The sequence below is a fragment of the Fundulus heteroclitus genome, chromosome 21 (genome assembly GCF_011125445.2).
Source record: "Fundulus heteroclitus isolate FHET01 chromosome 21, MU-UCD_Fhet_4.1, whole genome shotgun sequence".
Taxonomy (NCBI): domain Eukaryota; kingdom Metazoa; phylum Chordata; class Actinopteri; order Cyprinodontiformes; family Fundulidae; genus Fundulus; species Fundulus heteroclitus.
Genome location: NC_046381.1, coordinates 16,528,568 through 16,672,746, shown reverse-complemented (window position 1 = coordinate 16,672,746; position 144,179 = coordinate 16,528,568). Strand labels below are relative to the sequence as shown.

Genomic DNA, 144,179 nt, shown 5'->3' with positions numbered 1-144,179 from the left:
TTTTGATAATCAGCAGCAAAAAACTTAAAACCTTCTTGCAGGACAACATCGCTAAACATGCAGCCGGAGCCACTGGGGGATTAGATTAAAGCATTTTTACGTGTTGCATAGCGGGCTAAGTCCGTGTCTTTGATGCAGGGGACCCAGGTTTTAATCCTGGTTGCATCAGGAGTAGCATCCACTATAAAACTCTGCCAAGTCTGTGTTGTGACTGCATGCTGTGGCGACCCCTGAATGAGGGAGCGGGCGAATAGACTCACTCAGAAAGTTCCAGACAAAATCCAGACTCAAATTTAATTAGGAATACATGATAAGACTTGATAATTGATATTAACGAAAGCTTCCCATTCAGTCTGACTGAAATTTGAGCAGTTTTCCAGGAAGGAGTGGGCATAATTTTCAGTCTCGGGATGTGGAAGTCTTGGGAAGACAATACCCCAAAACACTTGTAGTTCTAATTGCAGCAGGAGGTGGTTACAGAAAGTAGTCATTCTGGCGGCAGTGGTGGTGGTGGTGGGGGGGGAAGGGGGGGGGGGGGGCAATACAAACGCATGGTCGTTTTATCTGTAAACACTTTTCAAAACTCCTTCCTTTGTACTTCTCTGTGTTTGTCACTTGCATAAAATCACAACAAAATGCATAGAAGTGTTTGTTCCTAACAGGAAACAATGGGGAAAAAATGCAAGGGGTATGAATACTTTGGTGAAGTAGCTTAGAAAATCCAATTTCATCCCCACAGTTGTTTTTGACCTCATTATGCATCTTTCCTGCAGCAGCCAGCTGCATGAGCTGGTGGTCTTGATTAATCTGCATGATAATGAAGACAGGCCTCAAACTCATGTGGGTGTGTAATCAGTCTAATCATCTAATAATGATGTTGTATTCATAAGGACCGGATGCTTAATGATCCGTTTACTCACTTTATCTGCACTTGATTAGATCTAATCACACCTTGGTAACGCAGAGCTGTTTTTATAACAATTACTTCATCCGCTAAATCCTCTGCACTGAAACACGGGGACTCTGAAGGCCTGTTTGCCTCCATATTATGAAGGAAGAAAACTAAATAATATCTAATGTCAACAATCGTGGGCTTGAATTTCACAGTCGCTCTTAGCCTAGGACCATAAATTATAGCGTTCCAGCATGAAATTTCCTTTGAAATCCCAGAGACACCTGATGCTTGTTTGAGCTACTTCATGCATCGCGCACCGTCCTCCTCCACGTTTTTATAAAGCCCCCTGCAACTTCAGACCCCACGCTCCCCTCTCCCTTCTGTTCGCCTCTGGTGTGCAACAAAACAAGTCCCGCTCGTGGACTTCCTATCGCATCGCAGTCCCTCCTCGTTGGTTTACAAGGTGACGAAGCTCGCCGCAGTGTCTCCGTGCAGCTGGCATCTGCAGTAAACGGGGGGGGCTCCCATGTGGTCGGTGTGCGTGGCGCTCATGTTATCTCCAGTGAGGGCATTTAAAGCTCTATGTCTTTTCCACATGTCCCAGACTAGTTTAATTACCCCGGCTCTGTCTCAGCTGGAACCGTTGAACGCCCACCCGCTCGTCTGACTGTGTGGGAACCGGGACGGAGGAGGACAGGGTCTAGGAAAGCTGCTTAATGCTAATATGCTGGAATTAGTGTATGTCATATGTGAATATTGGAAGAGTTACAAGCGCCAGACCAATAAAACATCCTTCTTTCATCTAACACATTAAAGACAACAATGTGTATGAGATTCTCCTTACGGTTCATCCATTTTTAAAGAACACGATAAGGTAATGCCATTTTTTTTTTTAGGTTATATTAAGTCAGGAAATTTAAGTTGAATGTCAAGTTCTGAATTAATCATAACTGTTTCAAATAAAAAAAAAAACTGATTGGTGAGGTTCTCATTCCCTAAACTGAAAAATATTTCTGCCATAGAATGCAGATCTTTTCACCCTCTGGAGTTAAGGCAACATAAATGGACTCTTGGTATAAAATTCAAAATCGGCATTGAGAATAATTGGGCCACAAAGTGGTGCGATATTAAAATGATTTTGTCTGATGAAATGTGTCTCGGTCATTGTTGTGACACAAAGACACAGAACCCAGATACAGTGCTATGAAAAAGTATTTCATCCCTGATTTATTCTGTCGTTTTTTTCAGATCAAACACATTTTAACATGATTGCCTGGGCAAATACAAAAAAAAAAGTTGTTGTCAAATAAAGATTCAAGGATTAATGGGAAAAGGCTGTGCACCAACAATGTGAAAAAGCAAGTCCCAATGTCAGATAATTAACTAACCATATTTTTCTGACAAGCTGGGTTCAGTTTCCTTAGCCACACCCAGGCCAGATAATGGCAGACCTTGGGAATCAAGGGTTCCCTTAAAGAGGACTTGTCTGACAACATGAAGTGTAGACTAAAGGGTCTTAAATGGCGACACATCATGCCCCGGTCAAAAGAAATTCAAGAACACATGAGAAACAAAATTGACATATTTCAGTCTGGAAAGGGGTGCAAAGCCATTTCTGAGGGTTTGGGATTCCAGGGAAGCCATTATCCACAGATTAAGAAAACATGGAAGCATAGTGAAACCTAGAGTGGTGCGCTGATGACTCGTCCAAGAGGTCACTAAAAACCAGAGAAACACATTGAACGAACGGCAGGCCTCACTGGCCTCGTTTCAGTTCAGCGGGAGAGTTCACAGACCAAAACCACTGCTGACAAAACAACACAAAGGCATTTGCCTTGATGATCCCCAAGACTTTAGGTCCAATATTCTGAGGGCTGACAAAATAAAAGGAGGAACTTTTTTGAGAGAGCACATCTGTTCACCCGTTAATCATGCAGATGTTCATGGGACCATGACCTCAACCCTCAAATACATTTGGGTTATGTAGAAGTATATTGATCCAAAGCACATCAGCAAATCCACCCATTAATGGCTAAAATAAAATAAAGTATAACACATGTTGAAAGTTCTGGAGTGGCCTAGTCAAAGTTTGGATTCCAATTCAACGGAGGTAGCCTACTGTGGCATGACCTTACTTACTTTTTTTCCTAGGACCAGGTTGTTTTATGTAAATTGTTTGACAATCTCATCAAATTGTTTGATGAGATCAGCAATTTACTGCAGCATCTTGAGAAGGAGGGGGCTTTAAGATGAAATTCTGTGTGTATGTTTGAAACTCCTGTTCTGAAATAGCGAAGCAAGTACTTCTGGACTTGGCCTGTTATGTTATTAAAAAATGGACTGTTCAAACAATTTCTAAGTTAAAGAAAGCACAAGAAATGTGCTAGCTAATGATGCTAAAAGTGGCATCTGATTTGTAGCTTCCTATTGACACTAAAACTAAATTTATGTTTTCAACCTTTGTAAAAGTTCTACTTCCATCTTTTGAAATGATTAATTTGGGATTCTCCCCAATGTGCCTCATGGCTTTGCCTCTTCTAATTTTCAGTATGGTACGCCATGTCTTTAAAATAGCTTTTTCTTGTGTTTAAAATTGTGATGCTTAAATGTTTCTGTTGTATTTTAGACTAGAGGTTTCTGTTTAGTAGCAGCCTTGGAATACTATTGATATCCCTTAAAACGTTTGTTTTAAGGGAAATGGTTTTCCAACTCTTGAAGGAGTTCCTAGAGTTAGAAATAAAAATAAAGACTAACAATTGAATGAGAAGGGGGTCATGTTAGAATATTTTAATCTTCTAACATGACCTCAAACAGGACCAGCTCCATCCCTCTTACCTTCAGCTTTTCCTGTTCCTGCATCATCCCCACAGCATGATGCAGCCATCACTATGTTGCACAGTGAGGGTAGTGTTCTCAGGGTCCTCTGCAGTACTTAGACAAAAAGGTCAGTTTTGAAATGAGTAGAGCAACTTCTTACACATGTTTGCGGAGTCCCTGATATAGCTTGAAGCAAACTGCAAATGGTTGTTGTTTTTGTGGCTTTCTTTCTGAATTTCTTTTTACAATATCAGAGTAAAGGGGCCCTAAGAACAAATACACATTTTGTCTGTACAAAATGTTGGAATTACATCTATTATTTTACTTTCCTTTCAGAGTTATTTGCTAATTTATCAAATCAAATTGCAATAAAACAGTTTGAAAGTTCATTTTATATTGTGACAAAAATGAAAAAGTTGAAATGGTGTGAAAACATTGGCAAGGCACTGTGATTCAGGAAGCAGAACAACACCATTCATCTATACATTTGTCATTTAATCCATACCTTGAATTTGACAGGCAAGAAGCAATGTAAACCATGAACAGCTCAACCGTGCATCACCTAGACACACAACCATGCATAAATAAACTCACACAGATTTTCCTGCAGACCTACTGTATAAAATATTGGGCTTGTGGGAAGAAACCAGGGTGCCCAGAGAAAACCCACACCTGCAGACAAAGATCAAGCAAACACCTGTCCAGATTCAAGCTCAGGTCGTTCTTACTCTAAACCAACAACAGTAACCACTGCTCCACCATGCCGTCCCACACCAGCTACAGAAAAACATTTAAAACGAGAAGAAAGTGACTTCCACCAGAACGTAAGCATTCAAAGCTCACCTCAGTACTCCAAAAAATGAAGCTTGTATAGTCGTTGTTTAATCCAATTGCCATAGGTACTCGCTAAAAAAATCACTTTAGGTTGTGTTACCTTAAACTACATAAGATAATAATAAGAAGCATATTAAACAAGTTACATCTTGTATTTTTTTCATTCCGTTTTTTACCTAAAAGCAGATTTTATGATGCATAAAATGTGGCGTTCAACTGATGCACTTCATAGGTATGACACAACACACATAAAAGTGCCGTTTCATTGCATTCAATCACAAATCACAGCATGTAAAAAACAATAAAAGAGATGATTTTCACCCTGCTGCAGGCAACATATTAATTATTGCTGATCTGAAAATCCACTGTTTCATCATTATACTTGTCTAGATCTTATCACACAACCCACAGTACACTAATGTGATGGTGTCACTTCATCAACAACCCAAGCAAACAAATCCTGTATTGTCTCACTTTAAGCAATAGAAATACATTTATATTCTAGTATTTCAACAAAAAAAAGCATGATTTTATTAGTAAAATGTGTCGTATCCTAAAAAAAAACCCCTCACTCTTGTGTTGGTAGAATTTTCACTGGCCTTGAGCCATGTGAAAAGGAGAGCCACTGATAGGATCAGCTGACCTTTTCACTCCTGTCTTTCCTCAGCCCAGCCACCCCCCCACACTTCCTCCATTTCCTCCTGGCACCATCGGCACAGGGTGGCACCCAAGAGCTGCCTGGGCCGGTGCAGAGAGGGGGCTAGGGTTACAGCGACCAGAGGTACTGGCTCACATGTTTTAACAATTTCCTGCGTCCTCTGTGAAATTATGCAAATATTTTAGTCCAGTTTCCTTGAGTCTGGAATGCCAATTAAGAGTGTCTGTTTGGTTTTCAGGACAGCTGCTGCTGAGACTTGCAGACAGGCAGATCTTGCCTTGTGCTGAAGGTGAAGAGCTCCCTGGACCCAGATGTTATGCGTGCAGATACAGAGGCTCTGCTGATATGATGGTGGGTTTGGGGGAGGGGGGGTTCAATTGGCCAAGCACTGGGATTAAGAGGTTTAAAAATAAGTCTGTGCAGTGGAACAGAGATGCCGGCAAAGAGGAATATTTAAAAAGTGGTTTGGTTACAGCAGAAACAGAAAGAAAATAAAAAATAGTATTAAAGGAGTTTGAAAAAATAACTGTAAAAATTAAAGGAGATGAAGAGGATTCAAATTTTGTAATGTTGGAAATGCAAGCTTCCAGCATTTTTAATCATATATCAAAGCGTATTAATGTGTTAGACTGGTTCTGCCAATGTCTTGCCCCAAATGCATATGCAAATCTCTGTAAAGACTTAAGAATCAATTCTTACAAATATGCACCATCTCATCTGACTGAGTTTAAACTATTTTGCTAACAAAAATTAGCAATATCTGCCGTGGTCAGATGTACAAAGGTGTTGGACCACACAAGAGTTGAAACTTTAATTTCAGCTACATTTGGTTGAACACTGGTCTCCTTTCTTACTCTTCCTTACAATTATTCACTGTTTTCCATTGTTCTATCACATACAATTCAAATGACTCACATTGGAGTTGTAGAAGTTTGAAATTGACAACATGTGGAAATGTTAATTCAGGCTTATCAATGTGACTTCACTATTTTCCAGACCGGCTGTAATGTTTTTTGCTACAGTTAAAGTCATATCGACCATCATATTCATTTTTAAGCAGGCAATGAAAATTGTGCAATCCTTTCTTTTTGCCTCAGTCCGTTGCAGTAACTGTGAAGAGACATAATCAGCGCCGATAAAACCAAATATTAGGAATAAAAAGTTTAGGACGTCTGCTCTACATTTTTATCATTGCTTGACAGGTCAGGTTGGCGTCACGCTCTCCTGACCGTGCTGAAGAATTCGATCCAAGGGATTGCACTGTCCTGGTAAAAAAAAGTACAGCGCACACAAAGAGGGGAAAGGATCTGAGGTCATGGCACTAAAACATGGCCCTCAGTTCAAAGGTGTGGATGAACGGGAGTTCCGAGTAGAGATTCATCTTTGTTAGGAGAAAACCCCTTGAAAGCAAGGCATGTAATCGCACTATTGAGTGTGACGGACCATATCGTTATTTAAATGGTATTACTGAGGGAAATAGGAGAAAGGGGTCAAATTTGATGATGCAGACCTTCACCGATACTGGTGATAGACACGGGGTTTGCTTTGATGAACTTATCCATCATTATAAATAATGGCCTGTAGGCAGGTGTCACTTTGAGAAATGATCTCAAATGTTTGGGAGTTGCTGAAGTCGTGCTAAAAAGATTGTTTCACTCCAAACGTTCTGCAACTAATGCTCAAAAATGCTAGAATTCAGATAATTTCCATGGACTGATATTGACCAGTGGTGGAAAGTAACTAGTTACATTTACTCGTGTTACTGCAATTAAGTATAATTTGTGTGTTGATTTGATTTAAGTCTTTTACTCAGTTACATTTGAAATCTCTTCTGTTACTGAGTAAAAAGAAGACAACAAACAAAAAATTACCAACAACTAAAAAAAATCGGGTGATTGGCTGGTTTTGACGTCAGAGTTATCAGGTCCCAACATAGAGGTAAACCCAACAGAAGTTAGTGACGTTAGCAAAAAAGCATCAACTACAACTGAAGCTGACCAAAAAGAAAAAGAAGAAAACCCATGGCCATACGTAAGGGGACAGTTTAAGTTCAAATACAAAAAAGCTAAATTTTTAGAATGCAATGCAAATTCTGTTTGCCAAAGGAGAGCGAGCTATCTGTGTTTAAAAACTCAACATCTAACCTATGCAAGCATGAGAAGTTAAGTAATAAAGTTGTAGAGTTTAGGGAGAAACTATCCTTAGGCACGGTGGGTAGAGCAGTTGTCTTGCAACACTGTTGTGGGTTTAATTCCAGCTTCCCACTGTCACGTTGAAGTGCCCCTAGACAATGTCTACCGATCTGTGTATCGGTGTATGAATGTGTGAACATTAGTGAGTGCAGTTGGGTAAATTGGGCTATAGAGTGAAGCACTGAGTGGTCAGTATGACTAGAAAAGTGATAGATAAATTTAGTCCATTTACTATTTTATGAGGTTTTTTTAGTTCAGGTTTTTCTTTTTTTTTTTACTTTTTCATGTTATTACTGTATGTAATGTAAAATTAGCATCATTACAGGTGGCATCTAATTACTGCATGTAGGACTAAATAAGTGGACAGTATCTGGCTTATGGTCAAGACTGTGACCATGTAAACATGCAAAATAATTTTTCAATTCAATTTTATTTATATTTTATTTATTTTTTTATATCACTTTACAAAGTCAAATTCAACCAAATGATACAGAATAGATTGGAAACCCAGCAGACTGCATCAAGCCTTGACAAGCAGCATTCACTCCTCCAAAGAGCACAGAAGCATACGTTGATCCAGGAAAGTTTTCTATGTTAGAAAGGGTAACGGCAGATGATCTTCCCACCTAGATGGTGTCACAGTTAAACAGAACACCAGACCAGATGTACCTACTACAAAGAGAAAAAAAGACAGAGAGAACATATAGTTTAACATTAAGAGAAATAGCGTGAATAACATATATCTTGATGTACTCCAGCAGTCTAAGCCTATAGCAGCATAACTATAGAGGTAGCTCAGGGTAACATAAGCCACTCTAACTATAAAATTGTCAAAAAGGAAAGTTTTCAGCCTAGTCTTAAAAGTAGACAGGGTGTCTGCCTCACGGACTAAAACTGGGAGTTGGTTCCACAGGAGAGGAGCCTGATAGCTAAAGGATCTGCCTCCCATTCTACTTTTAGAGACTCTAGGAACAACCAGTAGACCTGCAGTCTGAGAGCGAAGTGCTCTGTTAGGAACATATATCATCACTCATATCAGATATCTAATGTATGATGGAGCATGATTATTAAAGGCTTTATATATGAGAAAGAGTATTTTAAAATATATTCTTAAATTTAACAGGAAGCCAATGAAGGGAAGCTGACAAATGAGAAATATGATCTCTTTTTTAAATTTTCATCAGAACTCTTGCTGCAGCATTTTGGATCAGCTGAAGACTTTTGAACTGCATTTAATCGACTTCCTAACAGTGATGAATTACAACAGTCCAGCCATGAAGTAACAAATGCATGGACTAGTTTTTCAGCGTCACTCCTTTTCTGAATATTATTGATTTAGGTAATATTCTGGAGTTGAAAGAAGGAAATTATATAAACCTGCTACTCAAGGGAGTATGGAGTACCAGAGAAGTACAGTATGTCAGTTTGGCGTAGGACATGTATGAGGGCTGATAGTGGGTGTGCCCCAATTCACGGGCTGCATCCTTTGAAGGACCTGGTCCCAGCAAATTGATTGTATTACCTTTGTTTGCCTTCACCATCACTCGATATATCTTGCAGAGTACTGTTATCTGTTATCTGTTCAACACCCAATCTATTAAACCCAAACCAAGTCCACATCGCTGATATAGTCATTCTTTTTGCCACATCAGCTATATAGCAACTCCTCCAGCTCAGCTGTCTCTGTTCTTACAACCAGGTTTATACAGGTGTGATGACATAACCAATGATAGGACGGCACAGAGCAAATCTCTACAACAGACTAAATTCATATTATTGCTACCATCTATCACATATACCGCACAGTCCTGGGGTTATGGTAAGGGGTGGGTTAGTGTTAATGTTCCCCATTTTGTAGTTCAAGAAAAACGTTCACGAGTTTCTGCCACTCGTGCCTCTACGCATCAGTAAATGACAAGAAGGGTACTCCATCACATAACATCTGTCGCGAGGGAGGGTCTTGCCCAAGCGTCAACTTTTGACGAATTGGGAGTGACTGAGTTGAATTTGGGCATATTCAGTGGTGAGGTGTGCATTAGGTTTGACAGAGGAATTGAAGGTGGAAGTGGGACTGCATCAAGGATGGGCTCTCAGCAACGTCCTGTTTGCTCTGGATTTGGACAGGTTGACAGATAAGGTTAGACAGGAATCTCCATGGTCTCTGAGGTTTGCAGATGTCATTGTGATCACTAATCAGAGCAGGGAACAGGTGGAGGAAAATCTAGAGATTCTGAAAATTTTAAAACCTTTTTTGAAATTATTTGCAAACATTGACAGAGAATATTAAGACCACACTACTGTTGAATCGTGACCTCAACTCTGGGAACCACAGGTGAAGAGGGATGTCTGTATTTGACATAGCTGTCTTCTACTGCCAATTGTAGAATCAAGGCAGGTTTTCTCTGTAATGTCACCTACCTTTAAAAAGATGTTGCAGATGTTGAATGTCTAAAGAAGGGGTGTCCAAAATTTTTGCCACATGGGTACAAAGTAGAAAGTTGAAGGTAGGGTCGGATGATTATTCAATTACAATATATATTGATTGATAGACGTGTGGTATGATAGAAAAAAAGTCTAGTCTATCATGTAGGTTAATACTACAGTCATTACATCCTCCCAACCAATCACAAACACAGACCCAGGAGCGCTCCGTCCCCTTCATAGAGTTCATAGAGCACACGTTCTTTTTTTAAAAAACTTGCAGTTTTGGTAAAAGGTTGGTTGAATAATGGGTTGAGTTTGAATTTGTGTTGAGTTTGTGTGTTCTTTATCTAAAATATGGCGAAGGCTGCACTCAAAATATGTTTTGACTTTTTTGATAATTATTGCTATCGATCAATACAATTTCCATTATATATATATATATATATATATATATATATATATATATATATATATATATATACACACATTTTACATCGCGCAGCGCTAGTTAATGGTATTAACAGGGGAACAAAAGTTGAATTTAAATTAGGAAAGCACATTTTTTTCAAATGAAAATCTAAGCCAAAACAATTGAATTGTTTTTCCATTTGCATCACCTACCTAGGCAGGCAGGTTAAATTTATACCCTTCTTAAATTGAAGTCAGGGGCCTCACAAAAAAGGGAGGCAAATAGCCCCAGTCCAGACTTTGGACATCACTGGTCTATAGCATCAATATAAAATCAAAGACTAGCGTTATTGATGCCAGCTCATTGTATGGACCTTGTATGTATAATGAAAAATAAAAGCACTTTCTTTACTTTTTACTTTAAAACACCTGAGCTCATGAGTAGTGATTTTGCTTTTTACATACTAAGGCTGAAGAGACAACGATTCTTATAAGCATCAGTAAAGACCTCATTACACTGGTCAGAAAATCACTATTTGATTGTGCTAAGCTTGAAGTTTTAGCCTAGGTAACGTCACAAAATTGACAACAGCAACTCTAAGGCTAAATGAGACAAGATTGATCGGATTTACCTGACCTCATTCAGTTATTTTGTAGGTTTGCTTTGTTTCTTTTCATCTCTAGCTCCGCCTCTTTTCTAATTGCAATGTCCTCCATGTATTTAGTACCAAGCTACTGCTAATAGCTACGGTCATCTTGTGGAATGGTTTTTCGACACGTTTGCCAAAGTCTAAAGTCTCTTGTAAATTCCGTCATGGTTTCCTGGGCTTGTTTCTGAATGTGAAGTCGCTTATTTGAGCTCTAGAATAAGCGACTACATAAACATGAGTAAAGCGACCCACTCGCACTGCTGCGCTATGGACACAGTGAACCGTCCGCCTCAAATATTCCTCCGTGTACACACATACTTCCTGAAAGGGAGAGGGAGATGAACAAACTAGCCATCTCAGAGGACAGAGTAGTTGCTGGACTACACTGCCCTGTTTCTAACATAATGCCAAAAAAAAAAATTCACTGTATGTTGAATTAACTTCCAGCAGAAGGCCTGTAACCTTGCATCTATTTTGAATCCCCGCTCCCTTATCGTCTCCACCCCACCTGGTAATAATAGCTGTACTGATATAGACTCTTATTATTACTTAATTTTCTTTTTATGGTTACTTTCTCTTCACTCACTCTGGGCAAAGAGTGTGTGTGTGTGTGTGGGGGGGGTCCTCCATTTCACCAGAAAACAACAAATAGAATGATCTACAGTAGTCTTTGCTTGTTTTATACTCCTCCTCTGCCAACCACATGTCTGGCTGGTGAAGATTCTGGTTCTTGCTGGTGTTTTGTTTTTTAACTTTTTTTGGAATGACTACATATCTTATAACAAGTTTGTCCCCTTTCGGCAACTGAAATCAGAAATGGTGACACCACATGTGTTTATCAACAACAAATTCTAAGCTAGGAGAACGTTTTCATTTTCGATGTGATGTTATTAGACTTTGACAGAATATCAGAATCAGAATCAGAATCAAGTTTGATCGCCAAGTAGGTTTGCACTTACAAGGAATTTGACTTGGTGCTGATGGTGCAGACAAAAAATAAGAATACAGTGAAATAAGAAGTAAAAGGATATATACACGGAAGCTGTATACACTCAGCAGACAGTGCGTCAATGTAATGCAGAAGCTTGTAAGTCCTGAGCGGGGGAGGGAGACAGTGTCCAGATTCACGGGTGGCTCTTTTATAAAAGCAATACTTGATATTTGTTAACTAAAAACCATATTAATTACACACTGTCCCTTTAATTTAACTCTGCTTTAACACTTACAAACCCAACAAATTCCGTGAGAAACAAAGACTGAAAGCTCAAAAGGATAAAACACAGCTCCTTTTTATGTATATCTGTGATATTTGTACAACTGAAAGTTCTTTTAAAGATATTTAAAAACAACTCTGAATAAAATATGCTACCTCATGTAATAGAAATGCTGTTAAATGGATATATTCAAGAAACCTAAAGTGTCTTTATTGGATTCCGCTCTGTAAGAGTGAAGAAGGCAAAGTTCAATTTCATTGTCACCTTAACAAAAGAAATAAGAAGTTATATAATACTCCCATACGCAGATCAAGCAAAAGTAATAACTCTAAAATTAGACTTGCAAGGTGTCCAAGGCGTTGTCTGTCGAAACAACCTATTGTGTACACTCAGATTCCACAAATCACCAGAGATGGCATAGAGTTTTGTTTTGAAAGAATAAGGCATATTTCTTCATCTCAAGGGAGGCTCAAGTGTCAAAGCAAGGAAGCAAACATCTCTGATGAGAAAATTCTGTTCAAACTTCTCAAAGTACGGCCTGCCATACATAAATTAAAGTCATTATGGGTTCACTTAGATATTTTTTTTATAAGTGATTATCAGGGATATAAAACAGACCTAAATGACACATTTTGTCTAAACTTGACATTTTAAAGATTAAAAGAAAAACTGAGTTACTGACTTTCTATACAGTCAAAACTAAAAGGGATTCTTTCATACATATCAGAGAGTTAAACCATTTTTAACCCCTCGCAGCGTTGTGTTAATTATGTGCATTTGGATGTGCTGGAGACATAGTTCAACAAATAAACAACAACAACAAAACTCTGGAGGTCAGGGTTTAGGCATTTTATATATTTACCATAACGCCAATGGAAGTGCTTAACATCCCAATAAAAAAAGTCAAAGAAACAAAACCTCCTTTTTCCCCTCCACTCCATATTCAGAGTTTTATTTACTCCTCATCCGGAGGGCAGCATGTTGATAAATGACGGCACTGCACCCTGGGACTCTCCTGTTTAAGGAGCGGCGGGGCGATTTATGGACGAGCTCTCACAGGGCTCACTGTGATTAATCGACGCCGTCCTCCGCGGACACAGGCGGGGCCGAAGAGGGGGGGCAGCTAGCCCTCTGCTGTTTGGATAGGCAGATAACATCAAAGCAGCCTGCTGCTTGTGTTAAGAAAATACTGCATTCTGGGTCAGCGCAAATGAATCCAGGAGGAGCCTGAAACAGTTTTTAATGGCATTCCCATCGATATATTATCACTGTGCAGAATTGGGAGCCCAGAGGTCATCAAATGACGTTTTACAAATGGTGCTGTTGCCTTAGCCACTTTCTTTAGGCTATGACTGACTTTGATCAGTTAGATGCTTATATGAGGCCAGGTTCATAAATGGGGAATGCACACGTTTGTGAGATATAACATTAATCGCTGTTGCAACATCAAAAAAAAAAAAAGAATGCAGAGATCAAACTTAACCAATCCTCGAAGAGACAGCTCAAAAACTGAGCTGAATCAAGTTTCTTAAAAAAGTTAAAATCACTTTAAAATGTAAAGATTTTTAAAACAGTAGCCTGCAAGGACGTTTTAAGATTCCTTAGCAGCAGGAGCGGGTTTTGATATAAGCGACATGGCTCAATGCCCAGGGCAGCTCACATGAGAGGCGGCCCTTTACGTTCCTGAAGGTCTTTTTTTAATCACGTATTTACACGTACGGTCAAACGAGACTCAATGTTTGGTATCTGAGCTGAAGCTTTTTTTTTTTTTTCTCCCGTGAAAAACTGAAAAACTGGTTCACAATGTTTTTAAGTATTCTCCACTGCATTTAATCTTGCCAAGTTGAAGATCTAAAACCCAAACTGATCTGGATTGAACTGAAAGTGGGAGCTGGCAGTGGCTGTGTGGGGCACCGAAGAAGCTGTCATGATCTCCAGGTGTCTGGGTTTTTGTTTTTTTTTTTACCTTTAATGTTTTCAGCATTTCCTTGATGCTTATCAGGTTCTAATAGGTCTAGCCATATTCGGCTGTTAATTTTTGCCATTTGTGTTTAGCCATATCAGTTCATCTTCTGATGAAGATTGTTAGATAGGGGCTTTCCATATTAGTCATTTATTTTATGCTCAGCTTTCTAGTTTACTTCATCGTTAGATTTCTGTTAACTACTTCCTTGGGTTCCTTTGTGTTTCTGTGCAGCTCTGTCCTGGTTAATTAGTCTCTCTCTTTCAGCTGCCATGCCTTCACTCTACCTCAGCTGCTCCTCATTTCATCTGAGTAGCTCTGCTGTGCCTGTATTCACAAAGATTCTCAGAGGTATCTCAGGGAGCCATACATTCTCATCTTTAGTGAGGAGGTGTGGTTGATGCCATCGCTAGCTGCAAGTGCAACCCTGTCTTTTTACAGCTTTGATTGGTTGATTGTATAATAAACAAAAAACACAAAATTTAACAATTGTCACATCATCAAAAAGCTTGAACACACCTTATTTACATCCTGGTCATCATTTTGATTTGCTTGTTCTGTTTACTCACCATTCTGGTCATTTTACTATTTCATCTGTTTGATATTAATATGCACTAATCTCTCATCATTTTACAGGGGTTGCTTCTTGTATAAAGTGGTCATATTTGGCAAAACAACCAATATAAAATGGAGAAAAAGGTGGGGGAAAAAAAAATCGAGCTGAACAGCCCCTCTTTCCACACAGCTCTGTGAGAAGAATAGAGGAGTGTTGAAAGTTAAATTGGTTCCCGTATCTAGGTGCGAAGACATGGACTTTGAAGCACATTGACGCAGATTAATGCATCTTTTTCTATGCATGTCTTGGTGCTTTTATGCACCAGCCTGGAGAAAGAATGATTGTTCTGGGCAGCTTTTAAAAGCCAGAGGAGAAGGCATCACACAAGCAAACTTCTTATGACCATAAAGGCTCCTGACGCCATCATATACAATACGGAAAATAATTTCTCACCTCTTTTATCTTGTGTAGAGTGTGTATTTATGTATAGAATTATCTGCTAATTTTTTCTTCTAAACTGTTGAATAATGATAGCATTTCCATAAATAATGAAAAAAATCCTCTGTACTTTATTATTTGTATGTTTCCACTTCTTATTTTTTATTCTTCAATATTTTTCCTATTATTTATTTTCCCTCAATAAAATGTTACTGCAGTCACACCTTTAACCAATCAGGTTTCTGAAACTAATTATTTTCCCTCTATGGGGGATGATAAAGTTTCTTAGCTACATATTAATAATTGTATGATTGTCAGAGAAGTTTATGTGCTCATTTCCTTAACTTTTCAGGTGTTGGATCAGCTAAACAGTCTATTTCCATCATCTTCCCTGCTTAAGACACTCTTAGGCTCGCTAAAAGTCCTTCTTACTCCTCCTAACATTCTTTTCACTTTAGGAGCTCTCTTAAGGCCTTAGGTGCTTTGTGGATAACTTTTATCTTACTGAGGTAAAATGCTATGAAAAATATTTTTCACTAAAATGATGTCACTAAGAGAGACCTGTACAATCTTTTAATATATCTCAGATTGATTAATACTTGGGTAAAACTTACAGAGTGTTGCTTTATGTCCAGTTCCTACTGTTCTCTAAAGTTTAGGTTAGTTGTCTTTCATCCCAATCTGTGTTTCAACCTAATCTGTTCACAAAAGCATTTCCCTAATGAGCTGTCAAAGGTGTTAGGCTCTGAGATATTTACCTGTCCTGCTGCTCTCCGGCACACCTGCACCATTGATCACGGTTCACTCTGAAGAGCTGGAGGCTTTAGGGCTGACACTGCTGCTCTTTTGATCACTCTTCACACGACCTGCTCTTCATAAGGCTATGAGTCCTTCTTTTCTTTTGGAATGATTAAAACAAAAGTTTGTCTTAAAGAGTTGAAAACTATTTTTAAAAGGTGGATTCCTTCTGTTTACTACATTCCTCTACATTTAGATACAAAGCCCCTTTTTAACAGTTTCCTTAGCTCTTAGGCTTTTTTATATTTTGTCACATCTCAACCATAACCCTCGGTACATTTTACCGTTATTTTATGTGTCCGATCATAATATTGTAGATAATAGTAAAGGTTTTTGGAAAAATTAAAAATCATGTGTATGTATTCAGCTCCCCTGAGTCAATACTTTTTTACCAATAGGATTTAGGTTGTGACCTTGACTAGGCCAATCTAGCACATGAAAATGCTTTGATATAAACCATTCCATTGCTGTTCTATTGAATGTTGTTCGTATATTAGGAATTATTTTCTGTTAGAGCTCTGTTAGAGTTTCTCCTTGGTTTGATCATTTCTTTGTCTCTTTATCATCTTAATACATGTTAATTAATCAGCCTTCCTCAGTTTCCCCACACTCCTTCTCCCCCAGGTGCTTCACATTACCAAAATTTAATTGTGGTTACATAATGTCAATAAAGACTCTTGATTATCTCCTGATTAACTTGCCTGCATTTAGGGTCATTCTCCACTTGTCCCTCAGTATATATGCTGTTTCTTGAAAATCTGGATGGTTCTTTTACAAACATAACCGCTGATTTTAATTAATGCTCTCCTTGTTCAGCCTTTCTGTTTGGGTGGGCAGCCATGTCTTTGTAGGTTTGCAGTTGTGCAAAGCTCTTTCCATCTTGGATGATGGATTAAATAATGCCCCAAGGGTGTTTGAAGACTGTGCATTTTTTTTAACATAACTCTGCTTTAAACCTCTTCAAAACTTTACCCCTAACCTTATTCATGTGTTTATAGGTATTACTGACACAGTTTGTTCTTGACTGTTCTCTGTCAAATTACTGAAACCTTCACAGGAAAAGTGTATTTTGTGAAATAAAGAATTTGAAAAATACTCACCAAAAAGAAAACTACTGAAGTGGATTTCAAGGTATTTGAGTAAATACAAGTTCAATATGATTGCAGGCCACTTTATTTAAGAGAAATCTTAACATTCTATTCTTTCACTTAATAATCATGCATTACTTTCTGTTCAGCTATCATATTCAACCAAGTAATGTATTGGTGATTGTGATTTCTAATGAAGTGAATCATTTGAAATAATTATGACTGTGTATAACTTTGCAAGGCACTGTAGCCATTTCAAACAAATCAAGTTTGTCTAAACATTTAGTTAAACTTAAATAACTTCAATGCACTGTGTACATTATTTTGTATGTTTTTGTCCCCTAAGGTATGCAAGAAAGTAAAGCAATCCTGGACAAATCCCTTTTTTCCTTATCTCATTTACACATCAAATAGTCTTTCTCCTTTCCCATTGTGAGAACACCATGCTCCTTAAAGTCAACTGGGAATCATTGGGCGAATTTCCGTTCTCTATTTTCTACTCCCAACTGCTTCCCGGAGATCCTAAAAGGATGCCAATTTAACTGAATTCAGGCTGAGCTGAATGGAGCACTGTTACCTGTCCGCTGGGGTAGAACCTCTGTGGTGGCTGCCCTTTCCCATGCTTCCACCACAAGACCTCGACCACGGGCAGACAGAGGGGACACCTGTTCCCTCAGAGACGTTGGCCAGCATCTGAAATCTTAGTGTAGCCCCCCGACTATTGAAAGTAAGCAGCGCGATAAGGGCGCCTTGCCGTGATGGGGTGGGGGAAATCTGAGGAGAGAGCAGGAAAGGAGATGCCTGCAGCCAGATGAATCTGGTGCAATTTGCCAAAACACTGTGCCTCCTTTTTGCAAGTACACTACCCACACACGCAATAGAAACGCCATTGTTTTGCAATGAGTTTCCACTTATCTATTCTTTATCGTAAAGGAGAGATTTAATAGCCCGCCTGCGCTGCTGCAAAGGACAAAGTTTAGCCTGAAAGGAAGAAGGTGAAGCTTCTGGATCTGCTGAGCCAGGATCTGTTAGGTTGGTAGGGGGGAAATGCTTTAGCCTCTTCTGGAAGTTCTTTGCTCTCAAAATCATAAATTGTTTGCGGAAAAAGCAGCTTTCAAATTTTATGTTCTGTGAACCAGTTGTTTGTTTTGGGCCATGCTCCGTCAGCACTCAACTCCTTCAAAAACAAAAGAGAGCAATGATTTGAGGCCCCCATAGTACATCATTGGCTATGAGAGCTTTTAAAACATATGGGTGAACTACAGAGTGCATTATTTCAAACTCGTGCTGACAGTATCATCACAAATGTTTCCCTGGTCCTGGAGGAAAACTGTCCGCCACATGGGTCACCCGCAAGGTCAAACAAGGTGCCGCGAGAGTTTGTTCAAGATCCTCGCGCAGCAGGAGCCTCTCCACCAGCTTCATACTGCCGCTGTCCTCACACTGTATATCAGCTTCCTCTACTGAGGATGAGTCACCTTCCCCCTACCATCTCTGATGTTCTGCAGATCCTAGAATGCAATTTGTTATCACCGTTGGACCAATGCGCTATACAGCTGCATGTTTTATGGCTTTGTCCTTACCTTCTTTACACTTGAATCTTGTAAATGTAGTTTTGTGGCTGGGTCTCACTTAAACAGGATAGAACTGAGAACAAAGTATGACCACCATACGAACATCACCAAGATCTGGATCTGTTTGTATCTGCTGCTGACATTAACCATGGGCAGACAGTCTCAGTCTAATGGCAGCACAGATGCATGTGTATTTCCTTCTTTTAACTGTCTCAGACTTCAGTGCTTTCCAAAAGTGTTCACACATCTTGAACTGTCCATAGTTTGTCATGTTACAAGCCTTTATTTCAATGCATTTTTTTGGATTAGGATTTTTTAGAGGTCATCACAAAGTAGGGTGTAATTGTCAAGTGGGTGAAAAGGATTTATATTTGGTAAATAAGCTGGCCTCTGTTTGCAGCATTGAGGTATTTTTTATGTATTGTGCTATAGCCCTGCTTGTATTTACACTGTGGGGAAAAATAACAACAGAACAAACAAGTAACAGTTTCATTACTTTTTTTATTGTTATTGACTGCTTTTTGTATATTGTTGTTCTTTAGTGCATCAAGACATTTACATTTTCTGTCCATACTGTACATATCCAAACATGTATCAAATACTACATTTTGAAAAAAAAGAAAAGACAATAGGACTATTATAGATGTCAGTAGTGAGTACAATTTAAATGAATGTCAATGAAAACTTATACATAATGAAATCAAACAATCTGTGCATTATGGCCTTACAGCCATCACTGCTATAGTGATGGCTGTAAGGCCATCACTATAGCAGTGCTATAGCCCCAAAGTTTAGTTAAGAAGTCACTTAGTGGTTTGGGTGCAAGCCCATTGAGATGTTCGGAAATCTGTTAAAATCTAAATCTGGAATACTGAGTTTAGGTCAAATATTACACAGAAATTTGATTGGATTTTGGTGTAACACCTTCAAGCCCCGATTGTTAAAAGACTTAGTTTGAGTCTGTGACCAGACAGTGTCTCCATAAGACAGGTGTGATAAAAGAATTTACTTTAACAACATTTCTGCACAAGCGAAGGACAAGCATGTTCTTAGTATTTTGAAGCAGTTAATGTTTCAACGGTTTGGCAGATTTCTTTAACATGTCTTTGTCTTTTCAATTCCAGTGTCATGATTTAGGTTTTTGTCTGTTTGTTTTGGACTTTTTCTAGTTTCAGCTTGTCACCCCTCAGCCATCTGTCACCACCCAATCAGCTCAGTGCACTCCTGAGTCACCAATCAATTAGCCCAGATCAGCTCCACCTGCTGCCTGTAATTACTGCCAACTCTGCTCACATTTCCCCTGTCTATATGTACCTGCCTCAGCCAACTCTTCCGTGCCAGAACGTCTTGTCTCGTCTTGTAGCAGCTTTTTTTATGTGTTCTGCCTTTACCAGTTGCTGTGTGTTCAGCCAGCTGGACTCTTCTAATGAAAGTTGCCTGTGTCGGCATGCTGCACAAGTCTGCCTGTTTCCCTGTGAGTTCTAGCTGCTCGCTCTGGTGGTTTATTGTCCACATCGCCTGTTCTGTTCTGCCCCTGCCTTCATTACTAGTTTGGCCTGTCACTGCCTGCAACCCTTGGTCAATCCATCTCTGCTTGCCCGCTTCGCCTGCCACTGCTCATCCCCTTCAATAAACCTTTTAAAACGTAACTTTGTGTTTGGCTAAATATCGGATTCACAAGCATTATTCATACATCCATCCATTTATTTTCCTACATGCTTATCCCTGTTGGGGTCACGAGGGGTGCTGATGCTTATCTCCAGCTGTCAATGCGCGAGAGGCGGGATACACCCTGGACAGATAGCCAGTCTGTCACAGGGCAACACAGAGACAACAAGCATTATCCATTACATCTAATAAAATTCCTAAATATTTTCCTCTGACATTTGCTTAATAGATTACCTGTTTATCTTAACTTGCAATGACTTGAATATTTCCTTAATTGAAAAGCAAATGCACTTAGTTTTCTTTTTATTCAGGTTTAAATAGGAGTTATTAAACCAAGCTGATGTATTCTTTAATCGGCTGCTCAGTTTTACACTGACTGCAGCACAACTTATTTACCAGACATGTGAACAACGGTGTTGTCAGCGTGCATTTGCAAACTGATTTTGGAACAGATTTGAGGGAGGTTACTGATGTACAAGCTAAAAAGGATGGGACCTTGAGGAATTCCTGTTGCGATCTGTGGAAATACGTCTGGCCCTTTTCTGGACAGCATAAACCCTGTCTTGATCTCGTAGACGGCATCCCACAATCCCCTGCACTGTCCTCACCACCCGTGCTAAGTCCTTACTCTCCTGTGCCGTGTAGCTCCCATGCCACATTGTCAGGGTGACACAAAATGCTTTTCATTGTGGCTCAATAAAAGTTAATTAGCAGCTGAGGAGAAAGTCCTGTCCATTTCAGTTCCCTGAGAAAGAAGAGCTGTTTTCGGGCTTTCTTCACCGGTTGGGAAGTGTTCACAGTTCAGTAGAGGTCTGAGGAGATGTGAATCTTATTCTGTCTTCAGCCTCCACCACCTCCTCGTGCATGCAGAGAGGACCGTGTTTAGTTTTCCTGGATCTCCCGTAGTGAGATCCACTATGATCTCCTTGGTCTTACTGGTGTGCAGGATGAGGTTGTTCTTGGAGCACCACTGTGTCAAATTGTGGACCTTCTGTCTGTAGTGGGTCTCATTGTTGTTGGATATGAGACCCACCACAGTGGTGTCATCCGCGAACCTCACGACCGTGTTTGTGGGGGTGGACAGCAGAGCAGTCGTGTGTGAAGAGGGTGAAGAGAGCAGGGCTGAGAACACAACCCTGTAGTTTTCCAGTGTTGAGGATCAGTGGGGCAGATGTGAGTTTCCCTAACCTCACCACCTGGGGCCTGTTGGTGAGGAATTTACTCATCCATCATCATATTCACTCCTCGGAGCCAGGATATCTTTTTGAGCTTAGATATAGAAAAGGGAACAATTAGCATATGTTGCAAAAAATAGCATGAAGTATCAAAATGAAGCATCTGCTGTTACACATAATATGCTTCTGCTTTGATTGGTCTGTTCTCTCACAACTGACTAGACACGTGACAAATCTTCAGCTGTACAGGGGTTTGTAGGTCAGAAAAACGTGCAGGCTTGGATATGGCAAAATCTAACTAGGATGTAGGAGGACATACTAGTGTTTTAGACATGCTCCATCTGACAAAATATGTAGTGGGATCTGTCCTAATATATCTATACAAGAACAAGAACAATGTTCCTTACTGGAGTGTCCCAAGAACTGGGTTGATCTGGTGGTCTGTTCAAACCTGTCATCTCTTTTGATTTTCCTATGGTCCCTACAATTTAAATAAATGACAGAGTGAAGAGATACCTTGTGAAAAAAAAAACATTTGCATCACATCTGCCTTTTCTAATCTCACTTTTGATAGTGTCCTCAGTCCAATCAACCCACTTGACAGCCCTAACCCGAAGCCACATTCGTCTGCTCTGAAATGGTCATTAACCGCGTGGCATGCGTTAGAAGTGTTTGCTGGGAAAAAATGGTTCACACATCCATAAATACGACAACCTTACATCTTGATGCCGCTGGTGGCTGTTGTTTTAGTGATAAACTCGGTCCTCTCCCACTGACCCGAGCAAGCTTGAGACGTTTTCTAGCTGACGGATCCTTTCTGCAGGACAAGCAGGTGTTTTTTTGTTGTTTTTTTTTACAGACCGATGTCTCAAGAAGTAAAAGCATCGTATCTCGCTGAGAATCTTTAACGCTGAGAATGAAGAATGAGGGAGAATAAAGTGCCCACATAAACAGAAATAGGCTGTGAGACGGGAGAGGAGAGCGCAGCGGTGGATTTGGCAGAGGCCATTAGCCTCTTCCCCTTTCGCAGGAGAGCCCAAGCAATGATGGTTGCTCTCCTGGAGAAAGATAAAGCGTGGAGCACAGGAGGGGGCTCTAATAGGATAAACTCCCCCATTAACTCTAGGGAACAGCCTTTCAGAGATGCTATCACAGCGAGCACAGATCCACCTCATGCTCACCCCTGTCGCCATGCAAAACAAAAAGGGGCAGCACCTGTCTGAGGTCTAATCAGAGCAACATATTGCCTGAGTCAAATTTAATGAGGCCGGAGTAAAATTAGCTCCGCTTTTAAACTTTGTTATTATAAACAAAGAGCCAACGCTGCCGAGGTGGTAATTGGGTGCAGACATTTGCTTCATTTCTGGGTTGACGTCACTCTAATATTGCGATATGTTTACAGTTCAAACATCTGCCTGGAGCGGCGGAGCACTTAAGGAATTTCGCTGCTAACAGGCAAAACGTGCACTTGTTTTCTTAAAGTAAACACCATCTCCATGGTAAGCGTGTTGTGTGCAAAAAGTAACTGACAGTGCCACCGCGTGCCCCTAGTCGAAATATGATGTAATCAGCCTCTAATTTGGCGTGTTTACGCTTTGTTCACTCCTCCTGTGAGAAAGAGGCAAATCTGATTGCAGCAGAGTAGAGGAGAGAAGGAGGGAAAGACTGAAACTGCTCAATCCAATTTACTGAATCGCTGTAATGCTTAAAATGTGGCTTTTCAGGAGCAAAATACCACAAGAATGGCTACATGTCTTTAAACCTGGCAAATCTAGACAGGTTGCCATCCCGCTTCGGCGGCGTACCTGCTTTCATTGGATAATTCCAGCACTTAATGTATGAAGAATGAGAGCGTCCGGACACTGAGTGGATAACCATATGCTGTCACAGTAGAACAGACGCGCCTCATATTGAGAGCTCTGTTGACCTGGGAATTGTGTGGGAGGTGCAGCGCAGGGGCGGAGAAGCGGCACAGGGGACTTGTGAGAGTTTTGCGAGGTACAAATCAAGGATTTAACTACTCCGGCAACTCTCTGCTGCCCACAAGGTGCAGGCCAGTGTTTGGCTGGTGCTTTCTGATTGGTGACTCACAAGATACTGACATTTACAGTCTTTAAAAAAAAAGTATTCGCTCTCCTTGATACTTTTCACCTGCTTTTTTTTTTTTTTTTTTTTTTTAAACACAAACTTCAGTGTATCTTATATGTATTGAAATGTTTTAGAATCGACAAGCACACATTAGTGCATTCTTTGTGGAGTGGAAGGGCAAAAGGTTTTGGGACAAAAATCTGAAAAGTGTTTTGTTCATTTTGTTCATCTGTATTCAGTCCCCCCCCCCCCCCCCCCCCACCCCCCGGTCATTAAATTATTTGTAGAATCACCTGTTGCAACCGCAGCAATCCCTACCACATTTGCACATCTTGAAAGCTGAAATTTGCTAAAATACTCCAAGTTCAGTTAGATTTTTTTTTTTTTTTTTAGTTTATTTGTCAGGGACAATGCAGCGCACATTATTACATTCATAATTGTAATAGGCAGAGCCATAACAAAATGTGTAGATGTGTTGCATGAAAGGTTTCTAGCCTTTAGGCTAATTTGCAACCCCAGTCCCCAGTCAGGCCTTTATAAAATACATTTTCCTAAAACGTAGCTCACATTGCACAATCATATATAAAATACATTATAAAAGACAACCATTAACATTTTACACAATCCTAACAACATTACAGAAAACAACACCTCACATCTAACATAATCATAATGACTCAATGTTCACATATTTGATTTTCTTTCAGCCAATGTTTCGCCTTTCTATTAAATGTTTTCAGGTCAGTTTCTATTTTTATTTCCGTTGGTAAATCATTCCAAAGATGGATCCCTATCACTGAGAAACTTGACTGTCCAAAAGTGGTTTTGCGCGAGTAAAAACCTAAAAAAAAAAAAAAAAAAAGTGGCATGCTAATTTTTATTCGTACATCTTTACTCTGACACCCTTAAATTAGAGAGAGAGTGTTTATGAACATCAATTTTAAAGTCTTCCGGCTGATTTGCAGTTGGATTTACGTCAGGCCTGGACTTTGACTAGACCAGTCCGACACATGAATCTGTTTCGGTCTAAACCTTTCTATCATATCTCTAACTGTGTGTTTAGAGCTTTTGCCAATAAAAGGTTTTGTTGTAGGATTGCCTTGGATTTTGCACTATTAATCTCCTTGCCAAATCTCACCAGCTTCCCTTTAGAAGAAAAGCAAACCAAAGCCTAATGCTGCCAGAGCCCCAATGGTCCCTTCACACATAGTGTTGAGTCAAAAAGTAAAAATTTTGTCCTTATATTACCAGAGCAGCTTCTGCCACACATTTAATGTCTTCTACATGGCTTGTGACAAACTGCAAAAAGTGACTTCTCATAGCTTTCTTAGCATTGCTGTTCCACAGAGATTAGATCTGGGAAGGACTTGACTAACAGTTGTCAAGTCAACAAATAACCCCACCTGAGCTGTGGATCTTCAGAGCTCCTCCAGAGTTACAATCCTCTGGGCTGCTTCTCTCATCCGTGCTCTCTTTATCCACCGTGTGAGTTTAGGTGAACAGTTTAGATGTACTTTGTTCCATTTCCATATAATGGATTTAAGACTGCTCTGTGAGATGTTCAAAGCTTGAGATATTGCTTTAGAACCTACCCGTGCTTTAAACTTTTCCACTTCATCCCTGACCAGTCTGCTGTGAAGAAGCAGTTCGCTCACTAATATTCCCGAACAAACCCTTTAAGGCCTTCACAGTAAAGCTAGATTTATTTTGAGATTGTTTTGCACACAGACGGATACTATTTACAGAGTGTATTACTTCTTACAACAATTTGAGTCTGAGTTTTATTTAAGGGTGTCAGAGTAAAGATGTACGAATAAAAATTAGCATGCCACTTTTTTTTTTTTTTTTTAGATTTTTACTCGCGATTCCTTTCGGAAAACCGTGCAACACTTCCCCTCCACATCGCCGCCCGTTCTTGACTTTGTTTTGTGTCTTGTCAAAGAATATCCCAAGAAAATCCGGCGAGGTTTGTGGTTGTAGTGCGACAAAATACCCATCAGTTCAATAGGGTCTGAATACTTTTTAAAGGCCCAATGCATTGCACAAGAAATGCAAGTGGTCATAAAGCGCTGGATGCACAAAAGGAAAGTCAGATAAAGCATGCGAGGGGAGCAGCTCTAAGAAAAACTGCAACACAGAAAAGAGATTTTTTACAGCACTGCTATGGTTCTTTATTGAGCCACACACAAAATCAAAGGCAGATGTCCGCTCTCCGTTTAACCAAACCACATCAGCTGTCGCTCCCCTTGTTTGCTCCAGCCTCCCCAATTATTTCTCCAAGGGGGATGAACCAAAAAACCAACCAACAGTAAACACACAGGCTCCTCTCAGATTCCATGAATTTCAAGCTGCACAGACAAGAAGTCAGCCAGCCCGTTTGTATGATGGGGGAAACCCCGCGCTGGTTCTCTGACACAGAGCTATCACGCTAGTTTGGGGGAAGTGTTATTATGGTTAAACATGCCAGAAGCTCTGCCTCATCAAGAAACAAACCCACCCGTTTGTCAAACAACCGGCGAATCCTCCGGGAGGCACATCCTCGGCTCTGTTTGAGTCTTGCTTACTGTTAAATGCTGATGTAATGTTTTCATCCAAACAAAAACTTGTGGTTCTAAAGAATTTGGAATAAAAAAAAAAATGAGGAAATAGTGAGGCATGAGGGAAATGTCGATAATTGGCAACGAGAAAGCTGTACAGAGGAAAGAGTTTAGATCAAATGCAATTCCGCGAGACCCGTCCTAACACTCTGTGTCTGCCATTATATTCAGCTTGTGCTCTCCTAAATGGTGCCCAATCAGTTCTTTTCCAATGATTCAGGCAGCCTTTGCCCTGATTACAATGAGTTGTGGGTATTTCCTGCCTCTAAGCCTCGCATATGGATTGAGTAAGGCAGTGGCTGAGGGGACTACCGTTTCTCTCCACAACATCCCTCTTTCTTTTTTTCGTGCACTTTTTTTTTTACACAGGAAAGCAAAACACTATTGCTGTGCTGTCAAAATACTAAGCTGGGCTCTGGCTCAACATCTGCACACATGTAGCCAAGAAAATTCCCAAGAGGCAAGCGTGGCCGAATGAAGCTTAATCCGAGGCATGATCGCCATTCTCAGCCACACCTATCGCTGACCCGTGGCTCCGAGGCAAGCTTCTATCCGATATTGTTCCTCACTTAGAGATGAAGTACCCTGCAACATTATTGATATCCTTTTAACTTTGTCATGTTTCGTTGCGTTGCAACTAATAACCTCAGTGTTTTCTATTGGGATTTTATGGGATAGATCGACACAAATCGGTCATCAAATTGTAAAGTGGAAGGAAAAATGATACATGACTTTTAAAACATTTTAAAAGTAAAAATCTTAAAAGTGTGGCATGCATTAGGATTTAGCCCCCAGGGTGACTGTGGCTCATTGGGCTGAGTAATTGGACTTGCAATTGGAAGATTGTGGGGTTGATTCCAACTTCCCCAGTCACATATCAATGTGCCCCTGGGCAAGGCACTTAACCCCAAGTTGCCTACCTCGGTTTATGAATGTGTGTGCATTAGTGAGTGATTGGGTGAAATTGGTTATAGTGTGAAGTGCTTTGAGTGGTCAGTATGACTGGAAAAGCGCTATATAAGTTCAGTGCATTTACCCTTTCAATATGAAACCCCGAAACAAAATCCAACCCTATGAACCTATTTTCAGAAGTCACCAAATTAGTACCAGAGTCCGCCTGTGTGAGACCTAATCTCAAAAAAGTAACAGTTGTTCTGTTAAGGTTTCATAGAGAAAATTAATGAACGAACAGCATCATGAAGATCGAGACTCCAACCGACAGGTCATGGATAAAGTTGTTAAGAGAATTAAAGCAGGGTTAGGTTATAAAACAGTATCCCAAACTTTGTAGATATCTGTTCAAGCCATTATATAAAAGTGGAAAATGAACACCTACCAACTGACAAGCCATGAAAGAAGAGCACAGTTCAGAGAAGTGGCCAAAATGTCCATGGCATCTCTAAAAGAGTTGCAAAGATCCACAGCTGTGGCAGTAGAAACTGGTGCCTAGACGACTATTATAGAAGCAGTCTACAGATCTGTCTAGAAGAGCGCTTTGAAGAAAGCCTCAGGAAGTTCAGCTTGCAGTCTGCCGTGAGCCATGCAGAGGACACAGTAATGTTTAAGAAACTGTTCTGGTCAGATGACACCTGAACTACACGTTTTGGGCCTATATTCAAAATGCTTTGTGTCCAGCAAAGCTAACACTGCGTTTCACCCCTAGCACTCAATCCCCACTGTGAAACATGGTAGTGGTAGCATCATACTGTGGGGATGGTTTTCCTCAACAGGGACAGTGAAGCTGGTCAGAGCTGATGAGAAGATTGATGAAGAAAACATGTTAGATGCCGCCAAAGACTTGAAACTGGCCGTAGCCCCGGTGGGATGATGAAGATATAAGGATATGCACGTGTTGCAATGGTCTAGTCAACTCCCAAAGACACATCAAACTGGGAAAATGTTGTAAGAATTTTAAAATCGGTGTTCAATGATGCTCTCCGTCCAATGTGTCTGAGCTTGTGCTAAACATACAGAGCTGGTCCTCATTCGTTGAATGAGTGGCATTGGATCCAGACAAAGACGTTGAACGTGTTAGTTTATTGAAAGAACTTACAAGTATTGATAAGGCACAAGTGGAACTGGAGAACACCGCGAGGACAACAGGCTGATCGACGGTGAGCTGGCCTCTCAACACAGACGGGAAACAGAAGTATCCGACGAGCAATGAAGGAAGCTAACTGCCTTATAAGTGCTGCGGAGAAGATCAGTGACATGGGAACCAGGGGAGTCTAATTAACAGGATGCAACTAAACTAGAAACGTGCACTCCTAAAATCCTGAAAAATCTCAAAGGGTATGAAAACTCGTACTGTACGCCGTATCTTGCGTGCATCCATGTCTTGGTAGAGCGACAAGTGTCACTATTGTAACAGTTCCGTTAAGGGTAGCCTTTTTCTCTTGAAAGCAAACCTCTTTCTAGCATCACAAAACCTCCCAAAAAAACAAAGGGTTGTCAAAATACCTCCTTGTGTTAAAAGAAGACTAACATCCTGATGAAACATAACCTTTAGGTGAAAAGGCCGCGTTAGCGACAAAATCCACACAAATGCTTTTAAAGGCATATATCGGGATGACCGGTGTAATGTTTGATACGTTTAACATTTTCATCAGTTGGAAAATAATTCTTCAAAATCTACAAGTGATTGCATTAAAGCCACACATATGTAAGGTAAACCTAGCCGGTAATGATGTTGGTTTAACGGAAAAGAGTGAGATTTCAGAAGTTGGTTGCAGATGGCGCATCAGTGGAATCACATTATGTCCACGAAGAGCCAGTAAGGTAACCCCTGCATGGTATTCCTTATACCTTTTTTAACCTTAAAACACATTATTTGATCCATTTCCACTGGAAGGTGAAGAGACATTGGTAAGCTGATCATTTTAAGAACGGTAACATATCTTCATGTAGTAGTGAAGAAAGGTCTCTGATATGGCATCTTCCACATTTATCGGCAATCCTGGTAAATATGTGTGAAAAGTCTTCAAATAAATAATTTTTTGAAGTGGCAGCAGGCGCACCATCTTTTCGCACAGAAATACTTTGCTGCAGTTGTTTAACAGCAAGTCTTTTTAGACTTCATATTACCCTATTAACACCGTCTGTGAGGCGGCAAAACAATTTGGGATTCTTGTTCAGGTTTGTCACATTCTCATTTATTTCAAACTCTGGAATGAATCGTCGACCGTAGATGTGGCCGCGTTTTGTTGAGTGTCCAGTTTCTCGCAGCCACTTCCTGACAAGAATCATCTGGCGTACACGAGCGACATTTTCAATTGTCCTTCCCATTGTGAAGAGGGGAGAATAGAAACAGGCTTCTGTTACAATAAAATACAATTTTCAAAAAAATTTGAATGATGTTCACGTCGAATCAGGAGAAGCCTAAAGGCAACAACAGTAGTGGTCTAAATAATGACTAACCATGATGACCAAAGTGCATCCTATTTTTTTGAAGATATAAATAGGATGCACCAAACCATATTTCTTAAAAAACAAACAAAAAAAAAACAATATAAACCTTGAGCAAAGGCAAGTACTGTCTTCAAACCAGATAATGAAACCACTGTGATGTGCATTAAACATTTGGAGTATTTAAGAGAAGCTTCAAAACACCTGTTTGGTTTTAAAACTGCAGAACAGAAACAGACGACAGTTGACAAGTGTTCAATGAAGCTAGACAAAAAACGCAAAAGATGAAGATGAATAATTTGAAGAGTCACACCCCATCATATTATCTTCTCTTACACATGTTGTAATTGGGCCTCCATGTCACATCATATAACAGAAAACAGATAATTATTGATTCGCTTCCCCAGCTATGAAAAGATAAGTATGCATTACAAATGAGTTTCTTATAGAAATTGCTGCCAATTATGCAGATATAGATTTTGTTAAAACAATAAGTGCTCAATTTTGGATTACCTTGACAAAGGTAAAAAAATAAAAATAAAATTAAAAAAAAACAGTGGGATTTTTCATTTTACATTTAGGCTACTGCGGTAAAATATTAATCTGTTTTAAGGCTTCTCGCACATATTTACCTTAAGATGCCAATTAACATGAATTAAGTGGAGGGGCAGGGGCAGTGAGCTCTAGCAAGGTTAAGATGATGGAAAAATCTTGTAGCATAAACAGCAGCAGACAATAAAAATTACTGTGCGCTCATTTCTATCATTCCGTATTAAAAACAAGCCCACTAAAAACAGAACCCACCCATTAAGGACAACTTCTCCCGGCTGTAGATTTTGGGATTCGATACTCGTGCTTTAATGTTTACATTAAACATATTTTTTTAGCGTTAACTGCTCATTATTTCAAACTCCACTTGCAAACTGCAATCATAACTTTTCCCAACCGTAACCGCTGATAGCAGACGCACTGAAGCACATTTTTCTGTGGCCGTATTTTATTTGGCAAGCAGACAGGCCTTCACCTCAAGGCCATATCACAAACCAGAGCAATGAATCAAAGTAAGTTGGTTGTTAATTATACTTTTATATTCCGGGTTCTGGAAAGTCAAGCACATAAACGCAGACTGATGGCGGCCACTTGTTATTGTTGGAACAGGGGCTCAGGGTGTATTGAAAACCATTATTTGTCATCAAAATTTCTAAATAAAGCGACTCTCTTAATTAGCTATTAGTGCCTGTTTGGAAACAAAAGGCCTCCAAAGAAATATCTGTAGGCCCTTATTTTACTACATCCACATTAATAAATGATCAAAACCTTGTTTGTAGAGGTAATGCGGCAAAATTATGACTAGGCGTGAATCCGTCACTGATGTACGCAAAGTGCACAAAATGTTTCGGTCGGTATCGTGTCTTCAACGTGATTTGCTGGCCTCGGCTCTTTTCCAGTGTGTGTGTGTGTGTGTGTGTGTGTGTGTGTGTGTGTGTGTGTGTGTGTGTGTGTGTGTGTGTGTCTTGCTCGCTCTGCTGTCCTGTGGCAAACAAAAGAGATAGTGTGACACCTCCTGAATTACTGCTGCACGGAATATGATTGATTGACCTGTTGTTGGCTTGCCAGGACCTCTGGAATGCGCCATGTGTGAATGGTGCCTCAAACAAACACGCTGGTAGATTGCTCCTCGAATTACCTGGCTGGCACGGTAGCTATTATAAATCTTAACATGCAGATGAAAAAAAAAAATGTTTTTTCATGTTACAGCAACAGTTGTATTAACAGGGATTTTATGTAATGGTGCCACACGTGTAGCGTATGACGCATGCATTTGTGTTTAGCCCCCTTTTCTCTGATACTACCCCCCCCCCCAAAAAAAGTTCAGTGCAATCAACTGCCTTCAGAAGTAACCTAATTAGTAAATACTGCAGATTACACCGCAGTGCAATTTAATCTCGGCAGAAAAACCCAGCTGCTATGGGAAAGCCGCTAAAGTTTGTTAGGGAGCACGTCATCGTGAAGATGAAGGAACACGTCAGGCAGATCAGAGATAAATCTGTGAAGAAGTTCCTCGTCGTCTGAAAAAGGAAAGAGCGCGGTAAAACTACTAACCTACCAAGGCATGCCTGTCCAAACCAACGGGCAGAGTAGCAACCACTTGGCTCATTGTAACTCTGGAGCAGCTGCAGTAATCCACCGTTCAGGTGGACGGATCTATAGCTTGGACGACTATCACGTAATCCAAAAAAATCTGTTTTTTTTTTTATAGGGAAATGCCTTGAAAAGAATCTATTGGTAGGAGAAAGCCATAAAAGTTTCAGTTTAAATATTGCCAAAAGCAATGAAGGGGGGGGATCAGCAGATATGTAGAAGGAGGTGCTCTGGTCAGATACAACTCAAAACTGAACATAAAACTAAGGAGTGGCAGGAAAACTAAGACAGCAGATTCCCTCGGACACACCACCCCCACCAAAGCTGGTCAGAGTTGAAGAGAAGAAGAAAGAAAACCTGGTAGGGAGTGAAAAATACTTCAGACTGGGCTGGAGGTTCATCTTTCTGCGGGATAACAGCCCTAAACATAGAGCCGGATCAAAGATTTAGGTCTCTTTATGATCAAACCTGGTAAACACGTACCCCAAAATACTTAACTGTAACTGTGTGTGAAAGGAAGTCACACTTTTCAAATATTAAATAATAAAATTTTGTTTGGTAATAATGTATTCTTTCCCTTTTTCTAATGGTATGTTTCACTATGTGTCCGCCTATGTAGTTGCAACGTGACAACAGAGAAAACGTTTACTGGGTGTGAATACATTTGCAAGAAACTGAGTACAAGTTTTTGTGCAGGTGTGGATTATATGGTGTTGTTTGCAATCCGATAGGGATGAAAAGAAAACATCCGCCCCTCAAATTGGAATTCTGCATATAATAAAATAAAGCACATTGCCTGATTGGCCATGGTAATTCTTCGTTTAGCCACAATAACCCAGAGCTCAGCCTCTTCAAATCCAGCAAAATCACCTAAAACAGATGTGGCTGATGCGAGGTTCCAGATTGATCTGTGGAAAATAAAAAAAAATAAAAACTCTCACAGAACAGAGACGTGTAGAAGGATATCCCCATGAAGACAAAGCATCGGTGCATTGTTATATTTTACGGCGCGCCGTGAATCAGGAATTATGGAGGTGCTGAGAATAAAAAGCATCTGACATTTTTGGCGTGACAGTTCCGCCATCCCCGCGTTTAAATGGCGGCGGGAGCTTTGAGAAGCTCGGGCCCAGATCTCCTCTGGTTAAGCACACATCTTGCAGGCTTTGTCCCGTGGCGGTGACCCGATCCAGCAGGAGGAAGCAACCAATCTGAAGGATATTAGATCAGCTCCGGGGGAGAAATTAATAAAATTCTCTCAAGTCGGCCTCACCTACCGTACTGAACCGTGAGATTCAGATACTTGCACTTTATGCGCTTTCATCAGAGCGACTCCATTAAACTCCCCCCCCACCCCCACCCCACACCACCTCCTCGCCAGGTTCAAATGATCCATGGGCATCGTGATACGCCTGTGCGAGGTGTTGTGTTCCTCATAGCTGATATCCAGACAAGGGTGGTCTGTGCAACCGGATCCTTTGACATCACGGAGAACATGAAAACATGAAACATAGTTATTGATCACAGAGTCCAGACTAATCAAATAGCACCCTGGTTTGTTTGAAGTTAGAAACGGCTACAGTGGGTGTTTACCGTTGCACTCCAGGACCCCTCGGCCACACCCCCTCTCCGACGTACACACGGAAAAGTGTTATTTGTGTTGTTAGATTTACATTAAGTCCATTTTAATTGCATCAAGCCACTAAACACATCTTACAATAATGGGCCTGACAGGGAAAATTGCAATCATCCGTGAAGAGCCTGTGGCAGTATAATGGACAAACCTGATTAATTTAATCTCGTTGCACTCCATAATGGCTGCACTTTATCATTTCAACAGATGGAGCACCAAGAAATTAAAAAATGCTCTCAAGGATATGTGGCACCCTCCATCCACTTGCATCCCCCCGGTTTTTTTTTCCGTTTTTTTTTTTTTTTTTTTTTTTCCGAAGGTGTGTTTGCTGAGCTGAAACGAAGGCATGAACTGGAACCTTCAGTTGAGTGCATCTTCAAAAGCCAAACGAGATTAAGGTGATTGCAATTGATGCAACAAATCATCACAATTGCCTCGTGATGTATTGCTGGAGGCTGTTAGAACCTGTCCATCCAATCATCCTGTCTGGTTAGCTGATAAATGGAGACGGTTCAAGCAAGCATGAGTGACAGATGCATACTTCCTGGCACAGGGAGTTGTTTTCACACAGTTTTTTTTTTTTCTTTCACAATTACAACAGAAAAGAAAATACTTTTAAATGTCACTGCATTCATACCGCTGTATGCATGCATGCAGAACAATATCTCAAAGAATGACACAATAATAAGCTTGAGGAGCTTATACGGTAGTGAAAAGGCTATTATGAATTGATAGTGATGCACGAAGCAGAAGAATGTCCCTTACAGAAGGCATTTGTTCCAAGACTGCATTCTATCCATCTTCAACTCTGACCAGTTTGCCGTGTCCCTGCTGAATACAGGAATTCCCACAGGGGGACACTGCCAACCCCAGGTGTAACCAAATGGACTGTGTGTTCAAGGCAATTTACAGTAAAAGTTAGGTTTCTTTCAAACAACGCGTTTTTACACACACGGGAGAAAAAGTTTCAAATCTTGTTAGGTTTGCAGACATGCAACACTTTCCGTTTTCAAATAATGGATTGAATAGTGCTTTGAGACATAACCTGACCTGTCTGGTGTGTTCTTTGGTCTTCATGATTTGTTCCCTTTGTAAATCCCTGGGGCCTTCACAGACAGAATGGCTACATTTATACCAATATTCAACTACACATAGACTACAAATAAATAGTGTAAATTCTGTACCCTATTTTCACATCTAATTTTATTTAGATGTGTATAAATCCTGTCAGCTGTCAGTTTACGGTCAGACGGCATATTTTCACATGCAGGATTATGAACTGAAATCATGTTTGTTTACATTGAAAATGGAATTTGTTGCTTTTTCTGGCAAGGCACAATGTTTACCACAATGTTTCTATTCTAAATTACCATCGGATTTGCATGTAAATTTATTAGCTTTAATGCCAAATTATTATGACATTTATGACGATAAAATTCTACAGAGCAGATCTTTGCTTATTCTTTTGGTCCACAATTTTCGTAAACCATGATTTATATAATAAAAAGCAGGGAAAAGTATTTGAAACCTTTGAAAAAAAAAAAAAAACATTAACACGTTTGTTTATAAATTTTGTCCTTTTTTCCATTGTTTATCTTTGGAGTTATTTTTAAGGACAAATACTGTTCTTTTTATTTTAACTGAAAACCAAATTCATAGCTATGCATTTGGACCTATAGGTGGCGATCTAAATCAAATTCAGACCAAATTACAGTTACATTAACGACACACCAAACTCTTGGTCTGATTTTCTTGTACGCAATTAAAATATGTCTGTGTTAGATTATTTTTGTTACAACTACTTTATCATGAGTATAAACAGATGTGTTAAAATACACAAGTACAAGTCTAAAAGTCCCGTTTTTTGAGACAATTATATACTACTCTATGAAGACCTGTACTCGTGCTACAAATGATACCCAGCGCGCGCGCGCTTACACGCACGCGGATATCTTTCCAATTCACTGTAACCTTCCGACTCGGCTGCCAGAGCAACTTGTCAGTAAGCAATGATAAGCTTTTTAAGGCTCATTTTCACTCTCTGCGGTGTTTTCTACACACAGCGACTGCTTCCAGCCGGCAGCAGGGAGGAGGAAAAGGAGGCGTCTGTCTGTGACAGTCTTGTTCATGGACAGGGAGACTTGTTGCATGCGGGGACAGACAAGCGGAGCGGCAATGTGTGTTAAAAAGAAATGAAAAGGTAGGGGTATTTGAGAGGCATTGCCTTATTTTATTTTATTTTATTTTATTTTTGTCTGTTATTTTCTGGAGCTTTATTCGCTTTTAGCCATTGTAATTGTGGCAATTCGTCTAGTTTGTGACGTAAGTTTGACAGCGCGTTATTGAGACGTTTCCAACATGGGCGGAGGAGGCAGGCAGAGAGGTGGGGCTGGGGCTGGTGGGGGAGACAGCTACGACGCAGAGCGAAAAGTCGCGGAAGGATTTGAGATGAGCATAAATAAACTGAAGGAGCCCTAATTAGGGCCACTCATCTGCTGTTGGCCAAGTTGCTATTATAGGCCATGAGGGGGCTATGCTAGAGACAAAGTGCTAGTTGGATACTAGGTGTGAATGCAAAAAGAAAGTGTACGGAGGGCAATTTGCACAGCCCTTTCATTATCATTCAGATAAATGAGAACCCTTTTCCTGATAAAGGTGATTTAAGGTTGCTGCATATTTTTTCCACACATGAGTCCCTACTTTTTCAGCGTGAAATGTTAATCCCAGTTTTAATGTCTTCCCACAAAAGATGTATTCATTTATTCATTTTGTACGTTCACTGAAAACACAACAAAGACAACACAAAGATGCAGTCTGGTTTCTGAATGATGGTTAAACTTACCAATCTTTTTGCCATCTGAGTATTCTCCATCAATGGCGTATATCCATAATTCAGACTTTTTAGATTTTAAGATAGTTGTTTTTGTAAGTGATTTTGTATTGAATGCATCAAAACAAACGAACAAACAAACAAACAGACGTACTCATGAGTTTTTATACATGGCATTCCCAACAACTTTGTGTTTAGTGTTATTTACATTACAACTTCATAGCTGTTGGGGGGTGGGGTGGGGGGTTAACACAGATGTATCAGCAGGTATCCATTTTTAGCACAGGTGCTTTGGCAGTCAAAACAAAACAAGTAGTGCTAGCTGTGAGTAGGGTCCTATTGCCCTGCACACTGGGACATTTTTTATATAGAAAATTAGCTTTACCAGTTTAAGCTTTTTATCTTTAGAACTCCTAGTCTGTTTCATACTTTTGCCTTGTAATTTTTTACTTTATTTGAAGTGTTACATTATACTTTGTTTCTAGGAATTGAATATTTGATGTTGCCTATTAATGATACATAAGAAACAGAACACAGACTTACCTGAAATTTATTTTAAATGAAACAAAATTACATGACTGTAGCATTCCAACAAAGGAGGAAATAAAGCATATTTGTCTCAATTTCCTTTTAAATTGTTAACAAAACCTACTCAGCAATGGCAGTGTCAAGCCATAAGAATGTTATAGAATTTTGAAAACCTAAATTAATTTAGTTTGACCCTTAAGCTACAGCTAATTGCCTAATCTTAAAAAAGCTTGTTTTTGATATTCCAACATATGTTCAACCAGTTTTCTTTGATAGACTTTTAGGTGGTTGGAATAAAGGTCAAGTAATTGACTTAGAAGTTGTGTTTTTATTCTTTCATTACTGTTAAGAATTTCATTTTTACAATTGCAATAACAAAACAGAAGGACACTCTGGTGCTAACATCAACTAACGGACTATTTGGTTGAATAACAAAAAACGGCAATTTTATTGAGAGTTGGTTTGCGTACTCAACTGGTTGCAGTGGAAAATAAAAGCATCAGTAAAAGCTAACTGAGCAAAACTGCAATTGCAGACTTTTAGATGGGAACAAACTTATTTTTAGTTTCAAATATGGAGTGCTGCAATAAAAATATTAGTGCCGTTTTTGGTTGTGAAGAAAACCATGGGTGTTCACGTAATGACTAGCACAAAAATCTCACCGGTGTGTTTTTCTCTAATCGACTGACGAATTGCATCACACACACGACATGTGTCCAGTGTTGGAATAAATGTGCATAAAGTAATAATAATAATAATAATTTGGTTAATTTTATAATCATCTGCTCGCCTTCAGACAAATCGGACAATTTGACAGACCGGATTTTGACATCGTGCAACAGGAAGCAAATAGATGGACTGAATTCTGAGTGTGTTAACTTTATGGTGGTAACAGAGACATTTACTGAGGAGTCTTAAGATTCTCATCATTGTTTGTTTTTTTCTCCCTCACCGAGGACTGTGCTGCCCTCAGGTACACGCTAACCCAAGATCTTAAAGAAAAATGGCAGCCACGCACCAGCTGGTGTTAACATGTCCATTGTATTCAAAATCTCCTTAATTTTGTAAGCTTTAACTCTGTATTCATTCAAACCTCACTAGCAATCCGACCAACATAAACAGCACTGTGTCTTAATTCTTTTGTCTTTCTGTCTTCCTTCAAAGTGACCTTTCAGACATTCAGGCTTTTCTCTAACCTCCCAAAGTGGTTATTTGGGCACTTTCTTGTTTAACGGTCACAACTCTGTTAAAGATTTTATCTGGAAAACTTACAGTGGCACAGAATATATATCCTTAACCACATATATGAAAAAAAAAATGGACCTGGCAATGCCCTTGGACAATTTAATTAGAATTGTGTCTGCAAAACAAACCCACCAAAAGCAAATGTGCTCCATTTGTTTACACATTTAAGCAACTTAAGTACTGAAACCTCTAAAGATATAACAAATATTTAAAAAACATAGTTGTTAAACTTATCTCTGCACTATGTTCTGGCTGTTCACTCACCTTAAACAATTTTTTTTTCTCACTGAGGAGCAGTTAGTGCAAGCTGCATAAAAGACATTTGTCAGAATATCATTTGCCTTAAGTTAACAACAGTTGTAGGTTTTGCTCTCATCCATTCTGCCCAAGACTGCAGTCATTTTTCTGTTTGATTATTTCCTTTTTTTTCTTCTCTGGCTGCACACCACATTGGACAGTGATGGATAACAGGTTAAAAATGGACATTTTCTTCTCGCTTGCTCTATGTTGGGTTGACTCAAGCGTGTATGGTATTCTTCTCTCAGACCAAAGGTCCTTGGATTCTTTTCCTCTCCTGCTTTTCCCATTCCATTATGATACACTTTGTCTTCATTTTCCCCCGGCTTGGACTCATTTTCGTGATATATAGCCGAGGCACATCATCAAGACAGAAGTGTAGGTTATGTCAAAGTTATGCCATCGTGATTACAGTCTTTGCAGAGGACGGCCCTGTCTGCTTGTTCTGCAGCACTGAACACACCACTCACTGGATCCACTGTGTAAAGCCAGTGCTTTCCCCGTTGTACGGTTTTTCTTTGTCCTGCTCGGCAAAGTTGCCAGATATCAGCAGTTCGTTGGTGACCAATAGGGAGTTCCTCAGGCTGCCAAATTTACACCCAGATTAAATGTTACGATGAGGTTAGCTGGTGCAGATTGGCTGGAAGGTCTTCATGGCCGCACAAACTCTGTAGCAATCTCAACCTAAAAAAGTGGAACAGAATACACTAATGATGTTTTCTTTGCGTCTGTGTTCTGTCTGTATCGTTTAGTCTCTATTTTTCTAATGTGAACCAGCAACCACGGTCAGACATACAAGGATAATTCAGGGTCAATTTCAATATAGCCTACAAATGTATTCTTGCTAGTTGTGTTAATTTCGTTTGATTTTAAGCTTAAGCGGTATGTTTTTATTAAAACAACAAAGCGTATTGCTTATTAAAAGTACCATATTTTTATATATAACAGTCATTAAATATTCTCTCCAAGTGTGTAATACCACCCCGCCCCTTCACGTACACAGCTCTCTCCTTTGTCAGAAGGACAGATTAGTTGGACTACACTGCCCTGTTTCTAACATAAGGCCAAAATAAACTTAACTTTTATATTGAATTAACTTACTAGGTTTATTGTTGCTTGTGCGTACTCCGGGCGCGGGCTGCCTTAAATTAATGCACTTCTAGTTTCAACATTGCAGTCAGGCAGTCTTGTGGACAGCTCAGGGGTCTGATCAGGTAGTGACACAGTGTACCGTAATGCTCCAAATATCCATTGAGCGGAGCAGCTTGGTTGCTTACCAAAGTCGTACTTACACATTTTAATAGATTTTTGAGAGCATTGTACCACATAACATCAGTCAGTAAGCACAAGTATGGCATTCATATATATATATATATATATATATATATATATATATATATATATATATATATATATATCTAAGGCATGCTGGATTTGAAAACGTATCATACATTTTTAAGAAAATGTAAGGATTTTAAGTGCGCCTTATAGTCCAAAAAATACTGTATAGTAATGTTATTCATACCAAATCTCAGAGGCCTTCCCATCAGGCTTCTCTCGGGCAATAACGGTTACTGGTTTTCTTTGAGATCTGATCTGACAATTCCGATATTAACCAATTTTTTTTTCAAAGGACAACAGCATAATAAAAATAATTCCCCTTTCTACAACCAGTCCCTTACTGTTGAAAGATTTTTATTAAAATTAAACATAAAACAGGTTTATAATATACGCGCTTTAATTTCACCCAACAAAGAAGGAACAATCAGTATATCACATGGTAGATAAGATGATATAGTTATCAGCACAATTATAATAATGGAATCAATATTTTGTCTAATAATTATCTATTTTCATTTTGATACGTAGACAGTATTAGGAGAGCAAGTATTTGTCTGTTTATAGTGAGACAAAGGGGTTTTTATTTACTCAGGAAAATAATTTGTAAACCTTCGCATTGGTGGAAGACCACAGTAGGGCTGGACGATATAGAAAAAAAGCAGATGAATAAAATACAAATAATATTGATTGATATCCATAATTATCAACAAATTCAAAACATACATTTTGAGTACAGCCCTGGCCAGTTTATGCTGTTGCTGTATCTGTATCTATTCTTAGATACAGAACACACAAACACTGAATTCCAACTCAACTTTTTATTCAACCAACTTTTTACCAAAACTGCAAGTTTTAAAAAGAAAAAAAGAACGCGTGCTCTCTGAACTCTTTGAAGGGGTGGAGCTTTGTGACAGAGCATTCCTGGGTCTGCATTGTGATTGGTTGAGTGATTTAGCCTAATGAACTGTATTAACTTACCGGGCTAGAATGCAAAAGGGAGGAAAACTGTAATTCTATTGAACTTTTTATTGACCCTTTTTTTTCTATCATTGATATACATCTATCGATCTATATATTGTTATTTAATTATTGTCCAGCCCTAGACTACAGCAAAATAAGTAAACACTAAACCCGTAATGAATTTAATAAAAGTCCTAAACAAATATGGTGATTCTTTATAATACTTTGCTTCCTTCACTTCTGCTCATTATAGACTAACTTTGGGAGTCGAAAGAGTGGATGTTGGCATGTAAACTAGCCTTTGGCTTGGTTAGCTAGCCTGTAATGTGCTGCTCTACCGGTGCGTTTGTCATGACAGGAATGTATGACCGCTCTGTAAAGAGGGACAGTGCTCTGTTATTTTGGCCAGCCGTGCACATCCAAATGTTAGTAACTTTCTGTGCAAAGAGCATCAGGGAAGAGTTTGCTAGAACATTTGTTTTTACAAGCATAACACAGAGGGAATACTTTGTGCAAAATATTGCACACACATAAAAAAGCACCTAAAAGGGACACTTATAAGGTCAAACTTTGTAGTCAGAGTTGGATAATAGAAATTAGAAATTCACTGACTATAGATTGCAGTGTTGCCAGATCTTGCGAGAGAAACAAGCGACCAGCTGTATGAAAACAAGTCCAAAAAAACCCAACAAGCAACCCACCACTCTGTAACATAGAGGCCGCTCTTAATCAGCTTGAATGTGCAGATACTGTTAGCCGGCTCATGCTGTCTGTGACGCTGCAGCAGCGTGAGCATGTCAGTTAATAGCTCTTGTTGCACGGCGCGATAACCAGGAAAAGGGGTATGGTCGGAAAAAAAAAGTCAAGGCCAAATAAGCGACCTCACATTCAAAAACAAGCTAAAAGAAGCTCAGAAAACCGCAACAGCCAACTCACGAACTATCCAACGACTTTAGAGAAAAACAAGCCCAAAGTTGCTTATAATAAGCAGAGTTGGCAACCCTGATGGATTCTTTTCTGCTACCGCTTTCTGAATATTGGCAGATTTGATTAAAATAGGAATTGCAGTGAGCATTATTTACCTCCGACATATAACATTTAAGGGGAATTTCTTTTATGTCCAGATTCTCTTGAGACATCTGGCTTGTGGAGGTTCTTTCGGCTGCACTCATAGAGGACTCATCAGGCACTGTTTCCAAACCACCGTCTTGTGCATGTGTCGCCACGACAGCAGGGCGGGGCTGTTCCTCATCGCAGTGGACTGCTGAGGATGCTGCCTCGCACCCCAGTTAAAAACAATTTAACCTGGTTGCAGCACTCTGTGTCTTTGTGAACTGATCACACAGACTTTTGGATACCTTAAGATGTTATACCAAGTTTTGACAAGCTACCGCGCCGTTCTCCGCCCAGCGTTAAGTAAACATGACGTGCTGGTTGTTTATGCGACTAAACAAACCTCAATTCTTGAAACTCTTCTAGAGTATTCATGCTTTCTTTCTTCTTCCTTTCACAATCAGTTTACATACATGCTTTTTTGTGGCAGGTGGCCATACGCTTCTGTCAGACTACAGTCTAAAGCAGGCTATGCTAGTAGAAGCAACTAGCAGAGCCAAAATTTGGGCTCCCGACCTAGACTCCGATTGTGAGCAGAGCAAATGCTGCTCCCTATTTGGCTCTCAACCTTTTAGCATACTGACTGCACTGGCAGTGCGGCAAAACAGGTAAGGGGGCAAAAGCAGAACGGCTCTGCTCATACAGCAGGAGGAAGCACAGCTCACTTTGGATCTTTTTCTGTCGTCATATAAAAGGTGTAAATGAGATATCCTGCAGAATAAAGCAGTTTAGTCTGATTAAGAAAGTGAAACGGAACCGTAAAAGTATTTCTGCTGTGAATGGTTGGGCTGTCTGCTCCGGTTGAGCACGCAGTAAGCTGCTTAAAAGATATAATGTACGTAGTTTGCCCATATGTGGTTTAAAACTGCGTTGCGTTTATTGGGTGGTGTTTTTTTCACAACTAGAAATATTCCCTTCCAGCCGATTTGAAAGAAACACGCGAGAGCCTTCGTTTGGCCCCGGCGAGTGTCGGCGCATAGCAGCAAGTTGATGGATAGCAATCGCTGCATTGCTCCACGCGTCACGCCGCAGAAAACTCTGGCCCGCTCCGCTCTTTCTTTGGCAGCTCAATAAACAGACTTTAATGCGTGAAAACAGCGCTGGGTCATATTTTTGAAAATTTTGCAAGGATAACTTCTGAGCTTAGGATTCCTTTCTACTAAAAAACCGGCCAATGCCGACGCTCGGTAATCATTTAATCGTGCTAATATACACTGTGGTCAGATAGTCATTTGCACGGTCCAAAGTTTAAGTCCGTCTCGCTTGGACTGCAATGCAGAACCATCATGTGGTCACGATCGAACACTGTGACTGACACGTTTATTAATACTTGTGGTCAACACAAGTGATAGCCTTCTTATTTTAATGCTGTGATCTCACAGCCTTTTGAATGCCGCATTTAATGGAAATATTTATTGACATGATAGAATGTTTAGTTTTAGCTTTGCAGCGTTGGGCATCAGAAGCGAGCGACTCGAAGTGAAAACCCAGTAATCAGAAGATTGCAGCTCAGAGCGGAGCCAGTCGCAAAAAGCAGCGAAAGTGCTCGGAGTCGTGTCTCGACAGAACGATTTTCATTCACACACCATATTCCCTACTGTACTCTACATGTGCTTCGCGTTTGCTTTAAGACTTAACTTCAGAGGAGCGTTCTCCAGTCTGTTCTCCTTACTTTTGAAGTTACATGCTCCTCCAATTACTGGGGGGCCACGCAGTCTCCCCCCATGGTGTCCTTGGACAGCTCTTTGAGTGCCTGAAAATGTTTCGGACCATTAATTCTGGATTGTCTTCATCTGTTTGCATAATTTTCCCTCCGTAACCACCCCCCCACCCCCATTTTCACAGTCTCTTTTCTCTGATTTATACTTTTTCTCCTCCACAAATGTTTGTCATCAAGACAGTTCAGTTTTATATCAGTTTTTTTAATACCACTGACAGTTGTTAAACTTTTACATCAGGCTCTTTTATGGTACACAGGCGGTCAGCTGTGTACTGTACACAGCCTGTGTGTTTTACTACCGCTGTGCTGACGGTGCCTTGTGGAACTCTTCACCTGCCAACAGCTTGGTTTACAGATGTATTGCAGGATACTTCAATGTGATATTATTAAAATTTCCATAACTAGGTGCAATCATAAACAAAGTAGGGGAGCGGTTACACAAAAATCTGGTTGGTCTAAAAAGAAGGCTGTGTTTTCTTTAACCTGATATATTTTCTAGTTTTTTCTTCAGTTAGACTAATTTGCTGTCAGGCAGGAGGTTGTTTTTGCAACTTAGGCAGACTCCAGAAATTAATTTATCCAAATAACCAAGTCTTCCTGGGCCATGGAGGTTGGGACACTGAAATGGCCCTGGTAGGCTAAAGCCGCCTTTTGAAGTCTGGAATGTTTTGGCTGACTTAGAGCAGGCGACTGGAGTGGAGGGGAGGGGGGGGATCGTTTTCACTGACCCATGGGATTTTTAACCATTTTCATATACGGAGAGCAAAACAAAGTGAGGAAAAATGCCTGAGCTGATTTGCATTGACTTTCCTATCAAAAACAGAGAGGAAAAAGTTAAGTGAGACTGATGTAGACGAGTAGTTTCCTTTCTTTGCTGATTTGTGCAATAAGGGATGGAATATGATGCTTAACAACTTAATAGTTTTGACAAAAACTGTCTTAAAGAAACACAGAGAGAAACCGGTTGTCATATGTTTGCTGTGTGGAAGATTTTCGTTGTTTTTTTTAGAGATTTACTAGCCACTCGTCCAGAGATCAGAATCAGCCAATGTTCCTTTAATCAGCTGGTTATATATGAAAAAAAAATCCCATTCAATCATTGCATCAAAATTAAGAACTCCCACCATTTTCAGGCTAGAACCACATCAACCAAAGGGAATCTGTGATAAGAACAGACACTTTAATGCATTCATTCCATATTTGGGTTTAATATAAAATCCCTGGCTCTCAAAGAACTGCAGCCACATTTTGAAAAAAAAAATTAATAAAATAAATAAATATATATATATATATATATATATATATATATATATATATATATATATATATATAACTCCTACAGTAGTCTTGCTGGCAGACTTTAATTGTAGCAAGAAGAAACAAGCTTTTATCAAGCAGGCCCGAGGAAAGCAAAGTGCAGGAAACCAGGCAGTCTTCGAGTAACGGGCCACTTGAGTTTCCAGTGTAATAAATAATTCACAAGTCCTGCGTGATGAGCTGCTGAGGACAGAAATCCCTAATGACAGCTTTTTATAACCTATGACTCAGTGGGCCATTCTGCTTCTGACATCCCTACACTGACCACATCCCCTTCTGCGTGCTCGGGGCTTACTCAGTCCTCAGCCTGGGCCCTGCTGCAGCTGCTTTTTACTGTTTCAGCTATATTTTATTTTAATTTACTGAAGGAAAAAATGTATACTCTTTGAATTCATTCTTTTGATGCTGCAGATCTAAAGTAAAACGGTTCACGTTTGTCCTTTACAAGTTTTTTTATTTTATTTTTTAGATGTATTTTTCTCATACACATAGGATTAAACACAACTATATGAGGTTTTGTAATTTGATACATTTTTAGCCTACAAATTTTGCTTTTATTCTCTTAAATTCTTGCCAGAAGGTTGGTGCCTTTCTCCATGGGTTATTGGACAAGAGGAAGGGTACACCCTGGACAGGACGCCAATGCATCACAGGGCAACACAAAGACGCACAGGACAATCAACAATGCGCATACACACATAGTACCAGAAACAAATGGTCATTAGCAAATCACTTTTGTTAAATTTACCTACAACTTACCAACAAAACAAAAAAACACGCACTTTATCTCTACAACTGTAAGAAATTTACAAGAAGTTATACTTAAAGTTGTTTAAAGTTGAACAGTATTAATTCATAGAAGCCTAGTTCGAAAAAATGGCTCTGGCTACTTTCAGTGAACTTTGTAAACATGCGTTCACACATTTACTTTATTTTGTTCTCTTTCTGTGTGTGTGTGTGTGTGTGTGTGTGTGTGTGTGTGTGTGTGTGTGTGTGTGTGCGTGTGTGTGTGTGTGTGTGTGTGTGTGTGTGTGTTTAGAAGCAGACGTTTTGCTGCTAGTTGCTAAATAAAAAAGTAGCACATTGAATTGAAATACTTTGTGTCTTCTTTGCTTCAAATGCTGTAACGTTCTAACAAAATGTCACCCGAAACACTGTTATCATTTACGAAACAACTGACTCAGCTATATGGAGACTGAAAGTCTTTAGTAATCACATCTGGCTTTGTTGAGGATCTTTGCACAGGAGACGTTTGCTGCTTCCACATAAGCTTGCTTCCACTCTGTTTTGATATGACTTGTTAAAAATGTGATTGATAACATGTTAATATGACTTGATAACAGTGATTCATAACATGTTATATATGGTTTCAGTTATTGTTTGTGGGTGAGACCTTCAAAAAGAGTTCTCCTAAACTATGTGCCAGTTCCAGACATCATAATTATTAATGATGGGAGTTACAGCACCGGTATGTACTGAGCTCTTTTGAGGTCCAGCTCAGAGTGCCCTGAAAGTAAAGGTGTGAACTGGGGCTGGATCGACTTGAATTAGTTCAAACCGGAGTCTAAACCTTGAGAACCATGGTTGAGCATGAAATTTTGAAATGAATTAGCTGAAATTTTATCTTTCAATTTGCACAATCATTTTATTTTGTTGGAAATATGTGAAGGACATTTCGGTCAGAAGAAAGCCTCTATTTGAAGTCATTAAATATTGATGTGTTCCTTGTTCTGTTTTAGGTACATGGAGAGGGAATCTGAGCTAATTTCAGTGCCTGTTGCTACCGTTTCGTACGTGTGAGGTAAGAAACACATTTTCTCCATTCTGCCTTAGGGCTGCGATGTAAAGTGTTGCAGTATTTGATTGGCATAATGGCCCCATGCCCCCCTAGGTAGGGTCATTCTGAGCAACATCTGGATCTATTGTGCTTTTCTGTAAAGGCCCATACTGTGGAGGCAAGGCCTCATGTGGTTTTGGTTGATAACATTATCGCTATCATTTCCAACCCCTCAGTTCTCACTGAGAATAGCTGGTTAGTTTTGCAAGCTAAGAGGGCTCTACAATACCAAAGCACACTTGAATTCGCTTCCAGAGTTAAGACTGAGAAATAAATCAGGTGGCTTGATTAAGTGCCTGACAATAGAGTTAGCACACCACTACCAGTTTATAGTAACACAGCGGACACGGGCAATTAGGCCCGCCGAGTAATTTACAGTACTGCTCGCAGGTGGTGACCTGGAAAGAGCCAGGGACCACCTTAGCAACAAATTAGATCATTTAGCCAGGTAGAGCAGCAGCTCTGTAGGGCGTCCAAATGAAACAGAGCAATCAGAGATTATAAAAAGCCTGGCACATTTCAAACAGATTTTTATTTTGTTTTAGTAAAATGAATAACCCTCAGTAATAAGTTCTTTCATTCTCTTTTTTTGGGGGTCTGTAATTTTCAGCAGAGTGAATGATCACCTTTATGTGTTGTTGATCTTTTTACGTCAGCGTGCACGGCTCTCCTGTCGGAGCTACCTATTAATTATGAAATACTGTAGGTCTTGCCCATTTCATTTTACTGCCTCTTCCTGCTGAACTTGGTGTGAAGGGCTGCTGTTCTTAAATAGGGGTATAAAAAGTGAGAGCGTAGAAGGTTCCCTGCGCAGCAGCAGCTCACTTCTGCATTATGTCACCAGTGTCAAAAAGGCAAGGCCGAAGAAACACATCATTTTACACATACTAAACACCATATTACATGCGGAAAATAGACTTAGCGTGTTTGTACTGGGCTGGAAACATGGGTGCCTTGCTAACTAAATTATACTCCTTGAACTTTAGTAAGCTTTGTCACACAACAACCACAAAACTCAGTGAAATGTATTGGGGATTTATGTGATAGACTAACACAAACTAGCACCTAATTGTGAAGTTGAGCAAAACGATACTTACGTTTATAGGTAAAAAACTGAAAGTGGGGGGTGCATTGCTCTATAGGCCCCTTTGCTCAAATGCCCCTAAACAAAAGCCAGTCCAACCAAACACATTACTAAGAAGTCAGCAAAGTAGTAATCAGAGACCAGCTTTAGTTCCAGTATAAATCCAGGTGGTCTGTGAAGGCTTCAGAGGTTTCTTAGAAAACATTAGTGAATGCAGACCAAAGACAAAGCAGACAGGTCAGGGAGAAAACTGTGGAGAAGTTTAAAGCAAGGTTCGGTTAGGAAAGTATGAACCAGCGAAAAAAAGCCAACAGGCCCATGGTAACACTGGGGGTGCTGCAGAGATCCACAGCTCAGGTGGAATAATCTGTTGACAGGCTAACTATAAGTTGTGCTCTCCACAAATCTGGCCTTTAGGGAATAAAGCGTTTGTTGAAAGAAGGCCACAAGAATTGGTTCACCACAAGCCACAGAGAGAACATGGCAAGCATACTGTATAGAAGAAGCTGCTCTGGTTAGATGAGGCAAAAATGTAACTTCTTAGCCGACATGGAAAACACCGTGTGCTGGAAAATAAACCCTGCGCATTATTCTGGACAAATAAATACAGAGCAAGGGCAGAGGTTGAAAAAGACTTCCAGTAGGACATCAATACGAGATGTACAGCCAGTGGAATGGTGTAGATCAGCTCATATTCATGTGTTGGACTGAACCAGTTAAAGTCCACATCCAAATTAAACTAAGAATCTGTGGGTAGATTGGCAATTGACTTTTGACAAAGACACTATGAACCACATTGAGGTGGAGTTGCCTTGAAAAAAAGGAATGGGTAAGAAAATCAGTTTCTAGATGTCCAAAGCTTCAGCTTGTTACATACTCCACGAGAACAAAGAGTTTTTTTTCTCATAGTTGGGTGGGAGGAACACGAAAAAAAGTAAATTTTGGCTCTGTCTATACATAGTGCACAAGACGCTCAGCTGCAGAAGTCCACCTCAAGTCACGTCAGAGCTGGCTGGCTGAAAGGTGAAAAGCAGACACACAATAGTTGTGCTCTGCCGGTATTTGTAAAGACTGCAAACACCGGGGACCTGAGGTGCTACGAGGGCGGGACTGCACCGCGTGGCTAATTTATTGAGTAAACGCTGCAAATGAGCGGCACTGGCATGTTCAATCGCTTAAACGACCAGAGTTCTGTGGGACTCCACGACGGCAGTTCCGCAGATGTGTGAGACATTTCCACTTCTCCAACCTAAACACAGCCATCTAAATCCTGTCCAAACACAGTGTAGTAGTCGGACAACCCTTGAGAAAAAAGTTCTGCCCAGATGTAGTGTCGAGAACATGCAGCGAGATCCTCAAAGACAGGGTTGAGAGAACAAAATGACGTCATTGGCTGTGGGAGCGAGAACAAATGTCTCGTTTGTCGTGCCGTATGTAGCGGCCTTTATAGACCCATACCTTCAATCTCTGCAACAAGACAGGCTGATCTTAGGGTGATGAGAGACAGTAGCTACATTTAGATGGACATAAGTAGTAGGAATAGAATAAAAATGCTACACGTAAACACTCAAGTCGAAATATTGTGATCACATTAAGCTCAATTGGAATGAAACGGTATTCTGAATCAGAGGGGTGGTTTATGCCGACTGACGATCCAATCGACATGAACGTAAACGCTTGTCGGGATCAAGTTATTCTGATTGTGGCAAACTGACCCGAGTGTGCAGGTGTGCCCACATCAACATGACATTTTTCCACTTTGAGTGGCTAGACGCTACATCAGGAAGCAAAACTGTCTGGGCTCCTCTTAGAAACATTAAAAGAGTTCAAAATTATTAGGTATTCAGTAATGTCTAAACTGTAGTTAGAAACCGGTGCAAGTCCATTCTGGGCACCCCGAAGTCAAACAAACTCATACACTACTACTTTGCATGCTATTTTTGTTGCTCAGCAAATATGAACGTTCGTCTTCTTCTGTGTTATCATTCTTAGAAAAAAATGTGGTTCTATTCTAAATAAAGCCAGGTGCATGTAAACACACATAGTGATTTGATTAATTGATTATGTGCCCATGTAAATATTACAATCCGATTATTATTTTTTTGCTTTTTAATCCAAATACATCTTAGTCCTATCGTGAAATTGTATGCATATAAACATAACTACAAAACACCGGTCTCAAATAATTACTTTGGAAATTATTGGTCAATTTGTGTGCAGCCCTGTACTGGTCTGCAGCCTGGGGGTCTCTGGACCACTGCCTTAAATGACTTGCAGCTGTAACTACAGCTATTTTATTCTTACTCTTTCTGTCAATCCGAGGAAACTTTTAAAATTAGTCTATTCTATTCTCTTGGTAAAAAAAGAAAAATCTATAAAAAATACTTATTCCACAAGACCTGTAAGAATACTAATCATTGTGTAACACTTTGACATTGCCCTTTACTGTATACCTGTCTCTGTTTTGCTCATCAACCTGTAAGATTTCCCAGTAGTTAAAAATGTCAAGATAAGCAATGCCCCCATTTGTGTTGCTTATCAACGTTTATCCCAGATCAGCTGATAAAGTAGCATCTTCACTGATCCCCTCTGCAAACACTTGGTCCTTGGTCTGGGGGCTTTAACTAGCTTGGTTTCACACTTGATTCCCAGTGTTGGTTTCATTAATAGTCGTGTTTCCATCAACATTTTTTATGCGCAGTTGGAATTATCACATTAGAATAGTTTGATAGAAGGAAAAAAAATCACTAAATTTTACAAAAAAACTTTACACTCACTTGAGGTGGTTTTGACTTTTTGAAAAAAGTAAATGTGCTAAAGAGGAGATAGAAAACACATTTGCTGAATAAGTTCTGACGTAGCAAACATTTACCTCACATGACTGATCAGCTGTTTCTGCTGCCAGTGTCTTCCTGAATGTTCCCATAACGCTGAAAAACAGGACACGAAGCAACAACGGTTACATATGGATCTACGGACAGACGCAATTAATTCTGTCTCATCTGTGAAAATAAATAGCAACACATTCACTAAAATCTCGCTCCATTACAGAGCTATGGTCCATACTAGTTTACAACCTCTACTTCCTGTTTATTACAGCGTAACGTCAACGTATGACGACGTTACGCTTTGCTTCACCTAGTTAATTAGCTAGAAACCAGTAGATGGAAACACATCTGATTAGCATTTTCTCTTTTGCAACATTTTAAAAAGGTCGCTCAAAATTCGCACGAGAATTGGATGCAAACACGGCTTATGTTACTTTTAGAATTTCTACATCATGTTTCTGAAAAGTGTTTGATTATCTGTCATAACGGCAAAATGTCCCAACTTCTTTGTAGAATGGCCAAATGAAAACTCCTCCCTGATTCCAAAAAGAAAAAGAAAAAAACTGGTGTGACCCAGAGGAGGACCTGGGATTGAGTCAGAGTTTAATAAACAGACGGTCATCGCTTTAAAGAATATTGTAGGTCCCACTAACCACAGCGCCACAGGACTTTGGAGAACAGTCCATCTATTTTCATTTATGACAGACACCCTACAAATATTCATGGCAGCCAATTGGCATAAACCTCCATGATGTGAGCGGAACCACAGCACTAACAGCTGTGTGTGGTCCACGAGTGCTTGCACAGCTATTTTCAAGCCTCGGTCCAAGAGAAATACAGAGTATGTTTACGCTACACCTGTAATGTAACTTTGCCTTGAGGACAGACGGGAACCGCAACATGCTCAGCTTTTTCTCCCGTTACTGTTGTTAAGGTCAGCCGATACAGAGTTGAATTGCGTCTTGTAGGAAATGTTCATATGTAATACCTATTAAACATTCATTGTTTTGTTTTCTTTATTGAAATAAAGAGAATATCTGGAGGAGATATCCAAAAAACTATTAAGCTCTTCCTGGAGCTTAGAATAATAACAATGTAGCATTTCTTCGGCTGATATTACATCTTACTGTAGCTTTTTGGGTGACGTGAAACTGCATCAGCCTCATTTATTCATCTGGCAGTCTGAGGCAGATTGAGTGACAGCCACAGAACATCACATCACTTATGTAAAGCTTCCCTCAGCCACCACGAAATTAGAGTGCCTGTTGCTACACACCGCTGCCTCCTTCTTCTGAGCAAATGAGACGGCAGGCTCTCCGGTTCAGAAGTTCACATTTTGGATGCGTGCCGGAACTCCTTACAGCCGGTGACGTTTTCCACCGGTCAGGTGGTCAGAATGCCCGAAAATCATCGGGGCACTTTAAAAGAAAATATGCCAAAATGAGTTTGCCCGACTGAATTAAAAACCGAGAGGGTGACACTTCTTTCCACCTACTTCAAGCGTGTTAATATTTCCTCCCAAAACAAATAAATCACACACACACGTGCACTCTCTGACATGTCTCAAGGCTTGGCCGAGGAGGCTATTTATTCTCAGGCACAGTTAACTACTGGCACATATGCGTTAGAGTGGAATGTCATTCAGAATGCAGAAAATATATTTAGTTCTCGCCAACAGACAGCAAAAGGCACCAGTGGGTCTAGCCCGTGTGAGAACAGCTATTTCTGTCACAGTATGGACTTTCAATTACTGTAATCTGGTGCTTCGCTCCTTCAAGAACGTCACTGTTTAGATGCATCAGATATGACATCTACAGTAAAAGATGTTAAGACAGAAAAAAATGAGCAGAGAAATCCTGAGAGTGTCATCTTGGGGTATAAAATGTATAGATAATGATTAGTAGACTTTCTCTCTTGCCTTATGATCAATCTTGTGCCCTTGGGCGATGCTGTTGTGAAATATACTTCGCTTTGGAAGAAAAGGAGGATATAGGATACCTCCTAGTATTTGGTTTGACAGATGTAAGCTTTGCTTTTCAGTTTGTGTAAGCCCATTAATACATAGGTGCTTATGGATGGTGGAAATACCCCACAGCTGCAGTCTGCTTCTTGCCCCAAGAGTGACCCTCACAAAACACTCAAGCCTCACAGCCGTGCAGCCTAGCTGCCACTTCCAGTCCTGCAAACATGTGTCCAACAAACCTTCTGATAGAGATAAGTAGAGATTTGTAACAGCCCTGCTAACAGTAACATGGGCAGTAGGTTGTTTTCAAACTGCTTTGCTAACAGGTAAAGGTGGGCCCTGAATAATAACAAAGGACTTTAAGAGCAACAGAAAACATAGCATTCAGACCAAATAACACTTTTTTTTTTACCCATCTGTGCAATTTTGTCACCATGTTTCCAGCCCGACTGACATTTAATACTTACGAGCGTACAGTTTGCCTCAGACTGTTTAGCCCACATCAAAAATGACAACAGCCGGGTAACACTGCCCCATTCTACATAAAAGTAAGATTAAGAAGCTATGAAAACAAGGATTGTTGGAACAGGGATGTATGTAAAAGTTGTAACGGGGTAGGTCTAGAGCAATTAAGTTGAAGACCCCTGCACAATGCACACTAGAAAAAAGAGCAATAAGCATAGGTCACTGCAATAGACTGGCGACCTGTCCAGGGTGTACCCTGCTTCTCGCCCATTGACAGCTGGAGATAGGCACCAGCAACCCATTGCAACTCCACAAGGGATAGATGTGTTAGAAAATGGATGGATGGATGGATGCATAGGTCATAAGGCTTGGTATTTGGTATATTTTTTTCCTACAGTGAAACATGTTGAAATTAATGGAACAGGTTTATTTCAAATTATGGTTTAGAGACAGAGGACCTTAGGAAGAGACAGGAGGCAGAGCTGAAGACGTTAATGTTCTCTGAGTGATGAGGATGGATAGGACGAGGAATGAATACATCAGAGGGACAGCTCATGTTAATGTTTTGGAGGTAGAGCCAGAGAAGCCAGACTGATATGGTTTGGACATATAGAGAGGGAGGATAGAGAGTACATTGGTAAAAGGATGCTAAGGCCGGAACTGCCAGGCAGAAGGCCTAGAGGAAGACCAAAGGGAGATTTATGGATGGAGTAAAAGAAATGAACGCAGTTGGTGGGAAAGACGAAGGTACAGAAGATAGAGTTGGAGACAGATAACTTACTGTGGCGACCCCTGAAAGGAAAAAGCCAAAAGAAGCAACAAGAGGAGTCAACGAACAGAGATGGTTTCTTCTTTGCATAAAAAGCATAGTTTTATCATGTGCTTGTTTCTTTTTGGTGTTCAAAGAGAAATTCTTCATTAATTAATTCATTCATTCATTCACCCATCCGTATAATGTTTTAGCAACACTTCCTGTAAAACAACTTAGGGCTTTTTATCATACTTATAAACATCACAGTCTCTTTGCTTTAGCAGACAATCAACATGTCACTCATTCTTACTTACGGTTATTCAGATGTTACAGTGGGTACTCCAAACAATTCATTTGAGGTGTTCTAGAGAAAACATTGTATGGTATGTGTTTTTTTTTTTAGGAAAGGTTAATCTAAAGCTATGCAAGTGTACTAACAAAGACTTGTTATTTATCAGGGATTGACTCAGAACAATGGCCAGATAAGGGTATTACTATCATAAAAGAGCAGACAAGGCTCCCATCTCAAGGCGTGGGAGTGATCCTTTTATAGTTTGTCTAAGGAAAAAGGATTAATATTTGTAAACACGTTGCCCATTTTTATTAGTGTGTAACTGAATGGGATAAACTTTTTGAACGATTTCCTAGCTATACCAACAACTCGTTCTATCTTTGCGTTCATTCGGAGATCTGTAGGCAACTTGGGTATAGATGTTTTCTCTAGGGGGGACATGGACATCTGGTAAAGGAGGAACCTGGAACTAAAAACATGATTTCATTGCGAAAAGAAAAAATATATAATAAACACCTGCTAAATTGATCCTTTTTGCCTTTCTGCTCCTTAAAAGGTACAAGCTAGAGCATAACAAGTTGATTTCCTCTAATATTTAGAGGGTTATTAATTTGAACCTGAACTAGCTTCTGCAGTTAGCTGCATAATATACATGCTGCTTAAAATTTTCCACCATATTTTTTAAAACTTTAGATCGACGGGGGAGGCGTAAGCAGAGGAACAATTTTGGAAGGCTTTAATTCATGCAGCTAACCATATTTGCACAGAAAGAGGTGGTAGAACGGACACCACGGCATTGACTACATGCAGCCACAGATAACTCCAGGCACTTAGGCACTTCATCTTACATTTCATTAAAGCAATGTAAATAATCCAAATTTTGATATTTTGTTTTCAACATTTTGTCCTTTTTTTATAGCCAAATATCCTGAAAAAACTTGGTTCCAAAATTCCAAAGCTTTATAGAAGAAGTCCGGTGTTTGCACCAAACTCATGGTGCATACATTTTTTTAAACTTTTGTCCTACTTTATATTAAAAAGGTTGCTGTATTTGGTCAATCTATTTTTAAATGAAATCAAAATATGTGAATCAGCAGATTGTAGTTGAAATTCATGCACTTAAAAATGTAAATTAACTTCAAATGCAAGCAGTTCTGCTTTAGGGCAAGTATGCAAGCGGTTTTTATTATTTACTTGGTCCATGCTTTGGAAATGATCACTTCTATTTGATGTGAATTTGATAATTTAGTGGAATTAATATACATTAAAACTAGCATAAGCTTTGAATATCTAAATGCACATTGCTATAAACGAAGCTTCAAATCGTCATTGTTCAATAAGCACCTTACTACCTCATTATCTGTTATCTGTGACTCTCCTGAACGCTACAAAAAAAAAAAAAGAAAAAAACACTGTAACCCTTGTTCATAGCATGCCAGTTTGTCTTCCTTGTGTGTAATGTGTAACGTGAGTAGCCAAAGAGAAATTTTGCCGCGGTGACAATAAAATACTCTTGACTCTTGATAGGTTTAAGGTTATATTTAGCATTCGTTGCAGATTTTGATGCACTGTTAGCACATTGTCTCTTGTTAAAAGCTTCATATAAGACTGTATATAAGAATGTATATGCTCTGTGGCTCATAATGTATTAGCCTTTCAGTCATTTAATTAGGTGCATTAAATAAATTATTGAGATACTATATTGTTTTCTATGCATGGATGAAATGATTTACATAAGATACTGTATCTATGTGAGCATGCTGTTTGTAGATTTTATATTAAATACAAAAATGGATAACAGAAATGCAATTTTACATGAATTATTTGTTTCTTATAGCAGCTATTTCTGTGCTCAGCCTTAGAGCAAAATCGGTCCCGCTTGACTAAGATAATATGAAATTAATTTGTAAGTCATTCCTATGATTTTCCGCCATGAGTGAACAATACCCACCTTCACTTAGTGCTCAAACTTTTTAAATGTCCTGGAGGAGTTCTGGTTTGAGTCCCAAACCTACTGAGGTTTCCTAATGAAGGCTTTACCTTCCAGGCAAGCATATTTCTCCAAATGACAGTAATTTACATATGATGTATTTAGAGAAGAAGAGGGCAGGCTAATTCTATTTGGAGATTTTCCTTTGTTTTAGGAGTCATTAGCAGCTAGCTGAAATCTAATTTTTACAATTTCATCAGGCCATCTTGGAAAGCCTCTGTGAGCTCATCAGAGAGGAGCATTTATTGCTAAGTGTTCTCTATTGCATTAGCACACAATAAAGCGGCCAGGGACTGCTACAGACGTTTATGTGGAATCCAGTTAACACTCTGCCAATTCGTTTTTTATTGGGACACAATCAATTTTTATTCATTTTAAAGCCAGAATGCTTTCTTTCATTGTGTGCCTACTCCAGCTTATTATGCCTTAAACTAATTACCAAGTTGTTTTCACAAAATGCAGATGTTTATGTTAAAGATTTCCTGTCTGAAATGCAGACCCGATGTGCATAGGTATACACTTCCCACTATGATTTATGCAAAATAATTGCATTCATTTCATTTATACAAGTCTGGCAAATACAGAGAAGTTTGACTAACAAACAGATTTAAAAAATAAAAAGATAAGTCAACTTAAGGTCTAAAGCCCAACGGGTACTTTTTTTTTTTTTTTTTTTTTTTTTTTTACACAGCAGAGTTTTTTTTTAATTTTAGTTCTGGAAAAAAACAAGTTTAATCTGTTTCTTACTGCTTAACTGCCCAATAAACATGAATGGGTGATGAAACAGGTCAAACAAAAAACGTTTTATAACAAAAAGACAAATGTAGTCTAAAAATAAGATCTGTATTTGCTAAATAGAATAACAATTAATAATTTGACATTTAGACCTCCAAACCTTGTATTTTAGAATAGAAGAATGGCTTTTATATTTAAATTGCTGTAAGACTATTTCTCATAAAGTCCGTTAATGTAGGTTTATCTAAGACGCTAAGCTTTTTACATGGGTGTAGAGATTAAATAATTTGCCACATTCTTTCTGTACCTGTGTTTATAATACACTCCAATAACATTATGCACGTGTGTACAGGATAAAGGTGTACAGTTAACATTGTGCTTATTCTTAAGGACAGAATAAATTCCTTTTTTGCTGTGACAATCGTCTGTGGTTGTCTTTATTGTTTTTTTCATACTTGATCAGCACCTGACCTTGTTGGGCTGCAAAGTAGACCCAGAGTGGTCATATAATTCCTAGCTAAATTAATCAGAAAATGACTTTGAGTAGTCTGAAATGTTAGTTTGGGCCAATCACTTTGCAGTATTGTGGTTTAAGGTGGGACATACCGGTGCGAAAAAACCAAGGGCTGCTGAGCCCACAGCTTAACCAAAACAGACATGGCAGCGCTGGAAGATGCATGAGTAGCTGCTGCTCTCACAGCTGTTTTGTGAGAATCCACGATTTCTTCTTTGATAGTAGAACAGCAAGAAATGCCTTGATTAGCTTACGTTTTTGGGGTTTCTCATAGTGACTGCTGCTTATGTTTTAATTTGATACCGTGATTGTCAAGGGTCAGCATGCAGCTTCAGTTATAACAACTACAAACTAGTGATCCGCCCCAGAATTTGGGTGTTGTGATGGAATCTGATCTGAACCTTCAAGGACACATAAAGACAGTTACAAAGTCGGCCTTCTGACACCTGAAGAACATTTCCAGGATTATGACTGATGTCCCAATGAGAGCTAGAGAAACTCAACTATGCATTTATCTTTAGTTGCATGATTACTGCAATGGTTTCTTCCCAGATCTACCCAGAAAAACCAATCAGCCAACTACTGCTGATTCAGAATGCTGCTGTTCGCGTTTTTACTAAAACCAGAAATATAGAGCACATTACCCCAGTTCTAAAGTCCTTACACTGGCTCCCTGTAACTCAGAGAATAAACTTTAAAATAATTGTTAGTTTATAAATAACTGAATGGCTTAGCACCAAAATATATTAAAGACGTGTTGCTGTATCAACCTTCCAGACCACTTAGATCTTCTGGTTCTGGTCTACTCTGCAGAACCAGAACCAGAAACAAGCATGAAGGAGCAGCATTCATCTTATCTGTTCCACAGATGTGGAGAAAACTTGCAGAAAACGGCAAAACACCCCAAACACTGATTTCCTTTAAATCAAGACTGAAAACCCACCTGTTTAGAGTTACTTTCAACCCATAATAACAGGAACATTGACCAACAAAGTTTTAATGTTTTCTGATACAATTTAATGTTTGTTACAGGTCCCACAACCAGTGACTGTTTTGTTGTGTTTATGTTTTCATGATGTAAAGTACTTTGAACTACATTGCTGCTAATATGTGTTAAACTTGACTTGACTTAATCAACCAATTTTCAGTCAGATTTTTTGAAAAATCCCTAACCAATTAATAGCTACAATTCGTCTGAATAATTAAACCCTCAAGTTTTCTCATCCAAATTGCAAAGCACTAAAATCGCTTCTGTTTGTTGTCTTCTATCGTCCAAAAGTCGCTTACTCTCTATTTTTGGATCAGTTCTCAGACTTTTTATCTGATTTAGTGCTAAATACTGACGAGGTGATTGCATTGGGGAATTTTAACATTCATGTTGATACTGAAAGTGAAAGTCTACATGTAGACTCTAATGCTATCTTGGATTCAATTGGCTTTGTTTAAAAGATCTGCAGACCTAGATACTTTTGTCTTCATATTCTGGATCATGTGCGTGTGCTGACACATGGTGGTGAGTGAACAGTAAGTCTTACAACCCTGTCCTGTCGTAAAATAACCTTTGAGTTTATTTAACAAAGTACTCCAGCCATAAAAGAAAACGTTATCATTAGATCTTTATCAGAAAATGCAGTAATAACTTTTATTTTCCTTGTTAACAGAAAAAACACAGCAGTGCGCAGCAATATCATTTCTTCCCCTTCATTGAAGTCAGGTCAGATTCGAGGAATCCGAGATTCCCCTTTATTAAGTGTTACTTCCACATTGCATTTTGCATTAGCTTTCCCTGAAAAAAAAGAAGTTAATTATGCATTGGAGGCTTGCTCCCTGGTTTATTTCAGAGCTCCATACCTTAAACAACCACGTTAGGGAATTTGAGAGAAAATGGGGCTCTACACATCTAGAGGAGTCCTGCTTAATCTGAAAAAACTACTGTTTTGCAAAGTTAGAGCAGCATATTTTTCATCATTAATAGATAATAGAAATGGGTCTCTTTTTAGCTCAGTTGCCAAACGTCCAGAGTCATAGCTCTGTTGAGCCATCCATTCCCCAGCTCTCAGCAGAAATGACTTTATGGGATTCACTATAAATTGATTCTATTAAAAATGAAATAATTGGCATTGTCCTGAACATGATTAATTTTTCCTCAGTAAGTGAGGCAGTGTTGAAGGTATCTATTGAACCTGATCTGTGTTTGAACTGTTTTGATTCAGTTGAGCTTTCTGAGTTATCAAAAATGTTATGTTCAGCTAAACTTTTAGCTTGTTTGTTAGACCTAATCACAACCAAGTTATTTAAGGATGCCCTTAATTTAGACATGATTAATCTATCCTTGATTAATCTATCCTTAGTACACAAATTTGTGCCACAGGCTTTTAAGGTTGCTGTAATTAAACCTTTACTTAAGAAAGTTCTCTCCATAAAGATTAATAAATACATTCTAGACATATAGCTAATTATTGTTTCTTATCTAAAATTCTTGAGAAAATATACAATAAAAAAGCAATAAAAAAAAACAAAAACAAAAAACCACCAACCTCGGTTTAAATGGATCACGGTGCAAATACACAGACTTTGAAGCCTACTGCCGCAAATCAATGCATCTTTTTTTTCTGTGTCTTGGTACTTTTATGCACCAGCCTGGAACATCAGAAGCGCTGCAGCACTCAAAAGTGAGGAGATAGCATCATACAAGCGAACTTGGATGATATTTTAGGCTACTGAAATTATGCAATACAGAAAATACTTCCTCACCTCTTTTAATAGTTGTATGATTGTTTTAGAATTTTATGTCCTCATTCCTCCACTATTTAGGTAGTGGATCAGCCAGGCAACTGTCTCCGTTTCCACCATCTTTGCTGCTTAAGACACTCTTAGACTCTCTAAAAGTCCTCCTCACTACTCCTAACATTTTGTCACGTTAGGAGTGCTCTAATATCATGTTCACTCGAGATACTGAAAAAAATGTCCATTCATTTGTTATTTCAAGGCTGGTCTATTGTAATTCTTTACTATCTGGAAGTCCTAAAAAATTAAGTTAAAAGGCCTTCAGCTGATCAAAAATGCTGCAGTAATAAATTCTCCTACTTGAGCTTCACCTTTATTGGCTTCTTGTTAAATGAAATTTAAAATTCTCCTTCTTACACAAAGGATATTCAATCGAATCTTATCTTATTGTATAAAGCCCTTAATAATCAAGCTCCATCATATATCAGAGATCTGATTACCCCATATGTTCCTAACAGAGCACTTCACTCTCAGACTGCAGGTCTGTTGGTGGTTCCCTGAGGTTCTAAGAGTAGAATGGGACGCAGATATTTTAGTTATCAGGCTCCTTTCCTGTGGAACCAAGTCCCAGGTTTAGTCAGTGACACCCTGTCTAATTTTAAGACTAGGCTTAAAACTTTCCTTTTTGATAAAGCTTGTAGTGGCTTAGGTCAGGGATTCACAAACGTTTCCATGCCATGGCCCAATAAACATCATTAGCTTCAGGCCATGGAATCCCTTTGAACACCCACAGACTATGCTACAAAATATGTAAAGAAAAATCTACCGTACTTTTCAAATGTTTGTCACACTTTTTTCTCTATTCAATAAACATTACATTTATTTGGCATCAGAATATTAATCGGTGAGAAATCCAGATAAATCTTTCAGGGAGAGGGGGGTTATGATGAATGCTAAGATGACCTGTTCAATTGGTAAAGTACTAATAAATAAAAGTCAGATAGCTAACTTTACAGTGTTACATTGCAATTTTTAATGTGGTTTTTTGTTCAGTCCCTAGATGGCAACCGTTGTCTCCACTGTAAATAACTGTAAACGTTTTTTTATTTTCTCCATTACATATGCATCATTGCCCACAGTCTTTTATTTAAAATGTTGCTTTATCATCTTTATTATATTCTAATTCATTAATCAGCGAAATGTTTAATTTTATGCAACTTAAACAAGAAGCCTCTAAGTTTCTGAAGAAAGCTTAAATCAGTTTATTTGTAGAGAATAATAATAGTAATGAGCTAACCAAACATTGACATTAGATATCTGAATTATTTCTCATAGCTGAAAGCCAGTTAGAAAGCAATGTGCTGAGAGAAAGGCGTTCTCCCTCGCCATAGCGAGCCAGCTGGAAGCCAACGAGGCTAGCCGGCTGCGGTCCAAGCACATCCGAGCATTTTTTCAAATCAAGCAACGTGCCAACAAACGGAGCAGATATTCCGGTTTAACATAGCTAACATATCACCTAAATACTTTTTAAAAGTTACTTTTATGTCACAGAAAGCAAAATATATTCAACTTTACTAACAGCTTTTCACTCCCTTCCACCATAGCTGTTTCCAGTTAAAAAGTTATCTTCAACTCGCAACGAATCCATATACTAACATGTGTGCGCGCTGTACCTATTGGCCAAGCATGCAAAGTGTGTGTAATGACATCACGTTGGGTCCAAAATGTGAAAAAAAAAAAAAGAAACTCTTACCATGATTGTGTATGGGAGCGATTTTCAACTTGACTGAAATGGCCCCAAGGGGCGGAGCTTCTGGTTGGAAGTGGCTGCTGAATGTCACAGCAATATTTAGGTTGCTGATTAGCCAATATTATTAAGATTTTAGAACGGCAACAATAAACTAATTTCCCTCGCTTTTATCATGTGGTTTAGGGAGGGTGGTGCACAATTGCCCACTACAGGGCGACCGCCCCCTGATAATAACTAACATGTTTTCAACACAGCATTATATTCCCACTTAATAACAAACTTTTCAACAAACTGTTGTTGAATAGAACAGAACAAAAGAAATCAAACCTCTCTCAAATGTGTGTGTAGTGGGAGGGCTGGGCTTAATGCCTGTCAGTGCCCTACGCATGTCGTTGTCCAATAGGAAATGTGGTCTGTGTTTTGTTTTGAGTACATCTTAGACTGGAAAAGCCAGACTCACACAAGTAGGTTTTTGCAAAAGGAAGAACACATTTCAGTCCCCTGCTAGCCAAGGTGGGATAATCTTTTCTTACATTGACAGGGGAAGAGCTTCAATGTTCAGTTTTAAATCCCCTGAGTTTGCGATCTCATTTTGATGTATTAATATACGTTATATTTTATAATCATGCCAAAAAATATATAGAATGATATTTTATGATAATGATTAAAAAAGGTTAGATTTTATTTTAGATTTAAAAAAAATTCTGACACAAATCTAGTTAAACTTCTTCATGTTTCTATTTTGCAGCATGAATTGTGAGTCAGGATTTAGAAGCTGGTACATGAAATAAACAAAGTCAGAACACACACAGGTAGATTATCAGAGTTTAGTCCGTGAATCCACCTGGATGGTCTCTGCTTCAGAGACGTTTCAGGTTGTGGAGGTTTGACCGATCTGAGTGTCTCTTTCTTTCTCACGCTCCGATGCACCTGAAAAACCTCAGGATCCTGTTGTGGATGGTGTGTGTAACCTTATTACAATTTAATTCAAGTAATGTTCTAATTTTATGTCCATAACCTTTGTTATGATGGTTGTGTTATTGTAAATGCAACTGCAATTCTGGTCATTTGAGCACGATTAAACATGCTGCCTTTTAATATGGCTATAAAAAACCTTGTTGCATTTTTTTATTTAAATTTTTATTTTTGAAGATTGGGGGTGCATCAACCTGGTTGGGACACAGAAGGGGGTCCACGGCTTAAAAAGTTTGGGAACTGCTGTTTTAGCATGTCGCGACATTCATGCTCAGTATAAGGAATTGCTGCAAAGTCAGCAACACAGTGCAAGCAACTGTCAACTGCTGCTACATGCTCATCCAGGAGGAGGGAATGCTTCAAGTCTGCTGGGTTTCCTGAGGAAAAACTTTTTAACCAATTTGACTAATAAACTGAACATGACTGCATTGTTTGATAACTAGGATCAAGGATGGGGGCAGCGTGAATGTAGTACGATCTAATAACAGCTATAGCACATTAGCTTATTTACACCAGGAGGCTTTCTCCCGGACGGTAACTTTACTGACCATTTAATGTCGCTCCCAAACATTGAGACATTTCATACAGACAAACAACACTTAGCCTGGTGGGGGGCTCGAGTAAAGCCTGGCTGGTCTGGCGGCCTGGCAGCCTGGTGGCACGCTTATGATACAGTGGGGGAAACTCAACTTAACAGTTGTTTTAACTGAGCTTTTTGGGTTATTGTTATTTATTGTCCCACAGAGTTTTTAAGATTCTTGCATCAAGTCATAGACTTGCAGTAATCCCTCTTCCTGAGCTAGCATGTGGTGAAAGGATTCATTCCTGCATAATAATATAAATAAGAACAATAATGCTGTGAAATACTCTGAACTCTCGAAATACCAAGTGTTTGATTGTATGTGCAAATGTCAGAGTTTTAAAAGTTAGTATTTCTACTTTCAACTCTTCTTTTAAAGCAGACACTTCCCAATTCAATTTACAACTATTTTTTGTTGTGTACTCATTATTTCTGTAAGTTGCTTTTGTAGACAGTCCAGACACCTCTGCATGTGTAGAGGAAAAGCAGCTAAAGTCCTCTTAGTGTGAGTTATATGAGTGCCTCTTTACTGCAATGTAATAATTAGAGTGCTTAAGTGCTCCTTGAGCAAAGACAAACCTAGATACTCTCTCCCTCTTCAGCCCCTCCTCTCCTTCACTAAGAAGGTCTTTAATGGCTCCCATTTGACTCAGATATCATTTATTGTTTGGGATCAGGTGTACACCTTGTACCATTCACCATTTGTGCTAAAGCGTAGTGGATGTTAACAGCTATGTGGCCAAAAGGCTTAAAGCCTTTTTCCTACTTCTTTATTTTCAAACATCTTCTATTGTCATTTCGTAATACTACAACATCTATTCTCTATTTAGTATTGCCTATTACCACAAAACATCCACGGTTTTATCCTTAAAGTACAGTAACACTTAAGTAATGTGGAAAAATGGATGCACTCTTGGTTCCAAATATTGTATCTGTGTGCACAGATATTTTTTCTATTTTAGTTGAGGCATTTATCCTGCGGTGATCCCCAGAAGGCTTCAACAAACTGAACAGATGACAGGTTATCATTGATCTGCCCACACTCACGGAAATCCATTAAAAAATGTATGGGCTGTTATGCATTAAAAGTGCACTCTACTGTCTTCGATCCATTAGAGGAGCAGTGTAAGGGGCCCTAGTGGCCTATAGGCCCCACAGAGGTCCTTGGGCTTTCATTTAATTAAATTACCCTATAATGAAAATGCCCATAATGAGATTAATTTTAATTATTCATCAGTGGCCGATTTGAGGGAAAGGCTGCATTAATAATGCATTAAAGGACGAAACTTTTTTTTTCAATTCAACGCCTTTTCCTTTTGTTAAAGGTGTAATTTATTAAGTGCTGTGCAGCTGCTGGATGTGTTGGTAGTGAAGACTTCCAGACCCAGGGGTCAGTCAGACTGGCTGTTGAACTGTTACATAATTATTTTTAAATGTCAGTTATGGAAATAAATAAGGGTACCATTATATAGCTGTCCAGATAGGGGGATGGTACATTTCCAATACTATTCTCTTTAGGTTCTTAAAGCCTAATGCATTTTCTTTCAATACCCAAAGCAGGTAGGTAATCACAAATTGTTTTTTTTTTTGTTTTGGTTTTTTGTTGTAGTTTTTCCTTTTTTTGGGGGGGGGGGGGGGTTCATGTGTCTTGTCTGGCAGCCTAGGGTTAAGAATTGCTGTGTTAATGCGAAAGAGAACCTAGCAGATTTATGAAACAAAAGAATATCCATTTTATAAATAATAATAAAAAAAAATTTTTTTTTTTTTTTTTTGGATTATTTCAAGTTCAGTGGACACACAAACATAGAGGCAAAAGAGAAAGAAGAGAAGAGAAAGAGATGAGACAAAACATTAAAAGGGAGTAAAAGTGACAAAAATAGAGCAGATAAAAAGAGAGAACATGATAACATCCTCAGAGTATGCTTCTACGCCTGCAGAAAGAGATATAGAAAGAGCAGAAAAAACTATTTGTTTTCTTTCTTTGTTGATTAGCTTGTTGATTCCCCCAGTGTGAGCACCTTAAACCACGTTGGTGTCTGGCCAACAGCGTTGGCAAAAATTGTCACGCTTTGTGAAACTGAAGTTTGTTGGCATAGTAATATGCTCATTTTGGGTTCCTGGGGTAGCCAGATTTGAAATCTGCAAGATGACTTTTTTTCTTAAACAAGTTAGGTAGCACATGTTTCATAGAAAACTGTCATGAACCGATTGGAGTGGATTAAGGCGAGAGACAAGGATGTCATTGGGCCGGGAGCTGGGTTCATTTATCAGGCCTTCATCAATGCCTAATTAATAATTCAGGCACAGTCTGGGGCTTCTTTAGGGCAGGGTTTCAGCTAGCTTGTAATTTTGTAAATTGCATAGTCATCATGCTGTGAATGGACTCTCTCTATTTAGCAGTTTAACCCATATGTGCATGTAATGTAGCCAGATATGTATGCAGTGAGGAAATAGAAGAGAGGAAAAAGAATCACTCTTAGAAAGAATACTGCATTGACACGTGTGTATTTCACTGCAGAGCTAAACTAAAGCAACAGGTGAACATATATGGCTTTTATACAAACACACTTACACGCAGTTACACCAATAGTAGGCTAGTCTGTTTGCACGAAAGTGTTGTTTCAGAGTTTAGAAAGATTCACCAATACTAATGGTAACAACACATAATAAAACCAATATGTGAAAATGTATTCTGATTTAAATAAATTATATGCTAAGTTTTTGAAAAAAACTTGTGAAGAAAATCACATGCTATGATAACAACACAGAAAAGTTAGACAACAATCTATGAAATGATTTACTTTTAATTAAATCAAAGGGGCAAAAATTATTCCATCTAGTGGTAAAATAATAATATAATATCGATTATCACAATTAGAATAATGTTAGCTTAAATTTGTTTTCTATGTACAGCCTTAGACTCAACACCTGTTAAATTACAGGAAACACAAGCTCAGAAAAAGCTAACTTTAGACGGTTAATTAGTCATGTTATCTGTGTGGGTAACTAGCCTGCAGTCAGCTGCATCACAGCCAACTGTCATTTTAAAACATCTTTATCCTGATTACAGTAATGGATGAGCATCTATTTGTTTCCACTCTCTGACTATTGATGTTTTTTTTTTTCCAACTGGACATATTTACAGAGAACCAATTTTTTTCTATTTTGTAAGAGAGGGAAAGTGTAGTATTCACCGTTCAGCCAATCAAAAAACAATGCACAGCAGCAATTAGGGGAGGGAATGTAGTGTATTACATTATGCTCCATGCAACTGTACAAAACCCTGTCCCTATGTTTTTTTTCCTCTATTTCATAAAAATAGTGGCATGAAACTCCAGCTCTTAAAGGCCGTTGTCCTGTAACTTTTTAATTTGTCCGTGGTACGGCACAAATCAGATGGCGGAACTACGTCCTCAGCATGCAGTTGTGTTCCAAAGAGTCCAGCTAATGATCCTTCAACAGACACATCTGAAGTTTGCAGCACATAGGCCATTAAGACGCTTTATTAACTTTTTTAAAACCTTGATACCAGTACTTTATTAATGCCTGATCTTGTAAGATTTCAATATCCACACAATTGGCAAAAAGAATCCTTACAATACTGAAACAAAATAACTATAGGTGCACTGATTAAGCTGTTATGGGCCAATACTAATTAAAACTAACATTTTTCTTTATGGGTGGATATGTCCGTTCCCATTTCAGCTAAGAGTTATTTTCTTCCTAAGGACTATAATACGCAGGCATTGACCTTACAAGTAGAATATTTCCATAGTGTTTAATCCAAATGAAAAGTCAAATTTCTTCCTCCCTATTACAAGATACTTCATGTCCCACACCTTTACCTATTTTTCCCCCTACTAAACTCAAAATGTAGTGCATCTGAGAACATGTTTTTTGCAGTATAAACCAGAAATATCTGTGTGCAGTTCTAACACGTTTAATGAGCAGCCCAAAAAAAAGGGATTCATATTTTACCAGCTGGTCGGTGCCCAGGGTTGAGCAATGCCACAGTGGTCAGATTCGATCTCGGCAGGTTGATTGGAGCATCCCCAAACACAACCTCAACTGGATTTTTGTAAGTAATTATAAGCCGCTGACAGATTTCAGGAAAAGAAACAAACAGAGCTAACAGGCTCTTTGTCCTTTCTTCCATTCTTTCCATTGAGAGCAGTTTAAGGTGCCAGAGCTGTAAACCCAGTGAATGAACAAACCTCTCAATTACCCCTTGCCAACCCTGTGACAGTTCCCTTTGAGAACGAAAGGTCTTGTAAATGCTATGACCAGTTTTACCTGTTCTGCATCCAAATACACTCTATTCTTCCACCTAGTTTCAGTGGTAACATTTTTTTTGGCCTCTAAAAAGTTACTTCTCCAGTAAGTGAAATGAGTGAATGCTGTTTGTTTCAATGGAAGTTTGCTGAGCTATTTCTGGGCCTGCCTAGCAGATAGACATAAGCCCAGAAAGCTTTACTAATATTCATATAGTCAAAGAAGACAACATTTCTTCTGTTGCGGTTAAGTCAACTAGATGTTTTTTTTTTTTTTTTTAGAAATACAACACCTGCTGTTTTGAACATAAAGTCACAAAGTCAGAAGGATAAGAACATCACAGTCGATTACACAATTTCCCATTCTGTGCTTCATGCTTATCAATGTAGAAATGGATCCTTGTAACAAATGCAATGTTTATTTTGGAGTAAGAGACAGTTCCCAGCACAAGCAGACTTTTGTTGTTGTTGCTTCATTTTTTATTTTAACAAAGTCCTGCTGGTTTTAATGACTCAGGGACATATCATAAGAGTTCCCTGGAGGTTTTGCACATCTCTGTCTTTCTGTCTCTCTGTCTCTCTGTCTCTCTCTCTCTCTCTCTCTCTCTCTCTCTCTCTCTACCCCTCAGGCGACAGTCAGTTTTATAATGAGAACTAATCTGTTTTTATCAGATCATAAAATATGTAAACGTAATCAGCCAGAACGGGGATGTTCTCTGCAAGGTCATGGATTGTTCTTCTGGAGTGCTTTCAGGATTGAATGCCTTTTCCTAATCTGGGTTTTAACAGTCTTAGAAAAGTCTTGAATCTAATGATCTCAATTGTAAGGCCTTACAAAGTTTTAAATATGCCATATTTTCTCTACTAGGTCTAACTTTTGGTTATTTCTTGAATTTGTAAGTAAATAGCTTTCTTTTTTATTTTCGAGAAATATGCTTTTAGTATCCATCGGTAACATGATTTGTAGCTATAGCTGAGGATTCTAAGTGTTATTAAACTGTGCAAAGACTAGAAAAAAAACACAGAAACACTAGAAATGACACAGGGAATCAACAAAACCAGTCAAAAGGAAATTACTCCTGGATATTCAGCCGTTCTTAAAAACCATCAAATATTATTCTGGAGCTGTCTCACTAGCTTAAAACAACTGTATTCATTGTGGAAAAAAAATTATATTTAGTGTGATTTGGCCTAAATGCACGGATGCTATTAGCGGGCGACTGTGGCTTGATGGGTTCAGTAGTCGTCTGGCAATAAGAAGGTTGTGGGTTCAATTCCAGCTTCCCCTTGCCACATGTCAATGTGCCCCTGAGCAAGACCCTTAACCCCAGATTGCTCTCCAGGCGCCGCACATGGCAGCCCACTGCTCCCCAAGGGTGATGGGTTCAAAGCAGAGAACAATTTTCGTTGTACTGCATGTTTCAATGACAATAAAGATTATATTACTATTTAACCAAAGGCAATTCCTAATATCTGTCGCAAAGCTTAAAATTTACAGTCCGAAAAAAAAGTACTCAAGGCAAGTGTTTATCTTCAATTTAATTGTAATTATCCTACAAGGGGTGTTAAAATGTACATAGTGAGACTTGCAGCAATACTGTTATTTCAGGATAATTCCATTTATTTGCTTAAATTTGCATTAATTATTGTAGTCGCAAAATATCAGGATCCTGGTGCTCCATAGAGGAGTGCTGTAGCTGCAGTGGAAGCTTACCAATGACATGTGGCCTGAACACACCTGCGAGGATTAGTCACCCGAGAATTTGAAGAGGTGGCAACACTGGCCTCTAGCCAAAGCAACAATCTAATCACACCCACACTGAACTGGCAGCTTTCCATGTAATTTTACAAGTCTATATTGATCTTGGTTGTGCAGCTGGTGTGCACATCCTGTCCAGCCACTGCTCTGGCTGCAACCAAAATGATCTCCCCAAATGGCAAAAAATAAACACATGATTTACACTTATTAGTGCAGTAGGATGATCAGGCCACTTTAACTTACGGGTTTGCTGGGCTCCCGGCTGTGGAGTAGCACATACACACACACACACACACGAACACACACACACACACACACACACACACACCTCCAAATTGCACATAGGTTGGCTGACTGCATTTATAACTACACTCTGAAAGCCTCACAAGTTCCCTCAAAGTACCTTTCAAGTTGTCAAAGAGAAGTGGGAGGATGAGAACAAGAAAGATGAGTTGGAAGAAGACAAAAAAAGAAAATAAGACAAAAAAAGACAGAAGAGGGGCAAGATACAGTCCCTAGCGCTTTATCGCAATTAAATATTATAATTTTACAAAAGTCACGGTGCAACTCTTAACAACAGCTTTGGGTTTCAGAGCCTTGGTGAGACTAGCTCAAAATGATCAATGAAACATGCAAAATTAATAATTGGTATTTTTTTTACACATGCACAAATTTTAGATTTTGTGTCAATGATTTATTTTACTGTGATTGCAGGGATAAGATTAAAACCAATGCTACAATGGTAGGTTTTCTGTTGCACAAATCCCTTCACCTGTGTTATCTGCTGCTTCTAAAAATCCTCTCCGTACTTTCAGTTCCACAGTGAGGTTGAAAAAGATGGTGAAAGAGCAGAATTCTCATATATTTATTTGGAAAATCTCCAGAATGTAAGCAAAGTTCTTGGTGTGCATGTGATACCTGTTAAGGTAAAAGTGTGATAACAGGCCAGAAGAAGCACTAGTGAAAAGCCTATTTGTGAGTACAAAGAGCAAAGTAGCGCCATTACGACATTTATTCTTCCATGTTAGTAAGATCTTACTGAATATACGCAAAAAACAAAATGTCAAGTCCTTGTAGTGTTTAAAAGAAGTTTAAGGACTAAAATAGCGAGATACAAAAGAACAATTTGAGTATATGCACTTAATTCCTCAATTCAAGTAGTAAAAACCTTTGTCTTAAGTAAACCAAGTAAATTGGATACAACAAAACACTGCTTTAAATAAGGGCTCTAAAATGCTTAGTCACTTCCCTGTTGTTGCAACTTGCTCTAAACAAAATTTTTTTTTTTCCAAATTAGCAGGAAAAACTAAGCTTTTGTACTGAGGGAAGACTTTTCAGCATCTGTTTAAAAGAATTATGCAGATTTTCCTTTTAGTTATTATTATTATTATTATTATTATTATTATTATTATTATTATTATTATTATTATTATTATTATTATTATTATTATAGTGTTGTAAACTAATTAAACCAAGAAAATGTACCTTAGGGATGACAGTGTTTTTTTTTCTCAAATCAGTTCTTCAGAGCAGATATTTCCCCACAAGAACAAAGACTAAGTGTTCGGTAAAGAGTTCATTGCAAATTCCATTTCCTCCAAGGGGAAGTCACCTTTTAGCAGGGAAACTACAGCTACAAACACCTCAAGAGGAAACAAACATTGCATATCGTTATGTTCTATCAGTGTGCCTCACAATGATGTGTTTGTAAAGAATGTGCTGCATCAGGAAGCCTCCTGTGTCAGTGCAGAGGCAGCACTAGTTTTTTTTAACAAATTTCTAGGAAAATGGGAGTATTTTTTTCTTTGCTTTTGGTTTTGCTCACTTTTACCTCAATTGACACAGTCTTGGTTATTTTTTCATATTCAAATTAACTTGGACACCACTTCCTGTCTACTTGATATCGATAGGAAAAACAGCGAACGAAAGGCTGTCTTCCTTGGTCATTATGACTGCAGTAAAAAGTAACAGGCACACACATGGACGTCACCAGGAGCTCTACTCTCTTTTAAGGTATTACCATGCCCCCAAACATGTTTCTTTATCAAATTGTTGAGGCCGAAAATCCAAAAAAAAAAAAGCTTTAAAGTACAAAACATAAATAAATCCTAAGAAAGGGTTTTCAGAGTCAGGTAATCTAAAGCAGATTTATGCTTCCATATAGAGATGACGCCATAGCATCTGTTGCTATAGAATCTGGAAGCTTGTCAATCTTAATTGTCGTAGACAGAAAATTGATTGTTTTCTTGACAAAAAAGCGCTTTTCACCCAGAGTATGTCAAATGGATGTGTAGCAGCTTGTTCATGGCACAAAAAGGATATAGTGATCTCTTTTCCTTCAGCGATCATTATCACAGACGAAGCATGTGAGCTCAACCACACAAAAAAATTGTCTTTTTGTTGAAAATAATTTTTTGCCCAATGACTATTTAACAATTGGATGTTGTTGGATTTATGGAAGTATGAACCCTTAACTTAGGCAAAAGAACAAAATACGATGCCTCGGTTTTGGAACAGTATCTCGATCAGGGAGTTAATAGCCAGATTACCATAAGTTTATAAAGTTTATTGGGTTTTCTTTTTTACTAGGCTTTACTAGGCTGTCTGGGTATTTGAGCTTGCTTCCCAACAACCACGTGTAGAGTTAGCTTAAAGTGTCTTCTCGGGCCCTAACAACATGTAGCTTTGTTGAAGCAAATCACAAATAGACTTATACAGTCTGAATGGCATGATGGATGGTATCCTTGGAGTAACATTTTGACAGCTCCATCACTATAGCGCAGCTGTACCCTTATGAGCAAACAATAGGATTGGTTATGTGGAGAAAATTTGCAAGAATCATTGCACAACACAATTCTGACAACACAGTTGCTAGTTTAAAATGGAGCATTGATGCCTGTGTGCATCAGAGTCGCAGTGCTAGTCAGAACAGGAGCATAAACTGTAATGTCTACCCAAGTTATACCAAAAGTGTAAATTACAAGCGCTTGGGTAAGGTATTTATTTGTTAAGACTCCAACCTAACGCTCCCTGTCAACATTTGCCTGATTTTCTCACCAGGTAAATTTTGCTACTCTTCATCTTCAGGTGCTTGAGTTAGGTGTGCCAATTGTGATAATAAGTTTTCTGCTGCCTTCTCAACTGTCTTGTTTTTTTTTCTACTACACTTTTTTACTCATACCCGCTGTGAGCTAGGAGCCCATGTTTGAGATGGTAAAGTTACAAAAATGATGTAGAAATGGGGCTTAAGCGGAAATTCAATTGAAGAACTCAATTGCCTACCTCCATCAATCAGAGACTCAGTTCAAAGCTAATCAGCTTTGAACTGCTCCTCCCTCCACGAAGCCAATCAGCATCCTGGGTTCATATTAAAAGAACTTCAAATCCACGTCTCAGCCTTCTACTCAGCAAACAAGCAGTGGCTGCGCAATGTCTGATTTGGACTCTGATGACTTGATTTAACCCACCTCCATCCCCTTCTCCACCATGGTAGCACAGCTCCGTCTGGCTTCCTATGGTCCTCCTTCAACCTCGTCCCTATCAGAATATAATTCCTCCCGGACTCTTACGGAATTCCCTGTCACATCTCAATCGGTCCGGCAGAGGACCGCCATGTTGAGCCTGGTTCTGCCAGAGGATTCTTCCCAAAGGGGAGTTTTTCCTCTCCACAGTCGCTTCATGCTTGCTCATGCAAACCTGTGTTTATCCAAGTTGGACATCTATCTTTCGGGTCCCCGAGTGAAGCATTGGTATCAGCTCACGCAGTCTACTGGATCCCACCAATTCAGCTGAAGTAGATCATCTCGCAAACCAGCCTCTATGGACTAAACCACCTTCATCTATCTCCACTACACCACCAGTTTCAGGTCTGGGGGGGAACATCCCTATTCTCATACACCTGCTTATGCATGTTGAAGTATAATCCAGCGTGAAAGTTTCCTGCCGAGGTCTGAGCACCAAAGTCTTAAAATATTGTATCAATAAATTCTTCTAATTGTCTCTTCTTTCCGTGTGAGTTTTTCAGATTGAATTGATCATATCTTTAACTCTGTCAGACCTAATTTAAGTATCTTTGCCATTTTTGAATGTAAAGTGAATTATGAAGTCCTTTCAGCTTCATCCATGAGGGGTAAAAAGTCCTACCTCCTTTAAGGTTTTGATGCTTAGCATGTTTGCTGAAGTAGTTTGAAGTAAATGACTAATGTTCAAATAATCAACACGTCCATTATTTTTTTTTAAATCTGCACATGCATGAAGTAGTGTCAATAGCTGAGCCCAGCTGTTAAGTCTGTAGCTCTACTGAAATCTGGTGTCTAGTGGCACTGCCTATTCATCAAGCTGTGCTCACTTCCACTTGCTTCTTGTGGACAAATGTGGATGGAAGTTAAATATAAATTATCTTCCAGTTTTGCTGTGTCTGTATCATTTTGTTGAGTTAGATAGCAGGCTGGTAATGTTCCTGGCTTAGAAATTCTGAAAGCACACAACAATGCTGTCAGCGAGACAAAACTCCCAGCTTGCCCCGCACTACCTCTGTAGTCACCGAGGAGAACGGCGCAGACCCAGTCTAAGTGTCTTTCATCTGGCCAATTCAGACAGACGTTTGACCCCAGACATTTGCCTAATGTGTTTTTGTTATGTGGACTCCTGGCTTCACAAATGTCACAGCGCCGGGACTAGTGGGGGTTTGGGTAAGTGAGTCAGAGAAGGGAGACACGGAGTCAGCCCGAGGGAGGGGGATTGCAAGGCCACAGTTATGTGTATAACCTCTGCGTTTTGCACTCTAACCTACTGGGAGTTGGTGGTGTGCTGAACATAAGTTCTACTGATGACTCCGGCCTGGACTCGCTGCAAGCCGCCTGATCAGCGGCCTGGCTCCCGTCGCTCCGCTGACCTGGGCAGCTGTGGAGGAGCCTGGGAGTGCCACATTTCTGGACGCCTGGGCTGCACCAGTGAGAGGCCAGTCTCAGACAGTTGGGGCGACCCTGACAAATGCTGCCATTAGAGGTGGTGTTGAAAATTTATTACCAAACATATTGGTATTATAGGCTGCAGCTGATTTTGATTTAGTGGTGTTCCTGCTGAGGTTCTGTCTTCAAACCAGAATGTCAGATTACCACTAAACAGTATTCGCTTACAGCCATTTTGCATTATACTTTTAAAACATCCAGGGATGTTTGATCGGCTTGTGAGGGAAGATTACTTGCTTCCTCTTTGTATACTCAAAATAAGCATTGGCAAAAATAGGTAACATTAAACCTTGTTATACTGTAACTCTTATGAAGCTTTAAAAATACATGCTAGTTCTTTCTTTCTTTCTTTCTTTTTTTCTTTCTTTCTTTCTTTCTTTCTTTCTTCCTTGTCCGTCTGGAATATCCCATTCAGATACAATATATTTTCTGTCAGAGAATCCTGGGCCAGAAAAGCTGTAAAATAATTATAGAAATTAAGCATTAATTTGAACATAGGAAAGTAAACTCAAACAACAACCTCATATTTTTTTTTTTTATTCTGCTAATAAAAACTGTTATGAAATGCACTTTACCTTTTATGCTGGTTTTAAAAACATTAAGCCTGAAATTATTTCAACATCTTATATCTGGTCTGTTTAAGCCCAGCATCTTATAGGATGATCAGTTACTAAAATAGATTTTGAACATTCATAAAGCCTCGCATTTGAGTATTTTTAATAATATTATTCTTATTTGATATGCTGAGCTCTGATCAGAGCCAATTCCTGACTCATTTATTGGCGCATCTCTACAAATTGATGCTTTTTTTTTTTTAAGATATATGTTTTAAATCTGAATATTTGCAAAAACTGGGGTCTATTATTCTGTTGATTTTATTGCTAAATCATTAGAAATTTACACAAAAAACACGTCTTGATAAAGTAATATTACTGAAAAGGATGTCAGTGTGCTCGAGCTAAATCTAAATGACATAATCTAATTATCTTATTTGTATCAATTTACTGTTATTAATGGCTTTCGTTTGGATATATGTTGGTTGTGAAATGCCTTCAGTGGTACTTTGCCTCAGAAAGGTCCCGTTCTGAGTAATAGGTCTCCAAAGTGTGCTTGTTTTGCTCTTTTAGGGCCACTGGAGAGCAATAAAGTTTCTGTCTGAGGATTTTCGAGGTCCTCGTAGACTTTCCCCAGGTGTGCTCCGCTGGTCGTAAAGCACGCTCTCCTCACATGGCATATTCATAGACAAATGTGTCCACAGAGAATTTTAACTATTGGTTTGTATTCACTGTAGCAACAGCAAAATATAGTAATCCCTTTTGATAACTGACTGAGCAAGAGTTCAAATTGATACAATTGAAATAGTTTATGAGAAAAGTGGCTTATTTCATCCAATTCAAAATATGTTGTGCTTGTTTTGTTTGGACCTGTAAATGCTACAACAGAAAGGCCACTCTGTTATTTAGAGTTTTTGGCGTTCCAAGAGGTTAACCATGTTCTTTGTTCTGTGGGGGAAAACTCCGGTGTATTTCCATGTTGAGGTATGCTGTGTTTACTTTCATCTCTGCTCCTTAGAGAAAGCAAGCCAACCTGATGTTTGTTTACGAAGCGTTCAGCCTTCATTCAGAACTTTCATTCACCACTTGAAAGCACTCCGCTCGCTACTAATTTACCTTAAGGGACTTCAAAATTATCTGTCTGCGCTGTCGAAATCTTTTTTTGTGGTCGCAGCCTGTCATCCTGAAAGGCTTCCTTTGGAGTTTAATGAAAGCTTCCTCGATGGGTGAATTTTCCAATGTGTATACTGTGCTGAAAGGCATTTTTATATATCACAGTAAGTTGGTTTTGATCCTCAAAGTGGTGCTGCTTTCAGTTCGTTTTGCCGTGCTGTGCCTTAGTTGTCATAATGGCCTCTTCAAAAACGAGCTCGTTTTCTGGAAAAGCCTCCTGTAGGTGGAACACGCCTTTAGTAGCCGTCATCACTTGTTGCTGGTTAACTGTCACCCGCTTCAGCGCAAAATGACTTCTCAACCTTTTCTCCACTACACTCCTCTTCTGAGGAGATTGCAACGAAGCAAAGGTCATGTCCTTGAGAAATTCATCTCATGGGTTACTAGTATTTACTATTCCTACATTACAGTTCATTTATTACAGTAATATTTACCTTGCAAATCATATCGAAATTGATTTTGAGTACCAGCAAAGATAGCTTAAATGCCACCAGTGGTAGCCGTATCAGAGTTTAAAAACTAGGTAGCTGATGATTAGTAGGGCTGTCTGTGTGGGCAGCCCACCCGCTGCTTCACAGAAATGATGCCCATTGCTTGCATATATGTTTATGTGGACTCGATTAATGTGATGGGTTGCGCCCCTTTAGTTTCCACATCATACCTGCATTGCCTACCAGCGGGATTTGACTTTTTTCTAAGCAAGGCAAAGGTGTAGTAGTCTCCTTTCAGCCAGCTGACCAGCAGTATTCAGCTGTGTTTTTGGTCAGGGGCAGCCCAGCATTGCTCAGTGTTGCATACAGTGGGAGAAATATCTGGTCATCCAAAGTAGTCTGAACCGTAAAAAGTGCATGATTTGAGATTTTAGCTGCTTTGAACCATAAGTTTTAAAAACTTTGCAATACCTTTATACAGAAAACTGTCCAATGCCTGTTTGTCTCGAGGTATTTCAGATTTGGCAGAACAGAGCTCTGTTCGAAACAGAGGAGAACCTTTATTTCAGAATTCACTTGAAAGAGTATTGTATTTCACTTAAGCACTCTTGTTTTGCCCTTTTTTTTAAACAGGAACATCTAGTACCTCAAAGTAAAAGCGCTCTTTAACAAATTGACATCCAGCAAACTTTGTCCCACATGACTCAGAGGCAAGATTTCAAGCTTTGTGAAGGAGGCACATATAATTAAGCTTTGCTCCTTTTTTTTTTTTTTGCGTTTCCTTTTAAGTCAACAGTTGAACACTTCAGCTGCTAATGCCTGTAAAAATATATAAAACTGTTATTTTGTTCAAAGATATCCCAAGGTTCAGATTTCCCTTCTTGGGGGTGAAGGTTCTGAATGCGTAACGCTCTGCTGAGACGCATGTCAGAGAAGGAACTCGATCTCCCCCCCCGATGTGTGACGCTGAATAAACACTGTAGTAGCTCTCCCCAAACAATGTTGCAGCACATGCATATGAAAATATTGCAACTGTGTCACCAGAGTGTGAGCATTTTGTTTCATCTCAACCATTTGATCCCCTGTCACGGCGTCCCTGCCTCCTTCAAACTGTTTATGTATTCCAAGTCAAGATAAGTAAACTCAGTTTATCCACGGGTTAAAACAAAGGGAAAAAAAAAGAAGTTACTTAAAAAGTAGTAGGAGTCAGTTTAAATGTACATTAGCCCTTATCTGAAAAACAGCATCAGCAATTTGGGGCTAGGGCTATTTTCATGTGTGTGAGTAGCTGAGGGGATAACCTATTGGCAGCGGAGGACAGTTCAGATCTCTCTTCACTCTAAATTGCAGACAGGCATCCCTGCAACCCCACATGAAGACCATTGAGTCCCATCAAGATAATCCTTAATAAAGAACGGCTTCACATTTAATCTTAGCTCGCGTCTCAAATTTCTTACTTGATATAGTTTTTGGCAAGTGCAGTTTTAGCGCTTATGTCAACTGAACCGTATCTGTGCATCTTCTGCTAAGCCTCCATTTGGCAGACACGGGGGAATTTAGGTTTTTATTGTGGCACAAACGATTATTTTATTGCTTCCACGAAGGACACATCACAGTTTTAAACCTGTCTAATTCTTCTTGAACATGTGCAAATGTTTAATCCTTGTAAGTCGAGGCAACGGCGATTTGAAGTGTAAGGCTTAATTTGCCCTTTCCACGAGATTGTTTGGGTTTGACAGCCTTTTCATTTGTTTCATCTCCAGTGAAACGGCTGCGATGATTGGAGCTCTTATTCAAAACACACCGCAGAGCACTGCGTTCAGGAGGAAAATCTGAGTTTATTTAAGGCATAAACAATGCTGCATGATTATACCATGCAATTTGAAAATAACTCACTTGCAAAATTTCCATCTAATTTTATACAGCTGCTTATTGACACAGAGAGAGAGTCGCTGCCTTGACGCAGCTATATAAAAGGCATGTGTGCCCAACTGCTATTAGAAATAGAGAGCCCCCCCCCATTATGTTATATTAGTTAATTGAGTTATCACAAGCCAGCTCTATATGCAATGTATTTCATGCTTCAATTGATTGTATAGATCTACCTGTAGGCATTCGGGCTGGATAAAGCATCAGAGTGTGCTTTTCGCGTAGCCGCCATATTGTCACTGTGTTCCAATCAGGAGAGCTGCAGCTCTGATCGGTTTAGTTAATTTCTTTATTGATTTCAGCTGGGTTCCTCATGGCCCCGTTTTGTTTGGCCAGTTGAGTTACTCCAACAACACCTGCCTAACGTATGACTTTTAAAAATCATTATAAATCACACTTGAACGTTGTCTTTCATTAACACATTTTTTTATTCCTTATGGTGAGGTCGGTAAGAGATTCTTTCAGTATGATGATCTTTCTATGCTGCTTCTTTTGTTCAAAAGGCATAAAAGCAGCGGACATTGTTTCATTTGTAAATATATATTTTATATCCCATGTGTACAGGTTTTTCACTCATAGCTAATTTATAACCACTGGATCGGACCAGGCTTGAAGAATTAAAGGTTAAACAAAAAACTTGGACAAAATACAACAATTATTAAGTAATTACAGTAAACTGAAATAGCAAAATTGCAGTCATTGAAAGGTTAATGTGATTTGTACAACCTAAAGTAAAGGGAATAATTAAACAGTTACAATTTTACTGTATTTACACAAAGACTATGAAAGCATTTATAATGATCTAATATTGAATAATTGATCTAATAATTGAAATCCCAGAATCAGTTTTCATTCATTGCGTGATTAAAATTTTAATAAATGAGGATTGCAGTTATGAATTTTGTAAAACACATTTAGTTCAGTTTTATTTTTATGCGTAGACCTCAGCACAAAATCAAATAAACTGCTGAATTGAGTACAATTTCTTAAGTAAATGGACTTATTGCATTGACAAAGACCCTTATCTCAATAGAGTTACACCTGTTTAAAAACAAGCTGATTCTGCTTAATTACTCAGGCAGCCTATCAACAGATATGCTTATGCATCAGTTTTAAAACAACATTCCTTTTTACCAAATGGCATAAAGAAATTTTTTATTTTGACTGTATTGTGATATAACTATGATCGGACTAGAATATATGGAATTAAATGGGAATCTGTTATGACTGGAACGATTTGATTTAATTATATATTTCTGTAAATGCATTGGATATACACGTTAGATTGTGTAAAGTTTCTGTGTAAAGTTTCATTGTATAAATGTTTTATAAATAAATTATATTTGAATTAATAACAGATGGATGGATGGTGCTCCTTTGGTCTCCATTATTTCCAACAACCAAATGAGTCTTTGCTGGCTGTAGGGCACATTTCAACCAGCTGACCAGCAGTACACAGCAACAGGTTGGGGAGAGGCAGCTCCGAATTACTCTCTGCTTCATGCAGCGGGAAAAAACTCCAGTAACTCCGGTGCTTACTCTGACATTACATCTAAAGGTTAAAACCGTAAGGGCTACAGTGTTCTTCATACTCAATTTTTTCCCTAAAGGTTTTTACCACCCTGGTGTAATGGTAATTGAACTATGTCTAACTAATTTAAATGGTTCTTTAAAATAATCATTTATTGAACCGCTCTGGTTGTGCCTGTTTTAAACAGGAACATCCAATACCTCACACTCAGAACCATGAAAGGGCTTTGATCCGTAAGAAGAGCATGACGAAACATTTCAGCAGTTTTTAAAATGTACCTCGATACCAGAAAACACCTCATCTCTATTACTTATCATAAAGACCTGAGAAGTAGGGAACAGAGATTTGAAAGGAGTCTAGACAGAAACACAGCAGACTATTCTTCCAGCCGTGGGTGTTTTCTCTCTCTCACCACCTCCTTACCATAGTAAATGTATGATTTCCTCTTTCTTCGTAATCATTTGTCAGCATTACAGTTGGTATTTCATCTGCAGTTTTTTTTTTTTTTTTCACGGTGTGGAAATTAAACAAATTCTTAATGGTTCATTGGTATTTTGACCAGCTTATACACACAAATGATATTCTTAGAAATAATGTCATGACATTTCGCAGCTAAATCTGTTCAGGCCTCATCACCGGCTTGAATAAATCACCAGATCCAGCTCATCAGTAGCAGCAGCGCGGCCCTGCGAAGCAGCTTCGCTCAGTTGAAATAATAACCTGGAGCAGACAGAAGGCAATCATTACCTTGCACACAGACGCTGTGCGTATGTGTTGAAGGAGGACTTCCACTAGAGTGCTGCGGAGACGGGCAGAGGCGAGACTCTCGGCCGCTGTTAAACCTCTGGCTCCCCATCACCTATAAGCTAATGACCTAGCCCTCTGCTTGCCCTCTGAAGTCCTTCTGTGACAGAAAGAAATCCATCTTTGACCCTGAGCTCACAAGAGAAAGCAAAAACACACACACACACACATAAAAAAAAGAGATGTGGTTTGCGGTGGGGGAAAAATGAGCATGGCAAAAACAAGAGAGAAAGAGGAGGGGGGGGGGGGGGGGGAGAAGAAAAGTTTGAGCCCTCAGGCTGCGTGAGCAGAGCCTGCTGTTGAGCTTTGTCTTGGTCTGCACTGATACAATCTGGAGAGGACTCTTTTTCTTAAAGCTGGGAGTGAATGACATATGGGCGAGCTTGTGTGCGGCACAACTCCCCCGTGCCTCCTCCAGCCCCAAAGTCTTCCTGTGAGAGCGCCGAGCAACTTTTCAGCTTTTTCAAACAGCAGCAGCAGCGGCAGCCTCCCTCTCCCTCTAACTCATTCACCGCTTTCCACCCTCCCTTCCTCCCTCCCTCCCTACCTTCCTCTCTGTTGCCCTCACACACTCCCTCTCCCTCTTTTTCCCCCCTTCTTCCTCAGACACTCACCAGTCACTGCCCGAAGCAGTAATCGGACAACTCTCGTTCTCAATAAGAGAGTCTCCTGAGATACCGAGCTGGGCTCAATGGGTTCCGACACCTAAAATGAGAAACAAAAAAGGGTAGCGCTGTAGTTTACATTTACCGCGCTGCAGAGTCTACCAGCACTCTGACGGCTGTTTAAGACAGCGCGCTGTCCTCTCTGCTGGACTGCCCGACCCTTTTTTTTTTTTCCAGAAGATTTCTTTTTTAAAGGGGAAGATAAAAAAAGAGGGGATAAACACGCTGGGATTCATCTGTGATTCTAGTGAGTATAACTTTTGTTTCTTTCTCATGTTTAACATATCTAACTGTCCTGTCTTCATTTGGTTTGGCTTTTATCTCCTGACTATTTAATCACTTATTTTGTCACATCAATTATTATTACATCAGGAAATTTCCAATTACTGCACAATTTCATGAAAGGTGTGTTTATATATGCTGCTCATTTTTGGCCAAATCCTATAATAACATTACTGTTTTAAGCCAGATCACAACTATTGAAAGGAATCAAAAACTTTAGAGGTCTTTGGTGATTTTTAATATATTTTCTAACATTGCAATGGTGGTTATTTATTGATAGAACAGTAAATAGGGGGAAAAAAAGATTTCATTTGAACATTTGAAATAGTGCAAGGATGAGTGAAACAAAACCTTTTAAAATGAAAATAATATAAACTGTTTAATTTTACAAAAGGAATCCAACATGATAACACCGAAAAATAATGTTTTCAACTGCATGTGAAATATTTGTTAAAAACTATACAGCGTTTTGCCTGTCATTAATACATGTAGCATAATTGGTTTAAACATTTGAAATAAATTTTTAAAAAGTACTTTTAGATGTGTTGTTAAACATATGTAATATTTATTGCTAAATATTTGAAATGCTAAATTGTTTTAGCAGCTTCAAATTTAAAATCAAAAACGTGTTGTAAATACTTTCCAAAGGAGTTCTCTTTTATCTCGTTTTCTTTTTTTTTTTATGGGGAAGGAAAGCTTGTTTTACGCTGTAGAAGTCCATTTTCTCTGAGCAGAACCAACAAAATGAACAGAGTCAAAGCAGCTGACATCCAATGCCATCTGCTGAGGCCAGGAATGCTGCGGGGAGACCCGAGAGCCTCCGAGCGTCTCGACAGGCCTCGACTCCCGGCTGTGCGGCGTCTCCGCTCGCCATCGTTTCACGTGCAGTGAAGACGATGATGATGATGATGATGATGATGACTCATCCGGCTGTAATCAGCAGCCCTGCTAATTGAGGGATGCTCTGATTTAATGTTCTTGCCTTTGATCCCAGGCTGACAAAAAAAAAAAAAATACAGTTTGTTTATGTAAGTATGTGTGATAGAAAGCTGTCTTTAAGAAGCCGGCCTTTAGTCCTGTCTGCTTTTTTTTTTAAGCGTCTAATTCCTCCTCTTTCTGTGTGTTGATGAAAGAGAGGAAAGGAGAGCTAGGGAGACAACCTGCCTGCAAAGTGTCCCCTGTGCCATGAAGGCAAACATGACAGTGTGTGTGACCGCCTGCTGCTGCTATTCACACACACACAATAACCTTATTTATCCAATTAGCAGATAATGAGCAGGCCGATTTAAAGGCTGTTTACACGGCATATTTGCTTTGCACAGACGGAGATCGGGGTCTCTCTGGCTGGCCGTAGCGCTTCATGCATGTGTAGCTGCAGTGTGCGCCGGTGACGCTGGCATTGTTTGCCTAAGGACTGATGCCTTCCGTGTCGGATGAGTCCAGCCGGCCCGGGCCCTTGGCCTGCAGATTGAAAACGGTGAAAGACACAGAGCGCTAATTGATCCAGCTTCATTCAGAGAGTAGAGAGGTAAGACGGGGAGTTGAAAACAGGGCACAAGAGAAGGAAGAAGGCAGTAGGGACCCTCTATTAAGTAGCCCATGGTAGGTGATTAGTGGGCTCGGGGTGTTTACTAAATACCGTGGGGTGTTGTTTTCTTAACACGCCACTGTTTGGATCTGAAATATGTGGTTGAAAGAGCAGGAAATTAGCTTTCAGATGACTGCCATCGCAGATCCCTAATCACTAATATCCTTTCCTGTGTTTATTTGTAAATATGTGGATGTAAAAATCATTGTAAATTGACCGATTGTCCAATGCAGCACTACATATTTTATTGTGCAAAAACAGAAACTGCTAGTAAATATTTTATACTAGTTTATTTTTTTCCTTATATTTCCTCTAAAAATAAATATAAAAAAATCTGTATTTTATAATCAAAAGAATGAAAGTGTAGGTCAGAAGCGCCACAAGATTTGTCGTTTGAGCTATTTTCAGCTCTGTTTTGTTATATATATAAAAAAGAAAAAAGAAAAAACTCTCCTCGCCCCGCAGTGGCCAGGTGGTAGGCAGGTTGTGATAAAATGTCCACCTTAAATCTCATTTGATAGCCTCTGAAAGGCAGAGCCACCTTCTGGAAATGATTCTGAACGTTGAAGAAGGTGGTATTAACAGATTTAACATAGCTGCAGCGGGAACTGCTGGGGCACAGTGCCAGATTAAATCCAAATTACAGCGACAAATTGCGCATCAACAAGCATCTGCTGAGAATTCTGCTTTTATTCCCACATAAGGAAAAAAAAAATGTTACATTGTTAAATTAGATTTTTTATTTTTTTTTCAAGTTAAACATGTTGGACACATAGTACAAAAAAGTAATGTATTTATATAATGGTCAAATTAAAATTTATTTTCAAATCAAAATAATACGATGCACTTGTAATTGTATATCAGTATGGTTATACAACTTTAATATAACTTGAAATAAAAATCCATTTATTTAATGTTGAATTTTGGCAGTCAATATTATTACGCGTGAAGTCCCAAGTCAGAAGTGAATCACAGCCTTTTGTAAACCGTACCTTATGCCCCTCACATCTGTCTCCAATTGTTGTTCACTACATTCTTCTGCGCGTGGATTTATTTTCCCTCGGCCACCATGCGGACTCAGCTGACCAATTTAACCAGGGATTAGATCTTTTAAAGCTCGATTTTGATAAAAGCATTTTTTTTTGCTATACTTTAACAAACGACTACACATGATCAATGATCGCTATAAAAAAACAACATATGTATAGTGCATTTGAAGCATTTTTTTTTAATCATTAAAAAAAATCCAGTTTAATAAATCCAAAGACTTTTAAAACAGCACCACCCATTCGAATGAGCAGGGCCTCGCATGGACACACGGATCAGGCGCCCTGCGTGTTGTGATGATCTACGTTAAAAGCTTGGCTCCGACTATATTTACCTTCGGCAATGCAGGTCTTGAAATAAGTAAAGCGAAACTAAAAGGCTAGCAAACCACGGTGAATGAAGCTTGTTGTGGCACTTCGTCTTCTTGATGACACTCCTGGCGCTTTATCCAGCCGGTCTTTGTTCTTGCTCGAGGCTTCAAAGACCTGGCAGTTCAGGTTGAAGCAAGATGAACATCAAAGATGCTGAATGCATCCCCCTCTTTTTTTTCTTTAAGTGATAAATATTCCGTGGCCTGTTGTTTTTTATATCTGCGCTCCCCCCTCCTTCGTTTTGCCTTTCCTCATCTCTTCACCTGGCTGATTTCACCTGCTGGCGCTGGTGGAGGACCCAGCAGGGTATTGGCTTTATTGGGCTGCACCGTTCACCACTCTCAATACCACATCAGTCTACCACAGGACTGTGATCGCTGTTAATGTGTGTGTGGCAGAACGTGCTTCTCTTTCGTCTTTAGAGTGTTTAGCTATACGAAACTAACTTAAAAAAAACGATATCAATATTGCTCTATTTTGACTCCCCTCAATAGAGACTGGCGTTTAATGGAAAAATCCACTTCTTATGTTATTTTTCTCTTTTTTTTTTCATTTTTCTTTTTTTCTGTAGAGTGAGAATACAATATAATGGTTATGTGCTGCTGCAGGCTGGGGGGGGAGAGAAGGCAAAATGTAAAGATAGGATGGTATTCATGAAGGCTTTGCCATGGTGTGAAGAGCAAAGCCTGTTTGGAAGAAGAAAAAAAAAAAACTTAAGTCCATGGAGCTCAGGTTACCCTGCCTCGTGTAAACAGAGGGCCATTAAAAAAATGCTGCTAGGATTTGGAAAAAAAAAAAAAAAAGACTTTATATGTCTTTTTTTTTATTTCCCTGAACAGCTGAATACTTTTGACCCTTTTCTGGACCCTCTCTGTCCACGGAGAGTCAGAGCAAAGTCTTATATAGTGCCATAACCGTGCAAGTATATGGCCCCGCTTGATGTTTGCAGAGAGGCAGGGCCGAGCGGGAGTGGACAGCAAAATGTAACTGTCAGCTAAAGGAGAGTAATAGAGGCATTCGCAGCGTCATAGGAAACATATGTGGCTCCATATGCTCCCCATGTTCTTGTTTCCAGTCTGCTTCATTGTCTGAGATGCACCACTGATCTGGGGGCCTCTAAAGTGGCCTGTGTGTGTGTGTGTGTGTGTGTGTGTGTGTGTGTGTGTGTGTGTGTGTGTGTGTGTGTGTGTGTGTGTGTGTGTATTTACGCCACTCTGATCTGGGGCCCCTGAGTGCCCTGTGCAAGATATATGCAAGTAAACTGGTATGAGTTATGTCTTTTTTTTTTTTTTTTTGCTAAGAAAATACATTGACATGAACTTTTGTGTCAGCATAATTAGGCATTGGCACGTATCAGATTTTCACAGAATATAAGTTGAGTCAAAATACCTCAGCTTTAGCATAGTTACACACAATTTTAACACAAAATGTTTAAAATGTTCCAGTTAGATAAAATTCATTACTGCCAATCTGTCCATTCATAATCAGGAAGTATTTCCAACAGGCAATTGCTCGTGTCAAGACAAACCGAGACATTCATTTTTTTTTTTTTTAAATACATAAAGTTACCATAGGCCTACTTCTACTAAAGTTTAAAGTATTTCTAATGAAATGCCACAGAACGTGCTTCAGTGAGTGTAGATTGTTACTCTACTCTGCATACAACTGGAACAGAGCGCTGCTTCTCTCCTACCTGTTGCTGCGCACTGTTGATCAGCTGGCTCAAAGGAAGCTTTTACACATTCCCTTGCTTAAAAGGAAGATAAAACTGGCTTTTTGGAATTATTTTCCGTTCTGAAGGACATGGAAACTTTAGGAGAACCACATATTTTTGTTATTAGGTAACTGAAGTAGTTGGCAAACTAATATTTGCAAGTTTGTAAAAAAAAAACAACCTTTTTTCCATATATCAGAAGTAGAATAACAATGAATAAAAGTTATTAAACCAGCATTATACCTGTTGTAGTCTATTTGCTTTATTATGTTTATGGCAGCGGAAACAATTGTTGCTTTTATATTTTTAATTAAAAGCTGTTGGATTAAGTTGTACAGTTTTATTTAATATTTTTGTGTAACCCGCATGTAACCATGTTAAACTGTGATATTTTTAGTCCGTGATGACACTGCTAGAATCTGTTGCCTTACGTCCAAACAGCCAAGTCTTCTTTCCTGTTGGCGGGGGGAATGTAGTGGCCCTCTTTCAGCCTCCTGACCAGCAATGTGCAGCGACTGATGGGGGAGGGAATAGCAATACATTATGCTAGTCACTCCAACCCTTTCATTATAAGGATTTTAAGCTAAAAGAACATTATGATCGAAAGGTTTAGCAGTTTCAACCCAGAGATTTTTTTTTAATGCCTTGATGCTGAGATAATTATATTCAGTCTATCTGTGAGCATTTCTGGTTGCTGAGAGCGGCTGCGAACTGAGGATGTTTCTTATTTTCTTTCTGCGTAGTAGCCGCAGGCTGGGGCTCGCCTTTGGGAAGGAGCCCTGATGGTCATTAGGACTTGTCATTATGCCTGGAGGAGGAGTGCTGATAAATTCAGATAGTGTCAATTGCAGATGAAAGATCTGCTGAAGATGCTAGGGGTGTCACGGTCGACTTGCCTCTGCTCAACAAGTCCCATCTTCTTTCAGACAGCAGGAAAGTAGAAAGACTCTCCCACACTCCGCTTCCCCTCAACCCCTTGTACCCCCAACCCCTCACCCTTCTGCCTACCTTAGCTCCTTAGCCCCACTTCACAGTCCCCCCCCCACCCACCCACCCACCCTTCCTGCTTACCTTGGCTAAGCCGCTTTGCATGCTGATTGGGGGAGGGCTAATCCAGTTTGCAGCTGTCGTAGACCAATGATGAATCACCTTTCCGTCATTTGGCCATGCTCCCCTTGCTCAGGGAGGAGGGAGGACCTGGAGGAGGAAACAACAGTGGAGCAGGGCTGCGGCTCAGAGACTGACAATGTGGGCCTCTATTCCCTCGCCAGCCCTCTCTTCCCATTTTGCTCCAGAATAACAATAATGTTTTCTCTGATAAGCCTTTTTGTGTCATGGATGGCTCCGGACTGCGACATCGAGCTGCAGTAACAAGGACTGACATTGTTTCCTGCCCTGGGGCAGGTGGAAGCCGACTAAAGAAAAGGGAGTGTGGTTTGAGAGGACTCAGAGCTGTCTAGGTCCAGGTAAGAGCAGAGTTGTGCCAGTTCCAGCAGCACCAAAGAATTGTAGCTCTTTGTGTGGCATGAGGAATCGCTGTAAAGATGGACATTTCTCGGCTAAATTTGTTCCCTAACTGAAGAAAACATTTGATACTGTTGCCTTTTTAGCTGGCAGTCTGTGACTGGAAATTTGGGGCAAAGCAGGAAAGCACAGGACTAAGAATTTGTGAGACTTAGTGTCCCTGGATTTATGTCAAGTATTTTCAGCTTGTAGGGTGTGATAATTTTAGTATGAGTAAACTAATACACCCTAGGGAAAAAAGGCATTCCAGCTTCCATAACCAATTTATTTTTTTCTTGTTTGAATTGTTTTTTTTTCTTGTTTTTTTTTTGGTCATTGGCAAATTGCTCAAAAAGGAGATATATACCGTGAAGCATAAAATTATTCACATACCTGGCAGATTTTGGTTTTAAAAATATTTTTCATTCAACTAAAAACTTTGCTTGTGATAGGAAATGAAACAGGCATGTCTAAAAAAATTAAAAAAGAATATAAAAGGAGTATCAGTTTTTTAAATATCTGCTTTAATTTAAATGTTCTTAGGAAAATTTAACGTTTAACATTATTTATACCCTTCTCAATAATCTGCAGAAAAATTGTTGATGGCATTACAGCAATTAAATCTTTCTTATAATTACTAAGCTATATTTCGCATGTTTCCACTGGTGCTCTGACATTTCATCTCTGGTGATGAGCTCCAAGTCTTTAAGGTTGAAAGGCCTCCTTCCTGTCACCCTATTCTTTAGCTCGCTCCATAGATTTCCCATGAGATTACTTCCAGTCACCATATCTGTGTGTGTGTGCGTGTGTGTGTGTGTGTGTGTGTGTGTGTCAAAATGTAGTGTATGCTAATCATAGTTTCATCGCAAAATTGTTACTTTTTTTTGGCACCTAATACTATTGTGACAAGCTTGTGTTTATCAGCAGCAAACATACAGAAAATCCTGAAAATGAATTGAAGCTAAAAAAAAAACAACCCTAAAACAGTTGCAGTAGGTTTTTTGTCCATGCTATTTTTTTTTTTTTTCAAAATCTCTTCTGCCTCCTATCTACACATTGTCTGCGGAAGATCAAATCCTATGAGTGCACAGATGAGAAGATAGAATAATGTTTTCTGTGGCGTGGTCTTTTGTATAAACACAGAAACAATTAAGGAGCTTGCCAGAGCAAACACACGCCTCATGAACTTCTCATCCGCCCATCACCGAGGTATTGGCTCTTATAATCAGGCAGAATGCTGTGCTTTTAACACATTAGGCATTGCCTCAAACCAGCAAAACATCTGTTAGCACTCATCATCACCACCACACAGAAACGATATACACGTAAGATCATTTCAGCTGCATGAAACACCAGACTAATTTGACTGTAAACATTTTGGAAAACAACTTGTGAAATTATTAAAAAAAAAAAAACTCTGCATTTGTATTCATTAGTTTGATAATTACAAAACATCAACCTAATGAATATATATATATATATATATATATATATATATATATATATACATGCTCAGTGATGTAACATATGTGTTCCCTTTAGTAGTTAAATTGCTTTTTATTAGGTACTTGTGAAAAGAAAAAAAATATATAGTTAGGTTTACCTGGAAACCTTGCAGTCTTTATATACAGCATTGCAGGACGGAGCACTGCATCTTCCCTGAAACTACAATGATTTGTGTAATTTGATTTTCTGTGTGTGTGCTGTGTGTGTGTGTCTGTGTGTTTGTGTGTGTGCGTGTGTGTGCGTGTGTGCGCGTCCTTTCAGGTCTATGGAAATGCAGGATCTAGCCAGTCCTCACAGCCGAGTAAGTGGAAGCAGCGAATCTCCTAATGGTCCCAACCTCGACAACTCGCACATCAATAACAATTCCATGACCCCCAATGGCACAGAAGGTATGTTTGTTAAATAAGAAGTTGAAATCTTTGAATATTTATAAATTAGAAATGTGTCAGAATACAAGAAACAAAACCTACTTCTATTAATGCCAGTCCAAGTATTTTTGCATTAAACTTTTTGTGTAGCTTAAAATTGACCTTACTGCTTTGAAGCCAGTAAATCTGTATGTAGCACAGACGCGTGCCTGTAGTAGTTGTTTTTCAGTGAATATTAGCTGTTTATTCAGGCAACCATGTAATTATTCAAAGCCCACAGCATGGAAATGATTGCGTTTTGAATGTGGTCTCCTCTGTACATACTTATTTGCTCAGGTGATTCGCCTGGGCTTTAAACGTGAGCCTTTGTTTAGTGAAGCAGTCACAACCCAACAAATTATTAAAATCACCCTGTGCCGTGTAATCTCCATGTTTTATCTTAGCCCGGGGCTCAGGGTTTATTTGTCTCGCCGTGCCGATTGTCATGTGTCCCTTTTTGCCATTCTGTCTTTCCCATAGGTGATAACATCACAATGCTTACCACTGCAGACTGGTTGTTAGGTTCTAACTCACAGTCTACAGCAGGTTTGTCTACTTTTAGTGACACAATGAAAGGACAATACTTGGTGTTTTCCAAACTCAAGCTCTCTTTAATTCTAATTTCTCCCTCGAGATATTTGTATTTACCAAACCCCCCCCTCAAATAGAAAGTTTACCAGTTACAAACAACAAAACTGCCTCAACTATTGTGCCTTTCATTAAGAAACTCTGGATTTTCTGATTTTTTTTTTTCCAAGCATGGCCTTGAGTTCATTCTGTCTGAGCGGTCAGATTGTGAACTTTTTGTTCGGATCCTCCATGCTGCCTCCTGAACATAGTGGTTATTGTTTGCTATGTGACCCCCCCGGTGTGTGCCAGTTCATGCATGCACTATGCAGCCGTATTTTTACCTTCGTGTTGTTCAAAGGTGTTACCCCCCCCATCAACATGTATGCGAGCACTGCAGAAACATGTAAAACGTGACAGCAAATGGCTTCTTTAAGCATGAGGGATTCCACTAAGCATGACTCCTTTGCCCACATTGTCAATTTGCTTTGCCACAAAAAAGGAAGAAAAAAAAAAAAGGATGGAAAAAAAACCTTTAGCCCGCCTGAAGTGAAATGGATTGAGTTCAAAGATTCCTGAGCTGTCAGAGAGCTGTGAAATTGTCTTTGCAAATCTATTGCTGGGCTGTATAATGGAGTCAAGGTCAAACAGCGTTCGCTACACTCCTAAAAAGATTTTATACACCATATATTTCCTTGACATTTCAATTCTAGTTGCATGTCTTACATGAGTTCTTTGTCTCTGTAACTTTCAAATGCATATATTTAGTGTCATCGTGTAGTTAAAAAAAAGTTTTTCTACAACTTTTAGTTAAATATTAATGCTCTGTTCTGTTGTTTTTAAACCATAAAAATACAGTTTTATTATTATTACACAACGTTATATAAATATGTTTTTAAAGTCAAATAGAGATGCACCAATCAATCAGACAGAGATCAGAATCAACCAGTTTATACTTCACTCAAATACTAAAATGTATTTTATCTTTCACATTTACTAAATAAATCAAAGATAGATTTATTTAGTAAATTTTTAGTCTCCAAACAAATAAACCAGCTACATGTATTTGTTTTTAATAAAAAATACAAAAAAGGGCTAGGGGAATGTGTTTGGATACGTGAAGCGAATAATCTTGTCATTTCTTAATTTGCTGTTAGACTCAAAACTCCTACCGCTTTCAAATAACCTGCTTTTTTTTCATCTTCTACATTACTGTCCTTGTAAAAGAAATAAATATATCTGAACAGGTACAAAAAAATGCTAATTAGTAGGTGACACAAAAAAAAAAACGCCAGGAAATGCTTTATTCGTGCAACCCTTATTCACATGAGAAATAAATGACAAAGAAATATCAAATTTAAATTATTAATTAATTTAAATTAGGCAATCTAGAAATTCTCAAGAGAAGTCGTTTGACCATTTAGTCCTCTACGCTCTCACGCTATTTTTGGGGAAGTTTTTTTTTTTTTTTTTTTTTTTGCAGATACGGCAAAAGATAAAACAGACGAAGGTGATGTGTTCTTTTCATTTCTAACTTGATTTGGTGACCAGGTGACCTCTTTATTTGCAGTTAAAACAGAACCAATGAGCAGCAGTGAAATCGCCTCTTCAGTCACAGACTCCGCTTTAGACAGCTTCTCAGGATCAGGTGAGGGGAAAACACTGTCTCATGTGAAGTTTTTTTTAATGTGTGTGGACTAACACATGCAAACACAGCAAAACTGATGATGTGACGAGCCTAAAGATGGGTGGCTGATAGTAAGTGTCCCAGCAGCCAATCTAATCTAACGTGTGTGCCTGTATGCCTGCGTGTTTAGGCACAGAATCTGTTGTCTTGACTTTGTCAGCATATTTATATGCTGTGCTTGCTTATGTGTGTGTGTGTGTGTATGTATGTGTGTGTAGTTGCTCGCTCTGCTGGTTCCCATGTCAGTGAGGACTGAATTATGACCTGCAGAGCTCAAAGTCTGTCTGTCCAACGGAGTGACACGGCGTCCCAGTGGCCCTCACTCTGCACGGACTGTTACCCTATCGCCCCACCAGAGCCAGTGTTTTCACACCTTCCTTTGACTACAGAAACATCATACACACACACGCAGAAACACACATAAACATTACCTAAGGCACTGTGCAACAGAATGTGGCATTTTGTGTAAAAAAAAAAAATCATTAATAGAAGTGTGTAGTATTAACTTACTGCAAATTTGCCTGTATTTTCTCAAGCACTTAACTAAGTACTTGATACTTAATGCTAGAACGGCATAAATCACTGTATGACTTTTTTTTCTCTGACAATATTAATGAAATTTAGTAATCTTACACCCCGTATACTCCGTGGGGAAACCCTAAGCTCTGTTCAGAGGAGAAAGTGTTGTCCAGTGGCAGGTGCTGCCGATGTGGGAAAAGTGTTTAGTATTAATAACGCGTATGGGACGTTACGGCGTACAGTTTCATACAGTAAGCGCTCTCCCGCAACAGAATCCCTCATTTTACATGTCATGACCAATTAGACAGATGTTTAGAAACTGTGGCACGCCAAATGCAGGAACAAAAACAGCAGCATGTCGGAATACTGATGAGGTTTTGCTAATTAAATATATTGTAATTAATCACTCTTCTTTTTTAATTCATCGTGCAGATTTTTACTGCCAAATTCACCCAATTTGCGTTTTTTTTTATCTGTAAATTTGTAGCAAAAGTTTTGCAGGCTGGACTTCTTGTGATTTCATTTTACATTTGCATTTTTTTTTACTCGTTAGTCCATAAAAGAACATAGTGTTTTGGCAAAAGCCTTCATTCCATGTTTAGAGATCAACAGAAATGTTTCTTTTCTAGTGTACGAGTGAGCCAGAGTAAAAGAACACCTCTGTTGGACCAGGTAGTTTTAAAATTACACAGAACCAACCCACCTTTATTCGTTGTCGCCATCTCTGTTGTTGCTGCAGCTTGAAAGCTTATAAATAGAGATGCACCGATGTCAGTTTTTTGTGAAGCTTTAACTTTTCAGTTGTAATACTAGCTGATTCCAATTACTCCTTAGGGCTACATCAAGATGTGAAAACAACATTAAAAGTATTTTTTCAAGCTTTCCTGTCACAGGTGATCATTAAATATTTAAACTATGAGCAGAAGGTGTCATGTAGAAAACAAGACGTCTTAACAATTACTGCTGTAAGTGTGGCTAGCATTACTAAAATCACAGTCTCCGTGTGCATTACCTAGACACTGTGGACTCTTATCTTAACTAAAGGAATTCCAAGTGGTCCTGAAATTTCCAAATGTTCCAATACATGCAGGTTGAGAGCTCAAAATTATAAAACGGAGCTATTTTGCCTCTGTTCAGGCTTGCTGTCATGCACAGAAAGTATTGCTCTCTCTCGCCCTCTCACAGCCTGAAGGACCCACAAACATATCTTGGCATGTTGTTAACAACGCAGTTTCCTTTTAAACAAACTTTTACATCTCTGTGCTTCTTCCGACCTCCTTTTTAAACTCGTTGTGGTCTGTGTGTTGAGTGACGCTTACATATGTACATCAATCGGAACAAGATAGGACTTTTCAGTTTCCAACTTGCCGATTACCAATTAGGCCCAATTAAGCTAAAGATCAGTTGATCCCGGCCACCAGCCAATTTCTTGGTGCATCTTTATTTGTAAGCCTTTGAAATTGCTGGCAGAGACCTGCAGTTTAGGCAGCAGTGTGGCAGCAGTTTTTCCTTACCTGATTGACTTCATTATTGCTCCCCTGGTTTTAACATTGAATAAGTTTACAACAATAAACAGAGTGGAGTGATGTTATTGCCCTTTCCTTGAAGTCCAGCAGTTCTTTTTGGCAGAAGATAATATTTACCTTATTTCTTAATGTTTAAATATGTGCTTGCCTCTTTTCTTTTTTAACTCTCCTCAGCTATTGGAACCAGTGGCTTCAGCCCAAGACAAACTCACCAGTTCTCTCCGCAGATCTACCCGTCCAAGTAAGGTTTCTTTTATTTTTCCTTCGAAAAAATAAGCAGCATCCAGCTTCGTTTGGTTCCTTAATCAGATCCTTCTGTTAGATTGAGGCTTTCTGACGGTCCATGTTTGCCTGGACGTCTTCAGTTTGTGCATTCTGAAATCTGTTGTAATTATTATCTTGTAAAAATTTCCTTTACCATTTATTGTTGCTTCTCTGTTTATATGAACTGCGGGACGCCGTCCGTTACACGGGCTGGCCGACTGTTTAGTTAAAGGACAACAATTACAAGAATTTGGCAGCTAGTAGAGTTATATCATTTCAGGGGTCTTACTGTCATCTTTTGTCCCTTTTCTGTGATGTTTCTGTCCTCTAATAGCAGGACATACCCACATATTCTGCCCACTCCTTCGTCTCAAAACATGGCTGCGTACGGGCAGACGCAGTACACCACAGGAATGCAGCAGGCTGCAGCATATGCGAGCTATCCTCAGCCTGGCCAGCCCTATGGCATCCCTGCTTATGGTAAGACCTACACACATTAGAAAATTTGCATCAGTGTTTGTATGTATAAAATAAGAAGTCATTTTTCTCTGCCTAATGCCATAACACCTTGCCCATGCCATCTATGTTCCCACAATTCCTCCAGCAAACCAAGAGCACCAGAGATGCTGAGCTGTTGTTTAGTGCCTGTATATTCGCAGTCAGTGCAACGTGGAAGAATTTGCTTGTGAAGCCGTTCTTATAGATCAGAAGATTAGCGATATGAATCTGAAAACAGAAACCGGTTTCCTCTGGCATTGTAAGAGAAACCAAAGAGTAAATGTCTTTATTTGTCTAAAGTCTTTGGAGCGTTTTGACTCCAGAAAATTCTGCAATATGTGGAGGAATTTGTGCTGTTTATTTGAATGGAGCCCTGCAACCTACCGTTGCTCAGAAACAACACGATGGCTCCTTCAGCCAAGACGGTGGTCAGCGTATTCGCAAACACTAGCCAAATGTTTTATTACTTGTGCATCAATATACTTATGACCTCAGTGAGAAGAATACATTTTATTGCTAAATAAAACAACTATAATCTAAACATGCCTTTGTTTTTACAGCCAAGCAGCTCCCTGTGTGTGTGTGTGAGATGATATTTCTAAACAGTGGAGGATGGTGAAAATCAGTTATCAGCTAATCTCTGCTCAGCCATTGTGATTACGGTGTTATGCTAACAGACAGAGGCAGAGTTCCTTTGCTGTGTCCAATGTAATTTAAACCTGTGTTGACTGTTGTCTGTGCATCAAACCGATCTGGTGTCACTAACTGATTTAGGTCCATTGTGGGCAGGCATAAAGACCGAGGGGGGTCTGAGCCAGTCCCAATCCCCGGGTCAGACGGGCTTCCTGAGCTACGGCTCTGGCTTCACCACACCACAGACGGGACAGGCCCCTTACAGTTACCAGATGCAGGGTGAGAGCATCTTCTGTCACTTCTGCCTATATCCAATTATGTGCGTTCAGAGGAGAACGTTTTGATGTTAGGAGGTTAAAACAAGCATATATGTAATGGTTAACATGATGACATTTGTGCAAAAACAGTTTCGCCCAAAATTGGAAAATATAGTGGCTTTAATTTCTTGTTTAATTTGTTTTTTCTCTCATTGGTCTATCTCTTTGGGCATCTGTAGTTTTTTCAGTTCCTTGTATAAATATTCATCCCCCTGGTTGGCCAACTAAATTAGGTTTTCTGTATTGTTTTGAAAAGGATAAAAGAAACAGACCTCTGTTTCTGATTTTATAGCGCACACAGCCAGACCGAGTCAAGACACAGGCCTTGTCCTCACCCGGGACGATGGTTGCATCCCAGGAGTGTGGTGTGCAGCCGCAAAGACTGCCTCCCTCTTCTCTCCTCTTAAAAAAAAATCAACACAGATGGAAAAACGGCAGGCACTTAGGAGGCATCAGCCATGGTGCTCCTCATCCTTTTTTTTTTCCCTCCCTGTGATCATATTTGTATTTGCTTAAGCGCTGAGACACAGATTTATGGCCTTGAAACCAATAACGATGAGTTGTGGCGCTCTGTTCTCTCCCTTTTGTTTCGTCTTGCTGTCCAGTTATACATTCTGTGTAAAAGTAGATCAGCTCTTAAGGGGAAACTTCAGGACTTTTTAAGTAAGGTTCTGCTAAAAGCAAATAAAGAGTCTCTCTTGGAGTCCTAGTTTAAATCCAGATGAGGTTTTCCTGGAGGCTGAAGCCAGTCACAATGGTTAAACTAAATGTATACCATCTCAAAACAAGGTAATAGCAGTATGTTATGCAAATGTTTACAACTTTTAAACCATTATCACACAGGTACTGGTATAATTATGCCACAGAAGCTAATAATAATAATCACCAGAAATTAAGACAGGAGATGGTGTACCACCAATAATCTTCCCTGTTCCAAAAAAGTAAAAAAAAAAAAACTGCTAGAAACACAGCCAGCATTAAAACCATTAGATGGCAGGACTTTCATCAAAATCAAAAATTAAACATCCACATAGTGTTAATTATGCACAAAAATCCAAATGTGCTTCATTTATTTTAAAAAATGTAAAGGTGTATGTTTTTTTTTCTGTTAAGGTAGCTTTATTATCCCCTCACTAGTGCACCGATGCAACTTCATTCTAAAAAGAGAGACTGATAAAGAAAATTTAGTTTTTAACAATGCGTGTTTCTGCTGAACTTGTCACTTTTTGACAATTGTTTTTTTTTAAGGCATGTTTCTTTATAGTAAGTTAATTTAAATGTTTAGGTGTCAGCGTGGCATGCCATATTTTCTATTCAGTTGCACAGACTAGAATGTCATGTTACCATTTCACTTTCTACCCATTCACTATATGAAGACACCAAGAGAATAATCAGCAGGTGGAATGTTAGCTACTTATACCCCCTTTACAGTCGCTACCATAGTTCAGGAGAGGTAAACTGTCTCACTTGTACAATGCAGGGATTGTCTGGCTAGCAGTCTGCTCTGAGTTTGTGTTTCCTCCAGAAGTATCTCTAAGGGTCACATTTGAAATAAATTCACACGTTGCTGAAAAGCTTCCAGAGCATTTCACAATATATGACAAACAGCTCAGCAGCATCTGTTGCATGGAGAAACCTCCATGTCTCTTAACCAAATACACTTGGCCACAGTTCTGCAACGTGCATCCAAGTGTCTAAAATCAGAGTCCTTAGTGAGAGCAAATAGAGGAAAATATAAAAGCTGCTAACCTACTCTTGGTGGTTTGACTGCTGTATGTGCTCATTCATCTTCTAAGTGATTTCTACTCTGTTTTTGTTTTACCTCATTCTCTCCTGTGGTCTCTTACTATTGGATGCTCTACAATAGTTTTAAGTACACCAGTAACTGACAGCCATGCTAGACGACAGATTGGCCACTCCTTGGTTCTCTAGCTGTGGCTCTGGCCCATTGCCATATCATCATCATTACTCTTTGTGGCCTATTGATCTTCCTGGGTGATGTGCCTCAGGCCTGGGTGTCCCAAACCAAAGACTTTTTTCCACATCTGATACACCCCCTTTCTGCCAATGCCCCTACAACCAGCCTATGGCCAGCTGTCAAGACACAAGATGATCAAATTAATGTTTGCACAGAAATTTGTGCAATTCAGGAACCAAACGTATTTGCCAAAGTTACTCTAGTAATATCTTTTTATAAGGGTTATTTTGTTGTCTATAAAAGTATATAACTTAAGATCTGTTTGATGAGATTAAAAGAGTGAAATTATGCAGACGCTAATTGGGTTAATAATTGCATTCCAGCTGTCCCAAAGTCTGTGCAAACTCTCGAAGCTGAAGCCTTAGTTACCTTTTTAAAAAGTAAAACCCCATCTGGTCTTGATAGTCTATTCCCAAGTGGAGCATACAAACTTCTGCTACAAATATTGTGCACTGATGATAGACATAGCCCGTGGCAAAGGGACTGATCAAGCAAAGCAAATGGACTTCCAATTGTGGAGCCAGAAGGCAGGAGGGAAGGAGGATAGGAGGGAGGGATGGTGTCTGGTCTTGAGTGAGTGAACTAACTGCAGCAGGACAGGGGGAGGGAGAGAAAACATGCCCCCTGGGGAACCGCAGCAGTCCCCCTTCCCTCCCCCTTTCTCCCCTTCCATAACCAGCACCACCCCGCCCAACAGCATGGGCTCATTCTCACCGGGCTAGTAGGGGTCCCCGAAGCTTTTATGTGGCTCCTTGTTCTCCACAGAGCAACCCTCAAACGCTCCCAGTGAGAGTTTTTATAACTGTTTGAACTGTGTATTAGGCTAATTTGTTGTCCTTCACAGCATCACCACTTCTTCTCTCACTTATTGTTCTTGTGCACTTTCACTTGATTTTGAACTTTTCAACAGAGAGCAAAAAATCTGTTACGAATCCTTCAGTTCATCTTGAACCAATTAAACAAAACAACACAGATAGGGAAGCGTTCTGATAGAATTGCTGATAGAAACCAAAGTCTTAACAGAGCCATCTCGCGTTTAGACCCTCTTCTGTTTGAGCTGATGCCGACACCGCCAAACTCAACTGCGTCTTCCCCTTATGCTGCCATTCAAAAATCTTCAGGTCTTCATCACACTGCCCTTCTATCCAGACTAAAAAACAACAAAAAATGTCCACAAATCAATTCCCCCTTTCTGAAAGCTGCTTCACATTTGTCACGGTGTGGGAGGGCCCTCCTGATGGGGTCATTGACCAGAGGATGAAAGGAGCTCCCTCTGTTTGTCTCTGACAACAAAGCCGTAATTACGGCCTCATTTAAGAACAGTAAATGTATCTCATGAATAGTTTTCACTGTATCTGTGGGATACCTTTTTGGCAAACGTGAAAGGGGAGGATGGTATTTACAAAGTAGCCTTTAATGTCCTTTTTGGCTGTATTTAGCTTTATTTGTCATTATTTATGTGGACATAAATAATGTCCACATAAATAAGAGTTTCAGAACCTCTATGACTGAAGTTGTACCGATCAAAGTTTTTTTCCAGCCAATTTCCCACTTGGGTTTTAATTTTAAACTATGACCTGTGGTAAAGTCTCTTTAACAACTATGGTAGCCAATATAAAAATAGCGTTCAAACTACTGGTTTCCAGTGTTTTAAACTAAAAGAAATGTTGATGCCACACTGTGTGACAGAGACAAATCTCTATAAAGTAAGATTTTGATGTTTGTTTAAAATCAAAGACAAAATTACTACAAAGTTGAGGTTTGAAACTGTTTTTAGGTTCTATATAAGAATCAGAATTCATTATAATTGCCAAGTTGCTTCAGTCACCAAAGAATTTGATTATGGTTCCACTTTGCTCTCAATGACAACATTTTAGTACAATATACAAAAATAGATAAATAGAAGAATTGTTCTTGTAAATATGAATATATTCATTTTCAACAAAAGAGGAAAAAAATGGGTGGATTGGTGCGAATAAGCATAGCATTAATCTGTGCACCGACTGGTACACAGACTAGGGGAAAAGTCGTTGTGGCGGCTGGTTTTTGCAAATGGCGTGCTGTAGTCCTGACCTGATGGTAAAAGTTGAAACAGTTTGTGTGCAGGATGTGTGGGGTCTGCAGAGATGTTACCTGCCCTTTTCCTGACCCTAGACCTGTTCTTGTCCTGGATGGATGAAAGGTCAACAATGACCTCTCTGCAGATCTCTCTGTAATTGTTTTATGGCTGAGCCAAACCACTCAGTGATAGACGAACATAGGAGAGACTTAAATAGTAGAATATGACCAGCAGTCCTGGTGAAAAGTTGTCCTTCTTGAGTTGCTGCAGGAAGTGCAGTCTTATATTAGTGGCTAGTTCGGCTCTTGTGCCTAGAGAATCCAAATATTTACCTTAATGATTTTCAAAAGGCTGCAAACTTTACCAAACCTAGTCTGTTCCAGATGAAATACGTCCAGCCTTCCTGTTATCTGTTAAATTTTCCTTCTGTCTTGCTCTCAAAGCTAGAAAAAAAATAGCTAAATGAATATAGATGTTGAAAATATAGTTTCCTTTTACATGGCTTCTTAAATCTCTGGTATTATTTTGACTTCATTCTTAAACACCTTACTGGCACAGAAAATGGCTAACTCAGTAACAGAAGTCACACTGAAGAGTGTTGTTGTTGGTGCGATGTTGTGACATGGGCATTTACTGATTGCCCATACCTACCTAAAGATTGGATTTTTTTAGTTTAGGACTGGCTGGTGTCCAGTCCGAGCTGATGGAGCTGAAAATCCACCAAAATCTAGTAACCTGCTAATTTCTTTGTGCAGCTGTAGCTGTGGGAATTTTGCTATGATACTTTTGATAATGTTACAATTTTAAGCCCAAGTCACACCAAAGACAAACTGCTTAAAACTTTAGCCATGCTTGTATGTTGCCATTTAGCATGCCATTAGCAGACAAAAAGGGAGTTTCTTTATAAATAAAATAAATTAGCATTATAATAATTATGCAGTTATTGTCATACCTGGATGAAAGTTTTAGGTTCTTTTTAAGTGCAATTTTTCCACTCAGAATTTTTTTTCTTTTCTATCAGTATTGTGACCTGCAGTGGTGGATGAGCTTTTAAAAGAATATTAAGGCTTACTTCCTTTGCCGTTCGCAGTTAAGTACAGGTGAAAGGTTACTAAGGAGAGAAGTTGTGTCCCAAAGGCCTGATCTAGCTATTCCCTGTTTACCCCATGGCTTCTGTATAATTAAGCCATTAGATTTTATCAACCCTTTTGAATGATTTAATTACCCAGGAGGACCACCCTTTGAGCAAGTGAAAAGAACAGCCTACATATTTGTTAGGACTGGATATCAGCAGCAAACCTACCCAATCCCACTCATTTGGAGCTCAGCTCTCCCTCGTTTTGTCCCCCTTGTTCTTCATGCACAGTCCCAGAAATTTCACTGTTTTTTTTCTTCTTCTTTTTTTTTCACCCCACGCCACCCTTCAGTGGTTCACACACAACAGTCTCCTCTGTGCCTCGCATTGTGCGGGCCTCGAAGGAGGTTCTGCACCCATCCCCCGCCCCGCCCTGTCATTCATCAGACCTGATCCAATCACTGATAAGGAAGGAAGAGGAGAAAGATAAGGCTGCTGTTAGAAGCACTCCCTGAGGACTCCTTCTGTTCACATTTTCAAATAGATGTTTCAGAAAGAGAAAAACTTATATATTCTGACAATATGCCATTTTATTTTTGCCTCTGCATTCTATCCCATTTTGACATCCCATGTTGGCGTAGCATGTGTATCTGAAAGTTGTTTTCTTCCTTGTCCCTAAAGGTGGTTCTTTCACAACAACATCAGGGTTGTATGCAGGAAACAACTCTTTGACAAACTCGACAGGCTTTAACAGCACACAACAGGTGAGCGCAAAATCCTCTCATCTTCTTTCTTGTCTGATGTGGTCTGAATATACGGCTATCAGTTCATAGCTAAGGTTTGCTTATTCTTTTTGGAACAGCTAATGTCAATATGTTAGTCTTAGCTGTGACTCAGTCACCATAAATCACTCAGAATGACAAAAGGATATATATTGTACTTCTTGGACATATGTATTATGCCACAGTGAAAAGAGAGAAAAAAAAACAAGACATATCGTTGTCCAGATGTAGGAGCTAACAGACATGTGTTTGCATTTATTTTTTGGAATCTCCTCGGTAAAGTAGCAACACTAGTGCAGGGGCATATCTCAGATTACTCTGCCAAACCACCCACTTATTTTTTTCTTTTACTCTACTAGATTTTGGCTCTCTTTTCGTCCACCTGTCTGATCGAAAATCTTTACAAATGCACATATCCTGAAACCCGAATAGACCAATTTTGTCATTAATTGGCTCTGATGGGGTCAAATACTAAAGAATATTTTGCTGTGTAGTGATTACAGATTTTAGATTAACACACATTGGATGAAAAAATAGGGACGTGTGCTTTTGATGCATAAATGGAGATAATAACCTTGGCATGTTGTTTATTTTCGATTGGATTTAAAACTACTACCTCTAAAAGAAGAAAAATAATCTTCTGTACATTTTTATTTTTCATGTGTCATTTGGGTTCGAACCTAATCAGGTCAGACCACAAAGAACACCAGATTCCAGTATCATCTAGAAAAGCTTTTTTAGCAAATCAGTTTCTAACATGTAGGATTGACAAAGGTTAAAACATAAAAAGCTAAAGAAGAGCAACTTTGTCATGTTCTGTTTAGCCTTCCTGTTTTCTGTTTAAAGTCTTACTCTCTTGCAGCCTGAATATTTTGAAACTAGCTAAGCTTTAAATCTAGATTCAAAACTACTACGATAGCAAAGAACCTGCAGAGCACCTGTACTATGTGTTAAAAAAATCCAGAATTTGACAAAATGGCAGGTCGGATCAGAAAGAAAATCTGAAATCAGTATTGGCTAAGACGAGCCTGATAGATGCAACTTTCTTTTCACATTTGCTTTTGCCTTTATCCAGAATTAAACTGTCTTATTCCTATTACTTTGCTTCCCAGGACTACCCCGGTTATCCAAGCTTTGGCCAGGGTCAGTATGCTCAGTATTACAACAGTTCACCGTATACCTCCCCCTACATGACAAGTAACAACACCAGCCCCAGCACGCCTTCCACCACCACAACATACACTCTCCAGGAGCCTCCAGCTGGCATCACCAGCCAAGCCCTTACAGACAACCCTGCAGGTAAGAATCATACCTGATCCAGGCAGAGTGGTGCAGAGATGTTTGAAATAACAGCGCTAGAGCTAAAAGTCAGGAAAAGAGGAGACGGTTTTAGCCTCTCACCACGATGAAGGCAAAAAGTCTAAACTGAAATCAGATGTGGAATTCATTGTAATTTCATGTGACATTAATGCATGACCTGGCAATTAAGATTGCATCTGCGCAAGTCTCTCCAAATTTCGTGACTGCATTTGTCAAAGTGTCAGCAAACAACATAGATGACTACCAGCTTAAACCTAACATCATTTCACGCAGTCATCCAGTTAAGATAAAAGAAGTCCCTTCAATGTCTTTTTGGCCTGCACTCCGTTACCTCTTGTTTATTTAATCAGAGCAGCGCACAATAGCTTTTTTGTTCTGTAACTGGATTATCATATGTTTAGCTGCTCTTCTAAATCACTTCTCTCTGAAAAATGTCTCTCACAGGATGTAGTCTGTCCTACATCAAGACAAATTGTCAATCTTTTTTTTTTAAATACCAGCTGATCTTCGATGTGCTCCCTTCTATAATCTCCTCTCTCGGCCTGTCCTTCCTTTCAGCAGAGTACAGCACCATCCACAGTCCATCAACCCCCATTAAAGATTCAGATTCGGATCGATTGCGCCGGGCCTCGGATGGAAAGTCACGTGGGCGTGGAAGAAGGAACAACAACCCATCACCACCGCCCGACTCTGACCTTGAGGTAGGATGAGCCCGCTACCTTGGCGACAGACGGCCTCGCCCTGTCTGAAGCGCAGAGACGTTAATCCACTTACTTTATGGCTGCCACTTAAACACTTGATGGGCATTAAATCTTAACGCTGTCTTCCTTAACTACAAATAAATTATTAAAAGCATTGTGGAATATATGACTCAACGCATATCATATATAACGTTGATGTGTGTAACTTGTAAATAAACCATAAGGCTTTGTAATTCGATGAGTCATCACTCAGCGAGGAGCACGTATGTGGTAGTCTTTGAGCTACTCACTAACTGATGGTGACCATATGTCAAAATAAACCCAGAATTATCTCATTAATGCTGTATTAATTTGAATAAGGATAATAGCTGCTATTATACCGCTGACATCATGGTGTGTTAACATATCGAGTTAATTAGTTTGTCGCTATTGATTAAGCTAATGTAAAGGGTTAGAAGGTGGAAGGTGTGTAGTTGGGTGATGAGAGAAGTGTTGCGGTGACCAGTCCAAGCAAATGGATCCTGGTCCCTGTGGCACACAAATACACGATCCTGGCCTATTGACCAGAAGGATCACCTTGCAGCCCTACAGAGTGCACCATTGATTTTGCTTCATTTCTCTCTATTTTTTTTTTCCTTTTTGTCTTTCTCCCAACCCCCCGTCCCCGTCTCATGATGCCATCTCTCCAGCGAGTTTTCATCTGGGACCTGGATGAAACAATCATCGTTTTCCATTCCTTGCTCACGGGGTCCTATGCCAACAGATATGGACGGGTGAGTGACATCAGGCCGTGGCAGCAGAAGCACCGCACGTTATCAGCAAAAATGTAAAAACATTAAAAATGGAAAGAACAAGGACCAGCGTGTGGTAACGACCGTTGAGCAAGGGATTGAATTTTGCTTTGCTCTTAGGTCATAGCAAGACGACAGAGCTGAACTGGGCGTACAGATAATTGTTTCTTTTTTTAATAGGTCCAATGAGGCCTGGCAAGTATTTGACTGCTCTTTGCAGCTGTTTAGAGCTATGCATGGCTGGTAGGGGCTTGGCTGTAGGAGCTCGCAACAGTTGCACTCTGACTGCCTCTTGACACATCTCGAGTGTTTCTTTCTTTTTCAGAAATGCCACATTGTTAGTTTAATTAAGTGCTTCTCAGTCCGTTCCTTTTCAGGCAGCGATCTCCCTTGAGACCGTACCAGGAGGCTGAGTCAAACAAATGGCTTTCATTCAAATTAAAATCAGAGATTCTCTCTTTTGTTAGGAATTGACAGTACAAAAACATTTTTCTTGATGATTCCTTTCAAAGAAATGTGTTATTAAAGATATACCTATTGAGATTTTGTGGTGCATTTCTAATCTCCAGTTTTTGTAAGAGCTGACCAATCAATACTAATTTTAGCCAATTCAATTTTCTCTTTGAGAATCAATCCATAAAAAGACATAAGATCAGCTGGCTTCATGTGTGGGAGAGACCAGCCACTAAAAACAAAAACTGTTTAAAACGAAGGCAAAACGATTAAGTGATGATATCTTGAAATGTTTTTAGCATATTTTTTTAGTAATTAGCAATAGTTAGTTTTTGGAAAATACAGTTTTGAAGGTTTATTACCTAGATCTAAGTTCCCAAAACGACTGGACTTGGTGCCCACTAGACCCAGTTGAAGTCATATCTTCTCAAATATTGATTATGACGTAATATTTTATGAACTGCTAACTAACCCTCTCCACATTTATAGTAATTACATTTTTTTTATTAATTTAAGAGTTAACCCAACGTGATGGTGGAAAATCTCAGACTCTATCACAGCCTGAATGAACAGTAGACATCCTGACGCAACATAGAAAATACACATTACTTTTTAAATTAAGCTTTTCATCTGTATTTCCACTGACTTTATTTAAACACTTCCCCTCATCTGAAAAAACAACAACATTGAGTTAATTCAGTCAGTAAATTTTTTTTTTATTATTATTATCGTTAAACCTTTATTTATATTGGTAGTCTTGTTGAGACATGAGTTCTCATTCAAGACCTGTACATACTATAATGTTATCACCTTCAACTTGAAAAATGTGCAGAATTTTGATTCTTCTAACAAAACACCTGGTCAATAATTTGGGCTAATCAAGCTGAAAATCACCATATTACGGTCAGAAACTGATTTTATTTTGGTGCCTCAGTATTTATTGTTGAAGAAGAAGGTCATTTTCTTACCCAGGTCAATGTGCATTCTCATAAGATAAAGAATTTGCTTTTCCAGGCTTTTCCAGGCTTGCTATTTGTTGTTTCATTTAAATTGCTCCTCTAAATTTAAACATTCAAAATAAACTATTTGGGAAATAAGGCAGAATTATATTCTCATGCTTTTTTAAGGTCATAAGTGGCGTATCTCTTTGCTTTTCCCTTGTACATGTAGTAGATCTACGCGAATAGAAATATTCCAGGGAAAAGTCATCAATGAATCCACATTTTGTTTGATTTAGGCTGTGTGTAGCATCTTAAATTGTCACCTGTTTTTGGCTGTGGCGTGACTGGTTCTGAAGTCAAAAAGTGAAATATTACTTCTCAAGTGTCAGAAAGCTTAATGTCTGCAGCCCATGCTCTGTGCCTTTGTTCTGGTACTGAGAGGGTGTTTGATGGGGGCAGTGTTTTGTTTCTGGGGTGAAGGAGGACTGCCCCACGACCCTCCACTGTTTATTTGCTTTATTCTCAGGCCTTCATGCTGGGTAAAGGGAGAGCTAAAGCTCAGGGAGCTTTGGCTCCATGATGAGGGGCACTCACACCAAACATACGCACGCACACACACATGAACAGACACGCAAAGACCCATAGGGTTCTCCAGTGGGCTCCTCTGAAACAGGAAACACTCCTTACTCCATAAGGGCCCATTCCATCAGAGCTCATATGGGATGTGACAGCCACTAAAGCCCCTCTCTCACTCCCTGTTTTCCCCTTTGTTCCCTCTTTTTCACCTTCTTTGCCAAGTTTAGTCATATTTTTACTTTTTTCATCAGGATCCAACTGGTTTTATGAGTTTAAAACCAAAACAAAATGATTACGATGTGTTTCTTATATTGGAGTTAGCACGGCTAAGAGGACTAAAAACACATTCTCTCTTTGTTTTACTAGAGAGTATAAACCATTGCCTTAACCCATGTTTTATGAGACAGAGACAGAGGTTAAATCTTAAAAGGATGAAATAGAGCTAATTTGTTATAATAAGCCAAGCCTTCCTGTTATCTGTTGAAGGTTTTGCTCTCTCTTGCTGAGATTTCCCAATTCCTCAGTGAGGAAAGTTGCTATTGGCTGTACTAAAAGTTTACAGAAGTCACTCAATAATGTCGTCAGCTAATTTGCACAATTAGCCATGACCACATAATTGTAATGTATGTTTTAGGATGGAACCAAAAGGGACACTCTGGTCGAGTTATTTTTTAGATTTTTTGTTTTGTATATTTATTTTAGCTTTACAGTTTCGTTTTCTAAGTTTAGGCTCATGAGACAAGTCACAGAGACACTGGGAACAGACAAGTGGTCTGATCTTAGTGTAATTCAGCACAACACATTTGATGTGTGTCAAAGGTGCCAACTGATGTGTGTGAGTTAATGAGACAGTCCTCGGCACTCTTGGTGTGCGTTTCCCTTAAAACGGATTCATGCATTCATGGGTCAATCTCCAAATTTCTCCAATAAGTCCAGCAAAAATGATAAAACTTGGTGCGAATTATTTTTAAAAAAAAGAGCCACTGGAAGGATCTGATTCCTTGCCTTCCTTGCAGCCTGAATGAACTGTGGTTCCAACATCTCGTAGAAATAGCTTTTTAAGTCTCTGTACTGATACTCAAAATACATAACATTGAGTCTTTACTTCACTCCGGAGCAGGGCCCACACGAGAGATTAATGTTTGCAGTGCAACTCGGTAGCATTTACTATGACACGCTCACTGATTAGAGAAAAACAAAACAGGTTGTTTACATTTTTTGACCGACGAGTCAGTGATCATGCCGAGCGACCTCTAATGCATCAAATTTCGGTTCACTACTGATGCATTTCTACTCACAACCACCACTCGGCTGCATCAGCTTGCCTTTTTTGACTCCTCTTTATCTTCCTGCGTCTCTGTCAGTCATGTCATGTCTATCTTAGTGGCATAAACAAAAAAGTTACAATGCAGTTTTTTTTCTCTCCGCTGCTCTGAGCGTACTATAAATAGATGAGTATCTGAGCAAGTTGACATGCACACTTTCTCTTACTTGAGTTGACCTCCCAGCCACTCTCTCTAACTTTTCTCCTCCCGCCCCTCTGCACACACGCATAAACAGACCGCTCTTCTTATCAGCCCTTTTAATTGGCATCAAGACACTCGCCCCCATAAAGCTGACGGCTGGGGCCAGCTGTGCGGCTATTGGGCAGGCCAGAGCTTTGGCTCAAAGTGGGTATGGGTGGATGATGTGGGTGGGGGTGGTGTTATTGCTAAAGGGACTTGGAGGGAGCGAGGGTGGATGTTGGCGCCCCCCCTTGCAGGCCGTGACATCTCAGGACAGGTGGTCTTGCAGCAGTGACAGCAGCAGCACTTTGGCCTTCTGGCCTGCTTGTATTCTTAACTCCCTCACTGACTGATTGTTTAGATTTAATTGGAAAGGATTCACTTGCAGCAGAGAGGATCGCCTTTTCCCACCGAACCCGTCCGTAACGCTAAATCTCCCAGCAGCGGCAGATGTTGGGAAGAAGGAGGTAGCTTGTTGATGTAAGGAGGGGGGGGGGGGGCTAATTGTTTTTGAAGAATTCCTACTGAAAGATTGATTCAAACTGGGAGGCTGAGAGGAAGGAGAAAGCCCGGAGAAGTGGAGGATTGAGCTCTACTTGTGTGGTTTGCTCTCTGTCATTTTAGTGAAAACATAAGGATTGTGGGGTGTGACAGCTAATCAGCGAAAAGCTCAGGTGTGTCTTTAGGTGGTTTAACTCTGTAATCCCTGCTTCTGCTCCTGCCTTGCTCGACTTAAACGCAGATCTCACCCAGCTGCAGGGGAAGACAGCTATTGTCTTCCCTCATCCTTTACTCGCCAAAGACAATTTGCTAATTAGAGAGTTAAGACAAAACATTGTTTAAATAAAATAAACATCTCTGAAGATTGATGACTTATTCGTTTTTTTTTAAATAATTCTGTTGTCAAATCTAAAATGTTAAATTTGAATAAAGTCGGCACTCAATACATTTTATTCATGGTCCTTTTAAAAGCAGAATTACACACATGGTCACAGTTTAAGTTACTATTTAGACTAGTTCAATCCTCTTAAGGTATTACCTTACAGACAGTGGCATGATATTACCATTACATTATGAATCAGATTACTGATAGAGATCATAATTTATTGAAATAAAATAAAAAATTCAGCAAGTTTGCATTTTTGTGTTCAGCATTTTTCTCAGTTATACCCAGAAACACCCAACTTGTGAAATATAGGCAAACAAACTTCAGCATGAACAGAGTCCATCATCTAGAGATTCAGATGATGTATACGCACAAATATGTGGAGAACGGCGCTGTTTACGATTTTAGGCTGTGACCCTGACACTTTTAAATCAACCACCCCTCCTGAGGAGAGACGTGCTTTTATGGCCTTCATTCAAGTCTGTGGCATTTCTGATGACTATTCTGGTTTTTTTCAGTGGATCGTAAAAAAAAAAAAAGAGGCCAAAACTTTCAGGTCTTCTTCTATGGGACAAGCCTGCAGAAATTTAAAGCGATTGTTTTTAAATTGAGTGATTGGGAGTGAATATCACAACTTACTGCATTTACCATATCTGCCTAATGCACTTTAAAAAAACAACAACATAATTCACTTTACACCAGATGATTTCTTTGTTTGATTTAGATATTTTTGTGTGTCTTCAAGGACCCTCCGACATCTGTATCATTAGGACTAAGGATGGAAGAAATGATTTTCAACTTGGCAGACACACACTTATTCTTTAACGACTTAGAGGTGAGTCTCTGTTTTGTGTTGTTTGACTATGTACAAGTGTCCTCTGTTTACATTAAGAGGACAAGGGCAGCTGAATAAGTCTGATTTCAGTGAACGGATCAACAACTGCAGCATTACATAGGGCCTGTCTCTTGGTTGTCCCCCATTGCAGTGAAGTATTACCTCATTGCCCAAGGGATACCGTGAATTTTACATGCGCTGTCAGTCTCCTGGGTCACCGGCTCTGCCCCCGCCTCCGCCTCGTTCCCACTCTCATGGAAGCCAGTGCAATTTGTCAAGCTCTAGTGTTTCTGTTGCTCTCCTGTCTGCCGGTGTGTCATGCTGAGTGCTTGGTGTCACTGGCCTCCTACACCACAAACTCCTCCGTCACGGCACAGAATCCCCAGCCGTCTTTCCTCTTTGGGGTCTTTGCCTCTCTGATTCACGTTGTGTAAAATCTTCCCCCTGGGGCAAAGCGATAAATGGGTCTGGACGCAGAGGTATACTGTGCACTGAAAAGGTAATCGCAGCCCTTGCACCCTGACACGTTTTGTCACGTTGTAATCACAAACTTCTTGGTTTTTCAGCAGGATTTTATGTGACAGACCGAAACAAAGGAGTGCATAATTGTGTAGAAGGAAACTTATACACAGTTTTCAAACCTTTTTACAAAAATGGTGAAGACCAAGGAACGTAGCAGAAAGGTCAGGCACAGGTGTAGAGAAGTTTAAAGATGAGATAGGTTATGAAACAATATCCCTATCTTTGAAAAATCCATAACTGCAGGCCTCCCTAGACATGGCTATCCACCTAAATTAACAGGCTGGGCAAGGAGAGCAGTAATCAGAGAAGCATGTATGTCTACATGCAACATCTTAGAAAGTGTAAACATCTTTTTGCATAATTTAGTTTTATATCTATGTCCACTTTATCCACTAACAGCTGTCTTTGTTCCAAACAAAACTCAAAATACTTTCAAATCAAATATTCATGAGAATAAATACTAAACTAAAAAGAGACTTTTATGACCTGTGATAGACAGTTAACACACCAGATCTCCTTGTGTCAGCATCTGCAGGTAATGCGGTGGTAATACTTTTTATCAGCAGGGACAGTGAAGCTAGTCAGTGTTGATAGGAAGAAAGATGGAGCTCAATAAATGGCAATACTGTAAGCAAACCTGTTAGAGGCTGAAAAAGACTTGAGACTGGAGGAGAGGTTCACCTTCCAACTGGATATTAACCCCAAACATACAGTCAGAACTACAAAGTTTATTTTGAAGCGCAGTCCTATGTTTGATTGTCCTAGTCAAAGTTTAGACACAGTCCAATTGAGAATATGTGGCAATCTAATCTAACTGAGCTTGAGCTATTTTGCAAAGACCAATGGGCAGATGTTCAGTGCCTAGGTGTGCGAAGCTGTTAGAGACCCCAAAGAGACTGTAATTATACCAAAGGGTGAAAGGCTGAATACATATGATCGGCATACTTTTCAGATACTTCTTTGTTAAAATCCTTGCATTGCACATTTTCACCTAACTTTATGTCGGTTTCTCACGTAAAATACCTGGAAGATGTATTAAAGTATGGGATTGTAGCGTGACATCATGTGAAAAAAAAAATCCATTGGTGTGAATTTTTTTGCAAGGCTCTGTTTGTTTCTGTGTGTTGGGTTTTCTGAATATTCCTTTAATGGGAAAGGTGAAGAAAAACTCAAAGCTTGAGAGATGCAAATAGACTAAATGTACAGAAAAGAACACATTTGGGTGCACATACATATAGGTTTAACAACTTTATCTGAACAAAACTATCCCTGCACCTGTCCTTTATCATTTTTGTTTAACTTAGTAGTGGTTGATTTAGTTTTTATTACTTTAGTATTTTCTTCATTTTTATCCAGATTTCTTTCTTCTGATCCCCCTGACTCCCCGCTTTCCTTGAATGCCCTGCATTATGCTTACCTCACAAAAGAGGAAATGTTTTCCTTGATACTTAAGTGCGAAGAGATCTGTGGCCAGTCTGGCAAGTCCCATTACTTACCACCATGTTTGGCTGTGCTACATGAAGCAAACCCAGCAGTAAGGGGGGGAAAATCCTCAAACCGAGAGCCAGAAGATGGGAAAATATGTGCAAACTCCTTTGGACGGACAAGTGAATGAGATTCAAAAAACAGTCATTGTGATCAAAGTTAATTGGCTCCAATTGGCTGGTTAAATATTTCCGTATGTTCTGGCTGTGTAGAATCCATCTAGCTGCACTTTATTTAATAGATGTGCCCCAATCATTTGAAAAAAAATGGCAGTTTGTGACGACTCTTAAATGTGGTTTTGCTCAACATCTGTCCCGTGTTTTGATTTCTTTTCATGTGCTCACAGATGAATTGGCAGCTTAGACTACTTAAAAATTATTTGAAAACCCTGCATGTGTATTTCTTCTGCTCTTTCTCAGGATCAAAACTGTTAGATTTTGTTTTGACACTTTAAAGATTCAGCGTTATTTTTTTCCTCCCCCTTCTCCACTTTAAACTGCGATGACCGAAAATGCTAACTGTGGTCAGTGAAAGAAATGTGTGCCGGAATAACCGAACTCTGCAGAAGCTTCACTGATTGTCACTAATAATCATACCAGAGAAGGGGTGACATTCTCTCAAAGGCATATTCATCTCCTCTCCTAAACTCAGCCCGGCCTATCTGAGTGTTAATTACCAGTTCTCAGCAATGCCTTACCAGTTGTGTTTCCTCTCTCCTGATTTACAGTCCGCCATCTCAAACGGTGCTAAATAGGGTCCCTCTATAAATACCGCAGTCAGCAGCAGTTATGTATTTAAGCATGTGCAGAAATGCATTTGGTCCATCTAATTTAGTCCAAGCCATAAAGGGAGACCCCAGAGGCTGTGCAGGAACACAGGTGCAGACTTAGTGGCCAAACAGTGTTTGAACAGTCTATCTGAGTTTTAACACTGCCAGCCTCTGTACAAAAACACGACATAAGGATCTTAAAATTCGCTAAATTTCATTTTCCAATATCCATATATTTTAAAGATAAATCATAGCTTCCACGTTTTTCAAAGGATTCGGGACTTTAACCATCACCTTAAGGCATAAAAATGTCCCCAGTCCACAGAGACCACAAAGGCACAAGTATAAGCTAATGTTCTACGTGTGTTCAAGTGTGGATGTGTGTGAGTGGAGGCCAGCCCGTGTTGATAGAGCTGGTGAGTGATGATTCGGGGGAAAGTCATAAAAAGAAAGAGGGCATGCCGAAGGGGTCAACAGGGATCAGTTTCATCCTTATGTCTCTCTTTCTCTCTCTCTCTCTCTGTCTCTCTCTCTCTCTCTCTCTCTCTCTCTCTCTCTCTCTCTTTCTCTCTGTCTCTCTCTCTCTGTCTGTCTCTCTCTCTCTGTCTGTCTCTCTCTCTATTTTCTTCTAACTTTTTTTTGGATCAGCACTCTTTTTTTTTTAAGTCACTCTTTTAAGTCGAGCCTCAGAAATACCGCAGCTTCACCAAAAGACTCCGAATACAAACTCCTAATAAAGAGATCTGCACATTCCCCTGCAAATCTCTTATCGATTGTCTGACACAAACCATTTGCTGCTCAGCTCTTTAAAGGATGGGTGTAGTATTATACGATGAGCACAATTGTTTTTTGTTTTTTTATCTTCAGAAATGCTCTCAGCGAAGGAAATAAGAGGAAAGTAATTCAAGGCAATTTGATCCTTATTGATGCGATTCCGGCTGTTTTAATTTTACTGCATCAAGGATAGCATCTCAGATAAGCAAAGACTATTATGGATATAGTTTAGACCATCAGAATCAGAAATACTTTAATAAGCCCAGAGGGAAATTACAAATCATTTGTTAAAATAAAAAATAAAGATATTTAATATCTGATAATGAATTTTGTCATGATATTACTAATATAAAAGGATTTTTTTGTATAGCACTTTAACTGTCTGGTTGACTGTGGTAAAGAACTAAATAAAAAAAGAAGAAATAAACAAATAATATGAATAATGTAACTTCAGTGCCTTATAAAAGTTTTTATTCCACTTTCCAGATTTTGTCATGTTATACCCATAACATTAATTGTATTTAACTGAAATTTTTTCTGCAAGACAAACAGAAAGTTACACATAATTGTTGAAGGGAAATTACACTATTTTTTTTATAAACATTGGAAAAGTGTGTTGTAAATATGTCTTCCTCTTTACTATAACACTACTAAGTGCAATCCTGTCACCTTCAAAAGTCACATAATTGGTAAATAGATCCCACCTGTAGTTTAATTTCAGTTTAAATTGCTCAAGGCCTCTGTAACAATAAAACAGAGTTATTGATGCAGAATCAATAAAGCAGATCAGGTAATGGCTCGTCACGCAAAAATCTGAGGTGAGAGAGAACAGGCTGGTGACTCGGATGTCTTTGTGACAAAAGTTACTAATTATGGTTAATTCCAATAACCTGCAGCGCTTTCCAGCAGGTAGAGCAACAGCTGCAGTGACGTCAGAGTAGGCGGGCAACTGGGAGCACAGAGACTCAGCAAGCCAGGCAAGTGGGGCGTGAGTGTTAGGCTAGGAGATTAATCGAGCACTCCTTCAGGTTGTGAGACTTAACGCCAGAGGGGACACAGATACTAATAATAATTTCAAACACATCCATTATATAGCATCCAAAATAGAGGTCCGTGTTCAGGCAATGGTCATTCACAGAGAGGCAAATGAGGCAATATTTATCAGAGAGTTTAGGGGGATAATCAGTAGTTGAGAGGCAGAGCGAGCGTTGGGGTCCAGATATCCGATGAGCAGTACAGATCATGGGCACAGAAAAGGGGTAAATCCGTGGTTCTGAAACAAGGTTGATAGCAAAAGCACTAGAGATCATGGAAAGAAAACACTGGACTTCTTCCAACACAAGGCGGTCAGTAATCTGCCGACGAGGCAGTAGCTGTCAAGCGCTTAAGTAGTTCAGCACACAGGTGAAGCAGGGAGACAATCAGGCACAGCACAGGTGGACTAGATGAGAGTGATGGAGCAGGGAAGAGATGCGGTTGTACCAAAGCACAAACATGACATGAGAAAACTTGAATCATTATACCCTCAGAGATTTGTGAGAGAAGCATCATGAAGACCAAGGCCGAAGAGCTCAGAGACAAGGTGGGGGAGGCATTTACACCAAAACATGTCCACTCACTGGCTTGACAACAAGACTTAAATCAGACAAACAGTCAAGATGCCCATGGTAACTCCAGAGAAGCTGGAGAGATCAACAGCCAGGGTGGGAGATTTACCAACAGGACAACTACAGCAGTGTACACTGCAAATCTGGCCTGTATAAAAGAGTTGTGAGCAGAAAACTTTATTGAACGAACACCACAGCTATATTCAGTTTGTTACGAACACTGTAGGGGACACAGTAAACTAATTTTTGGCCTTGGTGCAAAACATCATATCTTGAGGACAACTAAAACTGTACATCGCCCTGAACACACCATTCCTACAGTGAGACATATTGGTGGCAGCATCATGCTGTGGGAATGCTTTTCTGAGGAGCTGGTTGAGTTGATGGGAAGATAAATACAGAACTGAGCTAAATACTGCACAACCCTTAAAGACTTGTGACCGATAAAAAAAACATAGATTATCATATACTGAGGTCTGTGGTAACGAGAACGAATGTGGAAAAAGACGCATGAATACTTTTGCATGACATTGCAATTGCCTCTGCATGTATGGAAACGGTTTCTTCGAGGAAATCATCAAAAGGATTTATTGTCCACATTGTGAAATCTATCAAATTGGCCCAGACTGGAAGATCTGTGACACAGTGGAGTTAACTGATGGTCTGAAGTGATGTTGATAATGAAGCCCGCTGAGGCTGAGTTGGCTGGGAAGACTGACAGCTCTGCCATTGCTCAGGTCATTGCAGGGGGGAGGGTTTACTAAAGGTGTGTTGCTCCAGTCAGCACTCCAATGCCAAACAGTATGTGGGAACCGGGGGCCTCGTTCTGGCTTACAGAGCCCCCTGTGATCCCCTCTCAGTGGGGTGTGAGGGCTGCTGAGAAAATAACCCTCCCTGTATGGAGAATAAAGGGCATGGGGGCAAAACACTCAGAGAGAGAGGGAAAGGGTGAGAGGTCTTTAAAGGTGGGAACATTTTAAATAGGATCTTCTATGTGTAATAGTTGCAGCATATGTCCTGGAAACATATGGTGCTGCAAAGTCACATATGAAGAAATATACTTACTTTACACATGCTCACTAACCCACCCACACGAACACACATATCTGTGTAGCCGTCCTGTAACACTGTATGCCGACTCCCATTTATAGCTCCCAGACTACATTCGCAGGGCTGAAACCTCCTCTGTCACTCTCACCCAGAGGCTGACTGTTAATGAGGGATGCAGTGAAATGCACGGTTACCTTTGCCTCGTGGCTGAAATGGTCCTCCTGAGCCTCTTAGGTTGGAGCTGTTCTGTTGGTTTAACGTCCCACTGCCAAGAGTCAGATCCTGTGCTTGCCATGCCATAAGAGTGGTAGCTTTAATTATGTTCTCCCAGATGGTTTATTTTTCTGTGATTTTCTTCCCTTCTAAGGTGGAACCTGATGCTTTTCTTTGAATTTGGATATTAAGTTGCTGCACTGACTAGCTACCAGTATGCTCTTAAATCTGCACAGCCTTTATTTATTTTTATTACAAAATGAAGACCAACATCTTAATCAAATCATTGAGATTTGCACCAGATAGAACCCTGGAATGGAGGTTTCTGTCTTCCAGCTTTGCCTCTGAATCCAAACAGCTCTTTTTTTTTTTTTTATGAACGGTGCCTTGAAAAAGTATTCAGACCCGTGGAATTTGATGTATTTATTTACCTTTTATGTTGTATTGGGTGGTCTATGTAATGGACTAACACAAAATAGTGCAGAAGCAAATTGGACTTTGAATGTCAGTACATTACACTAGGAACTTATGTGCAAAAAAAAAAAATAAATAAATAAACATATATATATATATATATATATATATATATATATATATATATATATATATTATGTGTGTATGTATGTATGTATATATATTATGTGTGTATGTATGTATATATATATATATATATATATATATTATGTGTGTATGTACTTATACGTATATACTTATATATTGGGAAAAAATATATTTTCTTTTTCTACTTTATCTTGATCAATCACACGAAATCCAAATACAATTGTTTAAAGTTTTTGGTTGAGATGTGACAAAATGTGAAAAGGTTTAGTGGTATAAACAAATTTGCAGGGAAATTTATTTTTTTCCGATTGGGTTTAAAGAGTGTATGCACTCATGTAAGTGTTTGCCTGGCCAGTGATGCAGAAATTCTGTCATGCTCCTCTGTCAAGTCTCAAAGCTGCAGCCCTGACGTGTTCTGGAAAGACTACAGACAGAAGGTGGAGGTTTTAAAGCCACCCTGTCAGTCATCACTCTGCTGAGCTCCACATCACCCCCAACCTGCAGCACCGATTCCAACACAGCCACACGCCAATCAGGGCTGAGGGTGCATGGAAAATATTGCATTACTGTCTGATGACAAATGATAATATTTAATAATTTCTTTTAACTGGAAGACAGAGCACCTGTCCAACATGAGTTTGGTAGAAGAAAAAAAAACAAGCATTTGCTCACACAGATTCGTTCTACTTGGCAATAACAAACAGTTTTCCTGTGGCTAAGCTCATTGCACGGAGAAAATGCTGAAGTGACTGAGATTTGATATAGCATTAGTGTTGCCTGCCTTGAGGTGTGGTTTGGACGTAAAATTCCACAATTAGGAAATAATGAGCAGCAGCTCGTCTATCAGACATAACTAATTTACTGCCTACCTGTGAGGCGTGGGGCGCTGTTCTTTTTCCCAACTTCTCAGAAACAGGGCTTCAAAGACGCACTTTGTTGAAATACAGTTTGTCTCTCTGTATCCCTGTTCCCGGTTGTGGGATTTTTCCCCCCCCCCTCCTGTAAAACCAGCATTGACTTCTCTGTACCTGTGCTTTGTTTGGCACTGCTGTTTGAATTCCATGACTGTTCAAGCAAAGACTGCGGATTGGAATGAAGTGGGTTTGAAGAACTCTCCCTTTGTTACCCACATCCTGTGTTTGACCCCCAGATAATCACAGCACTCCTCCACCCACCTCTAGACAGGGGTGCCTGTGGTGGGAACGGACAAGGAAGTTGCTGGGGGTCATAGACCAGGGTGGGAGGGGTAGGAGGGGGGGGGCGGGGGGGGGATGACAGCCTCTGCCGGTAGAGTGGCAGTATTGACAACCTGCGAACCATGGATGAGCCATTTTCACATGGCATTAGCCTGTAGGGTCACAAGGACTTTTGTCATGATGGGCGTTTTTGTTCTTATTGACGCTTCGACCACCCATCCCCACCCTAACCCCGTCAGAACTGCAGCATACCTGATAGAGATGACAGAGGAAGAGAGGGCATAGTTTCCTTTCGAAAAGTTGACACCACTATAGTGAACTACACCTTCATGTAGGTAAAACAGCTTAAAAATAAAATAGACACGGTCTTCCCTTGTATGTATTTTTGGCGGAGTCACTCCGTCTTTCTTCTCCACGCCTCTGACTGTTCCAATCACCACTCTGAGCTCTTCCGAGAGCTACAGGAAGACTCAGGCCGTCATCACTGATTGCTTAATGACAGATGCCGAGGGAACAAAGAGGGCTCTGATAACCTCCTTCTCAGTGAAAGGTTTTCAGCACTCAAATGGAAATACAGAGATAGAAAAGGGAAGACAGTGAACAATACAGAGATGGAGCCATTCTGAGGCAGAAGCATCCTGTCCTGAGTTCTTATAGGGACTTTTTTTTTTTTTTTTTTTTGGTTTTGCTTTTTTTTTTTCTTGACCTGATAAAGACAGCCTGAAAGTCGAATCAGCATAGATAAAAGACAACAATGTTACCTATGGAATGGACAAAGCTACACAGTGTTTGGATCGACCATTAGCAGTGGCTTCTGTTGGAGGGTCTTCACTCTTGGGTACAGTAGGAACATCTGGTGTGAGTTAGTGATGATTGTAGGTTTTAAAGCAACCACTGTTTGCTTGGCAAAGGAAGAAAAAGGGAATTCCATGGAAAAGCAATGTTCAAACAATTCTAAGAAATTCAAAGATTTTCCCTTAACGTGCCACCATTATAAAACAGTTTGCCAGCAAATTATTATTTTTTCTACTTTCACACCTTCCAATGGATATGCATCTGAAGATCATCTACTGACAGCAATCGTCCAATATTCAGCTTGATTGGAAACTCAAAAATCTAGTTATTCTGGTCAGTGAATGTGTATAAGTGCTTTCAACCCCTGCCGACAACATTACTCGCTGTTTTGGGCGTCTGTTACTGACATTGTCAACTATTTTCAGTATCAGTGAGGTGTTACTGAAGTCAGAGGAGGCACATATCTAAGGTTCATTCAGGCAGTGAGAGCAAGATTTTGAATAGATAACAGGAAGTTTAGCCGTATTACAGCAAAGTGACTCAGTTTGAGCTTTCAAACCCTGTCTGTCAAAGAACATGCTCCATTTGAAAAAGTTTCTAGCCCTTTTGGAAATCTAATAATTAGGGTAAAGCTTTTCATTCTCCAGGAAATACACATTGAGACCTCTGTTTTTTTTATTTTTTATTTATTTATCTTGCGCTCATTACAATTATAAATGTTACTGCTAATTCAAAATGTAGTCTATAGTTATTTTGTCTTTGTTTTAAAATATTAGCACAGGGTTTCCCCCAGAAAATGGCCTAATCCTGACGGTAGGTGTCGTTGTTGGCTCTGGAAAGTCCGCACGCTACCTTGGAGGCCGCTATCGTGGAGCGGGGGGCAACACTGTGTCATGCTGACCGAAGGAGGGGCGTGTGGGCGTGCTGTGCGTCGAGCTAATAGCAGCTAGCATAGCGTAGAGTGCTAGCTATTCAGACCGGAAACTTTACTCACCGTTTTATGTCACTCTCAAACGTCGACTCATTTAAAATAAACAGACAATGCTTAGCCTGGTGGGGAGGGGTTGAGTAAATATAATACGCTGAGGGAAACACTGTAGTAAAACCTTGCTTGTGTGATATCTATTGCTAATAGATCAGTACTTGCCACTCACTTGCAGGAGTGAGTGGCAAGTACTGATCTATTAGATCTGGAAGTACTGGAAAAAAACATTTTGAATGCAGTTTTTTTTTTTTTTTTTAGGTAGGTTCACACCAAACGCGAACAAGACATTTTGAATGAGTTTCTTACATATTATCCCTATGTAAAGGCGCTTTTAGCTGCAGATTAATAGTCCACGATGTGGAGAAGACTTTTCGAGCGATCTTAGAGAAATTTCACTTGAGTTCAAAAATCTGCCCTTTTCAGTCAATTTGTGTCACTTTAAGGGTGCTACTTGTATATTTGTTTAATTACAAAAATATTTTTTGTTTTACATATTTAGACAGCACAATTAGGCTGTATTTCTATTGAACAATGATGGACTGACTGACTGAAAACCCCTGTAGTTGTTGTACCGGGGGGAGACACCAACTACACTCCCACTTCTTGGGAGGATCTGGTGTCACGTTATTCGGATTTTCACATTACATACAGCACTGTGACTCACTTGGTAACATCCATCTCCCCCGCTCCATGAGTTGAATAGACAGGAGGAACTGGCAGGTGGATAGACGCTGCTTTTATTTGATGACGCAGTGAAGTGGGCCATGGGAAACAAATGGCTGCGTTGTCAGCACGGATTGTTCGTGAGATAGAAGCGAAATGTCAAGTGTCCAACGACAGGCGGTCGATCACGTTCGGTGTGAATGTACCTTTAGACCTGCACAATCGATCAAATCGCAATCATCTATACAACTGCAAATGACTGCTTTCGTGCAGTATTGTTAAGATACTATATTTGAAGTGTCAGGAATTTATGTTCTGAGATCTGTAATATATTTGGTCAGTTAGATGCACCCTAATTGGCTTTAATACCCTCACCCTATTAATATTTCTACAGATTCACTTTCGGGACAATGTGTTCTAATAATAAAAATGAGCGTCAGAAGAATGTGGTTTAATAGTCACCGCAACTTTTTAGCATTAGTATTATAATTGCATCATTTTAATGTCGTCTAGCTCTATTGTTCTTATATCTTTTTATGTCACAGTTCTCAAGGAGAAATTGGATTTGGCTAAAATTGCTATTATGAGACAAAGCTTTACAAAAACCTGAAACTGGAAATTGCCAACAAAATTCTTACCTGTGCACCTCATTTTCTAAATGCTACCAAAGAAACTCTGACTTGGCTCTCTCCACATTTTACAGCATTAATTTTACCTGCAGGTTCTCCACTGGGTGTTAATTTGTCAAATTCCAAATGATAGTTCGAACAGTAAAGTCCACCACCTAACAGCGTTTCTTTCCATTGCTTCTTACTGCATCTTTCATGGCTTTGTGGTGTTTACGAGGCCCTCAGAAGTGGCTTCTAATGAGTATGTTTAAGGGTTACTGTACAACATTCCCCGCAGCCACCTCCTGGATTAGCTTTTCCAGTCCTCACAGGGAGTCTGTGCAGAGGTTTATGCCAACACCAGCTGGGAATAGTAATTCCCGGAGTCCTGCTCATTCCTCCAGCAAGCCTCTCCTTTTTTTTATTCCACATGCATACAAACAGACAAAATTCTTTGTTGGAGATTCCAGAACCCTGTCTGTTGTTTAATTGGTCATTGTCTCATAGCTAAGAAACTATAAACAGATTTAAACAACGGAGGAGACATTCAAGTTGTAGGTTCGAATTCTGTTATTTTTCTTGGCCTTTTGAGTCTTGAATTTTTTTACATTTGTTGAGGTTTGCTGTGTTTATTAGCTTTGAGTCCATAAAAAAATCCTTCATAATCAGGCTGCAGTTATGGCGGCTGCATTTGGCCTAATTACTGAGCCATGTGCATGTGTTTGGGGTTCTTTTGGCTGCTGGAACTCAAATGGGTCTATAATTAGCACACAGAAAAACATTGTTCTCGAATATCTGTTTTGATCCATGCTGGCTGTCACACTCTGAAAGAAACAAATTACATGGGGAGAACAAACATGGGCAGCTATTGTCAACAGGGTACTAAGAGAGAGCATGTAATTTTGGATTCTGTGCCAAATGAGTGGAAGTGAATGGCTCTGTACCAACACAGTGAAAGAGGTGGCTGGAGCTGATTGTTTGCAGATTGCGTCCGATTAATCAGCAGGTAAAATACTTGATAATAGAGGCATTCCAGTCGCTTGCACCAGAATGAGGGCATTTCAAAGCATCCATTTAGTGCTTAACTCAACGAGCTGTTTTTCAGTCCCTGAACAAACCGGCATAACTTCACTGTTTTAAAGAATTGAGCTCAACAACATCTAGGTTATCTCCTGTAGGACATGTGTGGATTACTCAGCTATCAAAGGCTCAAGATGGGACAAATTGCAGCTTTTTGGTACCTATTAAAGATGTGTAAGCGAGTGGAAACCTGTTGGAACAACAGAGCAATGAGCCCCTCCAGTGTTAGTTGGCAGTCCATCTTCTGGAACGCAGACCTCAGAGCTGGCTCTATGTGAGGTCACTTTGGACTCCCAGCATTTACCCACTGTTCTCCTCTCTTTCCTCCTCTCTACCCTTCCACCCCCTTATCGGGGTGCCGGAGCCCCAGAGAGGAGGGGAGAGGGGTCACAGGGTCAAAGTCTTTTCCTCTTTGGATCTTAGTGCTTGCTGGGAGAGACTTGGCGAGAGAATGGGTGCATTAGAGCTGGGGTTGGGGGTCAAGATTTTAATTCTGTTAAAGAACAGCTGGTTTGAGTTTCTCCTCACGTCGCTCTTCCCTCCCTCTCTCCACAAATCCAGGGAGATGAAAAATTTGTTCTGAGGGAAACCAGTAAAATAAAAAAGGTTTACGGTCCAAAGCCCTTACCCTTACCCTGCTCGAGCATTAGAAAGGAATGCAATAACGTCAGCATTTGGCCTCGTTTAGATTGACCTAAAACAAGGAAGTCCTTTTTTTTTGTGTTTGGGTGTCTTAACAACCGGATGAAACTTAATTAAAAAGCTCAAAAAATTGAAATGGATTTTTCATACTTTAAACCAGGGGAATTCTTTTTGCTCAAGTATCGATTTCCATGAGAAATTATTATTTCTCACATAATGTTAAACAGGTGAAACGGACTTGTTTGACAGTTACTTTACCTTTTAAAAGCCTCCAGCTTTCCAGATAAATAAGAAAAGAAATGCATCACTGTAAAATCTGGTATTCTTAATGGTAATCACTTTATCTTCCAGCTGACTGAAACAAATGTAAAAGTTGATATCTCACAAATGTTAAACCCTGACAAGCCCATTGCTCAACCTCCTGTTCAATAAACCCTAACCTTTAGCAAAACTTAAAAGTTCAGCTACACCGCATTACTTCTGCTACACATGAAATGTGTTGATCCGAATGTCTACGCAGGATTACTTCACATTTCAAACTTGATGATGGTATGGAGAGAGGGAAAGCAGGGGATAGGCACTAAAGCACTCCTATAAATGGAAAACTAATAAGTCTTCTCTTCTGCCTCCATCCTGTGCTCTCTAGCCGGCCGGCCGGCTGGCTGGCTCACTGGCCCCCGGGCAGTGTTGGTGTGTGGCGCAGCAGCAATCAGAGGTCATAATTTCATTGGCAGTTAGCATCAGGTTCAATTTTTCTAGTAGGTTACATTTACCAGAAAGTCTGGATTGTGTTACTGTGTAACGGTGGAATCAGCGCAGAGCTGTAGGATCCCAGTACCTTTCCGAGACGAGCCAGGCAACCGCAAAGGGGATCTGCAGCGTGCACACATCTTCAGAAATGCACAAGTGGACACATATTTAGGCAGTCCATACGTGATAAGTTATTTAGTTTTATACCTCAAGACCCCTAAACTAGACTTGTGTCCTCTTATAAACATGTTGTATACATGCATTTTTTTGTGGTTTCAATGTCGAAAGGAAAGTTCATTTCTCTTTAAACGACTCACTGAATTATTCCTTTCAGACTGATGTTGATCTGAATTTAAAAGAACTCAAAAATACAAAATATAGATGGTATCAACTAAATTTTGACAGTCGTTTACATATTATTACATTAAGTAATTAGTATATGCTCTAGTCTTTATTAGCATTGTAGAACTGATGCTGTGCTGTCTCTTTCTTAATTTTGTTATTTGTTTACAATAAGTGCTTGTGAATGAAATCTTTATTTCATTCACTCAAGTGCAAGCCACCAGAATTGCCAAAGACTCCTGGATAGCTGTCGAAACGTTTTCAGAAAGAACTGTACAAAAGTCCTGTTGCCTCCAATTTGAGGCATGTTTGCTGTTGCGATGACCCAGATACCTGAGAATTTGCACAGGCAAATCAATACTTGTACCTATAAACTAACTATTTCATACTCTGGTACTTAGCAATGCATATCTATGTATTCCTCATGGTATCTAAGTATTTTTGTTAAATAATAGAGATCCCTTAATCATAAAAGGGCTCAAATATTTATATTTATTTATTTTAATTGTATAATTTTATTCATCTTACAGCTTTATGACTCTCAGGTTCTAGGTCCTAGAAAATTACTTTCAATGTATTGGTTGTCTAACCAGGTACAAAGTGTCCTTTAAGGTGGAAACAACTTGATAGATGGTCATACAAACCTTTTGTGGAAAACAGCAAATGTTTGCTCATAAAAAGTCAGATATTAAGCTGCAAATTATTGATTGTGGTGTTATAGGAGTTGTTTTTGATGCTAGAAACTGTCCTGTCTTGGTTTCTTATAGCTGTTAGCTTGACTAGCCTGCTAGCCTCTCTCTCTACTTTAACAAACTGTCAGTGCTATGAAGCTGCTTTCTGCTCATGTGTGTTTCACAAGTTCTGAAAACTGGCTGACGACGTTGCTAATTTTTCTTTTTACCGTATTTCTACACAGCAGACATGTTTCAAGAAACTCCTGCCATGACTCTTTAGGGAAGCCATATTACAGTGTAGTTTAAGTAAACCACCAGAGATCAGGAGTTAATGTGCGCCAAATACAAAGAAATACTTTAAAAATTTGGGTGATGCATCTTGAGGATCCAGGAAGGAAATGTAAAGAGTGATTTGAAATCGTATCAAGTAGTTTTTTTGCAGAAGGAAAGACTTGTGTCAACTTAAAACTCTCATTTCATCAAAAACATATTGTTTTCTATGAAGTATTTTCACAAGACAAAAAAACTTTTTAAGATTTGAAAGAAATTTTTTTTTTTTTTTTATTCGTATCATCAAAGATGAATGTTTTTGTGTTTCAGGAATGTGACCAGGTACATATCGATGATGTGTCTTCAGACGATAACGGCCAGGATCTAAGGTTTCCAAACTTTGATGATTCGTAAAAAAAAAGAAAAAATTCCCAATAGCGCAGCAGCTTGAGCTAACAGATCCCATCTCTGTCTTTATTTTAGTACGTATAACTTCAGCGCTGATGGTTTCCACGCAGCCGCTACGAGTGCCAACCTGTGTCTGGCCACAGGCGTGCGGGGAGGCGTGGACTGGATGAGAAAACTGGCTTTCCGCTACAGACGAGTAAAAGAAATCTACACCACCTACAAAAATAACGTTGGAGGTAATCCCCAACAAGCACTGCTGTATGCACAGTTCTGCCGGGCAGAAATTAGTCTGTACATGTATGTGTGTGTGTATGTGTGTGTGCCCGCTTTGTGTGGGCGTTTATAGGAGGGCCTGCGTATGTTATGAAGGGGGGGTAAATTTTGAAAATTTCAGTGGTATTCAGATGGCTGGTCCAACCCAAACATTGTTACCCTGTGTTTCAGGTCTGCTTGGCCCTGCCAAAAGGGAAGCCTGGTTGCAATTGCGAGCAGAAATTGAAGCCTTGACGGACTCCTGGTTAACACTGGCACTGAAAGCACTAACATTAATCCACTCAAGGTAGGGCTCCAGAGAGGGGGGAAAAAAGTACCCAGGTCCACGCCGCACATCTATAGATCTGTACGTGGTGTAAATAAGCCGAGTGCCTTCCAAGCTGTTAAAAACAAGAAACTCCTCTGTGGATTTTCCTTTTGTTTGGCCTGCCCGTTCTAATTTTGACAAATAAGTGTGCTAAAAGATCTGAGCTGGAAAAACGAGCCAATCCTTCAATGCGAGACATGTTTTGGGGACTTGATACATTGCTTTGTCTTTTATACGGCACATTGTGTTTTCTTTTCTCCTCCCCTCAAAGTGATTTGAAATGATGTCACCACTTTCCTCCTCAGGTCAAACTGTGTGAATATCCTTGTGACCACCACGCAGCTCATCCCGGCCCTGGCCAAGGTCCTGCTCTACGGCTTGGGAGTCGTCTTCCCTATAGAGAATATTTATAGTGCAACAAAAATAGGTAAACTATGCTTTGCTATCCTACTTTTAGCATTGTGAACGTAAGCGGTTAAGAGACACATGCTTCCTCAGTGACAGGACTGAAGCTGGGGGGATGGGGTGGTTTTTTTGTCACCGGAGAGGGTTGATGTTCTTCTGTGAGGGAATAGTCCTAATCAACCTGGGATTATTTTCTTGGAGCAGGACCGGTGCTGGGCCTCTGCTACTCGCCTCTGCATATGAAACCACTTCTGCACATTTATGTCATTCTAGAGAAACAGAAGCCCCTCTCCTGCTCCTCCTCCTCTTATCCCCCTGTTTTTTTCCTCCCACTTTTGCCCCCCTTTCACTGTTTCGAATGCAAAATAAACATCATGGTCCAATGTTGCAATTTTTTCAAACATCTGTGGGTCAGTTTACCCCTTCACCTATTTTTACGGTGATTTATGCCCAACACAGTGTCAAGTTCAAAACAAAATTAAAAAAAAGGCTTGCAAAATCTATCAACAATCGCAGTGAAGAATGCAAAACTAAGTAATAAACTAATAATTACTTTTCACTGTAATACAGTGTCACAAACTACATACTAAAGACAAGTACAATAAAGCAAAAATCTTTAGCACAAAAATGTATGTCATAAAACAAATACATACTGAATTTTTTTTTTTTGTGATGAATCTAAAATAATAGAAATAGTGCACTGAAAAGGGTTAATACAAATAAAGTCATGTAAAGGCATATTGAATAAGCATATAGTGAGTCCTAAGAAATAGCATACAATTTAATAAACGGATAAAGAAATAAAGCTCGATATCGAAAAATATGTTAGACCAGGTAAAAACAAGGCTAAAAAGATCTGTTTTTGGTTTATATGTCTTTTAAGCAGTCAACTATCAGCAGACAATGAGCCAAAAGTTCAGCTAATATCAGCTTGTTGAATTTGTTTCACCTTCTAAAGACCAAAATGGCACAAAAGCAAATTATTCTGGGCAATGAGCGCTTGAAAGTTGCTGCTGTATTTTTATAAATGCAAGAATAAATCTTTCAGGCAATGTTTGCTGCGTCTTATATATGTTTTCATGTAAAAAGGGTATACTGGCCCATGCTCATCTCTTTCAGGACCAATACAATCTCAAGACTGGTTTGTTCATTTCTGCCAGATTCTCGTAGCAATGAGGGAACCCTAACGCTTTCAGGATCGTCTCCATCTAAGAGCTGATCTTATCACACCTCTTTCCTGAGCTCAGTGTTTACACTCTGCCCAGTTTTGTGAGGGTGGTGTGTTTTAAAGGGGCTCTTGTCACACCGTGCCTTTGAATCAGCTTGGGATTCAGTGGCCATTGCAGGAGTGTGTTTTTGTTTGCATCCACGCAACGCTTCACTAACATCCCGACTTTCTTCACAGGGAAGGAAAGCTGCTTCGAGAGAGTAATTCAAAGATTCGGGAGGAAAGTTGTTTACATTGTTATCGGAGACGGGGTGGAAGAAGAGCAAGGCTCAAAAAAGGTGAGAGGCACCAAACGGCTTATTCCCTCCGACTTTCCGTTCCTTAATGTCACAGCCCTGTTGTAGGAACTCAGGGAACACACAAAACATACCTGCCATACCACTCCAAAGAAAGTAATTAGCACTCCAGTCCTGCTCCACAATCTCATCCGTTTATCCTCTTATGAGGCGTCCAAATACAAGAAGGAAAGTTGGTAGGCTGTAATCAGCGCTCTTCCTCCACCATCTCAGGTTTACAGAGCAGGGGAGGAGGGAGATGGCATAATTACATATTCCTGCTCGCTGCTCGGAGCAGTGTGAATGCTGCGCGTGTAACGCTAGACAAGCCCTTTCAGGCACGTTGAAGGCCCGTCGTAAACAGAGCGCACATAAAGGAGACTTAAACCATTGTTGATGAATTTAGAATATTTACCGCAATGACAGGCCTGTTAGCACGAGGTGGATCGGGCTCAAAGCCGCTCGAGGGGGGGAAACAACATTTTCGCCTCAGATGAGTCCGGCTTTGCCGTTCTTTAAATGTTGCCAGCTGGCTTCTGCTCCCCCTCTTGTGTATTTAGCATCTCTGTCAGGTTTAGATGCAAACCAAAAAAACGCTGCTCGCTGCAAACACGTTCGTTACGAAATGTATTAGCGGCTTTGGAGCATATTTCCCTGACAGTTACCGTGGGCCTCTGTGTCAGGCTGATGGCTCGGCATCTCTTTGAAACGTCTCCAGGTCCTTTTTCCGTCTCCTGTTTGTCAGTAAACATTGAGCAGAAGCAAAAGGGTAGATGGAGAGTGATTAGACAGTGATTAGAGGGGAGCTAACAACTTTTTACCCCGAGTTAAAGTGTAAAGCAATAGCTCTGCATTATGAAAAGCGAACACGCCCTAGGAATGCAGTCTTGAGGGATGATTGTTGAAATAGATTCAAATGTTTTTGCTCGGTCTTGAGTTGTTGGAGTGTGACATTGATGGAAGGATAAGGTGTTATTTTTCCCATCTGAGTGGTGCGAGTCCCACGAGACGCCGCGGAGTAAAAGGTTTCTGTGTCAACATCAGAGAGGACGTGGAATAACACAACAATTTCACCCGTCAGGAGGCGCATATCAGACGTGACGCCGCGTGGAACTACAAAAGCAAATCTCTGAAAGTCCTCATTCCTTCACCTTTTAAACCAAAAAAAGAAGAAGAGGGGAAAAAAAAGAAATCCCCGAAACAATTCTGTCTTCGGTTATAACCATCGCCTGGGAGTAAAGGCTGAGATAACATCTCCAGCTTTTAAACTTAAAAGCAAAGACAATTTACAAAACAAAAAGCAAAGAGCTTTTTAAGGGTCAGTGCAGGCTCTCCTAAGCGGAACATACGCCTGGGAGAGGCTCTACCTTTGATAAGAGGAGGGGGGTTGGGGGGGGGGGTAATGGGCTCCACACACTGAAGAGCCGAGGACTCTACCTGACAAGCTCCTTTCATTCTCTGCGACTCGGGTTTCTCCTCCATCCTTTGCCCAGGAACAGCAGCTCATTTGCACTGTCCTGAAAACACACTGGCAGGCAGGAAGCTCAGTAAAAAAAAAAAAGACACCGTGGGGAGTTCACCGCTGTTATGCCTTAAAAAAAAAAAAAAAAAGCGGCCGGCTTGGTTTGGGGCTATAAAACAATTCACCTATGCTGCAGAGAAGTTAATTTTGAGGTATGGATATAGCTTAGAGTTCCAGATGTTTTCCTGGAAGGTTGACTAGATGGCCCTTGTTTATTTAATGTGCTGCACTGAATTAAAATAATCCAATCTGCATTAAGTGTTTTTCATAATTTAAACAAATCCTAAAAATGTCATTATCAACTGGTATTCACACCTCTGGAACTACTTCATGTTGTTTGTCACAGCCTCAACTTTATTGTATTTCTAGCAGGACTTTAGGGGAAAGACCAACATAAAGTAGTGCATAATTGTGAGGTGTCAATCTTACAAAGGTTTTATGCAATTCCATTTATGCCCCTTTTCTCTGATACCTCTAAATAAAGAGGTAGAAGTCCAAAATTAGAAAATAGAGTACATCTGTGTGCAACCCAGAACTCTGTAGGAAGAGCAGAGACGTACGGTTTCTGGTGGGAGAATCTGTTGACACAACAATTAAAAGGGTGGCAAGAAGAAAGCCATAAAACCTCCACTTAGCTACAACGCATGTAGGCGACACAGAAATCCTGAAGGCGACGGTGCTCGGGTCAGATGAGACCAATATTGAACTTTCTGACCTACATGCAGAATGCAATGTGTGGCGGAAATCCCACTGAAAACAGCAACGATGGTGGTGGCAGCATCATACTGTGGGGATGTTTTTTTCTTTTGTTTTGTTGTTTTTCCATGAGAGCTGATGTGGAAAATGGACGGAGCAATCCTGGAACAAAAACAGGAAGGCACCACAAAAATGTCCCCAGCTCCTCTATATTCAGTCTGAGTCTTCATGATGATAGAGGAAAAGTCTGCAGATGTGTGAACTTTGTGTTCGTCTGCCACGTACAAGCTCAATAAAATTCATGGCAGCGTGTGGGGATCAAATGTGGAAAAGGTTCAAGGCCCAGGAATACTTTAGCAAGGCACTCAATGCCTCAGTCCTGTTTTTTTAATTTGACATTTATTTCTCATATTGAAGATGATTCAGTTGTGACATATTATATTTCTACATCACATTCTCTTGACGCTTAACTTAAATTAAAAAACAAAATTCTGATAATCACTTTTAGAAGACACCAAAAACAAACAATTACAAGACTGCCCATAATTTTAGTTCTGTTATTCCTTCTTACTAATTTAGAAATGTCCTTTTTCCCACCATTCCCCATGTCTCGACACTGCTAAAAGCTGACGACTTTAACGTATAGCTAACACACGAGTCACTAGAAATGTCTCGATCCAGTCCTGACACGATGCTTTTCATCTGTTCCACAGCACAACATGCCCTTCTGGAGAATCTCCAGCCATTCGGACCTCATGGCCCTCCACCACGCTCTGGACCTGGAGTACTTGTAGCACTGCAGCAACGCCACAGAAACAGCCCTCTCTGCGCATCGAGACAGCGAGCAACCTTTCACCTTCGCCCTCCAGCCTCCATCCCATGCTTTGCTGTGGCCTCCAGAGCAACAGAGAGCTCCCCCTACACACACACACACACACACACACACACAACCCCACCCCTTCCTCGTGTGCACCCGGCATCTGTCTTTCGCTGCAATGAAAGAAAAAAGAAGAAGAGAGTGGAGGGGAAAAAGAAGCACGCGGTTAATGTGCTGACACGGAGTCACACATCGTCTTAACCCTGAAACTTTTTTGTGCTTTTTTTTTTATTATTTTATTTTTTTTCTTCCTTTTCTGCGACACAAAGAACGGGGAGTGAAAGGGGGAATTTACGGCGCAGCAGCTGCTTGCCCCGGTTACTGTGAATCGGCCGCTTTCTGAAGCTGTCAAAGTGTTTTACGGCCTCCTCCACACCTTCCCGTCTGCGCCGGGGCTCCTTCAGGTTTCACACCTTTGGAGCCGAGCGCAGCTACTGACGGCCTTCCCCCCCGTCCCGCCCCCCCACCGCAGCCGCCGCCGCAGAACTCAGCGTCAGCCGCTTTCTCCTGGTCCTCTGCTCTGCGCCACTTTTCTTCTGATTCATCAGCCTTTGCGTCTCCCCTCTGTGTACGTAGACAGACAGACTGCTTGTGATTTCTGTCCGCCTCAGCGTGGGAGTCCTGTGCTTCTTATTTATGAACAGACTTTGCGAGTGGCCGCAGCCGCCGCCACCGAGAAGGTACCTCCACGACAAAAAGACTTGTGCCTTTTACAAACAAACACCGAGAGGAAGACATTTATGGAAGAATCAAAAAATAAAAAAAAAGATAATAAAAAATAAAAGGGGGTTTTCTAATAATTTAAGAAAATTAACAAAAAGGTTATTTACATTGCTGAGACAATCGTGTACAGAGGAAATCCTTTTTTTTTTTTTTTTTTTTTCTGTGTGTAAGTTTGTAATCACTGGACTATTCCTTCCTATAATCATTTAGGTAAACGCTCTTGAAAGTTGGCTTTGCTTTTTTTAATTGAAGTAAAACAATAAAGGCATTAAATTGCCCACAAGCTTATGGAGGAGACCTGAAAGTGTTGGATGCATTCAAGTTGAGTCTGATTTAAAAAAAAAAAAAAAACAACAACAACATTGTAGATAATGGGATTGTGTGATCAATTGTTCGTCAAGACCAAAAGCATGGATATTAAAGTGTCAAGGAGCTTTCCTTTGATTCTGGGACGTTTCTCATCCTTTCCTCCTCTCCTACGTGTCCCATATTTGAAGGGGAAAAGGGTTTTCCTTCACTCACTCAGAGTTAGCTCTCCACTTGTGTCCTTATGGCATTTCACCAGCTTGCAACCCTGATCTCGACATATACTGAAAGACAAAATCAAATCTGGTGAGGGTTTAGAGAATGGCAGCGAAAGGCGGTTTCCTGCCTCCGGAGGGGCATTTAAAACTGCATTTTGGATACATCCGATATTTAAAGAAGCAAGCTTGAATAGGTTTTATTATCTTTTATACAAGCACTATAAAAAAAACTCTTGTACAGCGAGCGTAATTTTGTATGATGTAGTGTTTTTATTTCACCTTTGACTTCGGCGTGGGTAATCATAATTAACAGTGAAAGAAAAGCCACTAACTTTACGGGGTTGGGGAACTTACAGGACATGTGCTATCAACTGTGAATTTCTTAAATAGAAACCGACTTGTTGTGTTTCTAATTTTTTTTTCCCTCCTTTGCACATGTTCACTCTTGGCCTTCGCATTTAACTTCAGATCCCTCTCTGCTTGAACAGAGCCCCCCTTTGTGTCCAAACAGCCTCCCCACACTCCCGTACACACTCACCCACACACACACACACACACACACACACACTCCGGGGTATCTACATACAGTACTGCTGCTAGATCAAGGTAAAGGTAGGTAAATAGAGGAGATGTTTTATAGATTCACACAGCACGCTTTTTTTTTTATTACGTTGCAGTCGTAAAATGCAAACTGGAAATAATTTACACTTCACGGGCCTCATTGTGAAAACGCAAAAGATTGTCGTGTCTGCAAAAATATGTGTACAGATGTTTTTGACATTATTATTTGATTGTGTTTAAATTAATAAAACTGATTTGTGAGCTGTTGCATGTTGTCTGATTTTTATTTATTTATTTATCCTTATGGAAAGCGTATGGGTTTAACATATTTTAAAAGTAATTTTTCTCCCATTTTATTTTTCAAATGTGGAGGAATGTGGCAAGAATAAGTTCAATGATTTCTTTTTGAACTCCAGACTAAATCCAATGACTCCGAATTCAACAAAGTCTGCACTAACCCGCGAGTCGATCCAGACTCAGTCCACTCCTTATTTTTAGACACGATCAGCTGAGTTGTTACTAACTGGCTTGTGGGATAGACCTGAGCACAGTGAGTCATGGCGCTACAACATATTAAGTTGGGGTGACCATAGTTTGATTTGCAGAAAGAGGACATTTGATCCAGTTGGGAAAAACTGGCATGATACACTGTTTACTCAAAGAAGGCCTGAGCATATTTAAAGTAAGCCTTCTCTGTGGGGTTAGAAAGAATACTTAAATAAACTTCAAATAGGCTTTCATACATCCAGTTCAAAATTACCTTTTTAAAATCTCACAAAGACCCTCATTTGAAAAGCAAAACATGTGTATACTTCAGTCGAGTTCTCTTATTCATCCCATTTTTCTTCGACATCCTTGTCTCCTCATCCATATGTTGCTGAAGAATCTATCTGACTTTGCCGTCTTTTTCATTCTTATAATCTGTTAGTGTATTTTTACGCATAAATAAACTTACATGTTTGCACATTTCTTGAGGTCAACCTGCTCAGTGGCAAACTTATAGGTTTTTTGATTGTTTTTTTTTCACCAACTACTAATTGTACAATGTTTTTCTTTTGTTGACACATTTCCATCATATACCCCTTCTTCTTATTTTTATATTTCTTACCTTCTGTGTGTATCTGCAAGCTTCCATTTGCCTTTTACGTTGCTGCCGGTACACGTGAATTTCCCCACTGAGGGAAAAAAAAAAGGTTATTTCTATTCTATTCTGCATATCAGTTTTTAGTTGCTCAAGAAATAAGCAAGAAGGTCTTTGCAAGAAGTGTCTTTGAAATTATACTCCACCAGCAGAATCCCCTTCAGTGACTCAACAGAAAGCTGCTTCCTCTCCTTGGTCCTCTGGCTCTGCATCAGTGAGAAATCCCTCTTAACATTTGCACCGTGTTTAAGGGAAGTGCAAAGACCAACTGCGCGATCTTCTGTAATTCTGAGTAACATGTTATGCCTTTTTGCCCATCTCCGGTTCTGTCGGGTCTACCCCAGGGCAGCTGTGGCTACATGCGTGTGAGTGAATGACTGATTGTTGTGTGAAACACTTTGACATCGTCGGGACGGAATACAAGTGCACGCCATTTACCGTGCATTTAAATACATGCCTATTAATCCCATAAAAGATTATAAAAACTGGACATATTGATTAATGTATGAATCCCACCATCCCTGGATGCCCCGGACAGAATGTGAGAAGTGTACATGTTTGGGCAAAAAGAGGGCGTTTGGAAGCCCTAATTAAGTCCTTAATTATTCTGTCATCCCGTCGCGCTGCATGGATAGGCAGCTATAGATAATGGATGGATGGCTGCACATTTCTGTCACTGAAAGGAAAAGTGCTTAGTTTATGAAACTTGACAGAATTAAAGCATTAAACATTCTATCATGTTGATTTCATTAAGTCAAATTGAAACAGAAAGGGAGCATCGTCCTGGTTCATCTCAATAATCCACGCAGAAAGAAAAAAGAGAAACTGAGTAGGTCCTCTGTACGGGTTCTTCTTTGTTGAAATGTTTCGTCTCTTCTCCGAGTGACCTCTACAGTCTGCGAAAGCGAGCTAGCTGGTGTTACCCAAACCTCAGCTAACCTTCCCCTTGGTGGAGATCCTCTGCAGAGCCAGATGCATAAAGACTTTTTGTAGTCACATGTGTGAAATAGTCCATCAGCAACAAATTAGGAGATGCTTGTTTTTGAGGGGGAGTTTTGTAGAACAGTAGCTTAAAACCAACAATTAACCTGCTGTTGGTGCGAACGAGAATGTCAAAAATCTCCACTGTGACAAAATGCTTTTTGCTTTCAATAAGAGCACCCTTAAAATAATTATTACTGATAGATATGTGATTTTAGGGTTCATACCTCCAGGGTTTTTATTTTTTCAAATTAATATATGTTACCACTGTTCTATTTTTACTATAAAAAAGACTTCCAGTTGTAGACGATAAAATCGATCCTTAGTTGTCTTGATGTCACAGCTGCACTTTAGGTAGGCCAGAACAGCAAAAGCTTTGCAAAAGACTATTTGAATGAGAATGTTTATTATTCTCCCCAAAATTAATTGGGCTTTTTGGAGGCCTAAATATATTTTAAAATGCCCCTAGCCTTTGTAAAAAAAATTCCTCCCCTGGCGAAATTTCTATGTTTCAATATAATTTGAAGTTGATCTTTGAGGAACTCCTCCTAAGGAGTTTGAGGTAACGGCCTCAAATTTGGTCAGTATCCCCTTAAGCGGGGCATGAGGTGGTAAAAGTCATCAAAATGAGGAGAATTCAAACATGTCTAGGGTCGAAGTCAGGCATCAAACTTTGCCTTCTTGTCAAAAAAAATGTCAATGCTGAAACTTAAAAAACATAAAAGGGCATGATCATACCAAAGATGGTGTGATGGATCAGCCCGTTGGGGTTTACTTGGAAAGCTCCCTCTCTGACCCTCTCTGCCCGATCCGCTTGAAATTGCATCAGAATAGAGATAAGCTGGTTTCACATGGTTTTCAACACAGAGACGTTTCGTTGGAGGGTGTGGCCGTGGTGGCACAGCAAAGTCCAACGTCGTGGTGAGGCCATGCATTTGTTTCTACTTTCCTCATATATCTTCAGTTCTGTACCAAACAAAACATGATGCATATTAATCCAACCTGGAAAAGATATTTAGGCAAACATTTGGTGGATGTGGCAAAATATCTCCACAGCACGCCCTAGAAGCAATAAATGCTAAGTGGACAGAATTTATACAACGCTTTTTTAGTCATACTGACCACTCAAAGCGCTTTACACTATACCCACATTCCCCTAATTAAACATGGTGCTGAGATCTGATCTTCGGTTTGGAGGCATAATGTCTTCTGAGGTAAGAAAGCTATAAATATTGAAGTTAGCCCATGTTTTCTCTCAACAAAGTAGCCAGGTGAACAAGAGCGTGAATTGCGTCACGCGCACACCTAGAGGATTCGGCCCGAATCACTCTCTCATCAACTGAATAATGAAGCCTATAGAGGCAACTGCGGTAAATAGAGGTTAACTCATTTTACACGTTGGATAATTTCTAAGGGCATGTATGGGGAAGAAAATACAAAAATTTTGACTTCAAAACTTGCACTATGCCCTTTAACTTGGGTATAAGTCGGCTATTTTAACCTGGGCTTTAACGTTGATTTGTCCATGGTTACCTTGAAATAACTTCACTGACACAATTCGTAACTCATTGGAAATGTATTCCCCTGTTGTTGCCTTAATGTAGGTAGATAAGGCAAAAATGTGAGCTTTAATATCACAGCTATTACCCGCGTCTTTGTCGGGGGTTAGCTCAGCCCGGGGTACACTTTCGCGTGGGCGGAGCCATTGTACAGTTGGAGTCACGTCAGTTCACTCCAAACAGGATAAGAATGATCTTTGACAACCTAAAAACAGGTCAGTTGGATTTATTTAGCAACTGCAGTGCCAGAATATACAGCCACAAATTTCTGATGCATTCATGGATCCACACTATATTTTGAGAACTTCCTCATGTCCCTCCATGAGAGTCTGGAGACGGTTCTAACGCTGACTTTCACCTCATCTACAGTAGAAATCCAATTTGGATCTTGTTGTTTGAGAGCGTTGCCTTCCCTGCATGTTTACGAAATACTCAAATCCACAACAGCTATATGAGATAACTCTTTTAGCAGCTAGATATATCCTTTTATTGAAGTCACACTTCTGCTAACTGTGCATTTTTTCATATTTTTTTATAGGAAGCTTGCAAGAAAATCCCCATTTATGTCTGGAGACCTCTTTGCAAAATGGTCAAACCACTCAAGTCCAAAGAGAGTTGATTAAATAGCGTTTTTTTAAAAAAAATGCACATAGATATACGAGGCGGGTTTTAATGAGGTGGTCTCCGCTGAAAGAGTTCAGCATGTAACACAAGTCTTGATAGGGAAGAACGTGTCCGGCACTCCAAAACCACGCTGAATAATTAAGAATGCGTGGAATTCCAACACACCGCACAAACTGTTTTAAAACCCAGACCAATTATAATAGCATATGAAGCAGGAGTGAAGGCCAGGCTGAAGCGCGGACATCTGCGAGACTGGACTGAGCACAAACTCTGGGTTCTGTCAGCCTTTTAGTCATCACCGCAGGGACCTTAAACGTGCTTTTCCAACTTCTGAACAGGTGAAAGTGTCTGAGCTCCTCACTGGCGCTCTTTCTTGGACAGGAGCGATGCTCTCTGTCGCGGACTAAACCTCTTCGCTCTCTGATAAGTTTTCCTGATGCTCGGAGATCTGGCAGAAATAGCCAGACAGGACCAGACCAGACATTTCTTCAAAAAGAGTGGGCGTCCATGCACGCCAGCCAGCCAGCCAGCCGCTTTGCCTGTTTGTGCAGAACAGAGGGGAGCCAGATTCTTTCTGCTCCGCTCGTCTCTTTTACCTTGCTCTCAATTTCTCTGTCGTAACTTTGATTCTCGCCGAGATTTATCATGACTGCGGTAATATTTGTGGCCGCTGGATGGTCGAGTTTTATGATAGTGATTGGTGGTTGTTTCTGCACGTCCTATCCTACAATTCTTTCCAGTCTCCAGTTAAATAAAGGGTCTGCTCCCTCCTTAGGTCTCGATTTGGGCATTCCTCCCCGTCGTGACGTCCCAGCAAAAGTGCCCACCCTCCATAAAAATTGTACTGCAATAACAAACAATGCCAATGGTGATTTACGACCTTGCCCAGACAGTGATTTCATGCAGATTTCCAAAGAAGGGGCCCCTCTGACGATGTATCGAAATTGAACTGATATCGTGTTACACGCGTATCAAAGTCGCCCCAAAAAAACCTGATCCACATGCGCATGAGCCACATCTCTTTTTTACGAGCGGGATGCCTATTAATAGGCTTGTGTTCTTTTGGTGGCTAACGCGTCTTAAGTTGGGGGGGGGGGGATTTACATCTGCAGCGAGCAGCTGTCCACAGATTGAGACAACAGGCAAAAGAGGAAATTAGGAGGGAAGAATTAGACAATACCTCATGCTCAAAGGTTTCTGCTCAATCTGCAGACCCCAAGCGGTTGGGTTCCATTAGGCGTTTCTTTATTCTTTTGTTTTTGGCTCACGTTGCCTGTCTTGAGGCTGGATGACAAAGCCAATGTGACTGATTGCGACTTTGAAAGGAAGGCCTCCATGCTCCTGTTATGCAGAGCCCAGCACTCGGCTGACTCAGTTAACCCCGGCGGGCGGTGAGAGCAGCGAACCTGTTGTCATGCTGTTGGCGGGCCGGCGGTGCTAAACTAGGCCCTTTGTTTACCGTCTGTTTATTTCACAGTTCCTGGGATTTGAGCATGGGAGCGGGGACAGGGACAGCTGGTCATCAGGAAGCCACGGATGCCAGGGATCTCAGCCAGAAGTGCCAGCTCCAAAGGAGGCCCTGTGTTCATGGCTGGGCCTGTCCGATGCAGACTGGGCATTCCCAGATGAGTTAGGATTGTCAAATGCTATTAATGTGTTTTGGCAGAGGGTTTGATGGGGCCAACATTGTTGTGGTCTTTGGGGTTAATAGAGTTATAGAGCCGGTTGAGCCATCTTTAAGGTTTGACTACCCTACACATCCAGGGGCCTCCAACATCAGGTCTGTATTATTTTCCTATTCATCTAATAATGTTGCAAATTTTGTCTTGCTTCACCAAAAACACCCCAGTATACCCCTTTTTACCGCATGTTTTAATTTGACTTTTTATCTGAAATTATTTTATTCATGCAGACAAATTCCATGGAGACACCGGTCTTGTTTCCAAGGGCGACCTGCTATAAATAGACACACAAGTCAGCAATCATTTCGATGAGGTTCTAGTTGAAGGTTTAGAGTCGTTGTCTTGCTGAAAGGTGACCCTCTGCCACATAGTCTGAAGTCTATCGTAGCCTCTAACAGATTTTCTTCCAGGATTCACCTGTATTCGGATAAATCCATCTTCCCACAAACTCTGAACAGTTTCCATGCCATTGCTAAACAAAGCCTCCTACAGTAGGACGCTAACAGCTCAGTTTTTTGACAAAGCGGATTGTGTGTTCAGAGAAGTGCCGCAAAACATAACATTGTGCATGTGTACCAAGTTCACTTCAACTGGCCTCAAACTTTAAAACATACACCGTAGGTATAGATATATAGGTATGTATGTATGTTTGTACGTTGCTCAAAAAATTGAAGGAAAATTTTAAAAAACACATCAGATCTAAACTTGTGGATATCCTGCTGGATATTCACACTGATAGGGAACATGTAATGTTTTAGAGACAAAAGGATGCCACATCATTTGATGAAAATGAAAATGATCAGCCCACCTAGAAAGTGAAAAACTGATGAGACAGGCTGGTCCAGTTTGATGAAATGCCACTGCAGTAACTTAAAAGTGGTTCTCAGTAGTTAGAATGGCCTCCACATGCTGCCATGCCATGCTTGACAATGTCGGGGCATGTTCCTTATGACGGATGGTGTTCTGGGATATCTCCTCACAGATCCTCACCAGGACATCACTGAGCTCCTGGACCGTCTGAGGTTCAACTTGGTGGCATCGGTTGGACCTAAACATCATGTACTAAAGATCTTCTATTAGGTCTAAATCAATTAGGAGCATGGAGGCCAGTAAACTGTGTCAATTCCTTCATCCTCCAGGGAACTGCCTGCATACTCTTGCCACATAAGGCCCAGGTATCATGCACCAGGAGGAACTCATGACCCATTGCACCAACTAAGGCTTTAACAATGGATCTGAGGATTTTATAAGATAAGATAAGATAAGATAGGCTTTATTGATCTCACATTGGAGAAATTCACATGTCACATCGGCTCAGTAATGAGGATCAAAAGGAGTAGGTAAGAAAAATAGAAAAATAAAATTCTTATCCGGATACCTAATGGCAGTCAGAGTGGCATCATTTATCCTAAGCAGCTCAGTGTGTCCCTCCTTCAGCTTCTCCAGACCTTTTCACATCTGCCCCATGGGCTCATACAGAACCCGCTCTTATCTGTGAAAAAAACAGGGCATCAGTGCAGAACCTGCCAGCTCTGGTGATGTCTGGCAAATGCCAGTCAAGGTCCAAGGTTCTGGGAATTGAGCACAGGGCCTACTAGAGGATGTCGTACCCTCATGAAGTCTATTTCTAATGCTTTGGTGAGGGACATTCATGCTAGTGGCGCACTGGAGGTCACTTTATAGGACTCTGGAAGTCCTCACCCTGTACCGCCTTGCACAAAGGAGCAGATGCCGGTCCCGATGATGGGTTAAAGGCCTCCAACGCTCCTCTCCAGCTCTCCTAGAGTAACTGTCTGTCTCCTGGAAACTCATCCATGTTCTGTGCCGGGAAACACAGCAAACCTTCTGGCAATGACACGTTTGGATGTGCCATCCTGGTGGAGTTGGCCTTCCTCTGCAACCTCTGCAGGGTCCAGGTATCACCTCATGCTACCAGTAGTGACACTGACCCTGGTCAAATGCTAAAACTACTGAAAAGAAGTAAAATAGAAAAAAATAAGGAGGGATAAATGTCTGTGGCCTCTGCCTTCAAACCCATTCTTGTTTTTGGGTCATCTCCTTGTTTCCCCTTTAGTGACCCTGTTGTTAATTTCGTCAACACCAAAACAACAACCCCCCCTCTACTACTGAACTGAGCAGATCTACATACCACAAGATTAATTGACTTGATATTATAACCTATTCCTCGAACAATGCAAAAACAACTTTCATATCACCCAGAAAGACGGATTAAAATGATTTAAAATAAGCATCACATCATCATGTTTAGTAGCAGCAAATAGTTCTTGTCTTGGGTGCAATGTATCGCCAGCTTGAAGACAATAGGAGAATTTCCCCAAAGAGGATATGGTCAGGCTGATAATTTTCCTTTGATTTATCAGCCTCTTGTTTTGATTTGTTTGTTTAGTTTTGTTGAAGATTCCGACCGATTTTCGTCTTCCACTTACAGCCAATTAAACTGAAAACAAGAAAAGAAAAACTTTCAACGCTATTCAGAAAAGATTAACAAAAGTTATTTAAAAGTGTACTAGAAACATTTAAGTAAAGCCAATAAATAGATCCTCTGCTGACCCAGTTCTGTTTAGATCAAACTTTAACTCACAGTTACACATGCTGGGATACTTATAGGGATCTAAAATCACCTTGCTGCTTCTAGGACATTGTTGCTCTGTCTGAAATCTACAATAACCTCATTTGTCATATAGTTATTGACAAACTATATAAAAAGAAAGTAAGGCATCACTATTTCCATTTTTCGGTTCAACCTTTATTTAACCAGGCAGGACGTATTAAAAACAATTTCTTCCTCATTTACAACCATGGTCTGTCAAAAGGCATTGCGACTTGAGAGAGCAGGGAATATAAAAGTTTTTATTGTATTACATAACCCAGCTTTAAACGTCTCAATAACTTCATCCCTGACCTGTCTTGCTGTGTTCCTTGGTCGTAATGATGCAGTTTGTTCATGAACATCTGGACTTTTATGCACAGGATATGTTTCACATATGTACACAAATACTTATTGGGTCACAAGCAAATGCTTACAGTGGATTTTATTTGGGGGTGTCGGATTAAAATGGCGCAAAGCACTGCAGATAAATATAGGTACCGTTTTTCTTACACTCTAAAATCAAACTGTTCTTTGTGTTAGTCTATTCCATAAAATATAAAATATTTACATTGAAGTGTGTGGCCATAATGCAAAGCACTTTGAACCGCCTTGCAGCTGAAATGTGCTATACAAATAAACTCGACAACATTTTGCTGGTGAAGATTGTCAGTCATCCAGGTCATGATCATTCCAAAAAAAGTTAAAAAACAACTGGACTTTTTTTCCGAAGTATAAAGCTTGGAACTCCACACGACTCCAGACATTTGAATTGAGAAAGCTTTCTGGATGGGAAGCGAAACGTCTTTAACTTTTGAAAAAAGTCCAGGTTTTTTTTTTTTTTTTTTTACTTTTTTTGGAATTGACGACATTTGAACAAGTACGAGGGGTAAAACACATTTACCAGGGTATCGTAATTTGATGAACAGCATTTCATTGCAAACCAAAATTAAAAATGCATCATAATGTGTCGAAACTATTTATTCATTATATCTTTGAATTTTGTTAAAATTTGTTCTTGGGTTACTTTATGTTTTGGGGTCATTTACAAGGTCTATTTTGTAGGCTAATAATTATTTTTTTTAAAAAGTTTTGTTTTTGTTTGCTTTTGTAAAGCCCCATGTGCACGGGATAAGTATTATCTGAGCATCCATGTAATGAATAAATTACCCCTCATGTCTGTTCGTACAGGATAACCGAAGCCAGAGATTTAGCTGAAATCTATCTCCCGGATATGATGTTAGCACGCTGCGTAACATCCGTTCACATACCAGACAGCTACAAACAGGAAAAAATGATTCTTACTGCACAGTGCAATGCAGGATGAGATTCACCATTTGCATCTGATATTGCTCCTTCTCTTCAGTCTTTTTTTTTTTTTTTTTTTGATGCCTTACGTTACAGGCTGATAGGGTTTTGCAGGCCGGGGACTCAAAAGGTTTTCTAAACACTCCAATGCAGCCTCCATTCATCGTCAAAAGCAAATAAAAATGTGCCCGGGAAACAAAAGACTGCCTAATGACGTGTTGGATCCCTCCTTATTCTGCCCCAATCACAGAGGAACATGGGAATTTTCACTCTACAAATGACTGACATGGCCGATTATCACAGGATTAACAACAAGAGAATCTCCGCAATTATTACAAATCCCATGTGGTCCCTAGGTTAAACTAATCCCGTCAGAATAGGACTTAAATCAGGAAGAAATGTGGGGCCACTCTAAACCACTCTACATCTTGGACAGTGGACTTCTTCTGCCTGCGTATGAAATACGCCCACAATGCAGCAGTGGCTCATTGACCTTGGATGTTTGGTTCGACAAACCATGGAAGCACCACTTCCACAGCATGTGAACGATTTGAACAAAGCTCTTCTGGTCCGGTCTGTTCTCTTTTCTGAATAAATTCAAGACATTAAAAGTTGGTGTTTATGTTGACGATTGCAGAGGTTTTTTTCCCCCCTCCTTCATATATTCTGCAAATTAAATCTCCCCATTGCACTGTTCCTCCTAAACATCCCTTTGTAGAAAAATCTGCATCACAGCCTGGGCCAAACCTAATTGGCCGAGCAGACCGTGCAACACTTGTGTAACCTCTCCCCACAGTTCAAACCCGCTCAGAGGCTGCAGTGTTTGAGCTGAGATCGAGTGGCGACGCTCAGCCCAACGTTGAACCGATGCTCGCCGTCCAACCCAGCCGAACCACGGCTCCACCTGCATCTGCGGTCAAACACACACCCCACTATTTACTGGGCCCACCACACCATTCCATCAAAAGGTGAGTGGCAAAGATTTATAGGGAGAGCCGAGGCCACCCCACAACGGTGAGAACGTGTGTGTGTGTGTGTGTGTGTGTGTAGGTGCGCCTTGTTCATGACTTCTCCAGCTAACTCATGAGCTGTGAGCGACGAGCTCCCTGAGGGTTCATATTAGCAGTCTCCTTGGACCTCCCTGGGCGGAGTGTGTCAGCATGCGTGTGTGTGTGTGTGTATCTGCAACGGCGTAACTCGCTCCTGTTAATTGGGCCTCCGCTACTCCCTGGCCAGGTCCTGCTTGCAGAACAGGCCACCTTTTTCCAACTGGCAGGTTAGGCAGCCACTTTAATAAAACGGAGTTCATTGGTTATTAAAATAGCCAGGTGTCCCAACATGGTTGGTTTTTGTTTAATAGGATCAGCAATATTTCCCGTAATTTTCTTAAAATACAAAAGAAAAGCTGGCTTTGTTTCTAAGGTGAGCTTTTTGTGATTGTAATTTTAGGGATTTCCTTGCTGCCATTCATTATCATAAGAAAATAAACAATTGATTTCCTCTGCATTTGTCTTAATGTGGTTCCAAAGAATGTTCGTCTCATAGTCTGTAAGGCAAGGCAAGGCAAGGCAAGGCAAGGCAAATTTATTTATATAGCACAATTCAGTACAAGACAATACAAAGTGCTTTACATGATTAAGATATGGCAAAATAATAAAATGTAGATAGAAAATAGAATAAAAGCAAGTAGGGATAGAATGTAGTAACAAAAAAAGAACATTAAAAACAGTAAAACTGTTTAACTAGAACAGTCAAAGGCAATTTTAAACAGATGTGTTTTTAATCTTGATTTAAAAGAACTCAGGCTTTCCGCACTTTTACGGTTTTCCGGAAGTTTGTTCCAGATAAGCCAAACATAAGTCGAGGATTGAGCACAACAGCCAACAAACACAGAAAGAAACATAAAGAAACACATTTAGACAACTGCAAGACTGAAATAGATCTAGTTCAGGTACCATACCTAAAAGCTAGAAATCTGGACAAACATTGCTCCAAAAGAGGAATTCTCCAAGACAAA

At 39.8% G+C, this 144,179-nt stretch overlaps 1 protein-coding gene across 17 annotated transcripts; it reads left to right on the top strand.

The window, feature by feature from the left end:
- The first annotated feature begins 46,302 nt into the window (after positions 1–46,302).
- Positions 46,303–131,618, top strand: eya1 (EYA transcriptional coactivator and phosphatase 1). Of its 17 annotated transcripts, none has more exons than XM_036125790.1 (18): positions 46,303–46,366; positions 89,416–89,543; positions 90,042–90,107; positions 91,699–91,776; positions 94,035–94,101; positions 94,459–94,604; positions 95,397–95,534; positions 101,366–101,448; positions 102,579–102,765; positions 103,345–103,487; positions 104,177–104,260; positions 109,385–109,474; positions 124,791–124,849; positions 124,944–125,104; positions 125,313–125,427; positions 125,754–125,875; positions 127,259–127,358; positions 130,286–131,618. In XM_036125790.1, exons 2-18 carry the CDS (start codon positions 89,420–89,422, stop codon positions 130,650–130,652), a joined length of 2,130 nt encoding a protein of 709 aa, XP_035981683.1. In that variant the 5' UTR covers positions 46,303–46,366; positions 89,416–89,419; the 3' UTR covers positions 130,653–131,618. The 17 variants fall into 17 exon arrangements, with proteins under 17 accessions (XP_035981683.1, XP_035981685.1, XP_035981693.1 ...); XM_036125792.1 differs by lacking the exon at positions 46,303–46,366 and adding an exon at positions 81,062–81,390 and having other exon boundaries at positions 94,462–94,604; XM_036125797.1 differs by lacking the exon at positions 46,303–46,366 and adding an exon at positions 81,065–81,390 and having other exon boundaries at positions 95,412–95,534; positions 103,348–103,487; positions 127,259–127,359; positions 130,288–130,486.
- The last annotated feature ends 12,561 nt before the right edge of the window (positions 131,619–144,179 follow it).

Coding starts and splice junctions, on each gene's coding strand:
- eya1 (XM_036125790.1), top strand. CDS start 89,420: ATGGAAATGCAGGATCTAGCCAGTCCTCACAGCCGAGTAAGTGGAAGC. Junction 95,535..101,365: donor TTACAGTTACCAGATGCAGG/GTGAGAGCATCT, acceptor TTGTCCCTAAAG/GTGGTTCTTTCACAACAACA. Junction 124,850..124,943: donor GATAACGGCCAGGATCTAAG/GTTTCCAAACTT, acceptor TCTTTATTTTAG/TACGTATAACTTCAGCGCTG.